Here is a 142,473-nt window from a genome sequence, read left to right as displayed (position 1 = left end):
TGAGTTAGATGTTAAGGAGTGGATGTAACGGAGTGGTGCTTGAGTCGGATGTTAAGGAGCGCGTGTGAATGATGTTCATGGCGGAATGGTAATTGTGGAATTTTAACCAGAGGGGTTAATGAGAGATTGTTAATATGGATACGTTAACAGGATAACATCGATGAGGTCACATTTATGAAGAAACGTTAGAGGTTTATAAAGCTTAGTTAATTAGACTGTGTTAATCATCGGTTAATAAGGTAGTGCCACTGTCATACATATGCTTCCACGGCTAATGTGATTTATAATTAGTTGTTTTTGGTTAGATCGTGTAGTTGTGATCTAAACATTTTTACGATAACCCTCCACCACCTGACAGTCAACAACATTTCTCGGTGATTCCTGCTGTAGACTGGAGGAGGAGGAATGCTGAAAGGTCGATCTTTTTTTGGACAAATGACTTTTCGGTGGAGATTACATCCGGCATTACCATCATCATCACTATCATCATAATCATCACCACCATCATCACCACCATCAATACCAATACCCGTCATTCGCCACTGACGGTGACGTCACCACGGCGCCTGTGCCAGGCCAATTGCACTTTGAGGCCATGTGAAGTGTCGAAGGCTCGCTGACAGGAGGTCACGGGACAGACCCTAATGCCATGGGTTCACTGATTGAGATGACTGGTAGATGCACCACATGTGCCCCCTACTGTGCCAACTTGCTGCACTTTTGTCGCCAGGCGCTCCACTCGTTGTTGTGAGCGTCGCTCCTCTGCCCTCCCTTGTTGCTGGAGCGCGACTGCCTCCAACTGCCCAGTAGCTGCGTCTTTCACGAGCCTCCACAGAGGCCAATCTTGACACCGCTGCTACCACCGTCATCATCACCACCATCATGACCATCCCGCGTCCTCAGAGCCACGAAGCTCGGCTTTCCTCGCATGACAGCTGCTCGGGTCGGGTCCTTAGAGTTGAACACGCAGCACGCTTTCGCGACCAATATTATTTATAATAAAGGTTTTTTGGGTTAGACCGCGTAAGTATAAATGTGTCGTAACCCTTTACCACCCAACACAGCCTATTAGTAAGTGATTTGTCACGGAAACAAAACGCCAATTAGTAACTACTTCAGCCCACCGGTGTGTTGGGTCCTTAAAGTCGGGGTGCGGGTGAGCCGGGGTTGAGCGTCAGTGTTGGCTTGGCACTTCCTACTCTGAGACACAGGGGCGACCAACAGTGCCGGATTATCCTAGTAGAAAATGTAGCATATGCTATGGGCCCCGCACTAAATGCTTTCAAGCTATCAGTTTCGGTACAGTGATTCTGCACTATTACTATAGTACTATACTGCCTTCAACTTTTATAAACGACTGGGTGTTTAAGGTTAGCGATTTGTCGTATTATCTGGCTGTATAGCAAATGAAAAAATACAATTACTTTACTATGCAAGTTAAACATTTGTGTTTTAAGATTTTTTTCTTTAGGGCCCCTTTATAACAACATTTGCTACAGGTCCCACACTCGCTTAATCCGGCACTGGCGACCAACCCCCAGGGAGGAATGGGCCGTTTGTCCACCGATCGACTCTAGTCGCTTAGATTACACCAATTGGCAATTTAATATCGTGGCGTTACGCCAACAATCGCTTCAATCAATCTGTATCACTCGTTGGTCATCGTGCAAATCCCCATAATGCTAATCTAACAACCCTTATTAACCAATTAACGCCTAACTAGAAGAACGATTGCTAAAAACTTCGCCTTCATTACGAACACGTGCAATACGCATCATTATAATTAAGTGAAGCCTATTTTCAGCAACATTACATAGATTCACCTTATACTGGTAGGAACGAAGTGGACCAGACCACCAATAGATTAATGTGTCCGTCCGTCCGTCCGTCCGCGTTTGTCCGTCCGTCCGTCCGCGTTTGTCCGTCCGTCCGTCCGTGTATCAACATCGCCCCCTACTGCAAACACTTGGCATGACCCTGTCCGACAAGATGGCCGCCCGCTCCCCCTGCGATATGTGAATTAAACAAGATGGCCGTCGCTTCCGGCGCATCACGGCAAAACTTTAAACTTCGCTTCAAAATTACTTTACTGAAACGCAGCACGTTTATTTAAAAAATTACGTTACTGAAACACTGCACGCTTTTTTAACACAGAGACAAGAAACATTTATTAACACAGAGACGAGATACATTTAATCGCCTTATTTGTGCACGAAAAGCACGGCACGAGGCCTAGTGCGGCAGGCTTCGTGAGGCCTAGTGCGGCAGGCTTATTAACACAGAGATGAAACGCAGCACGTTTATTTAAAAAAAATTACTTTACTGAAACGCAGCACGTTTTTTTAACACAGAGACAAGAAACATTTATTAACACAGAGACGAGATACATTTAATCGCCTTATTTGTGCACGAAAAGCACGGCACGAGGCCTAGTGCGGCAGGCTTCGTGAGGCCTAGTGCGGCAGGCTTATTAACACAGAGATGAAACGCAGCACGTTTATTTAAAAACAATTATTTTACTGAAACGCAGCACGTTTTTATAACACAGAGACAAGAAACATTTATTAACACAGAGACGAGATACATTTAATCGCCTTATTTGTGCACGAAAAGCACGGCACGAGGCCTAGTGCAGCAGGCTTCGCGAGGCCTAGTGCGGCAGGCTTATTAACACAGAGATGAAACGCAGCACGTTTATTTAAAAACAATTATTTTACTGAAACGCAGCACGTTTTTTTAACACAGAGACAAAAAACAATTATTAACACAGAGACGAGATACATTTAATCGCCTTATTTGTGCACGAAAAGCACGGCACGAGGCCTAGTGCGGCAGGCTTCGTGAGGCCTAGTGCGGCAGGCTTATTAACACAGAGATGAAACGCAGCACGTTTATTTAAAAACAATTATTTTACTAAAACGCAGCACGTTTTTATAACACAGAGACAAGAAACATTTATTAACACAGAGACGAGATACATTTAATCGCCTTATTTGTGCACGAAAAGCACGGCACGAGGCCTAGTGCGGCAGGCTTCGTGAGGCCTAGTGCAGCAGGCTTATTAACACAGAGATGAAACGCAGCACGTTTATTGTTGTTGTTGTGCATATTGGCAGTGGTACCTGACTCGGCTGAATCTGCAGCCCGGCAGCGGCAGAGCAGAGGCAGCGAGAGGCCTCGTCGCTACTGATATTCACTCGCTTATAGTTCTACCGTGTTCACTACATCTGTCGTGTTCACTACATCTGCTGTGTTCACTACATCTCTGCCGTGTTCACTATCATCTCTACATCTCTGTCGTGTTCACTATCATCTCTACATCTCTGTCGTGTTCACTACATCTCTGTCGTGTTCACTATCATCTCTACATCTCTGTCGTGTTCACTATATCTCTGTCGTGTTCACTATCATCTCTACATCTCTGTCGTGTTCACTATATCTCTGTCGTGTTCACTATCATCTCTACATCTCTGTCGTGTTCACTACATCTCTGCCGTGTTCACCACATCTCTGCCGTGTTCACCACATCTCTGTCGTGTTCACCACATCTCTGCCGTGTTCACCACATCTCTGCCGTGTTCACCACATTTCTGCCGTGTTCACTACATCTGCTGTGTTCACTACATCTCTGCCGTGTTCACTATCATCTCTACATCTCTGTCGTGTTCACTATATCTCTGTCGTGTTCACTATTATCTCTACATCTCTGTCGTGTTCACTACATCTCTGCCGTGTTCACCACATCTCTGCCGTGTTCACCACATCTCTGCCGTGTTCACCACATCTCTGCCGTGTTCACCACATCTCTGTCGTGTTCACTACATCGTATTCACACGCAAGTATTTCTACTTGTGCTGCAATCTTTGATTATTTAGCTGCTGGCTGCATGTTTGGTGGCGATGCTACCGTTATAGCAGCACCAACTGCAGTTGGTTCTGGGTCCATGGAAACGACGCTTTTCACTGCGAGTTTGTAAAGGGTTCCAGCAGCAAATGCGGTCTCTGTTTCAGCAAGCATCTTTTCAACGTGGGCGTCCAGACAACCATTGGGGTCTTCAAAGTCGTGGTTGTTTTCGGTATCCATGTCGTGCGCGCGAATACAAACTCGAAGTGCCAAACAAACACTGCTCAATGTAGTACTGTTATATGAATATGCCAAACGCCCGTTTATTCAACTCTATGTAGACGACATAAAATGCACCAAGGTGCCGTTTATTCCCTCTATTTTATTTCACCTTTATACTAGTAAATGCATTAGAGTTTCCCCATCTAATGTCAATTAATCTCAGATGTGATCGTTTGGAAATGAAAGACTACGAGTCTTTAAATCTCACAGCGTTTCTTGTCAAAACAAACACTTTTAATTAACGTTACACTAGAATACAGTAATTTTTTCTTTAACTCCTCTATACCCGGTCGATATCCCTGTACCGGTACTAAGTATTATGCCTACCAGCCCACCCCGCAGGGTCCTGTTTAAACTATAATCGAACCTGCCAATCGACTGTCATTGTTATTGGGACACGTTCATGACTATGCCGATGACGTCACGGCACCTACTTCAGGACCGGGCCCCAGCTGTTTCATGCGAGGAGAGCCGACCGTCGTCAACATGCGACGATAATGGTGATGACGATGACGACGATTATGACAATGACGACGATTATGACAATGACGACAACGATGATGATGATGACGACGACGAAGGTGATGACGACGACGATGATGATGGTGACGGTGATGATGACGACGACGATGACAATGACGACGATGACAATGACGACGACGATGATGACAATGACGGCGACGACGATGATGATGGTGACGACGAAGATGATGACGACTACGTCAATGATGATATAGTCTCCAGCTAAACGTATTCGTACAAGATTGTCAAAAGTCTGCTCGCTTTTGAACATCCCTCCTCCGGCTTGCTGAAAAACAAAGACGAAATAATTTGGCACATTTTCTCCACGTGACGGGTCGTTTTGATTGTGCACTGTTGTTCCATGATCTCTGTCAGTGTACGTGTTTGAATTGTCATTGAACCATTTCTCTTGAGGAAACAGTGGCGCAGTGCTCTTCATTACAAAAAGCACTCCTTACCTGGCTCTCGTTCGCCTACTCTTAGGTTTTTTCGGTAAAGTCACGTAGGTAAAAATAAATAATAAACTAATAGAAGTGTAGTGGTGGTGTTGACGTGCGCCGACTGTGACAGTGATGGATCACGGGGCGGCGCGGGGTGCGGGGTTGGGCACGCGTTGTGGGCGTGGTGTGGACGCGCGCGCCGGGAGTGACAGATGACGGGGCGGCGCGGCGTGGGTGGTGAGGCACGCTGAGATGTGGGAAAACAGGATCGTAGCCAGCGCCCAGTGATTGGTCGAATAGGATGGGTGCTCGCAGCGACGTCCGCAGGTGGGGTATAAAGGGGGACGCGCGAGAGCACTCGGGGAGAACTTACCCAGTTGAAGACCAGAAGACGGAGCTGAAGACCTAGTGCCCCGAGACCCCTAGTCCCGCCGTCCTTGTAGGGACCGGGGCCCTGTGTGGCTCGGAGGCGAGACTGTGGGACCCAGGGTCCGACGCCCACGTGGGTCGGGCTGGGGACCCACAGTCAAGACGGACACCCCGGGCAGGGAGTGTCCCGAGTAGCTCAGTGGGCGTTAGTCGCCAGGGTAGCTAAGTGGGTGTTGGTCACCCGAGTAGCTCAGGGGCGTTAGTCGCCGAGTAGCTAAGTGGGTGTTGGTCACCCGAGTAGCTCAGTGGGCGTTAGTCGCCAGGGTAGCTAAGTGGGTGTTGGTCACCCGAGTAGCTCAGGGGCGTTAGTCGCCGAGTAGCTAAGTGGGTGTTGGTCACCCGAGTAGCTCAGTGGGCGTTAGTCGCCAGGGTAGCTAAGTGGGTGTTTGTCACCCGAGATACTAAGTGGGTGTTTGTCACCCGAGATACTAAGTGGGTGGTTGTCACCCGAGATACAAAGTAGGTGTTAGTCACCTGTGAACGAGTTTGGTAAAATAAAGAGTGTGTTACCCGTGAAGTCGTCTCCCGCCGAGTTACTACATTACAACTGGCGTCAGAAGTAAACCTGTCTTCAAGAAGTATGGACACGAGGAAGACTACCCGTACCCACGAGCGAGGTCGGGACGACGACGGCGTACCGGGGACACCAACCTCGGGAGGAGAGGACGAGGAGTTGCCGCAAATGCAGCACTTCGCGGTGATGGCCGACGCTCCGCTCGCCTCCGACACCAGCCTCCAAGACGCACACTCCCGGTTGGCGGAGTTGCTACTCGCCGCCGCCGCTGTCTTGGCGGACATCTCCGTTCTGGCGAGCGGAAAAACGGCTGCGGGGTTGGTGGAGAAAGCGACGTTGGAGGGATCCCGCCAAAAGGCGCTTCGCGCCAAAAGTCTGGAAGTTGCCGCCGTTTTTGAGGGGCCGCCATCGATTGGCGGGAAACACGGACACCACGTGGCCGGAGACCTCCGCTCAGCGCAGCCCACGTCATCAGCGCGCGCCGGAGCTCTCCATTTTGCGCCTGACAACCGAGCCGACATTTTACACAACTACAGCGGAGCGCGGGAAAATCTCTCCGACGTCGACGACGATCGGGTCCTCCAGCAAAGATTGCCCGCGCTGTCGGCGTTCAAGGCGGATGGGGGCGACTGGGGAGCCTTCCAACGAAGGTTCCTCGCTCATCAGGAGATGTCGGGGTGGTCCGACACCACTGCCCTGCGTGCGTTGCCAGTGATGCTCGACGACGACGCGCTTGCAGCCTTCACATCTGCTGCAAGGTCGTCCCGCTCTACGCTCCAGGCCGCACTACACCTGATGGCGAAGGTGTTCGGACCGCCCTCCACGTGTCGCCACCAGTTCTACGATCGGCGGAAGGAGGCTGGAGAAACGACGCTCGCCTATCGCACGGCACTGCTCGCCTTGGCGGACGCAGCTTTTCCCCGCATGGATAAGGAGGGGAAGGACGCCATGGTGACGGAGCAGCTGCTGGCGTTGGCCCACGAGTTGGGGGTCCCCATCAATGTGGCGGACGAAATGGATATCTGCTCCCTGGCGATCGCCACGATAATTCACGCACGCGTACGAGGTCCTCAAACGCAAGCCGGGGGTCGTCTGCAAATGGGCGGGGAACGCGGCACTGGCCGCCACGATCGCCGAACCTCAGCCAGCTGCGGATCAGGAGCAGGCCTTCGCTGCATCGCGTCCGGGGGAGTGGAGAACGGGAGGTCGTTCGCCCACACGTTCATCCCGCAAGCTGGAGCAACCGAAACCTACGACGTCCCTCGTCGTCTGCTACAACTGCGGCCTTCGGGGTCACGTCGCAGCCGGGTGCCGGGCCCCGCGTCAGCGCGCCACAGGACCACGTCGGGACGACGACCAGGCCCACAAGTCATCCCAACAAAACCCGGCAAGTCGCGGCACCTCACACGTTCGGTCCACAAACACGGCACATTCGGGTCGCCGCTTGGCGGTGGGGGGTTCGCGGCTGGGTGCCGGGGGTTCACTTCGGCGAGGGGGGTCCGTACACGGCCCGCAAGCAGTCGAGTGGTCCGAATTGGCCCACAGGATAGTGGCTGCGTCGGCCGGGTCGTCCGTGGTGACGGGGTTTATTGACGGGGTTGAGGTCCGGGTGCTTGTGGACACGGGTGCGTCGGCCACTATCATCTCGGACCTTATTTATAACATTCTTCCCGTCCAAAGTAGACCCCTTCTGCCAGTAGACGTGCCATTTTATGCGGCGAATGGGGGATCCCTGGGGATCATCGGCCAGATTCGGGCGACTATTTGCATTGGTGACATCAAATTGGCGGGCCCTATTTTTGTATCATCATCGCTGGCCGTTCCCTGTTTGCTAGGTACGGACTTTTTGTCCAAAATGCCCATCAAAATTCTTATAGATCAGGCCTGCATTGAGCTTCCGTCAGGTCGGCGGGTTGCGTTCTTGACGAGCCCTACCAAAATACGCACGGTTTGTGCGACGGTGCAGGCGCTGGCAACTCACACTGTACGGGTGCCCCCGGGATCGCAAATGTTGGTACCCCTTCGGTTGAGGAAACCACTCGAGGTGGGTGCGGAGGCACAGGGGGTGCTGTTGGGGCCGTCTAACAGGGCCAGAAGGGGCCTCGACTTAGCGGTTGCTCAAACCATGGTGAGAGGGGACAGTGAGCCGTTCGTAATGGTCCTGAATACGGGGTCGCGGCCGGCCGTAATTGCGCAGGGAACGGTGCTGGCTCACGCCGCGCCGCTACCCGTTGAGGAACGGCTCGTGGCTCAAGCAGATTTCACTGTCGAGTCGCATCCTCCAAGTGATGAGGGGACTGAGTGGTTGGACTCGTTGTGTGCCGGTTCTGCTAACTTGTCCAAGGTGCAATTGGGAGCATTGAGGGGTTTGCTACTCGAGTTTGCTGACGTGTTCAGCAAACATAAGTACGATATCGGCTGCACTGACCTGTTGCGCCACCACATAGCTACAGGGGACGCGGCCCCTATTCGTCAGAATCCCTTCCGGCTCAGCCCAGCCGAGAAGGAGCATGTGCAATCGGCGGTTAATGATATGTTGGCGGCCGATATCATTTCGCCCTCTTCTAGTCCGTGGGGTGCTCCTATTGTCCTAGTAAAAAAACAGGACGGGTCCTTGCGGTTTTGTGTCGATTTCCGCCGCTTAAACAAAATCTCGATGGCGGATGCGTATCCGCTCCCCAGGATGGATGAGTCGCTGGATGCCTTGGCGGGAGCACAGTTTTTTTCCACACTCGATCTGCTTTCCGGATTTTGGCAATTGCCACTCGATAACGAGTCTAAACCTAAAACCGCTTTCCGGACACCTGGTGGCCTATTTGAATTCAACCGTTTGCCCATGGGCTTACATTCCGCTCCCGCCACGTTCCAGAGACTCATGGAATTGGTTTTGTCGGGCCTCCAATGGGATACCTGTTTGATTTATCTCGACGATATCATCGTCTTCAGTCGGACTTTTGAGGAGCACCTCCAGCGACTGAGAGCGGTGTTCCTCAGGATGCGTTCTGCTAAGCTTAAATTTAAACCGGCTAAATGCTTTCTGCTTCGGGAATCGGTCAGGTATTTGGGCCATATCGTGAGTCGTTCAGGGATCTCGACGGACCCTGCTAAGACGCACTGCGTCAGCTCATGGCCAACGCCAACCTCGGTCACGGAGGTTCGCAGTTTCATTGGTTTCGCCTCCTATTACCGTCGTTTTGTCAAGCAGTTTGCCACCATAGCCAGGCCCCTGCACGCTTTGACGGCTAAGGGTGTGCGGTTTCACTGGGGGGCGGAAGAGGAGGCTGCGTTCTGCTCCCTTCGTGACGCCTTGGTGCAGGCTCCCCCCTTGTGTTACCCCGATTTCACACAACCGTTTTTGCTTGACACAGATGCCAGCAACACGGGTATCGGGGGGGTGCTCTCACAGGTGGTCGGGGGGGTTGAACGGGTGGTCGCCTACGGTAGTAGAGTTCTTTCCCCCGCCGAACAACGCTATTGCGTAACTCGTCGTGAATTGTTAGCGATTGTGTTTTTTACACAGCAATTCAGGCCGTATCTTTACGGCCGTCATTTTACGGTCTGTACGGACCATGCGGCTCTACAATACGCTATGCGCGTGGCACAGCCATCGGGCCAATTGTCCCGATGGTTGGAGGTCCTTCAGGACTACCAATTCACGACGATTTACCGCAAGGGATTGCGACACTCAAATGCGGACGCCTTGTCGCGGTTGCCACCGTGCACGGACTGCACATGTTTGTTGGGATCGGCGCGGTGCAAACCCCCGGTCGCCGGCACCCCGGGAGTTGCGCTCGCCGCCACTGACACCCCGGGAGTCGACGCCCCCACGGGGAGGGATTCGCTGTTGTCGTTGCCCCTCATTGAGTGGGGCCGTCTCCAAATGTCCGACAGCTCCCTACTTACGCTACGTCGAAAAGTTGGCGCTCCCGAGGTAGGGGATGCGCGGGTCGGTTCCTGGGTGTGCAGACAGGGCCTTTTGATGAAGTGGGACAACATGTCCCGGCGTCACGTGCTCGTTGTGCCTGTTGCTATGCGGGGTAGGGTCGTTCTGGCAGCTCATGAACGGCTCATGCATCTGGGTTTTCACAAAACGCTCGCCCTAATCCAGCGAGACTATTATTGGCCGGGGATGGGTATCGACGTGGCAAATATTCTTAAGGGATGCGTAGGGTGCGCCAAAAGAAAACCGCCACCATTGGCAGCTAATACACCGCTGCAATCCATTCAAGTTTCGCGCATAAACGAATTAGTTGCGTTGGACATCTTGGGGCCCTTTCCTGCTACACCAAGGGGAAATAGGTTCCTGCTGGTTGGCGTAGAATACTTCACCCGATGGCCCATGGCATGGCCACTCGCCAACCAGTCGGCTGCAGAGGTGGCGGACGCCTTCATCCAGGGTTATGTTTTGGACAAGGGCGCCCCCGAACGCTTGTTGACGGATCAAGGAAATAATTTTTCGAGCGTTTTGTTGCGCGAGGTGTGCGACCTGTTGGGTACAAAGAAAGTGCGTACATCCCCCTACCACCCGCAGACTGACGGGATGGTTGAGCGTCTGAACAGGACGATTACGTCTATGTTGTGCCAACAGGTCTGCGACGATCAGGTTGATTGGGACTTACAGGTGCCGGGGGTACTCGCGGCCTATCGAATGGCCCCTCATGCGGCGACGGGGTTTTCCCCATTTTTTCTTATGTATGGGCGGGAGGCCGATCCGGCCATGGACGTCCAACTGGGGATTTCCCAGCCACGTGCAAAATCAAAATTGGCAGACCACATCAAATTTAATATCGCCAAATTGACTGAAGCGCGGGAGGCGGTGAGGTTGAATTCGCGGTCTCGGCAAATTGCGAACGAGAGATTGCATGGGCGGAGGGTGCATACGCATGATTGGAAACCAGGCGATAAGGCCTGGCTGCATTGTCCACATGCACCGTTGGCTACGTCCCCCAAGTTGTTGAGACCTTGGAGGGGACCGGTGGAAATTGTGCGGGTTGCACGACCCCAGAGTATACAGATTAAATGGGAAAAACGCCGTTGGTACGTGCACCCCTCCCGACTGAAGCCCTATGCGGCACCGTGTGACCCCGTTCTGTGCCGTAACGACCGGACGTGTGATGTGACCGTCGACTCGGGGAGGGAGGTGTCGCAGGCTGATCCTCACGTGTCTCCACCTGACCCACCCCCAGGTGCCTCGGGCTTGACGGCTGCTGACCGTCGGGAGCCTGAACCCCGCGGCACGCACGAGTCCTCGATGCCTGGCCGATGTCTTCCTGAACCGCCGGCACCACCGGACGTTCAACCGCGTCTGGTGCCGTACGACGGACCGGCAAGGCGGACTCGGGCTAGGGCACAACAATTTTCATGAAGACGTTTTTTTCTCAACACCGAGCTCGCCCGGTGTTCCCCTCTGCCGCGGTAATGTCCCGTTGTAGGGACGCTCGGAAAGAATGGGACGCTGCACGAGTCGAGAGAAAAAAAAAAAGAAAAAAAAAATTTTCCATTTATTTTTCTTTCTGCAAACACATTGCTATTGTCACTCGCCGGATTGTATATATTGTTCTATTGTCGCGGTGGCATTGGTTGATGGTAGTGTTCGCGTCGTGTTGTGTTGTTACGTTAGTTGTTGTGTTATGTTACGGGGCACACAGGGGGGTTTGTATATTTTTATAGCAGCCGGGTCGGCTGCGAGCTATGTGGTAGGGGGTGATGTAGTGGTGGTGTTGACGTGCGCCGACTGTGACAGTGATGGATCACGGGGCGGCGCGGGGTGCGGGGTTGGGCACGCGTTGTGGGCGTGGTGTGGACGCGCGCGCCGGGAGTGACAGATGACGGGGCGGCGCGGCGTGGGTGGTGAGGCACGCTGAGATGTGGGAAAACAGGATCGTAGCCAGCGCCCAGTGATTGGTCGAATAGGATGGGTGCTCGCAGCGACGTCCGCAGGTGGGGTATAAAGGGGGACGCGCGAGAGCACTCGGGGAGAACTTACCCAGTTGAAGACCAGAAGACGGAGCTGAAGACCTAGTGCCCCGAGACCCCTAGTCCCGCCGTCCTTGTAGGGACCGGGGCCCTGTGTGGCTCGGAGGCGAGACTGTGGGACCCAGGGTCCGACGCCCACGTGGGTCGGGCTGGGGACCCACAGTCAAGACGGACACCCCGGAAAGGGAGTGTCCCGAGTAGCTCAGTGGGCGTTAGTCGCCAGGGTAGCTAAGTGGGTGTTGGTCACCCGAGTAGCTCAGGGGCGTTAGTCGCCGAGTAGCTAAGTGGGTGTTGGTCACCCGAGTAGCTCAGTGGGCGTTAGTCGCCAGGGTAGCTAAGTGGGTGTTGGTCACCCGAGTAGCTCAGGGGCGTTAGTCGCCGAGTAGCTAAGTGGGTGTTGGTCACCCGAGTAGCTCAGTGGGCGTTAGTCGCCAGGGTAGCTAAGTGGGTGTTTGTCACCCGAGATACTAAGTGGGTGTTTGTCACCCGAGATACTAAGTGGGTGGTTGTCACCCGAGATACAAAGTAGGTGTTAGTCACCTGTGAACGAGTTTGGTAAAATAAAGAGTGTGTTACCCGTGAAGTCGTCTCCCGCCGAGTTACTACATTACAGAAGCAACACAAGTCTCCGTCATCAGGTGTATCTTGATACAGTAAATTTAGCTGTGACGGTCCCACCTGATGACGGAGACTTGTGTTGCCTCCAAAACGTCGTGATTTATTATTTTATTTCTATTATTATTTCAATTATTTTATTATTTATTTTCCCCTACGTGACTTTACCGAAAAAACCTAAGAGTATGAATCCTTGCAGTCACGAAAGCTTCAAATCTCTCGTTCGCCTCTTTTTCGTTAAAAAAAAACATTCGATGCGTTTTTGCTCGGTGACAGCTCACTGATTCTCTACTGCTTCCATAGGCCGGAACTCCCTACCCCAGCAATTCGTGCCCTGGTCCTGGTCAGGTCTTGGTCAAGTCCAGGGTCAAACCCCACATATTTAATAGAGGTTTGGGTTTTTTTTGGGTTAGATTGCATAAATATAAATGTGTCGTTAAACCCACCACCACCCGACACAACCAATTAGTAAGGTTTGTCATGTCAAAAAAACGAGTCACTAGTTCAGCACGCCGGTGTGTTGGAGAGTAAACCCACACCATTTACAATTCTAGTACGATGTTTCGCCGGTAATTACAGCAAGCCTCTGGTTCGCGCAGAACAACCATAGACTCACGCAGAGACCCATACACTCGCAGAGAGACCCATAGACTCGCACAGAGGCCTGTTACGGACTACCTCTCTAAAGAGTCAGTCCGCCCGCTGTTTCTGTAAAATATCTCGAGGTGTGGTCGTCGTTCGTGAACATGTAACATCTACATTGGAGTATATCAAACCCTGTCCTGTCTTCAATAAGCTTTAACACAGTAGCAACGACCAGCAACATCACCATCGATAGGAATGAAAACGTGTTTTGAATTGAGCAATGTTTTGATTATTATAAAGCCTTGGGGAAAATAGACGATGGGAGGAGGGAATTCCAAAGTGGAGCAGTGCGAAGGAATAAGCAGAAAGATAATTGTTGTGACCTGCGTTGTGATGAGTGGGTGAGTGAGTGGATGGATAGCTGAGTGTGTGCGATTGTGACCTACAGTGTGGTGTTGAACACCATAATTACCCTAGAGGCACATACTCTGATGTGTTTGCAGTCTTGCCCCGGCAGAACAGTACGAGACGATGACAATGTTATAATAGGCAGAAGACGATCATCAGACCTCCGAACTGACATCACCTTTACACCCTCTATTTAAGACCGAAACAAGAGGAATTCTTAACAATTCTGGCTATCGCCTGATGAAGCTGGTTGTAATCACCAGCGAAACGTCGTACTCGAATTGTAAATGTTGTGGGTTTACTTTGCAGTAACGAATTGGCACGTTTTGTTTACGTGACAAAACATCATGATTGGCTGTGTCGGGTGGTGGCGGGTTTAACAACACATGTATATTTTACGCGATCTAACCCAAAAAAACGTTATGGATAATATTGGTCGCGAACGTCTACTACTACTTGGTGCTACACTGTCCACTGCTGATTGCAAATGTGCTGAAGCTTCCTCCAAGAGCCGCACCTTACAATTACAATGAGTCCCTTTATCCCACAATTTTAAAAAAACCCCATCTATAATGAGTAACTATGTAAAAAAAAAATGTTGCAATCAACGGTGTCATAACGATACTAAAACAGCTGTAGGAAATAACCGTCGCTGTAACAACCACCCAATGCAGGCTCAGCTTAACAAGTGCGATCAAATCGTCGACAAACACCGAGCGAGTCACCGAGCGAGCGCAAACGGTGCCCCCTCGTCCGTTGCTGCCACCCGGCCGCGTGGCTCGGCGGTGGAGCTCGCTATCTCGCAATGGGGCGCGGTTTGCCCGATGGATCGACTCGCCCGTGCCGCAGGAATGCGCAGTTTCCACCAACGGCTCAGGGCTGTGAATGGGCGATGTGTGAGCACCGATGCCTGGTGCGAGCTCGTTTGAGCAGCAGCAGCGGCGGGAGGCGGTGACCTGGACGTTGACTCCGTGGCGATGGAGACCGTGTGTGTTCGCCAAGTCTCAACTCGACGCTACAAAGCCGGTGAAATATGAGGCGATAAACCGCCGGCTCTCGCAGGGAGCCATTGATTTTAATTAACTTTAAATTAAGGGGCCGTCCATAAATGACGTCACGCGACTTTGGACGATTTTTGAACCCCCCCCCCCCTCGTCACACGGCGTCACAAAAAGTCAGACCCCCCCTCAAATATGACGTCACAAAGGTCTGCGCCCCCCCCCAAATAAAACATGCCTCAAATCGCTTTAAACTATTGTTATTGTAGTGCGTATTTAATGTGGCGCTAAACTCTGATGTTGTAGGAGAAAACGTTTATTAAAAAAAGTATATTTAATGAAGTAGAACGTGTTGTCTATATTTATTTAAAGTTGCGCATTTTGATACGACGTCACATTTCTCAACCCCCCCCCCCCGCCTTGTCACACATCGTCACAAATGTCTGACCCCCCCCCAGGTGCGTGACATCATTTATGGACGGCCCCTAAACTTAAAATGTAAGCCTCTAAACTTGAAAAACAATTCTTATTTGATGGTTGTGGAAGAACGCGCGGTGGCACGCGGCGCATCCGTCAGGGCAGGTGTGAATGAGGTGATGCTCGTGAGGGAGGGAGCGAAGGGGAGGAGAAAGAGAGAGGATAAGGAGGAGATAAACGGGGAGGAGAGGGTGCAATTCGGTCAGTAACAGGGGTAGCGAATTACCACCACTATTATCGTTCCGCTTGTCTACCCGGGAAGGCGTCGGCGAGTCTTAAGACTCGGGAGGAAAGCAGATAACCCGGAGGAAACCCATTGCAGAACAAAGGAAGCGCGCACACACTCCGCACAGAAAGGCGCCCAAGTCGGGAATCGAAGCCAGGGCTTCTTGCTGTACGGCACGAGTGTATCCTCTTGAGCCACCGTGCCACCCAAAGGGAGGAGCAGGAGGACGGCTGTGGATAATGGAGGTGTAGGACGGAGGGACAGTCGGTAGGAACAGCAGGGGAACGGCAGAGGAACAGCAGGGGAAGGGCAGAGGAACAGCAGGGGAACAGAGGAAGGCGCATGAGGTTGAGTAGAAGGGAATAACTGGGCAGGGTGGAAGAGTGTGAGCGAGAGGGAAGCAAGGGGAACATAAGCAGAGAATGGGAGAGAGAGCAGAATGGTGTCACGTGCACTCGCTCCCTGCTCTGTTGGCCCGTGCCTCACGTGACAACTCAGATGACCCCAGTTTCGGTGCTAACACAGTTCGGAGCAGGGGCGACTCTGGGCACAGAATGGCGGACTCTGAGCGATGCTGTCTCGGAACCCCGAGTTTGCATTCGGGGTGCTGCCCCTGATGCTGCTGCAGTCGCAGCAACGTGACACCTGCTTCACAAACCCAGTAATTAAGCCTCCGCATTTCGCCTTAATCTCCCCGGAATATGTTATTCCACCTTGTGGCATCAAAGCCCGGCTTAATTACGGGGCCGGTTTATCTACTCGTGCCCAAAAATCAGCTTCCGCTGTGGCGGCGCCAGAATTCATCCTTCCACTTTTATCTCTCCGACCACAATTACGCTCCACCGCCCGGTTTAATTGGCCGCGCGCGCTGAGAGGGAACGGGGGGGGGGGCCCTTTCCCCACGAACCTCACAGCACTGGCACCCCCCCCCCCCTCTCTCTCTACCGCACCTCATGCACCTATTGGCAGCGCCAGCAGAAGCTGCCAATAGGACGCGTGCCCAAGCTCAGAGCCCTTCCCCTGACCTGGACCTTGAGGCGACGAGCGAGACGTGGGTACCCTTTTGGAAACTGCGGGCGTGATGAGGAGAGGGACAGAGGGAGACGAGAAGTGGGGGGGGGTCGTGCAGTCGCGGCATCGCCCTTGGAGTCGTCTTCCCCACTGACCCTGTCACCTTGTTCGTCGCTGCGCGCGGTAATCCGGCCGTGGCTCGAGTGTGCGCGCGTGCGTGCGTGGCGTGCCAATGGAGACTGGAGTGACGGTGATCTCGAGTGAATTCTCTCGTGCCGCTCACGAGGCCTCCGAATCACGGCCTTTAGCCCTGTCCAGGCGGCCTCCGTGTCACGCAGCAGTCTTCAACTTCTACACCACGGCCTCCATCCCACACGCCGGTTCATGTCAGACGACCCCGAGGGTTCTATTATCTTGCGGGTTTGAGACCCGAGCTCGTGCGCGTAACGCTGCTCTTTGCGAGCGTGCTCACCGAGGAGCGTACGAGCAGAGGCACTTTTGGATTACGGGACAACTCCTGCGTTCAATCTTAATTTTAGAACTTTCGTGACTGCAGGAATTATTATTTGGTTCTTTCGGTTAAGTCACGTCTAAAGATAAAATAATAAATTAAATTAAATAATAGAATACGACGTTTCGATTGCAACACAAGCAATCATCATCAGGTATAATGAAACAGCGACATAAAATCTAACCAGAAAACTATAGACAGACATATTAGCAGACAGATATCACCAAGATACATAGCGAGAGCAACACAGGTAACAGAGAGGGGTGATCGTCTCTGTGTGGTGGCCTTAAATAGACAGAGGGGGGGGCGGAGGCAGAGAGAGGGAGGGGGGTTAGAGAAAAAATTAGCATATCAATGAGTGGTCAACAGACGTGGTGCTGCAAGTACGATGACACGGCAAGCAAGCCTGAAAATCAGGAGAAGGACACACTAAAATTAAATAACCTAGTAAAATATCGAAATGTAATGTAATACAACACAGAGGGTCGGTCAACACACAATTAACGCATAGCCTGGTTGATTACGTATTTCAAAGATTGCTAAGTTAGAATTTAAGTGTGAACATTCTAAAGAGGACACAGGCAGAGAAAACAGGTTGCCAGAGAGAGAGAAAAAAGATAAGCTTAAAACTTCCCCGTAGAAGTGGTTCAAACTTAATTTTAGAACTTTCGTGACTGCAGGAATTATTATTTGGTTCTTTCGGTTAAGTCACGTCTAAAGATAAAATAATAAATTAAATTAAATAATCGAATACGACGTTTCGATTGCAACACAAGCAATCATCATCAGGTATAATGAAATAGCGACATAAAATCTAACCAGAAAACTATAGACAGACATATTAGCAGACAGATATCACCAAGATACATAGCGAGAGCAACACAGGTAACAGAGAGGGGTGATCGTCTCTGTGTGGTGGCCTTAAATAGACAGAGGGGGGGGCGGAGGCAGAGAGAGGGAGGGGGGTTAGAGAAAAAATTAGCATATCAATGAGTGGTCAACAGACGTGGTGCTGCAAGTACGATGACACGGCAAGCAAGCCTGAAAATCAGGAGAAGGAGACACTAAAATTAAATAACCTAGTAAAATATCGAAATGTAATGTAATACAACACAGAGGGTCGGTCAACACACAATTAACGCATAGCCTGGTTGATTACGTATTTCAAAGATTGCTAAGTTAGAATTTAAGTGTGAACATTCTAAAGAGGACACAGGCAGAGAAAACAGGTCGCCAGAGAGAGAGAAAAAAGATAAGCTTAAAACTTCCCCGTAGAAGTGGTTCAATCTTAATTTTAGAACTTTCGTGACTGCAGGAATTATTATTTGGTTCTTTCGGTTAAGTCACGTCTAAAGATAAAATAATAAATTAAATTAAATAATAGAATACGACGTTTCGATTGCAACACAAGCAATCATCATCAGGTATAATGAAATAGCGACATAAAATCTAACCAGAAAACTATAGACAGACATATTAGCAGACAGATATCACCAAGATACATAGCGAGAGCAACACAGGTAACAGAGAGGGGTGATCGTCTCTGTGTGGTGGCCTTAAATAGACAGAGGGGGGGGGGCGGAGGCAGAGAGAGGGAGGGGGGTTAGAGAAAAAATTAGCATATCAATGAGTGGTCAACAGACGTGGTGCTGCAAGTACGATGACACGGCAAGCAAGCCTGAAAATCAGGAGAAGGACACACTAAAATTAAATAACCTAGTAAAATATCGAAATGTAATGTAATACAACACAGAGGGTCGGTCAACACACAATTAACGCATAGCCTGGTTGATTACGTATTTCAAAGATTGCTAAGTTAGAATTTAAGTGTGAACATTCTAAAGAGGACACAGACAGAGAACTGTAGTGGTGATACGCGCTGGTGGTAGGGATCGTGGGGTAGCGCGTGGTGATTGGCTGTGTGTTGGTGACGCGCGCTGACGGTGAGGGATCGTAGGTCAGCGCGGGGTCATGGGTTATGTGATGGTGATTGGCTGTGTGTTGGTGACGCGCGCTGACAGTGATGGATCGTGTGGCAGCGCGTGGTGATTGGTTATGTGCGCTGACACAAGAAGGGATCGTGTGGCAGCGCGTGATGATTGGTCGGCTAGGGTGGGTGCTCACATCGCGGTCCGCATAGGCCCCGTCTCCTTGGAGCGGAGGGCTATATAAGGCGGTGCACGCGGGCGCTCGGGGAAAAATTGGTGACCAGTGAAGACGGAAGACGGAGGAGGAAGAGATAGGGCCCTGAGACACCTAGTCCCGCTGTCCTTGTAAGGACCGGGGCCCTGTGTGGCTCAGAGGCGGGACCTTGGGACCCGGGGGCCGGACGTCCGTGTGAGGACCGGGCCGCGGGACCCAGTGGTCGTGATCCGTACCCAAGCTGGGGTGGGTCTAGAGCAGGGGTCTGCAACCTTTAAGACATAAAGAGCCACTTGGACCCGTTTCCGAAGGAAAAAATAAACTGGGAGCCGCAAAACCATTGCAACTATTAAAACAAATATAACACTGCATATATTGTTTCTTACCTTATTGCTATATACAGGATCGTGCAGTCAGCTGTTAATCTGAATAAAAAAAGGACTTTTTCACTTAACAATGTAAAATATATTTTTGCAAATTAATAGCTAAATTACCTGGTTAATGGGATTTTTGCTCCTGAACCTCAGTGCACAGTGTCTGCACATCAGGGCTGTAAGACGTCACCTTCATTTTCACACAGGCTTGCAAGCTGTCATCTGTGAGGCGTGATCGATGTTTGTTTTTAATATAGTTCATGTTGGAGAAGACCTGCTCACATACATATGTGGAGCCGAAGATCGACAGGACTCCAAATGCATACTTTTTCATGTTTATATAAGTGTTGGGGATGGCATTCCATGTTTCGAATACAAGTTTGTCCTGTTTGGGAAGGTTTTCAATATCACTCCATTTATGATTCTGAGCCAGAATGGCCTTCTGACGGGCAACATCCTCAAGAGTAGCGGTCAAGCATTTGAACTTGGACACCCATATATCTTTGTCGGCTATATCGGCCAGTTCCATCTCAAGATCAGGTTGACTTACACCTGCAAATGCAGTCATATTCAATAGGGATGGATCGATCGCCAGGGGAGTGACAGGGAAGGATAATGTCGTTTTTTCCTCTCTGAACTCACAGAATCGTTTCCCAAACGAACTTTGCATTGTGGTGATTGCAGACTTGAAATATTCCAAATTTATCGTATCATGACTTTGTTTGAACTCTCTCAAAGAGGGAAAGTGAGACAGTGTACCTCTCTGTAAATCTTTGACAAACACTGTCAACTTGCGCTCGAATGCCAAAACCTCCTCCAGCATGTGCAGGGCTGTGCCTCCTTTCCCCTGAAGGGTTGTATTTAGCGTGTTTAGATGTGCTGTCATGTCTACCATAAAATGTAATTTTTCCAGCCACTCTGGCTGTTCCAGCTCAGCAAAGGTGAGCTCTTTGCTGCCCAGGAAGGTTTTTACTTCTTCCAAACATGTGACAAAGCAACGGCAACGTTATTGCCTGTCACCGGGCGGGCAGTGTGGAGCGGAGCGGCGACCTGTCAGCAGCGGCAACGCCAGAGCAGGTGTCACAGTGCGCCTCCTCCCCTCGCTAGCATCCGCCCCGGAGCCGCGGTCAAGGTTCAAAAGAGCCGCATGCGGCTCCGGAGCCGCAGGTTGCCGACCCCTGGTCTAGAGGTTCCCCCGGATGCTACGGGGCTGGAATGCCCGTGTGTGTGTAGCCGGGTGGAACGGGTAGCGTGAGCTGTAGTAACCACCCGTGTCAGGTGGAACGTGTAGCGTGAGCTGTAGATACCACACGTGTTATTGTGACAACCCAAGTGTGAATAAAGTGTGCTACCCGTCAAGTGGTCTCCCGCCGTAGTTTACTATACTACACATCTATAACGCGGGTTTTTTTTCTAAATTAAAACGACTCTGAAAACACTGTGACATGTAAATATAAATGCCGTAAAATAGTCGATTAAATTGCTTCGATATCTCGGCGAAATGGTTGTGCAATTGGCAGTGAAAATCTGAATTACTGTATTGTGAATACAACCATAGTTCACGTGAACATAACCCTAAGCACTACCTAGAGAGTGAGCTGGTGGTAAATTCACTATGGGCTTACATGGTGGCACATTTACTCTATAATTATCTGGTGGGAGATTTACTCTCGGCTTACCTGGTGCTAAATACACTATCGGAATAAATGGAGTTACATTTACTCCAGGCTTACCTGGTGCTAAATACACTATCGGAATAAATGGTGTTACATTTACTCCAGGCTTACCTGGTGCTAAATACACTATCGGAATAAATGGTGTTACATTTACTCCAGGCTTACCTGGTGCTAAATACACTATCGGAATAAATGGTGTTACATTTACTCCAGGCTTACCTGGTGCTAAATACACTATCGGAATAAATGGTGTTACATTTACTCCAGGCTTACCTGGTGGCACATGGACTTTCGGCTTACCTGGTAGTACATTCACTCTAGGCTTACATTGTGGCATATTCACTGGAGGAATTCCTGGTGGTACTTTGACTATAGGCTTGCTTAGGGGTACTTTCACTCAAGGATTATCTGGTGGAACATTGACTATATGCTTACCAGGTGGCACATTCAACCTTGACTTACCTGGTGGTATATTCGCTGTCAGCATACCTGGTGGTACATTCACTAGAGGGTTATCTGGTGTTACATTTACATCAGGCTTACATGGTGGTACATTCTCTCTAGGCTTACCTGGTGGTCCATTCACTATTGGTTTACCTGGTGTTACATTCACTTGGCATAGCCTTGAATGATGGTGTGTCTGGGGAGTGACCCAGGCAGTGGAATGATGCCCCGAGGTGTCCCTGGCCCAGTCCCATTACCTCCCCCAAGATAATTTAGGGGTTCGGATCAGCGGCCGTGATTGGCTCAGCGGCAGAAATAGCCGCGGGGATAACCCCCCGCTCCTCCACCCTGCCCAGCACCCCCACGGGACTCAGATTTAAATAGCACTCGGATTCCTCGCTGCTGCCACATCAGCACCTAAACGCTGTCAATCACTCACTTCCTCGCTCACGATGATGGTCAATGTCTAGAGCGCGGCCCAGCCTTCACTGATGACGGAGGCTACTTCCAGCGTGTCCGAGCCTCCTTCGTGAAGGCGCCGATTTATTTGCATGGAGTGCTCAGTGGCGGAGTCAGAAACCGCGACTGTTAATACCGGATGATGTGCGTGGGTGAGGCGGGTGGGTGAGGCGGGTGGGTGATGCGGATGGATGGGGTGGGTGGGTGGGGCGTGTGGGTGAGGCGAGTGGATGGGGTGGGTGGGTGAGGCGGGTGGGTGATGTGAGTGGGTGATGTGGGTGGATGAGGTGGGTGGGTGAGGCGTGTCGGTGAGGCGTGTGGGTGAGGCGAGTGGATGGGGTGGGTGGATGGGGTGGGTGGGTGAGGTGCGTGGGTGAGGTGGGTGGGTGAAGTGTGTGGGTGAAGTGTGTGGGTGGGGTGGGTGGGTGGGTGAGGTGCGTGGGTGAGGTGGGTGGGTGAGGCGTGTGGATGGGGTGGGTGGGTGGATGGGTGAGGTGGGTGGATGGGATGGGTGAGGCGGGTGGATGGGGTGGGTGAGGCGGGTGGATGGGGTGGGTGGGTGAGGCGGGTGGGTGATGTGAGTGGGTGATGTGGGTGGATGAGGTGGGTGGGTGAGGTGGGTGGGTGAAGTGTGTGGGTGAAGTGTGTGGGTGGGTGGGGTGGGTGGGTGGGTGGGTGAGGTGCGTGGGTGAGGTGGGTGGGTGAGGCGTGTGGATGGGGTGGGTGGGTGGATGGGTGAGGCGGGTGGATGGGGTGGGTGAGGCGGGTGGATGGGGTGGGTGGGTGAGGTGCGTGGGTGAGGTGGGTGGATGGGGTGGGTGGGTGGGGCGGGTGGATGGGGTGGGTTTGTGAGGTGGGTGGGTGAGACGGGTGGATGGGGTGGGTGGGTGAGGTGGGTGAGGTGGGTGGATGGGGTGAGTGGGTGAGTGGGTGGGTGGATGGGGTGGGTGGGTGAGGCGGGTGGATGGGGTGGGTGACGCGGGTGGGTGAGGCGGTTTGATGGGGTGGGTGGGTGAGGCGTGTGGGTGAGGTGGGTGGGTGAGGTGCGTGGGTGAGGTGCATGGGTGAGGTGCCTGGGTGATGCGGGTGGATGGGGTGGATGGGTGAGGCGGGTGGGTAAGGCAGGTGGAAAATATGGGAATGACGGGGTGGACAGCTTTCAAAGGTTGGGTTGGGGCGGTTGGTCGCTGTTCTTCCCTCGCTCTTCGCCGCCCTCAGATTCGCTGCAGCGATGATTGAGGCGTCCATTAAGTGCCACTCGCTCCGCTCCCTCGGCGTTGCGCGGGGCTGGCGAACGCGGTGTGAGCAATGATGATGACGATCGGGCGGATCCGAGATTCGGGGTCGTGAGGAGACGACGGCGCCATTTGTTAATCAGGAGGCGCTGCGAGGCGCAACTCCCTTCACCGCTGGGCACCACGCTCCCTGCGCCCTGCGAACGAAGGGAGACGAGGGGGTGGCGCCGTTCGCTGTAAACATCTGACAGCTCACCAACAGCATTGCTTCGGGGCATCTTGACTCGCTTGGTGAGCCACTGAATGTCGAAACCAGTCCAGAGTTTTGCTTGCGTTGAATCAAAGCTTCTGACGACGACAACATTTCCAGATGGCCGTGAGGCCGATGGCACGGTGCAAAAAATATATGTATCTGCTTTTAATTTCTTTATATTTTTGTCCGGAGCGACAGGTCTGGAAAGGAGGCGAAATGCCCGCTCAGGGGTGCGCACAAGAACTCGAAGCGCCAGAAATGCTGCCCGAATGCCGCTGCCCTTTCTCGGGGGAGATGGCGCGCCGTGACCGCGCGTCTCCTGACGCCAATCGCGCTCGCAATTATTCGCGGTACGAGCGGTGGCGGCAGAGCCAGGGGGTGGCGATGGTGGCGGTGTCGCTGCTGTGGTCCACGCGCGGGGCCGAGTCGGCAGAACGGAGTTGATTAACTCGCGGGGCCACGCGTCTGGGTGACGGATCTCAATTCGCTAGTCAGTTGAGCCGCTCTGGTGACACCAGCAGGGGGGGAGATCCTCCTGCCCAGAAGCGACACCGCATCCACCACGCAGCCCCACCCGCCCCCCACCCCGCAGAGACCCCGCGGGTTTTGTTCGAACCGAGGACGTCTCGCGCTCACTGGGCGATCTGCAGTGGAAATTGGCCAATTCGAACAGCCTCGTACCGACCAGAGGTGGCCATTGCCTATAAACATCTGACACCAGCATTGATTCAAGCGAACCTGGCCTCTGCAGATTGGACTCTCAATTGTTGAAACCGGTCCAGAGTTTCCTTGCGGTTAACAAACACTGCTGAAATCATGCACTCGCAAAAAAGGCAGCGCGGCTGATGGGGTGTGCGAAAAGTTTGGTGTCGATGTAGAGAGATAAATATGGCGTGAAGGCGAAATGTCGGCTAATTTAATTCAATCGACTGCAGGGTGTGAGTGTCTGTGTGTGTGTACTGTGTGCAGGGTGTGAGTGTCTGTGTGTGTGTGGTGTGTACTGGGTGCATGGTGTGAGTGTCTGTGTGGTGTGTGCTGTATGCAGGGTGTGAGTGTCTGTGTGTGTGTGGTGTGTGCTGGGTGCAGGGTGTGAGTGTCTGTGTGTGTGTGTGGTGTGTACTGGGTGTAGGGTGTGAGTGTCTGTGTGTGTGTGGTGTGTGCAGGGTGTGAGTGTCTGTGTGTGTGTGGTGTACACTTAGTGCAGGGTGTGAGTGTCTGTGTGTGTGGTGTGTACTGAGTGCAGGGTGTGAGTGTCTGTGTGTGTGTGGTGTGTGCTGTGTGCAGGGAGTGAGTGTCTGTGTGTGTGGCGTGTACTGGGTGCATGGTGTGAGTGTCTGTGTGTGTGGTGTGTGCTGTGTGCAGGGTGTGAGTGTCTGTGTGTGTGTGGTGTGTACTGGGTGTAGGGGGTGAGTGTGTGTGTGGTGTGTACTGAGTGAAGGGTATGAGTGTCTGTGTGTGTGTGGTGTGTACTGAGTGCAAGGTGTGAGTGTCTGTGTGTGTGTGTGGTGTACACTGAGTGCAGGGTGTCAGTGTCTGTGTGTGTGTGTGTGGTGTGCACTGGGTTCAGGGTGTGAGTGTCTGTGTGTGTGTGGTGTGTGCTGGGTGCAGGGTGTGAGTGTCTGTGTGTGTGTGGTGTGTACTGGGTGTAGGGTGTGAGTGTCTGTGTGTGTGTGGTGTGTGCAGGGTGTGAGTGTCTGTGTGTGTGTGGTGTACACTGAGTGCAGGGTGTGAGTGTCTGTGTGTGTGTGGTGTGTACTGAGTGCAGGGTGTGAGTGTCTGTGTGTGTGTGGTATGTGCTGTGTGCAGGGAGTGAGTGTCTGTGTGTGTGGCGTGTACTGGGTGCATGGTGTGAGTGTCTGTGTGTGTGGTGTGTGCTGTGTGCAGGGTGTGAGTGTCTGTGTGTGTGTGGTGTGTACTGGGTGTAGGGGGTGAGTGTGTGTGTGGTGTGTACTGAGTGAAGGGTATGAGTGTGTGTGTGTGTGGTGTGTGCTGTGTGCAGGGTGTGAGTGTCTGTGTGTGTGTGGTGTGTACTGAGTGCAGGGTGTGAGTGTCTGTGTGTGTGTGTGGTGTACACTGAGTGCAGGTTGTCAGTGTCTGTGTGTGTGCTGTGTGCACTGGGTTCAGGGTGTGAGTGTCTGTGTGTGTGTGGTGTGTGCTGAGTGCAGGGTGTGAGTGTCTGTGTGTGTGGTGTGTACTGAGTGCAGGGTGTGAGTGTCTGTGTGTGTGTGGTGTACACTGAGTGCAGGGTGTGAGTGTCTGTGTGTGTGCAGTGTGTACTAGGTGCAGGGTGTGAGTGTCTGTGTGTGTGTGCTGTTTGCAGGGTGTGAGTGTCTGTGTGTGTGTGGTGTGTACTGAGTGCAGGGTGTAAGTGTCTGTGTGTGTGTGTGGTGTACACTGAGTGCAGGGTGTGAGTGTCTGTGTGTGGTGTGTGCTGAGTGCAGGGTGTGAGTGTGTGTGTGGTGTGTGCTGAGTGCAGGGTGTGAGTGTCTGTGTGCGTGTGGTGTGTACTGAATGCAGGGTGTGAGTGTCTGTGTGTGTGTGGTGTGTACTGAGTGCAGGGTGTGAGTGTCTGTGTGTGTGTGGTGTATGCTGGGTGCAGGGTGTGAGTGTCTGTGTGTGTGTGTGGTGTGTACTGGGTGTAGGGTGTGAGTGTCTGTGTGTGTGTGGTGTGTGCAGGGTGTGAGTGTCTGTGTGTGTGTGGTGTACACTGAGTGCAGGGTGTGAGTGTCTGTGTGTGTGTGGTGTGTACTGAGTGCAGGGTGTGAGTGTCTGTGTGTGTGTGTGGTGTGTACTGAGTGCAGGGTGTGAGTGTCTGTGTGGGTGTGGTGTGTGCTGTGTGCAGGGTGTGAGTGTCTGTGTGTGTGTGGTGTGTGCTGGGTGTAGGGGGTGAGTGTGTGTGTGGTGTGTACTGAGTGCAGGGTGTGAGTGTCTGTGTGTGTGTGGTGTACACTGAGTGCAGGGTGTGAGTGTCTGTGTGTGTGCAGTGTGTACTAGGTGCAGGGTGTGAGTGTCTGTGTGTGTGTGTGCTGTGTGCAGGGTGTGAGTGTCTGTGTGTGTGTGTGGTGTGTACTGAGTGCAGGGTGTAAGTGTCTGTGTGTGTGTGGTGTACACTGAGTGCAGGGTGTGAGTGTCTGTGTGTGGTGTGTGCTGAGTGCAGGGTGTGAGTGTCTGTGTGTGTGTGGTGTGTACTGGGTGTAGGGGGTGAGTGTGTGTGTGGTGTGTACTGAGTGAAGGGTATGAGTGTCTGTGTGTGTGTGGTGTGTACTGAGTGCAAGGTGTGAGTGTCTGTGTGTGTGTGTGTGGTGTACACTGAGTGCAGGGTGTCAGTGTCTGTGTGTGTGTGTGTGGTGTGCACTGGGTTCAGGGTGTGAGTGTCTGTGTGTGTGTGGTGTGTGCTGGGTGCAGGGTGTGAGTGTCTGTGTGTGTGTGGTGTGTACTGGGTGTAGGGTGTGAGTGTCTGTGTGTGTGTGGTGTGTGCAGGGTGTGAGTGTCTGTGTGTGTGTGGTGTACACTGAGTGCAGGGTGTGAGTGTCTGTGTGTGTGTGGTGTGTACTGAGTGCAGGGTGTGAGTGTCTGTGTGTGTGTGGTATGTGCTGTGTGCAGGGAGTGAGTGTCTGTGTGTGTGGCGTGTACTGGGTGCATGGTGTGAGTGTCTGTGTGTGTGGTGTGTGCTGTGTGCAGGGTGTGAGTGTCTGTGTGTGTGTGGTGTGTACTGGGTGTAGGGGGTGAGTGTGTGTGTGGTGTGTACTGAGTGAAGGGTATGAGTGTGTGTGTGTGTGGTGTGTGCTGTGTGCAGGGTGTGAGTGTCTGTGTGTGTGTGGTGTGTACTGAGTGCAGGGTGTGAGTGTCTGTGTGTGTGTGTGGTGTACACTGAGTGCAGGTTGTCAGTGTCTGTGTGTGTGCTGTGTGCACTGGGTTCAGGGTGTGAGTGTCTGTGTGTGTGTGGTGTGTGCTGAGTGCAGGGTGTGAGTGTCTGTGTGTGTGGTGTGTACTGAGTGCAGGGTGTGAGTGTCTGTGTGTGTGTGGTGTACACTGAGTGCAGGGTGTGAGTGTCTGTGTGTGTGCAGTGTGTACTAGGTGCAGGGTGTGAGTGTCTGTGCGTGTGTGTGCTGTTTGCAGGGTGTGAGTGTCTGTGTGTGTGTGGTGTGTACTGAGTGCAGGGTGTAAGTGTCTGTGTGTGTGTGTGGTGTACACTGAGTGCAGGGTGTGAGTGTGTGTGTGGTGTGTGCTGAGTGCAGGGTGTGAGTGTCTGTGTGCGTGTGGTGTGTACTGAATGCAGGGTGTGAGTGTCTGTGTGTGTGTGGTGTGTACTGAGTGCAGGGTGTGAGTGTCTGTGTGTGTGTGGTGTATGCTGGGTGCAGGGTGTGAGTGTCTGTGTGTGTGTGTGGTGTGTACTGGGTGTAGGGTGTGAGTGTCTGTGTGTGTGTGGTGTGTGCAGGGTGTGAGTGTCTGTGTGTGTGTGGTGTACACTGAGTGCAGGGTGTGAGTGTCTGTGTGTGTGTGGTGTGTACTGAGTGCAGGGTGTGAGTGTCTGTGTGTGTGTGGTGTGTACTGAGTGCAGGGTGTGAGTGTCTGTGTGGGTGTGGTGTGTGCTGTGTGCAGGGTGTGAGTGTCTGTGTGTGTGTGGTGTGTGCTGGGTGTAGGGGGTGAGTGTGTGTGTGGTGTGTACTGAGTGCAGGGTGTGAGTGTCTGTGTGTGTGTGGTGTACACTGAGTGCAGGGTGTGAGTGTCTGTGTGTGTGCAGTGTGTACTAGGTGCAGGGTGTGAGTGTCTGTGTGTGTGTGTGCTGTGTGCAGGGTGTGAGTGTCTGTGTGTGTGTGTGGTGTGTACTGAGTGCAGGGTGTAAGTGTCTGTGTGTGTGTGGTGTACACTGAGTGCAGGGTGTGAGTGTCTGTGTGTGGTGTGTGCTGAGTGCAGGGTGTGAGTGTGTGTGTGGTGTGTGCTGAGTGCAGGGTGTGAGTGTCTGTGTGTGTGGTGTGTACTGAGTGCAGGGTGTGAGTGTCTGTGTGTGTGTGGTGTGTGCTGAGTGCAGGGTGTGAGTGTCTGTGTGTGTGTGGTGTACACTGGGTGCCGGGTGTGAGTGTCTGTGTGTGTGTGTGTGGTGTGTACTGAGTGCAGGGTGTGAGTGTCTGTGTGTGTGTGGTGTACACTGAGTGCAGGGTGTGAGTGTCTGTGTGTGTGCAGTGTGTACTAGGTGCAGGGTGTGAGTGTCTGTGTGTGTGTGTGCTGTTTGCAGGGTGTGAGTATCTGTGTGTGTGTGTGGTGTGTACTGAGTGCAGGGTGTAAGTGTCTGTGTGTGTGTGGTGTACACTGAGTGCAGGGTGTGAGTGTCTGTGTGTGGTGTGTGCTGAGTGCAGGGTGTGAGTGTGTGTGTGGTGTGTTCTGAGTGCAGAGTGTGAGTGTCTGTGTGCGTGTGGTGTGTACTGAGTGCAGGGTGTGAGTGTCTGTGTGTGTGTGGTGTGTACTGAGTGCAGGGTGTGAGTGTCTGTGTGTGTGTGGTGTATGCTGGGTGCAGGATGTGAGTGTCTGTGTGTGTGTGTGGTGTGTACTGGGTGTAGGGTGTGAGTGTCTGTGTGTGTGTGGTGTGTGCAGGGTGTGAGTGTCTGTGTGTGTGTGGTGTACACTGAGTGCAGGGTGTGAGTGTCTGTGTGTGTGTGTGGTGTGTACTGAGTGCAGGGTGTGAGTGTCTGTGTGGGTGTGGTGTGTGCTGTGTGCAGGGAGTGAGTGTCTGTGTGTGTGGCGTGTACTGGGTGCATGGCGTGAGTGTCTGTGTGTGTGGTGTGTGCTGTGTGCAGGGTGTGAGTGTCTGTGTGTGTGGTGTGTACTGGGTGTAGGGGGTGAGTGTGTGTGTGGTGTGTACTGAGTGAAGGGTATGAGTGTCTGTGTGTGTGTGGTGTGTGCTGTGTGCAGGGTGTGAGTGTCTGTGTGTGTGGTGTGTACTGAGTGCAGGGTGTGAGTGTCTGTGTGTGTGTGTGGTGTACACTGAGTGCAGGGTGTCAGTGTCTGTGTGTGTGTGGTGTGCACTGGGTTCAGGGTGTGAGTGTCTGTGTGTGTGTGGTGTGTGCTGAGTGCAGGGTGTGAGTGTCTGTGTGTGTGTGGTGTACACTGGGTGCAGGGTGTGAGTGTCTGTGTGTGTGTGTGTGTGGTGTGTACTGAGTGCAGGGTGTGAGTGTCTGTGTGTGTGCGGTGTACACTGAGTGCAGGGTGTGAGTGTCTGTGTGTGTGCAGTGTGTACTAGGTGCAGGGTGTGAGTGTCTGTCTGTGTGTGTGTGTGCTGTGTGCAGGGTGTGAGTGTCTGTGTGTGTGTGTGGTGTGTACTGAGTGCAGGGTGTAAGTGTCTGTGTGTGTGTGGTGTACACTGAGTGCAGGGTGTGAGTGTCTGTGTGTGGTGTGTGCTGAGTGCAGGGTGTGAGTGTGTGTGTGGTGTGTGCTGAGTGCAGGGTGCGAGTGTCTGTGTGTGTGTGGTGTGTACTGCGTGCAGGGTGTGAGTGTCTGTGTGTGTGTGGTGTGTACTGAGTGCAAGGTGAGAGTGTCTGTGTGTGTGTGGTGTGTACTGGGTGCAGGGTGTGAGTGTCTGTGTGTGTGTGTGGTGTGTGCTGTGTGCAGAGTGTGAGTGTCTGTGTGTGAGTGGTGTACACTGCGTGCAGGGTGTGAGTGTCTGTGTGTGTGTGGTGTGTACTAAGTGCAGGGTGTGAGTGTCTGTGTGTGTGTACTGTGTGCAGGGTGTGAGTGTCTGTGTGTGTGTGGTGTGTACTGGGTGCATGGTGTGAGTGTCTGTGTGTGTGTGGTGTGTGCTGTGTGCAGGGTGTGAGTGTCTGTGTGTGTGTGGTGTGTGCTGGGTGCAGGGTGTGAGTGTCTGTGTGTGTGTGTGGTGTGTACTGGGTGTAGGGTGTGAGTGTCTGTGTGTGTGTGGCGTGTGCAGGGTGTGAGTGTCTGTGTGTGTGTGGTGTACACTGAGTGCAGGGTGTGAGTGTCTGTGTGTGTGTGGTGTGTGCTGTGTGCAGGGAGTAAGTGTCTGTGTGTGTGGCGTGTACTGGGTGCATGGTGTGAGTGTCTGTGTGTGTGGTGTGTGCTGTGTGCAGGGTGTGAGTGTCTGTGTGTGTGTGGTGTGTACTGGGTGTAGGGGGTGAGTGTGTGTGTGGTGTGTACTGAGTGAAGGGTATGAGTGTCTGTGTGTGTGTGGTGTGTACTGAGTGCAAGGTGTGAGTGTCTGTGTGTGTGTGTGTGGTGTACACTGAGTGCAGGGTGTCAGTGTCTGTGTGTGTGTGGTGTGCACTGGGTTCAGGGTGTGAGTATCTGTGTGGTGTGTGCTGGGTGCAGGGTGTGAGTGTCTGTGTGTGTGGTGTGTACTGGGTGTAGGATGTGAGTGTCTGTGTGTGTGTGGTGTGTGCAGGGTGTGAGTGTCTGTGTGTGTGTGTGTGGTGTACACTGAGTGCAGGGTGTGAGTGTCTGTGTGTGTGTGGTGTGTACTGAGTGCAGGGTGTGAGTGTCTGTGTGTGTGTGGTGTGTGCTGTGTGCAGGGAGTGAGTGTCTGTGGCGTGTACTGGGTGCATGGTGTGAGTGTCTGTGTGTGTGGTGTGTGCTGTGTGCAGGGTGTGTCTGTGTGTGTGTGGTGTGTACTGGGTGTAGGGGGTGAGTGTGTGTGTGGTGCGTACTGAGTGAAGGGTATGAGTGTTTGTGTGTGTGTGGTGTGTGCTGTGTGCAGGGTGTGAGTGTCTGTGTGTGTGTGGTGTGTACTGAGTGCAGGGTGTGAGTGTCTGTGTGTGTGTGTGGTGTACACTGAGTGCAGGGTGTCAGTGTATGTGTGTGTGTGGTGTGCACTGGGTTCAGGTTGTGAGTGTCTGTGTGTGTGTGGTGTGTGCTGAGTGCAGGGTGTGAGTGTCTGTGTGGAGTACACTGGGTGCAGGGTGTGAGTGTCTGTGTGTGTGTGTGGTGTGTACTGAGTGCAGGGTGTGAGTGTCTGTGTGTGTGTGGTGTACACTGAGTGCAGGGTGTGAGTGTCTGTGTGTGTGCAGTGTGTACTAGGTGCAGGGTGTGAGTGTCTGTGTGTGTGTGCTGTTTGCAGGGTGTGAGTGTCTGTGTGTGTGTGTGTGGTGTGTACTGAGTGCAGGGTGTAAGTGTCTGTGTGTGTGTGGTGTACACTGAGTGCAGGGTGTGAGTGTCTGTGTGTGGTGTGTGCTGAGTGCAGGGTGTGAGTGTGTGTGTGGTGTGTGCTGAGTGCAGGGTGTGAGTGTCTGTGTGTGTGTGGTGTGTACTGAGTGCAGGGTGTGAGTGTCTGTGTGTGTGGTGTGTACTGAGTGCAGGGTGTGAGTGTCTGTGTGTGTGTGGTGTGTACTGAGTGCAGGGTGTGAGTGTCTGTGTGTGTGTGGTGTATGCTGGGTGCAGGGTGTGAGTGTCTGTGTGTGTGTGTGGTTTGTACTGGGTGTAGGGTGTGAGTGTCTGTGTGTGAGTGGTGTACACTGCGTGCAGGGTGTGAGTGTCTGTGTGTGTGTGGTGTGTACTAAGTGCAGGGTGTGAGTGTCTGTGTGTGTGTACTGTGTGCAGGGTGTGAGTGTCTGTGTGTGTGTGGTGTGTACTGGGTGCATGGTGTGAGTGTCTGTGTGTGTGTGGTGTGTGCTGTGTGCAGGGTGTGAGTGTCTGTGTGTGTGTGGTGTGTACTGGGTGTAGGGGGTGAGTGTGTGTGTGGTGTGTACTGAGTGAAGGGTATGAGTGTTTGTGTGTGTGTGGTGTGTGCTGTGTGCAGGGTGTGAGTGTCTGTGTGTGTGTGGTGTGTACTGAGTGCAGGGTGTGAGTGTCTGTGTGTGTGTGTGGTGTACACTGAGTGCAGGGTGTCAGTGTATGTGTGTGTGTGGTGTGCACTGGGTTCAGGTTGTGAGTGTCTGTGTGTGTGTGGTGTGTGCTGAGTGCAGGGTGTGAGTGTCTGTGTGTGTGTGGTGTACACTGGGTGCAGGGTGTGAGTGTCTGTGTGTGTGTGTGTGTGGTGTGTACTGAGTGCAGGGTGTGAGTGTCTGTGTGTGTGTGGTGTACACTGAGTGCAGGGTGTGAGTGTCTGTGTGTGTGCAGTGTGTACTAGGTGCAGGGTGTGAGTGTCTGTGTGTGTGTGCTGTTTGCAGAGTGTGAGTGTCTGTGTGTGTGTGTGGTGTGTAGTGAGTGCAGGGTGTAAGTGTCTGTGTGTGTGTGGTGTACACTGAGTGCAGGGTGTGAGTGTCTGTGTGTGGTGTGTGCTGAGTGCAGGGTGTGAGTGTGTGTGTGGTGTGTGCTGAGTGCAGGGTGTGAGTGTCTGTGTGTGTGTGGTGTACACTGAGTGCAGGGTGTGAGTGTCTGTGTGTGTGTGGTGTGTACTGAGTGCAGGGTGTGAGTGTCTGTGTGTGTGTGGTGTGTGCTGTGTGCAGGGAGTAAGTGTCTGTGTGTGTGGCGTGTACTGGGTGCATGGTGTGAGTGTCTGTGTGTGTGGTGTGTGCTGTGTGCAGGGTGTGAGTGTCTGTGTGTGTGTGTGGTGTGTACTGGGTGTAGGGGGTGAGTGTGTGTGTGGTGTGTACTGAGTGAAGGGTATGAGTGTCTGTGTGCGTGTGGTGTGTACTGAGTGCAGGGTGTGAGTGTCTGTGTGTGTGTGGTGTGTGCTGTGTGCAGGGAGTAAGTGTCTGTGTGTGTGGCGTGTACTGGGTGCATGGTGTGAGTGTCTGTGTGTGTGGTGTGTGCTGTGTGCAGGGTGTCAGTGTCTGTGTGTGTGTGGTGTGCACTGGGTTCAGGGTGTGAGTATCTGTGTGTGTGTGGTGTGTGCTGGGTGCAGGGTGTGAGTGACTGTGTGTGTGGTGTGTACTGGGTGTAGGGTGTGAGTGTCTGTGTGTGTGTGTTGTGTGCAGGATGTGAGTGTCTGTGTGTGTGTGTGTGTGGTGTACACTGAGTGCAGGGTGTGAGTGTCTGTGTGTGTGTGGTGTGTACTGAGTGCAGGGTGTGAGTGTCTGTGTGTGTGGTGTGTGCTGTGTGCAGGGAGTGAGTGTCTGTGGCGTGCACTGGGTGCATGGTGTGAGTGTCTGTGTGTGTGGTGTGTGCTGTGTGCAGGGTGTGAGTGTCTGTGTGTGTGTGGTGTGTACTGGGTGTAGGGGGTGAGTGTGTGTGTGGTGTGTACTGAGTGAAAGGTATGAGTGTTTGTGTGTGTGTGGTGTGTGCTGTGTGCAGGGTGTGAGTGTCTGTGTGTGTGTGGTGTGTACTGAGTGCAGGGTGTGAGTGTCTGTGTGTGTGTGTGGTGTACACTGAGTGCAGGGTGTCAGTGTATGTGTGTGTGTGGTGTGCACTGGGTTCAGGTTGTGAGTGTCTGTGTGTGTGTGGTGTGTGCTGAGTGCAGGATGTGAGTGTCTGTGTGTGTGTGGTGTACACTGGGTGCAGGGTGTGAGTGTCTGTGTGTGTGTGTGTGGTGTGTACTGAGTGCAGGGTGTGAGTGTCTGTGTGTGTGGTGTACACTGAGTGCAGGGTGTGAGTGTCTGTGTGTGTGCAGTGTGTACTAGGTGCAGGGTGTGAGTGTCTGTGTGTGTGTGCTGGTTGCAGGGTGTGAGTGTCTGTGTGTGTGGTGTGTACTGAGTGCAGGGTGTAAGTGTCTGTGTGTGTGTGGTGTACACTGAGTGCAGGGTGTGAGTGTCTGTGTGTGGTGTGTGCTGAGTGCAGGGTGTGAGTGTGTGTGTGGTGTGTGCTGAGTGCAGGGTGTGAGTGTCTGTGTGTGTGTGGTGTGTACTGAGTGCAGGGTGTGAGTGTCTGTGTGTGTGTGGTGTGTACTGAGTGCAGGGTGTGAGTGTCTGTGTGTGTGTGGTGTATGCTGGGTGCAGGGTGTGAGTGTCTGTGTGTGTGTGGTTTGTACTGGGTGTAGGGTGTGAGTGTCTGTGTGTGTGTGGTGTGTGCAGGGTGTGAGTGTCTGTGTGTGTGTGGTGTACACTGAGTGCAGGGTGTGAGTGTCTGTGTGTGTGTGTGTGGTGTGTACTGAGTGCAAGGTGTGAGTGTCTGTGTGGGTGTGGTGTGTGCTGTGTGCAGGGAGTGAGTGTCTGTGTGTGTGGCGTGTACTGGGTGCATGGCGTGAGTGTCTGTGTGTGTGATGTGTGCTGTGTGCAGGGTGTGAGTGTCTGTGTGTGTGTGGTGTGTACTGGGTGTAGGGGGTGAGTGTGTGTGTGGTGTGTACTGAGTGAAGGGTATGAGTGTCTGTGTGTGTGTGGTGTGTGCTGTGTGCAGGGTGTGAGTGTCTGTGTGTGTGTGGTGTGCACTGGGTTCAGGGTGTGAGTGTCTGTGTGTGTGTGGTGTGTGCTGAGTGCAGGGTGTGAGTGTCTGTGTGTGTGTGGTGTACACTGGGTGCAGGGTGTGAGTGTCTGTGTGTGTGTGGTGTGTACTGAGTGCAGGGTGTGAGTGTCTGTGTGTGTGTGGTGTACACTGAGTGCAGGGTGTGAGTGTCTGTGTGTGTGTGGTGTATGCTGGGTGCAGGGTGTGAGTGTCTGTGTGTGTGTGTGTGTGGTGTGTACTGGGTGTAGGGGGTGAGTGTGTGTGTGGTGTGTACTGAGTGAAGGGTATGAGTGTTTGTGTGTGTGTGGTGTGTGCTGTGTGCAGGGTGTGAGTGTCTGTGTGTGTGTGGTGTGTACTGAGTGCAGGGTGTGAGTGTCTGTGTGTGTGTGTGGTGTACACTGAGTGCAGGGTGTCAGTGTATGTGTGTGTGTGGTGTGCACTGGGTTCAGGTTGTGAGTGTCTGTGTGTGTGTGGTGTGTGCTGAGTGCAGGATGTGAGTGTCTGTGTGTGTGTGTGGTGTACACTGGGTGCAGGGTGTGAGTGTCTGTGTGTGTGTGTGGTGTGTACTGAGTGCAGGGTGTGAGTGTCTGTGTGTGTGGTGTACACTGAGTGCAGGGTGTGAGTGTCTGTGTGTGTGCAGTGTGTACTAGGTGCAGGGTGTGAGTGTCTGTGTGTGTGTGCTGGTTGCAGGGTGTGAGTGTCTGTGTGTGTGGTGTGTACTGAGTGCAGGGTGTAAGTGTCTGTGTGTGTGTGGTGTACACTGAGTGCAGGGTGTGAGTGTCTGTGTGTGGTGTGTGCTGAGTGCAGGGTGTGAGTGTGTGTGTGGTGTGTGCTGAGTGCAGGGTGTGAGTGTCTGTGTGTGTGTGGTGTGTACTGAGTGCAGGGTGTGAGTGTCTGTGTGTGTGTGGTGTGTACTGAGTGCAGGGTGTGAGTGTCTGTGTGTGTGTGGTGTATGCTGGGTGCAGGGTGTGAGTGTCTGTGTGTGTGTGGTTTGTACTGGGTGTAGGGTGTGAGTGTCTGTGTGTGTGTGGTGTGTGCAGGGTGTGAGTGTCTGTGTGTGTGTGGTGTACACTGAGTGCAGGGTGTGAGTGTCTGTGTGTGTGTGTGTGGTGTGTACTGAGTGCAAGGTGTGAGTGTCTGTGTGGGTGTGGTGTGTGCTGTGTGCAGGGAGTGAGTGTCTGTGTGTGTGGCGTGTACTGGGTGCATGGCGTGAGTGTCTGTGTGTGTGATGTGTGCTGTGTGCAGGGTGTGAGTGTCTGTGTGTGTGTGGTGTGTACTGGGTGTAGGGGGTGAGTGTGTGTGTGGTGTGTACTGAGTGAAGGGTATGAGTGTCTGTGTGTGTGTGGTGTGTGCTGTGTGCAGGGTGTGAGTGTCTGTGTGTGTGTGGTGTGCACTGGGTTCAGGGTGTGAGTGTCTGTGTGTGTGTGGTGTGTGCTGAGTGCAGGGTGTGAGTGTCTGTGTGTGTGTGGTGTACACTGGGTGCAGGGTGTGAGTGTCTGTGTGTGTGTGGTGTGTACTGAGTGCAGGGTGTGAGTGTCTGTGTGTGTGTGGTGTACACTGAGTGCAGGGTGTGAGTGTCTGTGTGTGTGTGGTGTATGCTGGGTGCAGGGTGTGAGTGTCTGTGTGTGTGTGTGTGCGGCAAAACAACCTCCTACCTCCTCGCGGTGCCGGACGGGCAACACTGTCGTGGGCAGTGCTGTGGGGGGAGGGCCAATGCCCATTGGCCTCTCCCCTCATGGCGTCTGTGACCACCACAGTGGCTAAACGGGGGCTCTGGACGGGTGCGAGGGGCTGGTAACCCCTCCACCTTCAATTAACCACCACTAAACTACGATTTAAACATAAACCTGTAATTAATAAGCTTGTGCCGGAGGCCCCGGGGGGTCAGGCTTTTATGACGTCTCCTGGCCAAACCCCATTTGGCGGAGCCAGGAGATTGAATTTTAACCCTCGGGGCTCCTCCAGTAACAACGAAAAACCATTGCGGATGGCCACGTGGAATGTTCGAACGCTCACTGCGGAGGAGAGGCTGCCACTCCTCTGTCGGGAGCTGGACCGGTACCGCCTGGATCTCTGTGGCATTCAGGAGGTCCGGTGGACCGGTTCTGGCTCCTGCCACCATGAGGGGTGGACAGTCCTCTACTCGGGGCAGGAGACTGCCAAACAACAGGGTGTGGCTCTTCTTCTGAACAAAAGAATGAAGGGGGCGTGGGAGCGTGGCGGTGAGGTGTGGGAAGCTGTAAGCCCCAGGATACTTTGGGCTCGCCTTCCCATCAACCAGAGGCGAGGAGTGGTGGTCGTGGTTACTTACGCCCCCACCGAAGACGAACATCCGTGGAGGGATGCAGGCAAAGCCGATGAGTCAGACGCTTTCTATGACCTACTGTCACAGGTGCTGGCTAAAGTGGCCACTCGGGACAGAGTCATCTTGTTGGGTGACTTCAATGCCCGAGTTGGTCATGATGCTGGCACCTGGTCTGGAGTGATTGGAAGGCATGGGCCAGATCAGCTCAATAACAACGGTAGGAGGCTGCTAGATTTCTGTGCAGCCCATGGGCTTGTAATTACCAACACGCTCTTCCGGCATCGGCGCATCCACACAACATCATGGATGCATGCCGGGTCCAAGCAAGAACATCTGCTGGACTACGTAGTGACGGACCAGCGGATGCGAGCCCATGTCCTTGACACCAGGACCTACCGTGGAGCTGATCTGCCCTCTGACCATCGACTAGTCATCTGTAAGATGCGCCTGCCATTCTTCCACTCCGGTGGTGGGTGTACACCCAGGATCCCATTCCAACCAAAAGTGGCCTGGTCTAAGTTAGCTGATGAAAGTTGCAAGCGAGAATTTCATCATCGCTTGCAGCTGGGGTTGGCATCGTCCCCCACTCCACCTGATGTCGAGGGTAAATGGGCGAGGTTTAAGACTGTGACTCATGCAGCTGCAATGGCTGCTTTGGGTACGCGGTCCAGACCTCCCCGGGAACCCTGGCTGACGGAGGAGGTGTTCAGGTTAATTGAGAAAAAGCGACAGGCCCACTCTCATCGCCTACAGCATCCCACGTCAGAGAATGAGGAGGTTTACCGCAGCCTTCGCTCGGAGGTTCGGAGAGCCGTAAGGCGCTGTAAGGATGGGTGGTGGTCGCGGGTTGCTGAGGAGATGGAGTCTGCCTCAGTGGCCCGCGATCACAAATCACTATTTAACTCCATCAAAAAAGTAACCTGCAGCGCCACACCTATTACCATCATTAGAGGAAAAAACGGTGATCCAATCTCCGACCCCCAGGAACAGGTTTGCAGATTTGCTGAGCATTTCTGTGAGGTCCTGGGGGAGGGAAAATCTCTCAGCCAGGAAAACATCATGGCACAAAGTGGGGATAACCCTGCTGAGGCTGCGGTGCCTCAAATATTGGAAGAGGTCACCCCCTGTGAGTGGCTGGCTGAGGTACCGGCTGTTGAGGAAGTACTGAGGGCGATCCGGAGTCTGAGACCAGGGAAGGCACCGGGCAGAGATGATCTCCCAGGCGAAATGCTGAGGGAGGGTGGCGTTTGTGCACAGACTGCCCTATATGACATCATAACAACAGTCTGGACCACTGGACGGGTTCCGCAGGACTGGAAGGATGCCCTGGTGGTCCCCCTCTTTAAGAAGGGGGACCGCACAGACTGTAACAACTACAGGGGCATCTCACTCCTCAGTGTGCCGGGTAAGGTCCTGGCAAGGATTATTCAACATCGCCTTGCTAGGCATGCTGAGGAGAGGCTTGCGGAGCCCCAATGTGGTTTCAGGAAAGGGCGGTCCTGCACAGATGCCATATTTTCTGTCCGTCTGCTACAGCAGAGGTGTAGGGAATTCCAAAAAGACCTACATCTCTGCTTTATTGACCTGGTCAAGGCCTATGATACCATCAGTAGGACTGGGCTCTGGGTTGTTCTTCGTGCTTTCGGAGTCCCTGACCCTCTGCTCACGATCATTAAGGACCTTCATGATGGTGAGCGGGCCCGGGTAAAACTACGTGGCCGGGAGTCGGAGCCTTTCCCTGTACACCTTGGGGTGCGACAGGGATGTCCTCTGGCTCCCACATTATTTAACATCTATTTCGACTGCGTAGTTCGTGAAGCCTTCAATAGCTGTACCGGGGGAATTACCATTTGGTACAGATATAATGGGAGGCTGATCGACGCCCGGGTGCGATCAAGGGATGGCTCCCTATTGGTCAACCACGTTATGTATGCCGATGATTTGGTAATAGCTGCTCATTCAGAAGAGGAGTTGGAGACGCTGCTGCTGAGGCTGGAGTGTGCCACTAAGAGGTGGGGCCTTACCATCAGCCCCACCAAAACTAAGCACCTGCCTGGGTATTTTGTACCATCGGGCACTCCGCCCCCACAACTCCCAATCGGTGATGGGGCAGTTGTGGAGAGAGTAGAGAGTTTCCCATACCTGGGCAGTGTGCTCATGACCAGCTCCAGTTTATCAGCAGAGGTCTCACTCCGAATCAGTCGAGCGGCAATATCTTTTCATCGGTTGCGTAACGCTGTGTGGAAGCTACCTGGTCTGTCGCTCCGCACGAAGCTTCAGGTCTTCTCGGCCACGGTCATTCCCTCCCTTCTCTACGCTTGCGAAACGTGGACCCCCCTAGTGGAGCATCTTCGCCGGTTGGAAACATTTAGGCTGGCCTGCCTACGATCCATCCTGGGTTTGACCAGGCTGGATTGTGTGAGGAGCTCACAAGTCCTTGAAAGATCTGGGCAAAGTCCCATCAGTGAGCTCCTCCGGCAGGCAAGGCTGCGTTGGCTGGGTCATGTAGCCCGCATGCCCAGCCACCGCATGCCTAAACAGCTTTTGTTCGGCCGGATCGAGGGGGTTAAACGGGCGCGGCACGGGCTAGAGAAGAGATGGAGTGATGTGGTACAGGAGGACGTGGAGCTGAGTGGACTTGCCGATGACTGGTACCAGCGGTGTCAAGATCGGCCTCAGTGGAGGAGGCTCGTGAAGGACGCTACTGGGCAGTTGGAGGCAGTCGCCCTCCAACAACAACGGAGGGCGGAGGAGCGACGCTCACAACAACGAGCGGAGCGCCGGGTGGCTAAAGCACAGCAAGTTGGCACAGTAGGGGGCACAGGTGGTGCATCAGCCAGTCATCTCGGTCATCTCGGTCAGTCGACCCGTGGCACCTGGGTCTGCCCCGTGACCTCCTGCCAGCGGGCGTTCGACACTTCACGTGGCCTCAAGGTGCACATGGCCTGGCACAAGCGTCGTGGTGACGTCACCGCCACTTAGTGGCGAATGGCGGTTGTTGTTGTGTGTGTGGTGTGTACTGGGTGTAGGGTGTGAGTGTCTGTGTGTGTGTGGTGTGTGCAGGGTGTGAGTGTCTGTGTGTGTGTGGGGTACACTGAGTGCAGGGTGTGAGTGTCTGTGTGTGTGTGTGGTGTGTACTGAGTGCAGGGTGTGAGTGTCTGTGTGGGTGTGGTGTGTGCTGTGTGCAGAGAGTGAGTGTCTGTGTGTGTGGCGTGTACTGGGTGCATGGCGTGAGTGTCTGTGTGTGTGGTGTGTGCTGTGTGCAGGGTGTGAGTGTCTGTGTGTGTGTGGTGTGTACTGGGTGTAGGGGGTGAGTGTGTGTGTGGTGTGTACTGAGTGAAGGGTATGAGTGTCTGTGTGTGTGTGGTGTGTGCTGTGTGCAGGGTGTGAGTGTCTGTGTGTGGTGTGCACTGGGTTCAGGGTGTGAGTATCTGTGTGTGTGTGGTGTGTGCTGGGTGCAGGGTGTGAGTGTCTGTGTGTGTGGTGTGTACTGGGTGTAGGGTGTGAGTGTCTGTGTGTGTGTGGTGTGTGCAGGATGTGAGTGTCTGTGTGTGTGTGTGGTGTACACTGAGTGCAGGGTGTGAGTGTCTGTGTGTGTGTGGTGTGTACTGAGTGCAGGGTGTGAGTGTCTGTGTGTGTGTGGTGTGTGCTGTGTGCAGGGAGTGAGTGTCTGTGGCGTGTACTGGGTGCATGGTGTGAGTGTCTGTGTGTGTGGTGTGTGCTGTGTGCAGGGTGTGAGTGTCTGTGTGTGTGTGGTGTGTACTGGGTGTAGGGGGTGAGTGTGTGTGTGGTGTGTGCTGAGTGCAGGGTGTGAGTGTCTGTGTGTGTGTGGTGTACACTGGGTGCAGGGTGTGAGTGTCTGTGTGTGTGTGGTGTGTACTGAGTGCAGGGTGTGAGTGTCTGTGTGTGTGTGGTGTACACTGAGTGCAGGGTGTGAGTGTCTGTGTGTGTGCAGTGTGTACTAGGTGCAGGGTGTGAGTGTCTGTGTGTGTGTGTGCTGTGTGCAGGGTGTGAGTGTCTGTGTGTGTGTGTGGTGTGTACTGAGTGCAGGGTGTAAGTGTCTGTGTGTGTGTGGTGTACACTGAGTGCAGGGTGTGAGTGTCTGTGTGTGGTGTGTGCTGAGTGCAGGGTGTGAGTGTGTGTGTGGTGTGTGCTGAGTGCAGGGTGTGAGTGTCTGTGTGTGTGTGGTGTGTACTGAGTGCAGGGTGTGAGTGTCTGTGTGTGTGTGGTGTGTACTGAGTGCAGGGTGTGAGTGTCTGTGTGTGTGTGGTGTATGCTGGGTGCAGGGTGTGAGTGTCTGTGTGTGTGTGGTTTGTACTGGGTGTAGGGTGTGAGTGTCTGTGTGTGTGTGGTGTGTGCAGGGTGTGAGTGTCTGTGTGTGTGTGGTGTACACTGAGTGCAGGGTGTGAGTGTCTGTGTGTGTGTGTGTGGTGTGTACTGAGTGCAAGGTGTGAGTGTCTGTGTGGGTGTGGTGTGTGCTGTGTGCAGGGAGTGAGTGTCTGTGTGTGTGGCGTGTACTGGGTGCATGGCGTGAGTGTCTGTGTGTGTGATGTGTGCTGTGTGCAGGGTGTGAGTGTCTGTGTGTGTGTGGTGTGTACTGGGTGTAGGGGGTGAGTGTGTGTGTGGTGTGTACTGAGTGAAGGGTATGAGTGTCTGTGTGTGTGTGGTGTGTGCTGTGTGCAGGGTGTGAGTGTCTGTGTGTGTGTGGTGTGCACTGGGTTCAGGGTGTGAGTGTCTGTGTGTGTGTGGTGTGTGCTGAGTGCAGGGTGTGAGTGTCTGTGTGTGTGTGGTGTACACTGGGTGCAGGGTGTGAGTGTCTGTGTGTGTGTGGTGTGTACTGAGTGCAGGGTGTGAGTGTCTGTGTGTGTGTGGTGTACACTGAGTGCAGGGTGTGAGTGTCTGTGTGTGTGTGGTGTATGCTGGGTGCAGGGTGTGAGTGTCTGTGTGTGTGTGTGTGTGGTGTGTACTGGGTGCAGGGGGTGAGTGTGTGTGTGGTGTGTACTGAGTGAAGGGTATGAGTGTTTGTGTGTGTGTGGTGTGTGCTGTGTGCAGGGTGTGAGTGTCTGTGTGTGTGTGGTGTGTACTGAGTGCAGGGTGTGAGTGTCTGTGTGTGTGTGTGGTGTACACTGAGTGCAGGGTGTCAGTGTATGTGTGTGTGTGTGGTGTGCACTGGGTTCAGGTTGTGAGTGTCTGTGTGTGTGTGGTGTGTGCTGAGTGCAGGATGTGAGTGTCTGTGTGTGTGTGGTGTACACTGGGTGCAGGGTGTGAGTGTCTGTGTGTGTGTGTGGTGTGTACTGAGTGCAGGGTGTGAGTGTCTGTGTGTGTGGTGTACACTGAGTGCAGGGTGTGAGTGTCTGTGTGTGTGCAGTGTGTACTAGGTGCAGGGTGTGAGTGTCTGTGTGTGTGTGCTGGTTGCAGGGTGTGAGTGTCTGTGTGTGTGGTGTGTACTGAGTGCAGGGTGTAAGTGTCTGTGTGTGTGTGGTGTACACTGAGTGCAGGGTGTGAGTGTCTGTGTGTGGTGTGTGCTGAGTGCAGGGTGTGAGTGTGTGTGTGGTGTGTGCTGAGTGCAGGGTGTGAGTGTCTGTGTGTGTGTGGTGTGTACTGAGTGCAGGGTGTGAGTGTCTGTGTGTGTGTGGTGTGTACTGAGTGCAGGGTGTGAGTGTCTGTGTGTGTGTGGTGTATGCTGGGTGCAGGGTGTGAGTGTCTGTGTGTGTGTGGTTTGTACTGGGTGTAGGGTGTGAGTGTCTGTGTGTGTGTGGTGTGTGCAGGGTGTGAGTGTCTGTGTGTGTGTGGTGTACACTGAGTGCAGGGTGTGAGTGTCTGTGTGTGTGTGTGGTGTGTACTGAGTGCAAGGTGTGAGTGTCTGTGTGGGTGTGGTGTGTGCTGTGTGCAGGGAGTGAGTGTCTGTGTGTGTGGCGTGTACTGGGTGCATGGCGTGAGTGTCTGTGTGTGTGATGTGTGCTGTGTGCAGGGTGTGAGTGTCTGTGTGTGTGTGGTGTGTACTGGGTGTAGGGGGTGAGTGTGTGTGTGGTGTGTACTGAGTGAAGGGTATGAGTGTCTGTGTGTGTGTGGTGTGTGCTGTGTGCAGGGTGTGAGTGTCTGTGTGTGTGTGGTGTGCACTGGGTTCAGGGTGTGAGTGTCTGTGTGTGTGTGGTGTGTGCTGAGTGCAGGGTGTGAGTGTCTGTGTGTGTGTGGTGTACACTGGGTGCAGGGTGTGAGTGTCTGTGTGTGTGTGGTGTGTACTGAGTGCAGGGTGTGAGTGTCTGTGTGTGTGTGGTGTACACTGAGTGCAGGGTGTGAGTGTCTGTGTGTGTGTGGTGTATGCTGGGTGCAGGGTGTGAGTGTCTGTGTGTGTGTGTGTGTGGTGTGTACTGGGTGTAGGGTGTGAGTGTCTGTGTGTGTGTGGTGTGTGCAGGGTGTGAGTGTCTGTGTGTGTGTGGTGTACACTGAGTGCAGGGTGTGAGTGTCTGTGTGTGTGTGTGGTGTGTACTGAGTGCAGGGTGTGAGTGTCTGTGTGGGTGTGGTGTGTGCTGTGTGCAGAGAGTGAGTGTCTGTGTGTGTGGCGTGTACTGGGTGCATGGCGTGAGTGTCTGTGTGTGTGGTGTGTGCTGTGTGCAGGGTGTGAGTGTCTGTGTGTGTGTGGTGTGTACTGGGTGTAGGGGGTGAGTGTGTGTGGTGTGTACTGAGTGAAGGGTATGAGTGTCTGTGTGTGTGTGGTGTGTGCTGTGTGCAGGGTGTGAGTGTCTGTGTGTGGTGTGCACTGGGTTCAGGGTGTGAGTATCTGTGTGTGTGTGGTGTGTGCTGGGTGCAGGGTGTGAGTGTCTGTGTGTGTGGTGTGTACTGGGTGTAGGGTGTGAGTGTCTGTGTGTGTGTGGTGTGTGCAGGATGTGAGTGTCTGTGTGTGTGTGTGGTGTACACTGAGTGCAGGGTGTGAGTGTCTGTGTGTGTGTGGTGTGTACTGAGTGCAGGGTGTGAGTGTCTGTGTGTGTGTGGTGTGTGCTGTGTGCAAGGAGTGAGTGTCTGTGGCGTGTACTGGGTGCATGGTGTGAGTGTCTGTGTGTGTGGTGTGTGCTGTGTGCAGGGTGTGAGTGTCTGTGTGTGTGTGGTGTGTACTGGGTGTAGGGGGTGAGTGTGTGTGTGGTGTGTACTGAGTGCAGGGTGTGAGTGTCTGTGTGTGTGTGTGGTGTACACTGAGTGCAGGGTGTCAGTGTATGTGTGTGTGTGGTGTGCACTGGGTTCAGGTTGTGAGTGTCTGTGTGTGTGTGGTGTGTGCTGAGTGCAGGGTGTGAGTGTCTGTGTGTGTGTGGTGTACACTGGGTGCAGGGTGTGAGTGTCTGTGTGTGTGTGTGTGGTGTGTACTGAGTGCAGGGTGTGAGTGTCTGTGTGTGTGTGGTGTACACTGAGTGCAGGGTGTGAGTGTCTGTGTGTGTGCAGTGTGTACTAGGTGCAGGGTGTGAGTGTCTGTGTGTGTGTGTGCTGTTTGCAGGGTGTGAGTGTCTGTGTGTGTGTGTGGTGTGTACTGAGTGCAGGGTGTAAGTGTCTGTGTGTGTGTGGTGTACACTGAGTGCAGGGTGTGAGTGTCTGTGTGTGGTGTGTGCTGAGTGCAGGGTGTGAGTGTGTGTGTGGTGTGTGCTGAGTGCAGGGTGTGAGTGTCTGTGTGTGTGTGGTGTGTACTGAGTGCAGGGTGTGAGTGTCTGTGTGTGTGTGGTGTGTACTGAGTGCAGGGTGTGAGTGTCTGTGTGTGTGTGGTGTATGCTGGGTGCAGGGTGTGAGTGTCTGTGTGTGTGTGTGGTTTGTAATGGGTGTAGGGTGTGAGTGTCTGTGTGTGTGTGGTGTGTGCAGGGTGTGAGTGTCTGTGTGTGTGTGGTGTACACTGAGTGCAGGGTGTGAGTGTCTGTGTGTGTGTGGTGTGTACTGAGTGCAGGGTGTGAGTGTCTGTGTGGGTGTGGTGTGTGCTGTGTGCAGGGAGTGAGTGTCTGTGTGTGTGGCGTGTACTGGGTGCATGGCGTGAGTGTCTGTGTGTGTGATGTGTGCTGTGTGCAGGGTGTGAGTGTCTGTGTGTGTGTGGTGTGTACTGGGTGTAGGGGGTGAGTGTGTGTGTGGTGTGTACTGAGTGAAGGGTATGAGTGTCTGTGTGTGTGTGGTGTGTGCTGTGTGCAGGGTGTGAGTGTCTGTGTGTGTGTGGTGTGCACTGGGTTCAGGGTGTGAGTGTCTGTGTGTGTGTGGTGTGTGCTGAGTGCAGGGTGTGAGTGTCTGTGTGTGTGTGGTGTCCACTGGGTGCAGGGTGTGAGTGTCTGTGTGTTTGTGGTGTGTACTGAGTGCAGGGTGTGAGTGTCTGTGTGTGTGTGGTGTACACTGAGTGCAGGGTGTGAGTGTCTGTGTGTGTGTGGTGTATGCTGGGTGCAGGGTGTGAGTGTCTGTGTGTGTGTGTGGTGTGTACTGGGTGTAGGGTGTGAGTGTCTGTGTGTGTGTGGTGTGTGCAAGGTGTGAGTGTCTGTGTGTGTGTGGTGTACACTGAGTGCAGGGTGTGAGTGTCTGTGTGTGTGTGTGGTGTGTACTGAGTGCAGGGTGTGAGTGTCTGTGTGGGTGTGGTGTGTGCTGTGTGCAGGGAGTGAGTGTCTGTGTGTGTGGCGTGTACTGGGTGCATGGCGTGAGTGTCTGTGTGTCTGGTGTGTGCTGTGTGCAGGGTGTGAGTGTCTGTGTGTGTGTGGTGTGTACTGGGTGTAGGGGGTGAGTGTGTGTGTGGTGTGTACTGAGTGAAGGGTATGAGTGTCTGTGTGTGTGTGGTGTGTGCTGAGTGCAGGGTGTGAGTGTCTGTGTGGTGTACACTGGGTGCAGGGTGTGAGTGTCTGTGTGTGTGTGGTGTGTACTGAGTGCAGGGTGTGAGTGTCTGTGTGTGTGTGGTGTACACTGAGTGCAGGGTGTGAGTGTCTGTGTGTGTGCAGTGTGTACTAGGTGCAGGGTGTGAGTGTCTGTGTGTGTGTGTGCTGTGTGCAGGGTGTGAGTGTCTGTGTGTGTGTGAGGTGTGTACTGAGTGCAGGGTGTAAGTGTCTGTGTGTGTGTGGTGTACACTGAGTGCAGGGTGTGAGTGTCTGTGTGTGGTGTGTGCTGAGTGCAGGGTGTGAGTGTGTGTGTGGTGTGTGCTGAGTGCAGGGTGTGAGTGTCTGTGTGTGTGTGGTGTGTGCTGAGTGCAGGGTGTGAGTGTCTGTGTGTGTGTGGTGTACACTGGGTGCAGGGTGTGAGTGTCTGTGTGTGTGTGGTGTGTACTGAGTGCAGGGTGTGAGTGTCTGTGTGTGTGTGGTGTACACTGAGTGCAGGGTGTGAGTGTCTGTGTGTGTGCAGTGTGTACTAGGTGCAGGGTGTGAGTGTCTGTGTGTGTGTGTGCTGTGTGCAGGGTGTGAGTGTCTGTGTGTGTGTGTGGTGTGTACTGAGTGCAGGGTGTAAGTGTCTGTGTGTGTGTGGTGTACACTGAGTGCAGGGTGTGAGTGTCTGTGTGTGGTGTGTGCTGAGTGCAGGGTGTGAGTGTGTGTGTGGTGTGTGCTGAGTGCAGGGTGTGAGTGTCTGTGTGTGTGTGGTGTGTACTGAGTGCAGGGTGTGAGTGTCTGTGTGTGTGTGGTGTGTACTGAGTGCAGGGTGTGAGTGTCTGTGTGTGTGTGGTGTATGCTGGGTGCAGGGTGTGAGTGTCTGTGTGTGTGTGTGGTTTGTACTGGGTGTAGGGTGTGAGTGTCTGTGTGTGTGTGGTGTGTGCAGGGTGTGAGTGTCTGTGTGTGTGTGGTGTACACTGAGTGCAGGGTGTGAGTGTCTGTGTGTGTGTGGTGTGTACTGAGTGCAGGGTGTGAGTGTCTGTGTGGGTGTGGTGTGTGCTGTGTGCAGGGAGTGAGTGTCTGTGTGTGTGGCGTGTACTGGGTGCATGGCGTGAGTGTCTGTGTGTGTGATGTGTGCTGTGTGCAGGGTGTGAGTGTCTGTGTGTGTGTGGTGTGTACTGGGTGTAGGGGGTGAGTGTGTGGTGTGTACTGAGTGAAGGGTATGAGTGTCTGTGTGTGTGTGGTGTGTGCTGTGTGCAGGGTGTGAGTGTCTGTGTGTGTGTGGTGTGCACTGGGTTCAGGGTGTGAGTGTCTGTGTGTGTGTGGTGTGTGCTGAGTGCAGGGTGTGAGTGTCTGTGTGTGTGTGGTGTCCACTGGGTGCAGGGTGTGAGTGTCTGTGTGTGTGTGGTGTGTACTGAGTGCAGGGTGTGAGTGTCTGTGTGTGTGTGGTGTACACTGAGTGCAGGGTGTGAGTGTCTGTGTGTGTGTGGTGTATGCTGGGTGCAGGGTGTGAGTGTCTGTGTGTGTGTGTGGTGTGTACTGGGTGTAGGGTGTGAGTGTCTGTGTGTGTGTGGTGTGTGCAGGGTGTGAGTGTCTGTGTGTGTGTGGTGTACACTGAGTGCAGGGTGTGAGTGTCTGTGTGTGTGTGTGGTGTGTACTGAGTGCAGGGTGTGAGTGTCTGTGTGGGTGTGGTGTGTGCTGTGTGCAGGGAGTGAGTGTCTGTGTGTGTGGCGTGTACTGGGTGCATGTGTAATGTAGTAACTCGGCGGGAGACGACTTCACGGGTAACACACTCTTTATTTTATCAAACTTGGTTACAGGTGACTAACACCTACTTTGTATCTCGGGTGACAAACACCCACTTAGCTACTTGGCGACTAACGCCCACTGAGCTACTCGGATGACCAACATCCACTTAGTACTCGGGTGACAAACACCCACTTAGCTACTTGGCGACTAACGCCCACTGAGCTACTCGGATGACCAACATCCACTTAGCTACTCGGCGACTAACGCCACTGGGCTACTCGGATGACCAACATCCACTTAGTACTCGGGTGACAACCACCCACTTAGCTACTTGGCGACTAACGCCCACTGAGCTACTCGGATGACCAACATCCACTTAGCTACTCGGCGACTAACGCCACTGAGCTACTCGGATGACCAACATCCACTTAGCTACTCGGCGACTAACGCCACTGAGCTACTCGGATGACCAACATCCACTTAGCTACTCGGCGACTAAGTCTTCAGCTCCGTCTTCGGGTCTTCAACTGGGTAACTCTCCCCGAGTGCTCTCGCGCGTCCCCCTTTATACCCCACCTGCGGACGTCGCTGCGAGCACCCACTTATTCGACCAATCGCCGGGCGCTGGCTACGATCCTCTTTTCCCACATCTCATCGTGCCTCACCACTCACTCCGCGCCGCCCCGTCATCTGTCACTCCCGGCGCGCGCGTCCACACCACGCCCACAACGCGTGCCCAACCCCGCACCCCGCGCCGCCCCGTGATCCATCACTGTCACAGTCGGCGCACGTCAATACCACCACTACATCACCCCCTACCACATAGCTCGCAGCCGCCCCGGCTGCTATAAAAATATACAAACCCCCCCTGTGTGCCCCGTAACACAACACAACAACAAGAACAACAACTAAGCTAACAACACAACACGACGCGAACACTACCATCCGCAACCCTCAACCAATGCCACCGCGACAATAGAACAATATATACAAACCGGCGAGTGACAATAGCAATGTGTATGCAAAAAAAAATAAATGGAAAATTTTTTTTTTCTTTCGACTCGTGCAGTGTCCCCTTTTCTTCCGAGCGTCCCTACAACGGGACATTACCCCGGCAGAGGGGAACACCGGGCGAGCTCGGTGTAGCGCAAAAAAAACCGTCTTCATGAAAATTGTTGAGACCTAGCCCGAGTCCGCCTTGCCGGTCCGTCGTACGGCACCAGACGCGGTTGAACGTCCGGTGGTGCCGGCGGTTCAGGAAGACATTGGCCAGGCATCGAGGACTCGTGCGTGCCCCGGGGTTCAGGCTCTCGACGGTCAGCAGCCGTCAAGCCCGAGGCACCTGGGGGTGGGTCAGGTGGAGACACGTGAGGATCAGCCTGCGACACCTCCCTCCCCGAGTCGACGGTCACATCACACGCCCGGTCGTCACGGCACAGAACGGGGTCACACGGTGCCGCATAGGGCTTCAGTCGGGAGGGGTGCACATACCAACGGCGTTTCCCCCATTTAATCTGTATACTCTGGGGTCGTGCAACCCGCACAATTTCCACCGGTCCCCTCCAAGGTCTCAACAACTTGGGGGACGTAGCCAACGGTGCATGTGGACAATGCAGCCAGGCCTTATCGCCTGGTTTCCAATCATGCGTATGCACCCTCCGCTCATGCAATTTCTCGTTTGCAATTTGCCGCGACCGCGAATTCAACCTTGCCGCCTCCCGCGCTTCAGTCAATTTGGCGATATTAAATTTGATGTGGTCTGCCAATTTAGATTTTGCACGTGGCTGGGAAATCCCCAGTTGGACGTCCATGGCCGGATCGGCCTCCCGCCCATACATAAGAAAAAATGGGGAAAACCCCGTCGCCGCATGAGGGGCCATTCGATAGGCCGCGAGTACCCCCGGCACCTGTAAGTCCCAATCAACCTGATCGTCGCAGACCTGTTGGCACAACATAGACGTAATCGTCCTGTTCAGACGCTCAACCATCCCGTCAGTCTGCGGGTGGTAGGGGGAAGTACGCACTTTCTTTGTACCCAACAGGTCGCACACCTCGCGCAACAAAACGCTCGAAAAATTCTTCCCTTGATCCGTCAGCAAGCGTTCGGGGGCGCCCTTGTCCAACACATAACCCTGGACAAAGGCGTCCGCCACCGCCGCAGCCGACTGGTTGGCGAGCGGCCATGCCATAGGCCATCGGGTGAAGTATTCCACGCCAACCAGCAGGAACCTATTTCCCCTTGGTGTAACCGGAAAGGGCCCCAAGATGTCCAACGCTACCAATTCGTTTATACGCGAAACCTGAATGGATTGCAGCGGTGGATTAGCTGCCAATGGTGGCGGTTTCCTTTTTGCGCACCCTACGCATCCCTGAAGAATATTCGCCACGTCGTTACCCATCCCCGGCCAATAATAGTCTCGCTGGATTAGGGCGAGCGTTTTGTGAAAACCCAGATGCATGAGCCGTTCATGAGCTGCCAGAACAACCCTACCCCGCATAGCAACAGACACAACGAGCACGTGACGCCGGGACATGTTGTCCCACCTCATCAAAAGGCCCTGTCTGCACACCCAGGAACCGACCCGCGCCTCCCCTTCTTCGGGAGCGCCAACTTTCCGACGCAGCGTAAGTAGGGAGCTGTCGGACATCTGGAGGCGGCCCCACTCAATGAGGGGCAACGACAACAGCGAATCCCTCCCCGTGGGGGCGTCCTCTCCCGGGGTGTCAGTGGCGGCGAGCGCAACTCCCGGGGTGCCGGCGACCGGGGGTTTGCACCGCGCTGATCCCAACAAACATGTGCAGTCCGTGCACGGCGGCAACCGCGACAAGGCGTCCGCGTTTGAGTGCCGCAACCCCTTGCGGTAAATCGTCATGAATTGGTAGTCTTGAAGGACCTCCAACCATCGGGACAATTGGCCCGATGGCTGTGCCACGCGCATAGCGTATTGTAGAGCCGCATGGTCCGTCCGGACCGTAAAATGACGGCCGTAAAGATACGGCCTGAATTGCTGTGTAAAAAACACAATGGCTAACAATTCACGACGAGTTACGCAATAGCGTTGTTCTGCGGGGGAAAGAACCCTACTACCGTAGGCGACCACCCGTTCAACCCCCCCGACCACCTGTGAGAGCACCCCCCCGATACCCGTATTGCTGGCGTCCGTGTCAAGCAAAAACGGTTGTGTGAAATCGGGGTAACACAAGGGGGGAGCCTGCACCAAAGCGTCACGGAGGGAGCAGAACGCAGCCTCCTCTTCCGCCCCCCAGTGAAAACCTCACACCCTTAGCCGTCAAAGCGTGCAGGGGCTTGGCTATGGTGGCAAATTGCTTGACAAAACGACGGTAATAGGAGGCAAAACCAATGAAACTACGAACCTCCGTGACCGAGGTTGGCGTTGGCCATGAGCTGACGCAATGCGTCTTAGCAGGGTCCGTCGAGATCCCTGAACGACTCACGATATGGCCCAAATACCTGACCGATTCCCGAAGCAGAAACATTTAGCCGGTTTAAATTTAAGCTTAGCGGAACGCATCCTGAGGAACACCGCTCTCAGTCGCTGGAGGTGCTCCTCGAAAGTCCGACTAAAGACGATAATATCGTCAAGATAAATCAAACAGGTATCCCATTGGAGGCCCGACAAAACCAATTCCATGAGTCTCTGGAACGTGGCGGGAGCGGAATGTAAGCCCATGGGCAAACGGTTGAATTCAAATAGGCCCCCAGGTGTCCGGAAAGCAGTTTTAGGTTTAGACTCGTTATCGAGTGGCAATTGCCAAAATCCAGAAAGCAGATCGAGTGTGGAAAAAAACTGTGCTCCCGCCAAGGCATCCAGCGACTCATCCATCCTGGGGAGCGGATACGCATCCGCCATCGAGATTTTGTTTAAGCGGCGGAAATCGACACAAAACCGCAAGGACCCGTCCTGTTTCTTTACTAGGACAATAGGAGCACCCCACGGACTAGAAGAGGGCGAAATGATATCTGCCGCCAACATATCATTAACCGCCGATTGCACATGTTCCTTCTCGGCCGGGCTGAGCCGGAAGGGATTCTGACGAATAGGGGCCGCGTCCCCTGTAGCTATGTGGTGGCGCAACAGGTCAGTGCAGCCGATATCGTACTTATGTTTGCTGAACACGTCAGCAAACTCGATGAGCAAACCCCTCAATGCTCCCAATTGCACCCCGGACAAGTTAGCAGAACCCGCACACAGCGAGTCCAACCACTCAGTCCCCTCATCACTTTGAGGATGCGACTTGACAGTGAAATCTGCTTGAGCCACGAGCCGTTCCTCAACGGGTAGCGGCGCGGCGTGAGCCAGCACCGTTCCCTGCGCAATTACGGCCGGCCGCGACCCCGTATTCAGGACCATTACGAACGGCTCACTGTCCCCTCTCACCATGGTTTGAGCAACCGCTAAGTCGAGGCCCTTACTGGCTCTGTTTGACGGCCCCAACAGCACCCCCTGTGCCTCCGCACCCACCTCGAGTGGCTTCCTGAACCGAAGGGGTACTAACATTTGCGATCCCGGGGGCACCCGTACAGTGTGAGTCGCCAGCGCCTGCACCGTCGCACAAACCGTGCGCACTTTGGTAGGGCTCGACAAGAAGGCAACCCGCCGACCTGACGGAAGCTCTATGCAGGCCTGATCTATAAGAATTTTGATGGGCATTTTTGACAAAAAGTCCGTACCTAGCAAACAGGGAACGGCCAGCGATGATGATACAAAAATAGGGCCCGCTAATTTAATGTCACCAATGCAAATAGTCGCCCGAATCTGGCCGATGATCCCCAGGGATCCCCCATTTGCCGCATAAAATGGCACGTCTACCGGCAGAAGGGGTCTACTTTGGACGGGAAGAATGTTATAAATAAGGTCCGAGATGATGGTGGCCGACGCACCCGTGTCAACAAGCACCCGGACCTCAACCCCGTCAATGAACCCCGTTACCACGGACGACCCGGCCGACGCAGCCACGATCCTGTGGGCCAATTCGGACCACTCGACTGCTTGCGGGCCGCGTAAGGACCCCCCTCGCCGAATTGAACCCCCGGCACCCAGCCGCGAACCCCCCACCGCGAAGCGGCGACCCGAATGTGCCGTGTTTGTGGACCGAACGTGTGAGGTGCCGCGACTTGCCGGGTTTTGTTGGGATGACTTGTGGCCCTGGTCGTCGTCCCGACGTGGTCCTGCGGCGCGCTGACGCGGGGCCCGGCACCCGGCTGCGACGTGACCCCGAAGGCCGCAGTTGTAGCAGACGACGGACGTCGTAGGTTTCGGTTGCTCCAGCTTGCGGGGCGAACGTGTGGGCGAACGACCTCCCGTTCTCCACTCCCCCGGACGCGATGCAGCGAAGGCCTGCTCCTGCACCGCAGCTGGCTGAGGTTCGGCGATCGTGGCGGCCAGTGCCGCGTTCCCCGGCCATTTGCAGACGACCCCCGGCTTGCGTTTGAGGACCTCGTACGCGTGAATGCTCGTGGCGATCGCCAGGGAGCAGATCTCCATCTCGTCTGCCACGTTGATGGGGACCCCCAACTCGTGGGCCAACACCAGCAGCTGCTCCGTCACCATGGCGTCCTTCCCCTCCTTATCCATGCGGGGAAAAGCTGCGTCCGCCAAGGCGAGTAGTGCCGTGCGGTAGGCTAGCGTCGTTTCCCCAGCCACCTTCCGCCGATCGTAGAACTGGTGGCGACACGTGGAGGGCGGCCCGAACACCTTCGCCATCAGGTGTAGTGCGGCCTGGAGCGTAGAGCGGGACGACCTTGCAGCAGATGTGAAGGCTGCAAGCGCGTCGTCGTCAAGCATCGCTGGCAACGCATGCAGGGCAGTGGTGTCGGACCACCCCGACATCTCCTGATGAGCGAGGAACCTTCGTTGGAAGGCTCCCCAGTCGCCCCCATCCGCCTTGAACGCCGACAGCGCGGGCAATCTTTGCTGGAGGACCCGATCGTCGTCGACGTCGGAGAGATTTTCCCGCGCTCCGCTGGAGTTGTGTAAAATGTCGGCTCGGTTGTCAGGCGCAAAATGGAGGGCTCCGGCGCGCGCTGATGACGTGGGCTGCGCTGCGCGGAGGTGTCCGGCCACGTGGCGTCCGTCTTTCCCGCCAATCGGTGGCGGCCCCCCAAAAACGGCGGCAACTTCCAGACTTTTGGCGCGAAGCGCCTTTTGGCGGGAATCCTCCAACGTCGCTTCCTCCACGACCCCCGCAGCCGTTTTTCCGCTCGCCGGAACGGAGATGTCGGCCAAGACAGCGGCGGCGGCGAGTAGCAACTCCGCCAACCGGGAGTGCGCGTCCTGGAGGCTGGTGTCGGAGGCAAGCGGAGCGTCGGCCATCACCGCGAAGTGCTGCATCGGCGGCAACTCCTCGTCCTCTACTCCCGAGGTCGGTGTCCCCGGTACGCCGTCGTCATCCCGACCTCGCTCGTGGGTACGGGTAGTCTTCCTTGTGTCCATACTTCTTGAAGACAGGTTTACTTCTGACGCCAGTTGTAATGTAGTAACTCGGCGGGAGACGACTTCACGGGTAACACACTCTTTATTTGATCAAACTTGGTTACAGGTGACTAACACCTACTTTGTATCTCGGGTGACAAACACCCACTTAGCTACTTGGCGACTAACGCCCACTGAGCTACTCGGATGACCAACATCCACTTAGTACTCGGGTGACAAACACCCACTTAGCTACTTGGCGACTAACGCCCACTGAGCTACTCGGATGACCAACATCCACTTAGCTACTCGGCGACTAACGCCACTGGGCTACTCGGATGACCAACATCCACTTAGTACTCGGGTGACAACCACCCACTTAGCTACTTGGCGACCAACGCCCACTGAGCTACTCGGATGACCAACATCCACTTAGCTACTCGGCGACTAACGCCACTGAGCTACTCGGATGACCAACATCCACTTAGCTACTCGGCGACTAAGTCTTCAGCTCCGTCTTCGGGTCTTCAACTGGGTAACTCTCCCCGAGTGCTCTCGCGCGTCCCCCTTTATACCCCACCTGCGGACGTCGCTGCGAGCACCCACTTATTCGACCAATCGCCGGGCGCTGGCTACGATCCTCTTTTCCCACATCTCATCGTGCCTCACCACTCACTCCGCGCCGCCCCGTCATCTGTCACTCCCGGCGCGCGCGTCCACACCACGCCCACAACGCGTGCCCAACCCCGCACCCCGCGCCGCCCCGTGATCCATCACTGTCACAGTCGGCGCACGTCAATACCACCACTACACATGGCGTGAGTGTCTGTGTGTGTGGTGTGTGCTGTGTGCAGGGTGTGAGTGTCTGTGTGTGTGTGGTGTGTACTGGGTGTAGGGGGTGAGTGTGTGTGTGGTGTGTACTGAGTGAAGGGTATGAGTGTCTGTGTGTGTGTGGTGTGTGCTGAGTGCAGGGTGTGAGTGTCTGTGTGTGTGTGGTGTACACTGGGTGCAGGGTGTGAGTGTCTGTGTGTGTGTGGTGTGTACTGAGTGCAGGGTGTGAGTGTCTGTGTGTGTGTGGTGTACACTGAGTGCAGGGTGTGAGTGTCTGTGTGTGTGCAGTGTGAACTAGGTGCAGGGTGTGAGTGTCTGTGTGTGTGTGTGCTGTGTGCAGGGTGTGAGTGTCTGTGTGTGTGTGAGGTGTGTACTGAGTGCAGGGTGTAAGTGTCTGTGTGTGTGTGGTGTACACTGAGTGCAGGGTGTGAGTGTCTGTGTGTGGTGTGTGCTGAGTGCAGGGTGTGAGTGTGTGTGTGGTGTATGCTGAGTGCAGGGTGTGAGTGTCTGTGTGTGTGGTGTGTGCTGAGTGCAGGGTGTGAGTGTCTGTGTGTGTGTGGTGTACACTGGGTGCAGGGTGTGAGTGTCTGTGTGTGTGTGGTGTGTACTGAGTGCAGGGTGTGAGTGTCTGTGTGTGTGTGGTGTACACTGAGTGCAGGGTGTGAGTGTCTGTGTGTGTGCAGTGTGTACTAGGTGCAGGGTGTGAGTGTCTGTGTGTGTGTGTGCTGTGTGCAGGGTGTGAGTGTCTGTGTGTGTGTGAGGTGTGTACTGAGTGCAGGGTGTAAGTGTCTGTGTGTGTGTGGTGTACACTGAGTGCAGGGTGTGAGTGTCTGTGTGTGGTGTGTGCTGAGTGCAGGGTGTGAGTGTGTGTGTGGTGTGTGCTGAGTGCAGGGTGTGAGTGTCTGTGTGTGTGTGGTGTGTGCTGAGTGCAGGGTGTGAGTGTCTGTGTGTGTGTGGTGTACACTGGGTGCAGGGTGTGAGTGTCTGTGTGTGTGTGGTGTGTACTGAGTGCAGGGTGTGAGTGTCTGTGTGTGTGTGGTGTACACTGAGTGCAGGGTGTGAGTGTCTGTGTGTGTGCAGTGTGTACTAGGTGCAGGGTGTGAGTGTCTGTGTGTGTGTGTGCTGTGTGCAGGGTGTGAGTGTCTGTGTGTGTGTGTGGTGTGTACTGAGTGCAGGGTGTAAGTGTCTGTGTGTGTGTGGTGTACACTGAGTGCAGGGTGTGAGTGTCTGTGTGTGGTGTGTGCTGAGTGCAGGGTGTGAGTGTGTGTGTGGTGTGTGCTGAGTGCAGGGTGTGAGTGTGTGTGTGTGGTGTGTACTGAGTGCAGGGTGTGAGTGTCTGTGTGTGTGTGGTGTGTGCTGGGTGCAGGGTGTGAGTGTCTGTGTGTGTGTGGTGTGTGCTGAGTGCAGGGGGTGAGTGTCTGTATGTGTGGGTGTACACTGAGTGCAGGGTGTGAGTGTCTGTGTGTGTGTGGTGTACACTGAGTGCAGGGTGTGAGTGTCTGTGTGTGTGCTGTGTGCAGGGTGCGAGTGTCTGTGTGTGGTGTGTGCTGAGGGCAGGGTGTGAGTGTCTGTGTGTGTGTGGTGTGTGGTGTGTACTAAGTGCAGGGTGTGAGTGTCTGTGTGTGTGCAGTGTGTACTAGGTGCAGGGTGTGAGTGTCTGTGTGTGTGTGTGTGCTGTGTGCAGGGTGTGAGTGTCTGTGTGTGTGTGGTGTGTACTGAATGCTGGGTGTAAGTGTCTGTGTGTGTGTGGTGTACACTGAGTGCAGGGTGTGCGTGTCTGTGTGTGGTGTGTGCTGAGTGCAGGGTGTGAGTGTGTGTGTGGTGTATGCTGAGTGCAGGGTGTGAGTGTCTGTGTGTGTGTGGTGTGTACTGAGTACAGGGTGTGAGTGTCTGTGTGTGTGTGGTGTGTGCTGGGTGCAGGGTGTGAGTGTCTCTGTGTGTGTGGTGTGTGCTGAGTGCAGGGGGTGAGTGTCTGTATGTGTGGGTGTACACTGAGTGCAGGGTGTGAGTGTCTGTGTGTGTGTGTGGTGTACACTGAGTGCAGGGTGTGAGTGTCTGTGTGTGGTGTGGGTGTACACAGAGTGCAGGATGTGAGTGTCTGTGTGTGTGTGGCGTACACTGAGTGCAGGGTGTGAGTGTCTGTGTGTGTGTGTGCTGTGTGCAGGGTGTGAGTGTCTGTGTGTGTGTGTGTGGTGTACACTGAGTGCAGGGTGTGAGTGTCTGTGTGTGTGTGGTGTGTACTGAGTGCAGGGTGTGAGTGTCTGTGTATGTGTGGTGTGTACTGAGTGCAGGGTGTGAGTGTCTGTGTGTGGTGTGTGCTGGGTGTAGGGTGTGAGTGTCTGTGTGTGTGTGGTGTGTGCTGGGTGCAGGGTGTGAGTGTGTGTGTGGTGTGTGCTGAGTGCAGGGTGTGAGTGTCTGTGTGTGTGTGGTGTGTACTGAGTGCAGGGTGCGAGTGTCTGTGTGTGTGTGTGGTGTGTGCAGGGTGCAGGGTGTCAGTGTCTGTATGTGTGGGTGTACACTGAGTGCAGGGTGTGAGTGTCTGTGTGTGTGTGTGTGGTGTGTACTAAGTGCAGGGTGTGAGTGTCTGTGTGTGTGTGCTGTGTGCAGGGTGTGAGTGTCTGTGTGTGGTGTGGGTGTACACTGAGTGCAGGATGTGAGTGTCTGTGTGTGTGTGGCGTACACTGAGTGCAGGGTGTGAGTGTCTGTGTGTGTGTGTGCTGTGTGCAGGGTGTGAGTGTCTGTGTGTGTGTGTGGTGTACACTGAGTGCAGGGTGTGAGTGTCTGTGTGTGTGTGGTGTGTACTGAGTGCAGGGTGTGAGTGTCTGTGTATGTGTGGTGTGTACTCAGTGCAGGGTGTGAGTGTCTGTGTGTGGTGTGTGCTGGGTGCAGGGTGTGAGTGTCTGTGTGTGTGTGGTGTGTGCTGAGTGCAGGGTGTGAGTGTATGTGTGTGTGTGTGGTGTGTACTGAGTGCAGGGTGTGAGTGTCTGTGTGTGTGTGGTGTGTACTGAGTGCAGGGTGTGAGTGTCTGTGTGTGTGTGTGGTGTGTGCTGGGTGCAGGGTGTGGGTGTCTGTATGTGTGGGTGTACACTGAGTGCAGGGTGTGAGTGTCTGTGTGTGTGTGGTGTACACTGAGTGCAGGGTGTGAGTGTCTGTGTGTGGTGTGTGCTGAGTGCAGGGTGTGAGTGTGTGTGTGGTGTGTGCTGAGTGCAGGGTGTGAGTGTCTGTGTGTGTGGGTGTACACTGAGTGCAGGGTGTGAGTGTCTGTGTGTGGTGTGTGCTGAGTGCAGGGTGTGAGTGTGTGTGTGGTGTGTGCTGAGTGCAGGGGGTGAGTGTCTGTATGTGTGGGTGTACACTGAGTGCAGGGTGTGAGTGTCTGTGTGTGTGTGGTGTACACTGAGTGCAGGGTGTGAGTGTCTGTGTGTGTGCAGTGTGTACTAGTAGCAGGGTGTGAGTGTCTGTGTGTGTGTGCTGTGTGCAGGGTGTGAGTGTCTGTGTGTGTGGTGTGTACTGAGTGCAGGGTGTGAGTGTCTGTGTGTGTGTGTGTGGTGTACACTGAGTGCAGGGTGTGAGTGTCTGTGTGTGGTGTGTGCTGAGTTCAGGGTGTGAGTGTGTGTGTGTGGTGTGTGCTGAGTGCAGGGTGTGAGTGTCTGTGTGTGTGTGGTGTGTACTGAGTGCAGGGTGTGAGTGTCTGTGTGTGTGTGGTGTGTACTGAGTGCAGGGTGTGAGTGTCTGTGTGTGTGTGGTGTGTGCTGGGTGCAGGGTGTGAGTGTCTGTGTGTGTGTGGTGTGTGCTGGGTGCAGGGTGTGAGTGTGTGTGTGGTGTGTGGTGTACACTGAGTGCAGGGTGTGAGTGTCTGTGTGTGTGTGGTGTACACTGAGTGCAGGGTGTGAGTGTCTCTGTGTGTGTGTGGTGTGTACTAAGTGCAGGGTGTGAGTGTCTGTGTGTGTGTGTGGTGTACACTGAGTGCAGGGTGTGAGTGTCTGTGTGCTGTGTGCAGGGTGTGAGTGTCTGTGTGTGGTGTGTGCTGAGTGCAGGGTGTGAGTGTCTGTGTGTGTGTGGGTGTACACTGAGTGCAGGGTGTGAGTGTCTGTGTGTGTGTGGCGTACACTGAGTGCAGGGTGTGAGTGTCTGTGTGTGTGTGTGCTGTGTGCAGGGTGTGAGTGTCTGTGTGTGGTGTACACTGAGTGCAGGGTGTGAGTGTCTGTGTGTGTGTGGTGTGTGCTGAGTGCAGGGTGTGAGTGTCTGTGTGTGTGTGGTGTGTACTGAGTGCAGGGTGTGAGTGTCTGTGTGTGTGTGGTGTGTACTGAGTGCAGGGTGTGAGTGTCTGTGTGTGTGTGGTGTGTGCTGGGTGCAGGGTGTGAGTGTCTGTGTGTGTGTGGTGTGTGCTGAGTGCAGGGGGTGAGTGTCTGTATGTGTGGGTGTACACTGAGTGCAGGGTGTGAGTGTCTGTGTGTGTGTGGTGTACACTGAGTGCAGGGTGTGAGTGTCTGTGTGTGTGTGTGGTGTGTACTAAGTGCAGGGTGTGAGTGTCTGTGTCTGTGTGTGTGGTGTACACTGAGTGCAGGGTGTGAGTATCTGTGTGTGTGTGGGGTGTGTGCTGGGTGCAGGGTGTGGGTGTCTGTATGTGTGGGTGTACACTGAGTGCAGGGTGTGAGTGTCTGTGTGTGTGTGGTGTACACTGAGTGCAGGGTGTGAGTGTCTGTGTGTGGTGTGTGCTGAGTGCAGGGTGTGAGTGTGTGTGTGGTGTGTGCTGAGTGCAGGGTGTGAGTGTCTGTGTGTGTGGGTGTACACTGAGTGCAGGGTGTGAGTGTCTGTGTGTGGTGTGTGCTGAGTGCAGGGTGTGAGTGTGTGTGTGGTGTGTGCTGAGTGCAGGGTGTGAGTGTATGTGTGTGGTGTGTGCTGAGTGCAGGGTGTGAGTGTCTGTGTGTGTGTGGTGTACACTGAGTGCAGGGTGTGAGTGTCTGTGTGTGTGCAGTGTGTACTAGTAGCAGGGTGTGAGTGTCTGTGTGTGTGTGCTGTGTGCAGGGTGTGAGTGTCTGTGTGTGTGTGTGGTGTGTACTGAGTGCAGGGTGTGAGTGTCTGTGTGTGTGTGGCGTACACTGAGTGCAGGGTGTGAGTGTCTGTGTGTGTGTGTGCTGTGTGCAGGGTGTGAGTGTCTGTGTGTGGTGTACACTGAGTGCAGGGTGTGAGTGTCTGTGTGTGTGTGGTGTGTGCTGAGTGCAGGGTGTGAGTGTCTGTGTGTGTGTGGTGTGTACTGAGTGCAGGGTGTGAGTGTCTGTGTGTGTGTGGTGTGTACTGAGTGCAGGGTGTGAGTGTCTGTGTGTGTGTGGTGTGTGCTGGGTGCAGGGTGTGAGTGTCTGTGTGTGTGTGGTGTGTGCTGAGTGCAGGGGGTGAGTGTCTGTATGTGTGGGTGTACACTGAGTGCAGGGTGTGAGTGTCTGTGTGTGTGTGGTGTACACTGAGTGCAGGGTGTGAGTGTCTGTGTGTGTGTGTTGTGTGTACTAAGTGCAGGGTGTGAGTGTCTGTGTCTGTGTGTGTGGTGTACACTGAGTGCAGGGTGTGAGTGTCTGTGTGTGTGTGCTGTGTGCAGGGTGTGAGTGGCTGTGTGTGGTGTGTGCTGAGTGCAGGGTGTGAGTATCTGTGTGTGTGTGGGGTGTGTGCTGGGTGCAGGGTGTGGGTGTCTGTATGTGTGGGTGTACACTGAGTGCAGGGTGTGAGTGTCTGTGTGTGTGTGGTGTGTGCTGGGTGCAGGGTGTGAGTGTCTGTGTGTGTGTGGTGTGTGCTGGGTGCAGGGTGTGAGTGTCTGTGTGTTTACTGAGTGCAGGGGGTGGGTGTCTGTGTGTGTGTGGTGTACACTGAGTGCAGGGTGCGAGTGTCTGTGTGTGTGGTGTACACTGAGTGCAGGGTGTGAGTCTCTGTGTGTGTGTGGTGTGTACTGACTGCAGGGTTATGAATGTCCGTGTGTGTGTGGTGTGTACACTGAGTGCAGGGTGTGAGTGTGTGTGTGGTGTGTGTGCTGAGTGCAGGGTGTGAGTGTCTGTGTGTGTGTGGCGTACACTGGTACAGTAGGGGGCACAGGTGGTGCATCAGCCAGTCATCTCGGTCATCTCGGTCAGTCGACCCGTGGCACCTGGGTCTGCCCCGTGACCTCCTGCCAGCGGGCGTTCGACACTTCACGTGGCCTCAAGGTGCACATGGCCTGGCACAAGCGTCGTGGTGACGTCACCGCCACTTAGTGGCGAATGGCGGTTGTTGTTGTTGGTGTGTGTGTTGAGTGCAGGGTGTGAGTGTCTGTGTGTGTGTGGCGTACACTGAGTGCAGCGTGTGAGTGTCTGTGTGAGTGTGCTGTGTGCAGGGTGTGAGTGTCTGTGTGTGTGTGGTGTACACTGAGTGCAGGGTGTGAGTGTCTGTGTGGTGTGTACTGAGTGCAGGGGGTGGGTGTCTGTGTGTGTGTGGTGTACACTGAGTGCAGGGTGCGAGTGTCTGTGTGTGTGGTGTGTACTGACTGCAGGGTGTGAATGTCTGTGTGTGTGTAGTGTGTACACTGAGTGCAGGGTGTGAGTGTGTGTGTGGTGTGTGTGCTGAGTGCAGGGTGTGAGTGTCTGTGTGTGTGTGGCGTACACTGAGTGCAGGGTGTGAGTCTCTTTGTGTGTGTGGTGTGTACTGACTGCAGGGTGTGAATGTCTGTGTGTGTGTGGTGTGTACACTGAGTGCAGGGTGTGAGTGTGTGTGTGGTGTGTGTGCTGAGTGCAGGGTGTGAGTGTATGTGTGTGTGGTGTACACTGAGTGCAGGGTGTGAGTTTCTTTGTGTGTGTGGTGAGTACTGACTGCAGGGTGTGAATGTCTGTGTGTGTGTGGTGTGTGTGCTGAGTGCAGGGTGTGAGTGTCTGTGTGTGTGTGGTGTAATAGTTCCAAGCGGTGTCTGAATTTCCCGTGGGCCTCCCCAAGTCGAATCAGCCTACGGCGAGGTTTGGGGCCACCATACGCACGCATGGAGGGGTTTAACCCAAATGCGTGTACGCTTGCGTTTGGGGGATTTGCGTACGCATCGGAAACGGAGGGGGGTGGGGTGAAGCCTCGATCACAATTAATCTGTCTACATTGGCCTTCAAATGCGTTAGATAGTCCGGCGGTGGACTATCTGTTTGCTTAAACACGTTAATATTATTCATCCTTGATCGTTTCTGCGTGGATTAAATATCGGCCATTCTATATGATTTCGGGGGGTGCGTCAAGCGTACGTACGCAGGTAGGGGGGGGGTGTAAAAGGTACGCGTGCGTACAGGGAGAGGGAGGGGTCAAGTTTTGACAGATTTTTGCGTACTCACTAAATGGATGGCCCCTTTGTGGACATTAACACGGGGGGGGGGAGCGATCGTGCGCGTTCATGGCCACGACAGTCACACACGTGCCGTGTCTGCACTCTCTCGAATGTCTCTGCTGTCTGCACGGCAGTGTCGTCACGTCGCGCCTCTGCCATTTGGCTGGATGTTGAAGCAGTGATGGCCTCATCATCCTCCTCCCCAACTCCGGGTTCGCAGACCTCAACATAATACTTTCTCCTGTATATCTACATCAACATTGGGGGGGACCAGATCTTCCAGGGGGTCTGGGGGTCCCAACCCAGAAAAATATCAAAATTTGAAAATAAAATATTTAAAAAAATCCCTAACACAAGGGATGGTTTTAGTTTTTTTACAATAATGTCTAGTAGTGTATTGTATTACATTGCTCTGTTTTTTACCATTTCTTGCTTCATTATATGTAATGTTTAAGATTAGGGATTAATAAAGTACAACCATAACAACAATCATATGAACAGAAATCTATGCATTGATTTATATGAAGACAAGTCCAGATTTTGTGGCCAATGTTTAGCAAATTGTTCTTTTTATTTACATAGCATAGCAATTATTTATACTTTTTCATATTTTTATAGCAATATATTGGGGGGGACATTTTGAGCATATTTTAATATTTGGGGGGGGGGATGTGTCTCTCCCCCAATATAATTACGGCCTTGCAACATGATGCCTGTCTGTATCCTCCATGTCTCATCTACATCTGCATGATCCCTGTCTGTATCTGGGGTGTCTGTATGACAGCCGTCTGCCTCCTGTTTACAAGCTCCCCTGAGTGTGCCCGATCGCCCCGACGACCATGCTTATTGTCCCCGTGAATTCTCGCATCACTACGCTACAGGTCACAACAACGCACTCGCCCACTTACTCGCCTACCCACTCACCACACTTTGCTCAATTCAAGAAACATGTTTCCCTCTGATCCATTACAGCTGCGATAGTGTTATGTGTTGCTGGCCTCCGCTTGACGTTGCGTTGAGGCATGTGGGCCTGGACTCAGCAACTGTTTACAAAGGGGGTAGAGGGGTCTCGGTGGCTCCCCGTGCCACCCCGTGCCCCCCCCCCCACCCCTTGCGAGGGGAAGGCAGCAGGCGTCGTATTTGGACGTGGCAGTGCTGAGGAGGCGAATGCCTGTGTCTGCGGTCGGGATTAATTGGCCCGGCCTCGCCAATCTGCGTGTCCCACGCGGCCCGCACTGGGAGAGTAATTTGTGAATCCGGCGGCTGAGCCACGCGCCGCCGTGCCGCCCTCCCCCTCCCCCTATCGCCCATTACACAGATAAATCGCGGAGAAGAGAATTCATTTAGCGCAGAAATGAGAGCCGCGCCAGGCAGCCCCGGGTAATTGGCTGCCTCTTCCCACACAGCCAGTCTCAATTGTCCCGCACCTTCCCAATTCTGTGGGTGACCTTCCGACGCACGCCTGCCTCCTCCAGAAATTGACTCGTTTCTGTTTGTAAATGAGGTGTCCAAACCCGAGTCAATCTCCCGCTCCATTAGGCGGGTCCTGTCGGGGGAGACCCGAACCGCGAAGCGAATCTGACGGCGGCCGGGAGAGAGAGAAAACGAGGTTCGGGGAGCAGAGGAGGGAGGGGGCGTGGGTGGACGGCTCCCGCCCAACTCCCCACTGCAAACCTGTCCACCCGTATTTTCCACCCGCCTCTTCCACCCATACCGTCCACCAGAGGTGGGACAAAGTCATTGTTATGCAAGTCCAAGTCGAGTCGCAAGTCATCAAATTCATGACTCGAGTCTGACTCGAGTCCAAGTCACATGACTCGAGTCCACATCTCATAGGTGGGACAAAGTCATTGTTATGCAAGTCCAAGTCGAGTCGCAAGTCATCAAATTCATGACTCGAGTCTGACTCGAGTCCAAGTCACATGACTCGAGTCCACACCTCTGCCGTCCACCACCCGCCTCCTCCATCCATCTCATCCACCCACCGTGCCCGGCTGTGTTGCACCAACACGCGGGTTTTCTCTCGCGTTGTGCTCCCTGTCGTGTGACGGGTGTGACTGCGTGGTGGATGTGACTGCGTGGTGTGATGGGTCTGACTGCGTGGGGTGATGGGTGTGAGTAGTGATGGTGATAATAATATAAAATGTTCACAGTGGCGTTATGTATTCAACTGCATCTGGAGGCGGAGAGATCACGATGTTTTCTGCAAATTAATGATGAGAGTTATACGCGTGGGAGGAAACTGGAGCATCCAGAGAACCCCCGCGTGTTTGCGAGGGGGCAACACTCCATCCCATTAATAAGACACCCATTATATTATTCCGCACTTTGCTATATCGCCTTCTCCTCGCGATCCACGCTCCTCAACTCCCGACGGGAGGGAGTTTCGCACACAACGCTGGCTTACAAGCCACGGATCTAGCCACCGCCGTATGTCTATTGTTGAGTGATTATGGTTGCGGGATGGTGGTGGTGGCACACGCCTGTAATCTTGCACTGTGGAGGCAGCGAGGGGTTGTTGGATCGAAGAAATAAAAGTCCTGCGAGACTCCGTTCCCGTGGGCATCGAGGAACCACATACCCTGGCTCGCCAGCAGAATGCAGTACAGCAAAGTGTTGCCTTAATATCAGCTGTTCCTTCTGTATGATGGGATAGAGTGTTGCCCCCTCGCATGCGTGGGTTTTCTCCGGGTACTCCGGTTTCTCCACCGCATTATAAACACTTACTAATTGATTGAGAAACTCTTCATATATAGAGAACTGTGGAGCAATTGTTAGCACTTGCTTACCAACTGGCAGCCTTCCAGCTTGGTCTGTGGTTGCTCATCGATTGTGAGATGCAATTTGCATACACGACGGCGCAAACATCTAAAACGTATCAATTGGATTATTTTTTTAGATAGTATAGTGATGGTAGGGTTAAGTGATGGTAGTAACGATGATGATGGCAGTGGTGTGATATTAGGGTTAAATGATGGCAGTGATGGCGCTGGTACTGGATGGTCGTGATGGTCGTGTTAAGTGATGGTAATGATGGCAGGGTTAAGTGATGGTAGTGTTGGTGATTGTAGTGATGGTAGGATTAATTTATGGTCGTTATAGTCGAGTTACGTGATGGTAGTGATGGTAGGATTAAGTGATGGTCGGGTTACGTGATGGCAGTGGTGGTAGTAATGGTGATGGTATTAATGGTAGGGTTAAATGATGGTCGTGTTAGTAATGGTAGTGATGGTAGGGTTAAGTGATGGTAGTGATGGTGATGGTATGATTAAGTGATGGTAGTGATGGTAGGGTTAAGTGATGGTAGTAATGGTGATGGTAAGGTTAAGTGATGGTGATGGTAGGGTTAAGTGATGGTAGTGATAGTAGTGATGGTAGGGTTAAGTGATGGTAGTGATAGTAGTGATGGTAGTGATGGTTAAGTGATGGTAGTGGTGGTAGTGATGGTAGGGTTAAGTGATGGTAGTGGTGGTAGGGTTAGGTTATGGTAGTGATGGTGATGGTAATGGTGGTAGTGATGGTGATGGTTAAGTGATGGTAGTGATGGTGGTAGGGAGTTTTGTAGAGGCCACGTGACGCGCCCGCTTCTCGGGGTCACGTGGGCGGGGTTTTTACGAGGTCAATGGTTTCCGTAGCAACCAGACGCGTGTCGCCGCGTCTCCCCGCGTGTCCGTGTGTCCCCGTGTCTCCCCGTGTCCCCTTGTGTCCCCGTGTCCGCGTCCCTCCGTGTCTCTCCGTTCTCCGTCTCCCTGTGTCTCCCCGTGTCCCCGTGTCCCCGTGTGTCCCCGTGTGTCCCCCCGTGTGTCCCCGCGTCTCGGAGTGCGGCTATGTAATTGCCGCGTGGCACGGATTGAGCGAGGAGCTCGCCAAGACAATGTGGCACCCGGGCGAGGGGGGCCCTGGCGAGGGGGGCCCTGGCGGCGCGGAGCGGGGAGCAGTGGGGGGCTGCGAGCCGCCAGGAGGCTGGGACGTGGGAGCGCGTCGCCTGCTCACGCTGCACGCCTACAAACTCCTGCAGCTCATCCGCTCCCAGGACGAGGCACAGGTGGGGGGGGGGCAGCGTGATTGTGATGGTGCTGTGATTGGTGATGGTGCTGTGTGAATGGTGATGCTGTGGTGGTGGTGGTGCTGTGAGTGGTGATGGTGCTGTGTGAGTGGTGATCCTGTGGTGGTGGTGGTGGTGGTGTGAGTGGTGATGGTGCTGTGTGAGTGGTGATCCTGTGGTGGTGGTGGTGTGAGTGGTGATGGTGCTGTGTGAGTGGTGATCCTGTGGTGGTGGTGGTGCTGTGAGTGGTGATGGTGCTGTGTGAGTGGTGATCCTGTGGTGGTGGTGCTGTGAGTGGTGATGGTGCTGTGTGAGTAGTGATGCTGTGGTGGTGGTGGTGTGAGTGGTGATGGTGCTGTGTGAGTGGTGATGCTGTGGTGATACTGTGAGTGGTGGTGCTGTGATGGTGCTGTAAGTGGTGATACTGTGAGTAGCGATGCTGTGATGGTGTTGTGAGTGGTGATGGTGCTGTGTGGTTGGTGATGCTGTGGTGGTGGTGTGAATGGTGATGGTGCTGTGAGTGGTGATACTGTGAGTGGTGGTGCTGTGATGGTGCTGTAAGTGGTGATGCTGTGAGTAGCGATGCTGTGATGGTGTTGTGAGTGGTGATGGTGCTGTGTGGTCGGTGATGCTGTGGTGTTGGTGTGAGTGGTGATGGTGCTGTGTGAGTGATGATGCTGTGGTGGTGGTGTGAGTGGTGATGGTGCTGTGAGTGGTGATGCTGTGATGGTGTTGTGAGTGGTGATGGTACTGAGTGGTGATACTGTGATGGTGGTGGTGCTGTGTGAGTGGTGATGGTGCTGTATGAGTGGTGATGCTGTGATGGTGCTGTGAGTGGTGATGCTGTGATGGTGCTGTGTGAGTGGTGATGGTGCTGTGAGTGGTGATGCTGTGATGCTGTGAAACACAAATTGACAAAAATGTTTGCCCGTATTGAAACGGCTGTACGCCGTAGGGACCTTAAAACTCTATTTCCCTGTACAAGAATACGGGTAAACCGTATGGTTTGACACGGTATGCAGGCCGATTTAACCTTTGTCCTTCGCAAGGTTCGGAAGCTGTGCCGCCTGGGCTCACCGGACCTGGTGAACGCTGCGGAGCCTGAGACGGGCCAGTGTGGCCTGCACGTGGCGGCCGCCATGAACCTCCACGCCATGTGCACCGTGCTGCTAGCCTTGGGCGCACGACCAGACGTGCAAGACCACCAGGGCTGGAGCCCCGTGATGGTGGCCGCGGCACTGGGCCACGAGTCCGTGGTGGAAGTGCTGGCCGCCGCCAAGGCCAGCATGGCCCTGCTGGACCGCGACGGCAGAGGTATGGCCAAGCGCATCCTTGCCTCGTCACAGCTCTGAACGCTTGCTCTGTGACCGGACTCGTGTTGTTTTAGTCTTTTTTTTTTAATCGCCCACAGGCCCAGAGAACATGAAGCGGCCGGCAAAGTGAACGTAACATAATTAATGTGAATACACGAACCTCTAATGATCACCTCCTGCTCCCTTGTGGACTCATTTCATAATGATGGCTGATGATGATGCTGGTTGTAACCACACTTCCATAGGTAAAGTCACGTAGAAGGGAAGTAATAAAATAATAAAAATGAAACATAATAAAATAATTCTCACGACGTTTCGGCCACAACGCAAGCAGCCGTCCTCAGGTGCCGTCCTCAGGTGACAGACCTGGTGTTCACCTGAAGACGGCTGCTTGCGTTGTGGCCGAAACGTCGTGAGAATTATTTTATTATGTTTTATTTTTATTATTTTATTACTTCCCTTCTACGTGACTTTACCGAAAGAACCAAGAAGATGAATCCCTGCAGTCACGAAAGCTTTAAATTGAAATTTACACTTCCATATCCATTGGAGTGAGATTGCTCTCAGACACACCGGTGCACTGAAGCAATAATCGACACATTTGTTTATGTGACTATTGGCTGTGTTGGGTGGAAGAAGGTTTACGACACACATTTTACTTACGCGATCTGACACTCAAATCAATTAAGAATCAGTGAGTTGAGATTGGGAGAGGTAGGTGGAGAACGAGGCCATGGAAGGTCTAGACAACAGTGAAGTGATGTTGGAGTTCACCCAGGACTGCAATGGGAGCCAAGAGAGGGGTTTGAATATTGGAGTGAAGCTTACTCATTCACAGGTTTGGTTGATAAATCTGGCAGCTGTAATTTGGATTATTTTAAGGTGAGGGATGTCAAGAGGCCGTAGTGTATTGAGTTACAGTATTCCAGTTGGGGTGTGATGAAGGCTTGGATGAGGGTCTCAGCAGACATCGATGGTGTAAGGAAGTGGTGGATCTGGGAGATGTGCAGATGGAGAGAGAAGCCCCTGCAGTGTTCAGAGATGTGAGAGGTGAACAAGAGCTGGGGTTCATTGACAACTCCGTCATAACTGGCACTATTTTCCAACATGATGTCAGGAGTATCGACTGAGAGCATGAGCTTTCAGTCAAGACGTTGCGAATAGGGCCCAATGCATGTAAACTATATTTTTTCTTTCAAGTTCACTCTAACACTGTACACTGTAACTATAGCTGGTAACAAGCTGTACATTCGGAAGATAGACCTACCCATTATTAACAGTATTCAGTGTTTCCGCTATCATTCTCCTTGCCTGGCGGCACGCCAGGCCTACTGAATATTCAAAATAAATTGCTCGTGTTTAGTTTTGAAGTGCTATTTTACAATTGCATAGTCAATTAAATGATACACAATGCAAGAAGCAGAGATTTAAATGTTATTAAGCCCCCTGCCCCCCCCCAAATATAGACGTCAAACTCTGCCCATAACTGAGAGTAAACTTTTGGATAGTTTGAAGATTTCTAGTATTCATTTGAAGGAATTTTGAATCCAAAGACGAAATGTCAAAAGTCGAGAGTGCGGTGCAGCCATGGCAATGCACAACACAGCTCATGCAGCAATCACAGAGTCATTCGAGTCAGCACTGTTCTCCACGTCACACACCAAGGTTACTAAGCTCTCCCACTTGGGGTGGGAGAAGCATGGGGGTGGGGTGAAGGTGCAGTCAGGCGCATTTCACCTCCGTTGGCTTGCCCAGACTCGTAACACTCGCAACAGCGTGGGGGTTGCATCATACCCCCCCGCCCCCGTCACTCACTTGGTCATGGGTAGTTGACAGCGTGGCCACCTAATTTAGAGCAGTAAGCAGTAATTAATGTGGTAAACGGTAGCAGAAAATGGGCGCTCCAAATGTGGCCCCTGGCTCTGTACAATTAATGTCAGTTGCCTTCGGTTTATAAATTAGAAAGGCGTGTAAAATGTGAAGACTTGGAGGTGGCTAATGACATGTCACTGCTTTGTGATGAAAGAGGTGCCACGGTGGCGAGATGTTAACTACCTCGCTTGGTATACAGGATATCATGGGTTCGATCCCAACTCTAACGCCTGTATATTTTGAGTTTGCATGTTCTCCCCGTGGTCGAGTGGATTTTTCTCCTGGTCCTCTGGTTTTTCCCTCCACATGTAGAAACATGCGTTTAGAGTATTTGGCTAATATAAATTTCAACACGATAAACCACTTAGTTTAGCTATCATTTGTGGCCACGTCGCTTGTGAAAACGAGCGATGTAGATCAGTGGGCTCACCTGGTAACATAAAAATGGTTTAGTTTATCTTTGAGGTCTGAGATCCGGATCTGAATCTGAGTTCTAACCACCCATGATTAAACTGGGTTGTCAGCCGTAGTGACTTGATGGTTTTAGCCCAGTTACCAACATGCACACACACTAACTGGCCAGCCCGCTCAGCGGTAGAGCAAGCAGCTCACATTTGAAATGTTGTGAGTAAAAGTCCTTATTGGGGGTTGATTTAGTCCATCATCTCTCCAGGGTTGATAAAAATGAGTACCACTTTTTTGAGAAAGTCAAATGTCTTATGGAACACTCATCCCCACCATAGGAATGCAGAATTTCCACTGCTGGCTCATGGCTGTAAACAAGAGATAAGCACCATCTCAATGCGACTTTGACTTGACCATTGACTGCATAAAAAATAGTTATGTTAAATTAGTTTCTCACATCATTGAGATTTGTTGACAGTAATGCACACTCTTTTAAGGGCATATTGATGGCGTTCCCCTTGTTGCTATGGGAGTGACTCAGAAGTAATTATGTAACATTATCTTCTGCAAGACTTGTGAATGGACAGTTATTCCTCTTTGTCATGATGCCAAAAGCTCAATTTGTGAATCCTGCAATTGGGAAGGAAAACAAGGTAAGTATTTTAGCCTTGTATATTTAGTGCCACGGAGGCGAGATGTTAACTACCTCGCCTGGTATGCAGGAAGTTGTGGGTTCGATCCCGATCCCGACCCTGACACCTGTATATTTGGAGTTGGTGTTAGACGCCGTTTGAGAGGAGGCTCACAAGAAAGCTGTCTCTGGTGTGGACCAATTCGTTTCAAGGACAATGCATATATTATCAGTGTATGTTTTTTGTTTGCATTCTAACCACAAGCATTGTGGTTAATGCAGACATGATTCCTTGTAAAATGTTTCAGTTTGGTGTTTTGACATCTTAACACCTGTTTTGTTGCCAGAAAAAAGGGGAAAAACCGAGTATCATATCAGTTTTAGAATAGTTCATTTTAAAAACATTGCTAATCCATTCCTGCTATACAGTACCGCTGACCCAGCTGGCCGGTCATTGGTAACTAGGCTGACACGATTAACTCACTACGCCTCATAACCCAGTTATTATTCACGGGTGGCTGAAACTCGTTGATGATCACATGGTCCGTGTGCGATTAGAGTGAGACGACAAACCCCGGCCACCCTCTCAATATATGAGCATGGCTCTGTGCGGCGTCTTGCAGGCGTTTTCTTCCACTGCCTGCAGCCGTCTCAACGGCACGAGCGCTGCATGCGGCTGGTGCTGCGCGGCGACGCCGATGTGAACTTAGTGTCGCGGGCCGGCACACATGCGCTCTTCCTGGCCGCTCAGCTCGCGGCGATCAGCCCCAACATGAGCCTGCAGCTGCTGCAGCACGGAGCCGACGCCAACGCATCCGACAGCGTGAGTAGCTGTGTCACATGACAGCAAGAGTGAGTACGTACGCACATGTGTGAATGTTGAACTTCTTTCGCACCGTATGTAGCCAACCGTGCTAATCGGAGGTGCGGGAGGAAGGACAACAAACTAAACACGAAAAGCAGTTCTGAAGAAATTAGTTTGTCAATCTAAGGGATTTAAAAGTGTATAGCTCCCAGCGGCTACCTAATATCAGAAGGAAGAGCATTCCAGACGGCCGCAGAAGCGCATCTGAAAGTGCACAGTGCAGCGCCACGTGACAGCAAGCGTGAGTCACTGTCATGTGACAGCATAGTCGAGTGGTTTGCCAGAGAACAATGGAGTTACTGTTTCATGTTACAGCATTAACCACTATATTGTTTGTCATGCGGCAGCAAGCGTTAGTCTATGCGTTATGTGACTACACTCCAGTCACTGGCAATTGATGGAATGTGTTTCTTTCATGCCACAGCATGGGTTGAGTGTCATACAACAACATTATTGAGTTCCTATGTAATGCCACAGGATAAATCACCGTATTACGCGAAAACAAGATGTGCTGTGTGATCGTGGCAGCTTCTCCCTGTGCATGTCAGCGCGCTGGTGCCACGTGGAAACTGTAGCTGTTGGAGTGCCACGGTGGCGAGATGTTAACTACCTTGCCTGGCATACAAGATAGTCGTGGGTTCGATCCCGACCCTGATGGCTGTATATTTAGAGTTTACATGTTCGCTCCGTGGGCGCATGGATTTTTCTCCAGGTCGTCCGTTTTTTATTTCTCCAGGTCTGTTGCTTTTGCAGAAATGCCGCTGAGCATACACGTCAGCAAAATATGTTGTGCTCTGTTCTAATCGGGCTTGCATTGCTTCCGTGCTATGATAGGGTGGTTATCAACGGTTTATGTTGAAGGTCAGTGAGACTTTTTTTATCTGTAAACAGTTGCTGAGTGCAGGCTAATGGGACCAAAACGTCAAACGGCCAGCAACAAACGGCATCATCAAGTTGTAACAGATGGGGGTTGACATGTTTCTTGAATTGAGCAAGGTTATATTATTACCGAGTGTGCAAATGGAGTAAATCGGTGCTAGATCATCAATCAACCCGACTGCTGTTCCTGTTCTTCGAATTCTGTCATGTGCAGTCAGGGAGACACTGGGTGCTCCAGACTAGATAAGACAACATTTGATGGCTGCCAGGAGTGAAGATGTGAATTTCTGAGAGACACTAGCGGCAGTGCTGGACACTGTATTCTATGGGTTGGCTTCAGCGATGACAGTCGCCGTGTGTGCTTAATGGACTCACACTGTGGTTCTGAGTCCATAGGTATTGAGATATCTATTTGTATTCGTATTATGTTTATTTATGCAGTGAATCTCATTCCAATTGTGTAATGTGTGGGTAATTATTCAATGTCGGCTTTTGGCCAATAGCAGTAACACCTCCGATTAGCACGGTAGGCTACGTGTGGTGCGAAGAAAGTTAAACATTGTATGGCTTTTTTTAGTTATGGGAGGAAACCAGAGAACCCGGTGAAAATCCATTCAGGACAGAGAACATACAAACTCCACGCAGAAGAGCGCTCAAATCGGGAGCCGAACCCAGGCCCTTGTTGCTGCATGAGGCGTTACCACTGCACCACCACCACCCTAGCGCCCTTGAAGAGACGCACTGTGCGTGCACCAGGCGACTGGCAGGAGCGCCCTCATGGAGGCCGCCGCGGTAGGGGCCGTCGAGGTGGTGCGGGTGATCCTCCGGCGCGGCGGCGACATGAACGCTCGCGACAAGCAAGGCAGCCACGCCGCGCACCGCGCCGCCCTCAACGGCCACTTCCAGGTATGACCGTCGGGCACAGGGGCCTGGCGCGCGTGGAGCCTCGCTTGCCAACAACACGGCCAGAAAGAGGCCGCGTTGCGTGCGCTTACCGGTGCACACATGCCCACGTTACCCTGCATCACGAGGCAACGCGTGAAGCAGCAGCAGTCGCCCTCAGTAAAGTCGGTGTCAGGGTGTGAACGCCGGAGTTTGTGCGCTGGGTGCATATGTACACTGTGGATCTGTGTGTGTCTGCGTGGTGCCTGTAAACTGAGTGCATGCATACCCTGTGTGTGTGTGCATGGTGCCTGTGCACTGGGTGTAATTGTATGCTAGGTGCATGTGTGCCCTGTGTTTGCATGTGTTGCATGTGCACCCTGCCTGTGTGTGTGTGTGTTGTATGTGTTCCCTGTGTTTTTGTCTGAAAAGGTGTTGCATATGTATCCTGTGTGTGTATGTGTTGCATGTGTAGAGGTGTAATTGTGTATGGGAGCGGATGGCAAACAAACACAAGGGGCGTGGTTAGGGCCGGACACATAGGAGGTGGCCACACCGACGTCCGCACCTGCATCCCCCACGGGCCCCTCCCGGGGGGGCCGCGGACTATAAGAGGGGGTGAGCCGGAGGGCTCGAGGTCGAGGTATCAGCTTTAACCAGCGAAGACGGAAGACCAGCTAGCATAGGCCCCGGAGCTCCCCTGGCTCGCTGTCCTTATCAGGGCCGACCAGGGCAAGCCGGTGGCGTGGCCCCGAGAGCCCAGACTGACGAGCAGGTCTGGGAACTCAGGGGGGTCGGATCCCAGCTTGACCAGGGCTGGGACAGGTAGCCTCCCCTAGCTCCCTAGTGGAGGACTTGGGCTTAGGTTAGCGGGGCTTAGATGTTGTGTCTCCCTGTTAGCCGAGTAAGGGGACGTTACCCCTTAGGTCCTGTGTATACTCGCTAACTGTATACAAGTTGTGTTAATAAATAAGTGTGCCTCCGATCCCGTCGTCAAGCCTCCTGAGTAATTACTACATCTGGTGTCAGAAGTAAAACGTCCAAAGATGGACACACGAGGGACGACACGTACCAGGGAGTCGGAGAGGGAGGACACCGCGGCCGAATCACCACCAGAGATGGCCGAGGTCGGATCGGAGCAGCCGGGGCCGAGTACACCCGCGCCGCTACGACAGGAGGGGGGGGATGCGTCGGCCGAGGGACTTCGGCTGGCTCACTCCCGCCTGGCGGAGCTGCTCTACGCCGCGGCCGCCGTGTTGGAGGAGATCACGCGGCTGGGAGCTGGAGGGGCTGCGCGGGAAGACGGCAGCAGCCGACGCACGCCGGCATTTCCCGCCACCCCGACGCGGCTCGCGGTTAAATTTCCCGCCATCACTACAGTGCGAGCAGAGGGCGGGGCCGGCCTGCGTCAGGTGACTGCTGAGGGCCAAGCACGAGCCGTGACATCATCAACGCCGGCCAGCGCGTCAACAACGGAGCGACCGGCGATGCCATGCTCACAGCCCGCCCACACTGTAACGTCGGCTGGGAACGAGGGAGCGAGATCCGCAGCCACGGACGTCGCCTTACAACAGCGACTGCCGCCTCTCAAGGAGTTCGTGGGAGCGGCTGGAGATTGGGGTGGCTTCAAAAGGCGGTTCATCGCTCATCAAGAGATGGCGAACTGGACGGACGCCGAGGCACTATGCGCGCTGCCGGCGATGCTGGACGACGACGCCCTGGCTACCCTCACCTCGGCGCCTAAGGAAAAGCGCGCCACGCTGCACCTGGCGCTGCAGCTGCTGTCAGCCGTCTATGGGCCGCCTTCGGACTGCAGGCAGCTGTTCCACGATCGGCATCGGGGCGCCAACGAATCGCCCCTGGCCTTCCGAACGGCTCTCCTGGCCCTGGCAAAGGCAGCTTTCCCGCGGATGGACGAGGAGGGAGTGGACGCCATGGTGGCTGAAAAGCTGCTGCTACTCGCCGATGAGCTGGACATCGCCGTCTTGGCTCAAGACGACGGAGAGATGTCGTCCCTGCTGGTCGCGCGCCACATCCACGGGGGCTTGCGGTCCCTGCGTCGCAAGGCTGCCAAGGGGGTGGCCGGCCATGCCATGGCGGCCACCGCCCTCCCATCAGAGGAGGTCTGCGGGGTGGAGCGGCGGGGGGAATGGAGATCGGCGGCACCGCAGGCTCGGAATGGACCGAGCCGCCAGGAGCAGCCCAGGCCATCTGGGGCGCTCACACGCTGCTACAACTGTGGCCTGCAAGGCCACGTTGCGTCAGGATGCCGGGCTCCCCGTCAGCGCGGAGCGACACCTCGTCAGGACGCCACGCCGTCTCCACCCAAGCTCCAGCAGAGAAATCCGGCGAGTCGTGGCACCTCACACGTTTGGCCCATGCACACATCCGACACACACTCACGCGCTCAACTGAACAGGGTTCGAAAATCGCCGCCCATCGCGCGCGATTGTTCTGAAATGCGGCGAGCGCTCCAACCGGGTCAGTGGTCGGAGCTCGCCCATCGTGTCGTTGCTGCGTCGGCGGGATCATCGGTTGTGGTCGGTCATATTGATGGGGTAGAGGTGCGGATTTTAATTGACACAGGGGCATCGGCGACCATTATATCTGATTTGATTTATAACATCCTTCCCGTTCAAAGTCGTCCCTTGCTCCCTGTTGACGTGCCATGCTATGCTGCTAACGGGGGCTCGCTGGGCATTATTGGGCAAATCCGCGCCAAAATTTGCATTGGAGACATTAAATTATCCGGGCCTGTTTTGGTTTCCTCCTCACTCGCGGTTCCGTGCCTGTTGGGGACGGATTTCTTGGCCAAAATGCCCATCCGTATCTTGATTGACCAGGGGTGCATCGAGCTCCCATCGGGCCGACGTGTTACATTTTTGTCTTCCCCCACCACGGAGCGTCGGGCGTTTGCCACCGTGCAGGCGCTCGTGACAAAAACTGTGCGCGTACCCCCGGGGGCTCAGATGCTCGTCCCTCTTAGGTTGCGTCGGCCGTTTGCTAAAGGGGTTGCGGATCGGGGGGTCTTGTTGGGACCATCTCGGGCCGGGGTCAATGGACCCGATTTGCTAGCGGCTCAGACCATGGTGAAAGGGGATGGGGACCCCTTCATTGCAGTCCTTAATGTAGGATCGCGAACGGCCGTGGTTCCTCAAGGGACCGTGCTTGCACACGCAACGCCGGCGCCCTATGAGGAACCACTCGTGGGTCAGGTAACCACCGATCCTCCGTCGCGACCGCATTCGGACTGTGATGACGGATGGCTGGATGCACTTTGCGCGGGATCTGTGGATCTGTCCGACACGCAGCGTGCGCAGCTGCGAGTTCTCCTGAAAGAATTTGCCGACGTTTTTAGTAAACACAAATTTGATATTGGTTGTACTAAATTGCTGCGACACCATATTGACACGGGTGACAGCGCGCCAATCCGCCAGAATCCCTTTCGGCTCAGTCCCGCCGAAAAGGATCATGTCAAATCGGCTGTTGATGACATGCTAGCCGCCGATATCATTTCCCCTTCCAACAGCCCGTGGGGCGCACCGATCGTTTTGGTGAAAAAACACGACGGCTCACTGCGGTTTTGTGTCGACTTTCGGCGATTGAACAAAATTTCTGTGGCAGATGCGTACCCGCTTCCTCGAATGGATGAGTCGCTCGATGCCTTGGCGGGGGCGCGATTCTTTTCCACCCTCGATTTACTATCTGGATTCTGGCAGCTTCCTCTGGATGACGAATCAAAACCTAAAACTGCTTTTCGGACACCGCAAGGTCTCTTCCAATTTAACCGCTTGCCGATGGGCTTACATTCTGCGCCGGCAACTTTTCAGCGGTTAATGGAACTGGTCTTGGCAGGCTTGCAATGGGATTCGTGTTTAATTTACTTGGACGATGTCATCGTCTTTAGCAAATCCTTCGAGGAACACCTCCAGAGGCTGCGTGCTGTTTTTCTCAAAATGCGGGCTGCCAATTTAAAATTTAAACCGCAGAAGTGCCATTTGCTCCGCGAATCGGTGCGGTATTTGGGTCACATTGTTGGGCGCTCGGGGATATCCACTGATCCCGCCAAAACGGAATGCGTCAGCTCCTGGCCGACTCCCACCTCGGTGGGAGAGGTCAGGAGTTTCATTGGGTTCGCGTCGTACTATCGACGGTTTGTGGCTGACTTCGCTACGATCGCGAAACCATTGCATGCCTTGACGTCCAAGGGAGTCAGGTTTCATTGGGGGCTGGAGGAGGAGGCTGCTTTTCACGCCCTCCGGAATGCCCTGGTGGGGGCTCCGCCGTTGAATTACCCCGACTTCTCACAACCCTTCTTGCTCGATACAGATGCAAGTAACACGGGCATCGGGGGCGTGCTGTCCCAACTCATTGGGGGCGTAGAGCATGTGGTGGCTTACGGTAGTCGGGTACTGTCTCCAGCGGAACAACGGTACTGCGTTACCCGTCGGGAATTATTGGCAATTGTTTATTTCATTCAGCAGTACCGCCCATATCTGTACGGTCGGCGTTTCACCGTCCGTACAGATCATGCGGCCCTACAGTACGCTCTGCGGGTTCAACAACCATCGGGCCAGTTGTCTCGATGGTTGGAGATTCTCCAGGACTACGACTTTGTCACCACATATCGTAAGGGCGTCCGCCACACGAACGCTGACGCCCTGTCACGGTTGCCACCCACTTCGGAGTGCGCTTGCCTCCTGGGTTCGGGGCGTTGTAGGCCCCCGAACGTCACCACCGATTCGGTCCTCGTGGCCGCCGCCGATGCGCCTTTGGCTTCGGGTCCTATCGAGCAAGAAGGGAGGGATTCGTTGCTGGGGTTGTCGGTCGCGGAATGGGGACGCCTCCAAATGGAGGACACCTCCCTCCTCGCTCTGCGCCGTCGCGCAGGGGGGGTTGGGCAGGGGGTGGCGAACATTGACTCGTGGGGGTTGTTCCAGGGTCTTTTAATGCACTGGGACGGAAAAACCCGCCGCCAGCAGCTCGTGGTGCCTGCAGCATTGAGGGGTAAGGTGGTATGGGCTGTTCATGAGCGGCTTCTGCACTTGGGGGTTCACAAGACCTTTGCCACGCTCCAGCTGGATTTCTTCTGGCCGGGCATGGCAAAGGACGTGGGGGATCTCCTGGGGTCGTGCACACAATGCGCGCAGCGAAAGCCACCAGCTAGGGGGTCCAACCCTCCGCTGCAGTCCATAAAGGTTTCCCGGGTTAACGAGCTCGTTGCGCTAGACATACTCGGCCCATTTCCCGCTACACCCAGGGGGAATAGGTATTTATTGACAGGGGTCGAATACTTCACGAGATGGCCTATGGCCTGGCCCCTGGCCAACCAGTCGGCAGCAGCCATCGCGGAGGCCTTTGTCCAGGGCTATGTCCTCGACAAAGGTGCTCCGGAACGGCTGCTTACTGACCAGGGTAAGAATTTTTCGGGAAAACTCCTCCGCGAGGTGTGCGACCTCTTGGGTACGGAGAAAATTCGGACCTCCCCGTATCACCCTCAAACTGACGGGATGGTGGAACGGCTACATCGGACCATCACGTCTATGCTGTCCCAACAGGTGTCCGAATCCCAGACAGATTGGGACCTTCGCATAGCCGGTGTGTTGCAGGCCTACAGGATGGCTCCCCATGCGGCCACCGGATTTTCCCCTTTCTTTTTAATGTATGGCCGCGAGGCTAACCCCCCTGTGACGACCCAGCTGAAGCTCTCGGCGCCTCAGGCGAAGTCTACCTTGTCCGAACACGTTAAATTTAACATCAGCAAATTGTCTGAGGCGCGGGAAGCGGCCGTGCAAAATTCTGAACTCCGCCAGAAGGCGAACGAGAGGCTTCGGCTGGGGCGGGTACATGTGTTCAAATGGAAACCAGGGGACAGGGCATGGTTGCACTGTCCCCAGGTGCCACTGGCAACCTCGTCAAAGTTGGTACGGCCGTGGCGGGGGCCAGTGGAGGTCGTACAGGTCTTACGGCCGCAATGTGTTCGCGTCAAATGGGGGAGGCGTCGGTGGTACGTGCACCCCTCAAGGTTGAAACCGTTCATTGCGCCGGCCCGTGGTTCACACACACACACGCATGGCCAAACGTGTGAGGGGTCCGCCGACTCCCCGACGTCGCTGCTCTCGCCTAACATGACATCAACTGTTCCATCTCCAGGTGCAACAGGAGTGACGGGTCCACGCCCGCCAACCCCTCCCGGAGGGGTCGGGGGTCACTCGGCAGCGACGCCAGACTCTCTTGCACCCGGACCGTCACCAACCACCACTGAGCGTGCCGGGTCGAGCCCTTGTGACGGGCCCGCCGCGAGAACGCGTGCCAAAACGCGCAGACTATTGTGAGGTCGGCCGTTGGGGGGCCCTTGCGGACAGTGGGGGAGGGACATCCGGAGCGCATGTATATATGTTGGGTTTGCGGAATGGGGTATTTATTCGGGAGGGTGCGCCGGGTTATTTTTTTCTCTTTCTTCTTCTACCTGTTCCTGTTGTTGTTGTTGTTATGACTGTTATCGTTCTTGTTAAATTTACGCGAGGCACACACGGTTTTGGGGAGGCATGCACCTTTATTCTGGTTTTGTTGCAGCCGGGGACGGCTGCGAGCTGTACAGGGGGGGGTGATGTAGAGGTGTAATTGTGTATGGGAGCGGATGGCAAACAAACACAAGGGGCGTGGTTAGGGCCGGACACATAGGAGGTGGCCACACCGACGTCCGCACCTGCATCCCCCACGGGCCCCTCCCGGGGGGGCCGCGGACTATAAGAGGGGGTGAGCCGGAGGGCTCGAGGTCGAGGTATCAGCTTTAACCAGCGAAGACGGAAGACCAGCTAGCATAGGCCCCGGAGCTCCCCTGGCTCGCTGTCCTTATCAGGGCCGACCAGGGCAAGCCGGTGGCGTGGCCCCGAGAGCCCAGACTGACGAGCAGGTCTGGGAACTCAGGGGGGTCGGATCCCAGCTTGACCAGGGCTGGGACAGGTAGCCTCCCCTAGCTCCCTAGTGGAGGACTTGGGCTTAGGTTAGCGGGGCTTAGATGTTGTGTCTCCCTGTTAGCCGAGTAAGGGGACGTTACCCCTTAGGTCCTGTGTATACTCGCTAACTGTATACAAGTTGTGTTAATAAATAAGTGTGCCTCCGATCCCGTCGTCAAGCCTCCTGAGTAATTACTACACATGTGTACCCTATGTGTGTGCCTGAAAAGGTGTTGCATGTGTATCCTGTGTGTGTATATGTTGCATGTGTACCCTGTGTGTGTGCATGTGTTGTATGTGTAGTGGGGAGCGGTAGTGTAGCGGTTAGTGCGCTGCGCTACGAACCTGGTGACCCAGGTTCAAATTCCCGCTCACGGCCAACACCGGTGACGATTATCTGAACCAGTCCTGGGCCTCCCCTACGTCGACTCAGCCTCAAATGAGTACCTGGTGCGATGTGTAAACATCGCCACTGGGAAGACAAAGGCGGCCGGGCACAGTGTTGGCCACCCACCAACCTCGTGTGCCATGCCGGCCTTTATAGGTGCGTGTTAACAGCACTTGCCCCTAGAGTATGTTAAGGCTATAGGGGGATCTTTGTTTTTGTATGTGTACACTGTGTGTGCATGTGTAATGAGTTCAAGGAGAGTAGAGACGGCTTGTAGAGGCAACATGTTTATTCCAATAACAACAGTAATGATCCCTAACACAAAGGGGTAGCGGCCCCTCCACCCGATATTTGTAGAGGTATAGCCTCGGGCTAGCATGCCCTATCACTGGGGCTACGTACTCTCAGCCCTCCAGCTAAGGGGTCCTAGGGGAGGCTAGTTGACCCGACCCAGCCATGGTCTTCGAGTCCCGACCACTGGCCCACTCGGTCCCGGCCCTTAGAAGGACATCGGGGTTCCCAGGGTCCTAGCCTAAGCAGGTCTTCAGTCTTCAGCTTGACGATGACTGCCGGACCCATCCAGAAGTCCGGCTTTTATACCCGTTTCAGGGTCTCCCCGCCCCTAGCCACGCCTCCCTTCTGGAACTTTCTAGGGGGCTCGAGAATATCCCCCCAGCCCCTCTCTTTGGGGTCTGGGGAGCCCTGTTGGCCCAACGGGCCAACTCATCTCACCCATTCGTTATACCACCCCCCATTGACACATGCCTGCTACTACAGGTAAAGATGCATGGGAAATGTACAGAGCCCAACCACGCTACTACACGTGTGAACTGTGTGTGTGCATGTGTTGCATGTGCACACTGTTTGTATGAGAAAGTGTTGCATGTGTACCCTGTGTGCATGTGTACACAGTGTATGTGTGCATGTGTAACGGTGTTATTTGGCAAAGATGCGCCGTTCCCATGCAGTTGCCGGCAGTAATGGCTACACGCCGATAGGGAACAATCGAGGGGCTGAGCCCCAGTATGAGAGACTATGGGCCATAGGACCCAGTGGTTACCCTATGGATCGTTATGTTACAGGGACAGACCCCAGGAGAAGAACTGGGGGATGACATCACTCCCAGATCCTTCTCGAAGGTTCGGAAGGAAGGCGTGGCTAGGGCGAGGCGAGCCAAGGGCCGAGGATAAAAGCCGGACCCTGAACGGTCCGAGTTAGTCGCCGTCCAGCTGAAGACAAAAAGCTCCTGAAGATTGAAGAGCCCAAGGGCAGAGCCGTACCCAAGCCATACCCCTGGCAAGGGACGGCTCAGTTTATATACCAGTGAAGATCCAAGCTCTACTCAAGGAGAACTTATAGTTAGCCAGTGAGAGGCGTATTAGTCTGGAGTGCACACTCTCCATAGTGTATCGGGTGTGAGGGGCTGTACCCCTCTGTGTTCACTGTTAATTGTTCAAATAAACCTGTGTTGCCTCAGATAAGTTTCCTCTCTGTCATTGAACCCACTACGCATGTGTTGCATGTGTAGTGGGTTCGAATTAGGTGCACACACACGCAGCTTGGAGGCAACACTATTTATTAACGGTAAGTAATATAACACTGTACATGAGGTGGTGACCACCTTCCTCAACTCACTAACACTCTGGAACACGACACAGACTGGACCAGGCAGGCAATGGCCTGCCTGGCCCAGGACGACGACTCGGGACTTGACGACCGATGATGTCTTCACTTTGGAGTACAGTACTACAGCCTCGCTCTGCGTTCACACCACGCTTATATCTGCTTTTGCGTGGCTGGCTCTGCCCCGGCGTGGCTGGCTCTCTCCAGGCCACGCCTCCCTTCCCAGGACACGCCTCACTTCCCCCACCTCTGGGAAGGTCTGGATCCCTTCACCATGTGACCCCCCAGGCACCCCCTTGGGGCCCCCAGCCTTCGTACGGGCCGACACAGTAGTGACCGTTCTATGTCACTACATCACCCCCCCCTGTATAAACACACAGCCGTCCCCGGCTGTAACACAACTGTGAAACATCGAAAAGGTGTGCCTCCGAACCAGCAACATCAATAAATGACCGGCGACCGATAAGAAATACAATCACGTAATATATACAGAATCGACGAGGGTAAAAGGGAACCGCATAGAAAACGGGGAATTAACAACAAATATACATGAAAACTGGCTAACCCACTTACGCTCCAGCACAGCCTCCCCGTGAGAACCACTCATGCACCGACATGTGAGTGTGGCCATTGGAACGACGGCGTAGGCAATGAGCAAGGAGTCTGAGAGGCATGTAGAGCAGCCAGTCTTCAACGAGTCCATGTAGCCGGGCCTGGGGAACCAGAAGCGGCCCAAAGGGCACGGCCCCTCCCCCCAGGAGTCAGAACAGGTGGAGCAGGAGTAGCTGACGCATGCTCCACTCCCCCCCCAGTCCATAGCCGGTCGGCATAACCGGCGACTCCAAGGTGCCAGGTAGATACTGCCTCCTGTGACGAGAACCAAACCCTCCTGAGGCATCACTCAACGAACACTCGCCTCCGCTCTTCGGACATGACAGTCACCCGTTAGCACCCCCCCCGCCTTTCCGACGTGGCGTCACAACCAGTAGCACGCGTCGGCCATATCGGGGGGGGGAATTTCCATGTTACCACCCCACGGCCTTTCCGACGCGGCGTCACAACCAGTAGCACGCGTCGGCCATATCGGGGGGGAAATTTCCATGTTACCACCCCACCGCCTTTCCGACGCGGCGTCACAACCAGTAGCACGCGTCGGCCATATCGGGGGGATTTTAACCCAGTCTCTCTCCAAGACTCGCATCGCAGCATATAGCTGTACCGACCGAGCTGAGACGACCCAGTCTCTCTCCAAGACTCGCATCGCAGCATATAGCTGTACCGACCGAGCTGAGACGACCCAGTCTCTCTCCAAGACTCGCATCGCAGCATATAGCTGTACCGACCGAGCTGAGACGACCCATCGTTCACTCACTGCACAACATGCACCCTAACAACTGAGGGATACAGTCCCAACGTAACAGGACAACTCCACCTGAACCTTACGAATCTCCAGCCCACTGTTTCAACGCACCTCGGAGTGTCTCACTCTCCGGGCCGTCAGGTCAAGCCATCAGACACAGCATGATGGGACCACACTCTGAGCCATGTGAGCGCACAGCCCACTAGGCTAGACAAACCACGGAGTGTCTCGATCTCCGGGCTGTCAGGTCAAGCCGTCAGACACAGCATGACGGGACCACACTCTCTGAGCCACGTGAGCGCACAGCCCACTAGGCTAGACAAGCCACGGAGTGTCTCGATCTCCGGGCTGTCAGGTCAAGCCGTCAAGACACAGCATGACGGGACCACAATGTTCGTGTTAGACACGCAACTCTCACTGGGCCATCCTGGTCAGGATCTGCGCCCCAAGATAAGTGACAGCCAGCACCACAATTCCAAATCCCTGGCAGCATGTCACCATCGCAATTTAACACCATCACAACACATACAATTTGAATTATGATCCCCCACAGAACTGATCCAATGCCGAACAGGTACGCACAATTTGTGACGATCCCGAATATTCAATGGTCACAACAATACACCTCACATCCCGTATCCGTACACATCATCTCCGAGACTCGCATTGCAGCATGCAGCTGTACCAACCGAGTGGAGAGAGCAACGCAATTTGACGGCAATTAACAGAAACGCACCCCCGATCTATGTAGAACACAAGGGGCATTCCCGCACAAAAGACATCATCTGTGCAACAACGGACAGGAACCAACCAGTGAGTTTGAAACAAACCGAACCTGTCATTTCAAAATCCCCTTCAACATTAACCATGGGACTCAGGGCATTCGAATTTTGAGAGCAAAAAAACTATACACAAACCCCAAGAATCGCCGAATTGATTAATACAGTATATGCAGTATACGAAGTTCGTACAGTCAATCATTTTGCGCAATGCTCCATCCAGTCCCCACATGGCAACACACACAATCAATACTCCAGACAATCCGTACATAGTAAATAATCACAAGCAAGTACCCAACAGTCCATACACTGTTAACAATTCCAAGCAAAGCTCCATACGGTCTGTACCTTGGCAACAATGACGATCAAAGTTTCTTACAGTTACACGTGACAATCACGAGCGAAACTCCATACAGTATACACAATAACAATGGCGATTTCGCAACAAAACGATGTAACAACACGAGGCATTAACACGGCAACCTACAGGATATCAACAGAGCTCGGGACACCCAACAACGAATTAATCATTAACTACACCCAGAAGATACCGATCTCGACGCCGTAATTAACAACAACACTTGTTACAAGCAGACACCCGCATGGAAGCCGCGTCAATTTATCACGCACACAACCGGACGAACACGCTCCGCAAACCAGCGAGTAAAAAAAACACCCGCGATCGCAACCCGGCACACGCAAGATGGGCGAAGTTATTATTATTTTTCTTGGGGACGGGTCCTTGTCATGTCACGACTCGCCTGGCGACTGTGAATAGCGGAGGGCGGCAAGGTGGAGCACTGGGACGGCCCGAAGAATCTTTCATGGTGAACACGGCCTGCTCTTGCGAACCCATCCACCTCTCGCGCTCGAGCAGAAGACTGGAACTCCCCCTCTGCAGGCGTTGATGTCGGCGAGAGCGGCATTTCGGCAGCAGGAGCGGCGTTTTGGCGGGAACCGCGACCCGACCAGCCGCCGAGTTGGCGGGAGCGGTGTTTTGGCGGGAACCGCGACCCGACCAGCCCTCGAGTTGGCGGGAGCTGCGTTTTGGCGGGAACCACACCCCGACCAGGCGCCGAGTTGGCGGGAGCGGCGTTTTGGCGGGAACCGCGCCCCGACCAGCCGCCGAAATGGCGGGCCCACCGCGTGGCCCGCATGCCCGGGCCTCCCCCGCCAGCCCCCGCAGCGACGATGGTGTCCTCTCCCCGCGGCTCCGTCGCTCCGTTCCCGACGGCGGCGAAGCAGCAGTGCGATGCCAGTCCCGCCGCTCCGCGTGCAGCGCCATCTCTCTCTCTCTCTGTCACCGGGGCTGCCATCCCCGGGGGCTGTCCGAAGGATGGTCGTCACACTGTCCCTGTTGTACGAAGGCGTCCAGGTGAGTTTTATATTTGTTTTTCGTGTGCCCATTTTACTTCCCTAGGATAACACCTAGCAATATTTATTTTCCACCTTCTGACGCCAAATGTAGTGGGTTCGAATTAGGTGCACACACACGCAGCTTGGAGGCAACACTATTTATTAACGGTAAGTAATATAACACTGTACATGAGGTGGTGACCACCTTCCTCAACTCACTAACACTCTGGAACACGACACAGACTGGACCAGGCAGGCAACGGCCTGCCTGGCCCAGGACGGCGACTCGGGACTTGACGACCGATGATGTCTTCACTTTGGAGTACAGTACTACAGCCTCACTCTGCGTTCACACCACGCTTATATCTGCTTTTGCGTGGCTGGCTCCGCCCCGGCGTGGCTGGCTCTCTTCAGGCCTCGCCTCCCTTCCCAGGACACGCCTCACTTCCCCCACCTCTGGGAAGGTCCGGATCCCTTCACCACGTGACCCCCCAGGCACCCCCTTGGGGCCCCCAGCCTTCGTACGGGCCGACACAGTAGTGACCGTTCTATGTCACTACACATGTGTACACAGTGTACGCATGCAATGCATGCATACACAGTGTGTATCTGCATGTGTTGCATGTGTACCCTCTGTGTGTTGCATGTGTACTCTCTCTGTGTGTATGTGTTGCATGTGTACACAGTGTGTGCATGTGTTGCATATGTAAACTGTGTTTAACACGTAGGCTTTCACAACCAATATCATCTACAATATAGCTGTTTTTGGGTTAAATCGTGTAAATATAAATGTGTCGTTAAACCCACCACCACCCGACACAGTCAATTGGTAAGGTTTGTCACGTAAACAGATCATGAAATTCGTTACTATTGTAGTGAGTCCAACTGAGTCGCAGATGTTGTTCTTTAGAGGCAACACTTTTATTGTAACATCAATGCGCTAACACAAAGGGGTAACTGCCCCTTCACCAGATACAGCCTAGAGTGGTGACCACCCAGCTAACTACACTATATGTAGGAGTTACAGCTACGAAGGATCAGACCCTCACTCGGGTCTCCGACCACGTGTTGATGCCTCGTAGAGCTTCCATCTTGTAGACGTGGAGCTTCCAGCTTGTAGAACGAAGCACCCCGGTCCCTCCCAGGGACCCATCTTATATCCCCCTGGGTCGGGGTCGCTCCGCCCTTGGCTCCGCCCGCCTTCTCGAGCGTTCTAACTCCCTCTCCATTCCTCTCGAGAGCTCTCCCCGGACACGGGATCACCCCCCCCCCCCCCCCCACATGGGGCCCTCTCTGTGGACACTCCGGATCACGTGTCTATGGGGTCAACCAGAGTGCCATGGCCCGGGGCAACCAAGCCCCTGGGCTGACACTCTCCCACTCCCCATTGTGGGAGCCCGCGCTACACCCAGCGCTCACCAAGCCCCGCTAGGGCTGGTACTACACCCAACTACGGGGTGTACGCGATGACGGTGCATCACACGCCGTGCTGTGCTAGAGCCGGCCTCACACAGCAACCCACCCGGTGCTGTCCGCGATGTAGGAACATCGCACACCACGGCCCTCTCAGGCCGGCACCATACAGTGACATCCCTGATGTCACTACACTATAACAGCACACCGGTGTGTTGGAGAGCAAATCCACAACATTTACAATCTTGAGTACAACGTTTCGCTAGTAATTACAACCAGTATCATCAGGGGCCAGCCAGATTTGTGGATAAATCCTCCTGTTTCTTTCCTTAAATAGAGGGACGAATGTGATGACGTCACTTGTGAGCCCTTCTTGTGCAAAGTGGGGGGGGGGATTCATGAATGGATGTAAACTGTGTGTGTGCATGATAATCGGTTTTTCCCCTTTTTCTGGCAACAAAACAGGTGTTAAGATGTTAAAACACCAAACTGAAACCTTTTACAAGGAATCATGTCTGCATTAACCACAATGCTTGTGGTCAGAATGCAAACAAAAAACATACTCTGATAATATATACATTGTCCTTGAAACTGATTGGTGCACACCAGATACAGCTTTTTTTTAGCCTCGTCTCAAACCGCGTCCTTTATTGGCGTCGTCTGGTCTAACACCGTTTGAGACCAGGCTCAAAAGAAAGCTGTCTCTGGCGTGGACCAATCAGTTTCAAAGACAATGCATATATTATCAGAGTACGTTTTTTGCATTCTGACCACAAGTATTGTGGTTAATGCAGATATGATTCCTTGTAAAAGGTTTCAGTTTGGTGTTTTAGCATTTTAACACCTGTTTTGTTGCCAGAAAAAAGAGGAAAACCCTATTATCATATTTTGGTACTGGCAAAGGAGGTCCCATGATGTGTGTGTGTGCATGTTTTGCATGTGTACACTGTGCGTGTGAGAAGGTGTTGCATGTGTACCCCGTATGTGTGAAGGTGGTGCAGGTGCTCGCGGCAATGGGAGCAGACTTGGGCTTGGTTGCTCTCGATGGCAGCACGGCACTGCACCTCGCCGCACTGAAAGGCCACACAGTCTGCTGCCGCTTCCTGGCCCAGCGAGGCGAGGACCGCGTTCTGTGCTCCATCTATTTACGAGAGGCTTCTGCGACACGCGTGCAGCACTTAGAAAGTGCCGAGGTCGCCAGGTGCTTTAGGAGTACTGAGCAAGCCGACAATCTGGCCGACTGCACAAACAAGGAAAATCTGTTTAATTGTGTTTTTTCACTTAATTTTGGCTAGATGTATCTCTCCCCTCTACTTTGTGCACGTTTCAGTTTTTGGTCCATTTTCTTCCACTGGCGTTCACGTTTAAGATCCACATCACAGGAGGAAGTACGCATTCAGTAAAAAAAAAGTACTTCCAAGCGCACATCCAGAAGTGTTTCACAAACCATTACGTACGCACGATTTTACTTCCTTGTTTAATGTTCCTCTTGACTTAAAGCTTTCGTGACTGCAGGAATTCATATTCGTTGGGTCTTTCAGTAAAGCACGTAGACAGAAAAAATAATACAAATAATAATAATATCACGACGTTTTGATCGCAACATAAGCAATCGTCATCAGGTGAAAAAGAGAGGGAAAGCTGCTGAGGCATGCTGTTTAGGTCATAACTGGCTGTGATGTTCCCTTCCTACCTACCTATGTTAGCAGTTATTTTCGACTCTCTGAGTTACATTCACTAACACAGCCACCGTTAGCTGTGTTAGTAAATGGCGGCTTGCCATCCTTTTCCACCTCCATGTGGCGATGGCTCTTTCCTAGCTCTCTCCATGCTTACATTTACAAGCATCTCTAAACCTTTGTAAACAGCTCTTTGATTGGTGTAGACCTACTACCGGTTACGGAGACCTCTCCTACATTAACATTAGCTGCCCTGCCCATCTCTAAACCTTTATAAACAGCCTGCCTCAGCAGCTTTCCCCCTCTTTTTTCAGCTGATGACGATTGCTTGTGTTGCGATCGAAACGTGATATTGTTATTACTTTTATTATTTTTTCTATCTACGTGGCTTTACCGAAAGACCCAAAGAATATAACGTTCCTCTTTTACTCATGGGTCCACGATCACTCATGACTACTGCCACTGTGAAGGACTGAGGCACGAGTGTGACGCCTATGCAATGAACATTTCTCTGTAGCAGCACACACGGTGAAGTGTATCCCTGATGTGGACACAAAGGCCGCTTGAAGGAACCTCAGAAGTAGTTCTGTAATATCTTCTACGCGCGCGGTTGAGGCACCGCTGTGCAAGAGATCCAAAAGCATTCTTAGTCTCATGACGTGACACCGATAACGCACGGTTGATACAATTGGGGAAAACAATACACGTACAGTTGTACTTCAATGGCATCTCAAGATGCTTACAAATACTGGACACCTGTGAAAAAGAGCTTCATGGCTCAACGGATGTCTCCAGGATAAGTAGAGATTCTGCTTCTGATCTGATTCAATCGTACAAATTAACAGAAAATGTTCAGTAAAGTAAACAAAGGATAAAGAACAGGGGCATGACTGAGTGGTAGCGAGTTGACAGATTCAGCTTATTTTATTTATCACACGGATGATCCCGTTTACCAGGGAGGTCCCTGGTTCGTGAGCACAGCAACAACAACAAAACAAAGACAACAAACATCCACATTGTACCAGGTCCTTAAGGACTTTTGCGTAGGTTTGCAGCTTCAATTCGTTAGTCCGTTAACGTCGTTGGGTGTATGGACCACAAATATTACATCTCGTCCGCTTCATGGTGGATCTTAAATAAGTCATTCGATTAACAGCCATTGTATGCTGGCGTCATGGTCAACACTTGCCAAATTTAAGAAAATTACTCGCAAACCAATTAATCTGGAAACAATGCAATTGTCGCCCCCTACTGCAGACACCTGACAAGACCCTTCTGACACTGTCTTGAGACTCAATGAGGCTTTGCTGGGTAAACAAATAATGAATAAACACAATTGGGTAATGGTGACACCACCCACAACTATCACAACTATTGCAACCACAAGTGGTGGTTATGACAGAGATGTCTGTCCCAACACCAAAACATCTGCCAATTGTTACGCCAAAGTCTGGAAACTTCCTGTAATGTTTGGGTGTATGCACATGGACTAGGGTATAAGTTTACAGACTCATTGTTTTGTTTAACACTTGTTCATTATGTGCCTTCTGAGCTCCAATTTGATGCTAGTGCAGATGCTTGGGTTACCACCTTTCCCACAGACCAAATCCGGATGTATTTCTGAGTCATCCGAGGTCAGGGGTCAGCAGCCTGCTGCGCTGGAGCTGCATGCGGCTCTTTAGCGACTACTTCATGGCATTATTTATTAAGGACCACCGTTTCGTATTCACATGCATTGCGTCTCTTGAAATATTGAGGGGTTTTTACCCAAATTCGAAAAAAATGCCCCTTATTGTTAGTTTACATTGCCGACCCCTGGCCTAGGTATATCAAACCGTTGCAGTTTACTGTGCTGAAGTTCAACACAACGCCTGCGGATCTTGGTACAAATCAATTTCTGCCAACCCGAGCACACAGATGGCAATTCCCGGACTCTCCGGGTCACTCGTCTGGGTCGAAACCCGGACAGGTGACAACCTTAAGCCTATGTGCACTTTGCGTTGCACGTAGGCTGGTGACCAAGTGCGCGTGTGCCACCATCTACATTCAGGTTGTAACCCAAAGCTGAAGAATGCAGAACGCCAGACGGGTCGCATGTTGGCCAAGGAGTCTGGCCACAAGGTGACAGTGAAGGCCCTCCGCAAGGAGGAACGCCTGTTCGCACGCTCCCAACGGCCGCCTGCGGACGGCAAAAAGGGAGTGTGTTCTCAACCCTGGGCAGTTCGCCTCTACGACTGGACACAGGCAGGGAGTTCGCATGGGCCACTGCAGGGATCATGCAACCTTATTCATTCCTCTTTGGTTCTTTCGGTAAAGTCACTTATAAAGAGAAAATAATAAATTAAATACTAGCATACGACGTTTCGATTGCAACACAAGCAATCATCATCAGGTATAAATGAAATAGAAACACAAATCTAGTATACTTAGAAATGTAATGTAATACAACAGAGAGTCGGATAACATAACAGTCAAACACCCTACCTGCTTGATTACGTTCTTCCTGAGAATGCTAAATTTGAGAGAGAGATAAAACACAGAACCAGAGACATAGACAGACATATAAGCAGACAGATATCACAGAGATACATAGAGAGAGACACATACATAGGCACACAGAGAAACCACGCCTCTGTGTCGAGGCCTTAAATAGAGAGAGGGGGCGGGGGTGGAGAGAGAGGGAGGGGTTAGAGAAATTAGCATGTCAATGAGTGGCACGGTGAGTGGCACGGTGCAAAAGCTTGAAAAAATTAGGAGACAGGGAGAGAGACACACTCAATTTAATAATCTAGCAAAATTCTTATTCATGCCCTTTGCAGCTGTGTAGCTGTGCAAATTCAGCTCTTCTTCTGACCATTCTGCCCCTTATGTGTTTCACAGATGTCCTTGTCTGTTTACATACGAGTGCAATTATCATCTTAAACCTAAGTCATTGTTTCTGTAAGTTAATTTTATGACGAATAATTTTGAATAGTCATTTGTCTGCGCCAACTTTCATTCCAGGGAATTAATGTTATTTAACATTTAAACACGTCTGCGCATTACTTTCAATTTCTTCTGTAACATTGTTGTTCTTACTCTGATTTCGAATTGCTTCCTTACTGCAAATTAAACTCTCCTGGTCTCTTTGAGTCATCACCTGGTCAAAGAAAAGGAACACGAACTTCAAACTCAATGTCACGTTATGCCGCTTTTGTCATTGTTTGTTTCAAGACATTTCTGTCCTCCATCTGGATGCAGGAGTACAAGGAGGACCTGCGGGCAGAGCTGGGAGCGGTGTGCGGGCCGGACGGCTCCCTGGCCTGGGAACAGCTGCTGGATGCACTGCATCGGCAACGGGCACCGCCCTTGGGGCCACCAGAGACGCAGCTCCTCCTTCAGGCTCACGACCTCAACAAAAAGGGAACGGTGGTGTTGGAAGAGTTCTTAAAGGGGAACAAATACCTGGCCAAGTCTTACCTGATGAGTGCCTTCGAGCCCAAAGGGAAGAAAGGGAAGAAGGGTCGCCGCAAGGGGAAGGCCAAGAAATTCACGGTGAAGCGTCATACATAAACGTCACCGCACCTTTTTTTTACAGCAGCTTTGTTTGAACACAGTGTAATGTTTACATGCATGCCAACTGTCCTTGGCAGGTGCCCCTGCCCATCTGTGTGGTTCCAGAGGGGGTAACCCCAAGACGGGCAGACGGGGGGCCTCCTTTGCATGCCATTGAGCAGCTGAGTCTCACCACGGACTGTGGACGCTTTGACCGGGACCACCGCCCTGCCCACCCCATCGAGGACGACTCAGCCTGGTCTCTCCCCCCGCACGGTTTTCTCACAACGGAGCTATCGCTTGCTAGTCAAGGCTTACAAACACAGGCAACTCAGGCTGAGGGTTTTATGGAGTGCAACAAAGTGCCTTGGTAAACACTGCCCGGCGTAAAGTTACGGAACGAGGCAGACGAACGGTAACTTTGAACCACGCTACAACGTGAATGACGACACGGAGAGGTGAGCACGGGGCCCCACAGTCCTTGCGTATTTACTAGGACTTAGGCACAGCGAGAAATATGAAATGCAAATTCATCAGGCAGAAGGTTTTTGCAATTCACGTTGTTTACTCGGATTGTTATACTTTGCTTTTTTTGTATTTTGAATGAACCGCATGAAAAATTGGTGAATTGCTTCCAGTTTGCCACATATAAATGGCTAGAGCAATACACGTAACGTGCTCACTGAGAAATGAAGGGAGCTGCCACATTGTTGGTGTGGGTAACACGCTGGACTTGCCATCCAGAGGTCACCGATTCGATTCCATCCCCCGGTGTGGCAGATGAAACAAATGTGTACAAACTTTTTTTTTATTTAACCAGGTAAGCCCCACTGAGTTATACAGCTCTTTTTCAGAAGCGACCTGGCCACATATGGTAGCTCAAGGAAGTGGCTTATAACTTGGAAATTAATAGCTGCCAAATACTCTAAACGCTTGTTTACAGATGTGGAGGTAAAAATCGGAGGGCCTGGGGAAAAATTCATATGACCAGCGGGGAGAACATGCAAACTCCAAATAGCCAGGTGTCCGGGTCGGGATCGAACCCATGGCTTCCTATATACCAGGCAAGGGAGATAACATCTTGGCCACCTCAGCGTACGTTTCTTAAATCTTGCTGCCACTCTCCATACTGCTGCATGAACGGGTTCACTACATTTAGTTGATCGGCAGGTCGCGTGTGGTGATGTAAAGTGTGGATGCGCCTACTTGTTTCAACACGCCTGCTTAGTGTGGAAGAGTAGACCAAATGCCATCTAAAACCCTCTCCATTGAATGCCCTGACACCAGGAGTGCACAATCAAGCAATTACACGGCTGCACCTTTCTCTTTGATTTATTGGTGGGCCTAATTCACTTATGCTAATCGGTGCCTTCATTACCAACATTCCACTGGAATCGATTACCACTATCCCCGACTTTAAGAAATCGGTGATTGATTCTGAAAACTGCTGGCGGCGTCCCAGTGGGATGGGCGTCGTGAGCATGCCCCCAGCAAGCGCGCCGTGCCCCTGTCCACCGCAGGTACATTGCAGCGCCGGAGCGCACCTTCGTTGGCGTGACGGCGGCGGTGCGCGGCGGTGACTGCGAGTCCCTGCTGCGTGCCTTCTCCCAGGACGTCCCCGTCGATGTGCGAGACCCCTTCTATAAGACGCCGCTCATGGCCGCCGCTGCGCATGGGAACGTGGAGCTCGCCGCGCACTTGTTACAGCTCGGGTTTGGCCAACACTCATGCCTGCTTGCACTCACAGTGTGTGTGCGTGTGAATGCGTGGCTCAGCGGTTGGCAGTTGGTAGGTTGCAAGTTCAAATCCTGGCTGTGGCTGACTCAACCCATAATCTCTTCCTCTGGGTTAATAAAATAAGAACTACTTTGTGAGGAAGTGAACGGCGATTGTTCTATGAAAATCCCTGCCCTCGTCATGGGAATGTGGAATTTTTACCACTGGCTCAGGGTTGTAAAAGGGAGATGAACGCCGCTTCAATGCTCATTTAAGCAGGAAATCACTTTGACGTTTGTCTTGTGTTGAGCCATACGCCCAAACGGCCTGTCCTGAGGCATACCCTGCCCCTCTGTCGTGAACCATAACCAGCTGTGTGCACTGACCAATTCTTTGTGCAGCAAAAGCTCCGTTATCCGGCACTTTACCATTCGGAATGCTCTATGAACCGGCATCTGTCATAGACGCCAATACAAATCTTCCTTTACGTATCCAGAAAAATTCCGACACCCATCCGGCATCTTTGCCGAGCACTTATCATTGATCTCTTGTTTACGGAAGCTTCAGGACGCTGCCGAGTGTTGGCACGAGTGGCAGTCTGTACTGTACATACGGTATTGTGCTACTGTATATTGAGCTCTAAACGTCCTCACTACTCTATAATCAACTTAGAAGGCCCTACAACTGACCGGTGAGTACCTCTGTAAGAGAGTATTTAATTTCTTATAGCATAGTTAAAATGTGTGCTTAGTTTCTTTCTTGAAAAGTTTTATGTAAATTTGGTGAATCATACGCGTATTTGCTTAACCAGCACTCTCCATTCCCTATGGATGCCGGTCAACAGAGCATTTTCTGTAATATGAATAACAATTTACAGGTCTTTGTCCATCCACTGTGGGATGAAGGCCTACCCACGTCAAGTTCGTCCTGTGTATATTATTATTTACCCAGGAAAGCCACAGCCTTACACTGTGTGAACGAAGCCATGGACCCCGCCCGTGAGTGTACTCGGGCATACACTGTGCGTGTGAACTGAGCCACTCTCCCTGCGGTGACATGGCCCAGCGGTAGCGCATTTGCCGCTCATTACAGAAGTTTGTGGTTCGAACCCAGAAGGCCGCCCTGTTTAGTACTGCGGGTGTAATAACCGTAACGGATATATGTGCTGTCAGCTTCATTGTGGACATTATCCAAAGTTGCCAAATTCGAAAAAACTACCCACAATTTACTCAATTGGGATTACACTTGGCAAAAACGTCGCCCCCAACTGCGAAACTAACTGCAGGCTGCGTGAAGCAGAGTTCTTTCGCGATTATAGCCTTGCACCATAATACCACACGTACTGAATCGCACGTGCCGCTCGCTTCAGGGCCGACGTGCAGGCCCGTGACGCGTACCGATGGACGGCGCTGCACCACGCGTGCCACACGGGGCAAGCGGACATCGCCGCGCTCCTCCTGGACGCCGGCGCCGAGGCCAACGCCATGACGCTCAGTGGCTCCACCGCACTCATGCGAGCCGCTGAGAGCGGCCGCCTGGACTGCGTGACGCTGCTGTTGGAGCGGGGTGCCCGCCTGGCTCAGAGGAACAAGCAAGGTGGTGCCAACCGCAACACTGCCTTAGCAAAAGACGGGTTTGTCAATTGTTGCCATTGATATTCATGGGTGTATTAACAGGACCACAGAGGTTGTGCAATTATTGTGAGCACTGGTTCTGGCTTCCTTCCCACCTCTTCGTAGTTTCCCGCCCAGTCCTCCGTGTCCAAAAAACTGTGCACCTTCCAAATTCTCCAGCTATATCTATGGGACCTATTTTTGGCCAGTATCAAATTAGTGAAGAAATTCTGAGGCATTTGAGACGCAAATTGCCCGCGAAACAATTAAATTGTAAAAAAATCAAATAAAACGTGCTACTGTTCTGCCAGATAATACGGCGCTGGAAGTGGCGCAGGCGTTCGGGGAGCCTCGCATTACCGCCGTGCTGCAGGCGCGGTTTGACGCCCTGCCCAGAGTCAAGGAGAGCCGCGGCGGAAATCGCAAGAAGGGCGACCTGCGGGCGGCATCAGCGAGGGCGAGCTCGCGGCCACACACCTCCCCCACCGAGACCTCGAGCCAGCCTGCCAGAGACCAGCGCCCCGCTGATAAGGTCGGCAGTCTGCAGAGTTTTAAGGGTCACGTTGACTCGGTAACTCGGAGCCCTTGCATCATATGTCGTGTCACACATTCTAAGGGGAACCCACGGTGGCAACTGTTCCTCTCGGGCAGAAGGCGGCTCAGCACCTGGCCTGCAAGCGGAAAATTAGTCTGCCACTCGGAGGTGCGATGTTGCTTTGTGGAATCCAAATAGAGTAATTTTCAGCTCATTTTTTTACTTTGGCAAAAATTGTCCCATGACACTGGCACATCACGGCCTACTCTTGAGAATGATGCGAGTGGATTTTTTAACGTCCACTGTGAAGCACAGAGCGTGTAGAACGTTGCAGTTAATAACACCCGCAGCATTAACGAGGGCGGCCTGCCGGATTCGAAACTCGAAACTTTGCAACAAGCGGTGACATGCGCTATCGCTGGGCCACGTCACCGCCCCCTGCAACCCAAAATGAAAGCCACCCCGCCCCCCCCTCTCGGGCGTCCCCATTTGCTACTGATAGGTGGGCACGGTGGAAGAAACCGAGGGAGTCGCGAGGGCGCAGCGAGCACAGCGCAGCAGCATGCTGCACGAGGCGACGCGCTTCGCCAGGAGAGCCAACCAGATCAACGTCACCTTCACTCCCAGGACGGTGAGCTCGCACCGTCGCCACCGCTGCCGCCACCACCAAAGCAGCAACGACCGTCGCATTCCATTCGTCATCAAACCAACTGGTCATTATTCACTTGAGCGTTGGACCCCAGTCGCACGCTAACAAGGGTGTGTCTTGATTAAAAAGAAAAATAGGTTTTACCCTTTCTGGCAATGAAACAGGTTTTGTTCTTGTTGCCTGGTTCTCTGACATTGGCATTCTAATCTCCTCATTGGCACAGCCCCTGGTTGCTGGAGTCGTCTCACATTGACATGCTAATCTCTTACATTTACGTACAAACTCCATCTCTAGCTCCGCCCACTTACAGTGAGGGAAAAAAGTATTTGATCCCCTGCTGATTTTGTACGTTTGCCCACTGACGAAGAAATTATCAGTCTATAATTTTAATGGTAGGTTTATTTTGAACAGTGAGAGACAGAATAACAACAAAAAAATCCGGAAAACGCATGTCAAAAATGTTATAAATTGATTTGCATTTTAATGAGGGAAATAAGTATTTGACCCCTCTGCAAAACATGACTTAGTACTTGGTGGCAAAACCCTTGTTGGCAATCACAGATGTCAGACGTTTCTTGTAGTTGGCCACCAGGTTTGCACACATCTCAGGAGGGATTTTGTCCCACTCCTCTTTGCAGATCTTCTCCAAGTCATTAAGGTTTCGAGGCTGACGTTTGGCAACTCGAACCTTCAGCTCCCTCCACAGATTTTCTATGGGATTAAGGTCTGGAGACTGGCTAGGCCACTCCAGGACCTTAATGTGCTTCTTCTTGAGCCACTCCTTTGTTGCCTTGGCCGTGTGTTTTGGGTCATTGTCATGCTGAAATACCCATCCACGACCCATTTTCAATGCCCTGGCTAAGGGAAGGAGGTTCTCACCCAAGATTTGACGGTACATGGCCCCGTCCATCGTCCCTTTGATGCGGTGAAGTTGTCCTGTCCCCTTAGCAGAAAAACACCCCCAAAACATAATGTTTCCACCTCCATGTTTGACGATGGGGATGGTGTTCTTGGGGTCATAGGCAGCATTCCTCCTCCTCCAAACACGGCGTTCAGTTGATGCCAAAGAGCTCCATTTTGGTCTCATCTGACCACAACACTTTCACCCAGTTGTCCTCTGAATCATTCAGATGTTCATTGGCAAACTTCAGACGGGCATGTATATGTGCTTTCTTGAGCAGGGGGACCTTGCGGGCGCTGCAGGATTTCAGTCCTTCACGGCGTAGTGTGTTACCAACTGTTTTCTTGGTGACTATGGTCCCAGCTGCCTTGAGATGATTGACAAGATCCTCCCGTGTAGTTCTGGGCTGATTCCTCACCGTTCTCATGATCATTGCAACTCCACGAGGTGAGATCTTGCATGGAGCCCCAGGCCGAGGGAGATTGACAGTTCTTTTGTGTTTCTTCCATTTGCGAATAATCGCACCAACTGTTGTCACCTTCTCACCAAGCTTCTTGGCGATGGTCTTGTAGCCCATTCCAGCCTTGTGTAGGTCTACAATCTTGTCCCTGACATCCTTGGAGAGCTCTTTGGTCTTGACCATGGTGGAGTGTTTGGAATATGATTGATTGATTGCTTCTGTGAACAGGTGTATTTTATACAGGTGTAGGGGTGTTACGGAGGGGCTGTATACATAGGATCACACGGGAAACAAACACAGTGGGCGGGGCTTCGTGAGTGCACGGGGAGGTGCTCTCAACGACGTCTGCACAGGGCAGCCTGGGGGGGGTGGCCCCACCCCTCAGCGAGGGGTTTTGGTATAAAAGGGGATGAGCCGGAGAGCTCGGGGTAGAATGTTAAAGCTAAACCAGTGAAGACCGAAGATCGTCTAGCTAGAGCCCTGGACTCCCCTGGGTCGCCGCCCTTGTCAGGGCCGCGCAGGACCGAGCCAGCGGCGTGGTCCCGAGAACCAGAGCTAGTGCTCTGGGACTCCGGGTACCGTAGCCCGACTTACCAGTGTCGGGCCAGACAGCCTCCCCTAGCCCGTTAGTGGAGGACTAGGAGGTAGGTCAGAGATAGCTAGCAGTGTATTCCCAGCTAGCGGGTGAGGGGGCCGATACCCCCTCCAGTGTTGTATGTCCGCGGTTGTGACAACTGTTGCGGAATAAATACGTGTGCCTCAACCCCGGCGTCCAAGAGTCCTCAACGATATTACACAGGTGTAGTGGTGATACGCGCTGGGGTGAGGATCGTGTGGCAGCGCGTATTGATTGGCTGTGTGTGTTGGTGACGCGCGCTGACGGTGAAGGATCATAGGTCAGCGCAGGGTCATGGGTTGTGAGGCGGTGATTGGCTGGGTATCGGTGACGCGCGCTGACAGCGAAGGGATCGTGTGGAAGCGCGTGGGGATTGGTCAACTAAGGGGGTGCTCACGTCACGGTCCGCATACGCTCCGTCTCCCGGGAGGGGAGGCTATATAAGGCGGTGCGCGCAGGCGCACGGGGAGTTGGTGACCAGTGAAGACAGAAGACGGAGGAGGAAGAGATAGGGCCCTGAGACACCTAGTCCCGCCGTCCTTGTCAGGACCGGGGCCCTGTGTGGCTCAAGAGGCGGGATCTTGGGACCCGGGGCCGGACGTCCGTGTGAGGGCCGGGCCGCGGGACCCAGAGGTCGAGACCCACGCCCAAGCTGGGGTGGGTCTGTAGTGCCACGGACGCTACGGGGCTGGAGTGCCCGTGAGCGTGTACCGTGAGCTGTAGTAACCACGCGTGTCAAGTGGGACGTGTAGCGTGAGCTGTAGTAACCACGCGTGTCAAGTGAGCGTGTACCGTGAGCTGTAGTAACCACCAGTGTCAGGTGGAGTGTGTAGTGTGAGAAATAGTGACCACACGTGTTATTGTGGAAGACAAGTGAAAATAAAGTGTGCTACCCGTCAAGTGGTTTCCCGCCGTCATTCAGATACTTCACAGGTAACAAGCTGAGATTAGGAGCACTCCCTTTAAGAGTGCGCTCCTAATCTCAGCTCGTTACCTGTATAAAAGACACCTGGGAGCCAGAAATCTTTCTGATTGAGAGGGGGTCAAATACTTATTTCCCTCATTAAAATGCAAATCAATTTAAAACATTTTTGACATGCGTTTTTCTGGATTTTGTTGTTGTTATTCTGTCTCTCACTGTTCAAATACACCTACCATTAAAATTATAGACTGATCATTTCTTTGTCAGTGGGCAAACGTACAAAATCAGCAGGGGATCAAATACTTTTTTCCTTCACTGTACCCTTGGGTTGAGCCCACCTAAAGTCTCTATACGCTCGTGTTGCAGCAGCTCTTTCTCCTGCGTCAGCAGTTCTCCTGCTGTTTTTGTCTCACCTGATGATGGTTGCTTGTGTTGGGATCGAAACGTCGTGATCTATTAATTTTATATCTATGTGACTTTACCGAAAATACCAAAGAGTAATGAAACAGGTGTTCAGATGTTGAAATACCAAATAGTTTTGCCACAGGTATGTGTAGTTAATACAGACTTCATGCCTTGCAAAAGGTATCTATTAATATATATTTTCATCATTTTGATACTGGCAAAAAGGTTGCATAGATGTATCTTGATCATGTGGAGAAATATCTATCAATTCCAGCCATTGTCAATCCAATGCTTGGTGAAGGCCTTCTCATGCTGTGCTGGTTATTGGACTTGTGTTACCATACATCACCACACTGGTTATTGCCTTTGCCGAAATCGAACTCAGATCACCAGATTCATAGGGTGGCATATTGATAGCACGTCAACCTTACAGCAATACGAACCTGCCTAGGTTTGATTCCTGATTCTGGCACCTTCTGTGTGGAGTTAGTGTTTTCTCTCCCCATTCTGCATCGGTTTCCTCAAGATACTTCAGGTTCCGTCCATAGCTAAAAGCGCACACGGTAATTGGTATTGGGCAAACATGCTAATGTGGCAGGCCCCTCTTGAAACAGAGTCCTCAGACTCAGTTGAGATTTTCTTGGATAAATACGTAATTATTATAGCTCAGTATGCAAACCACTGAACTTTAGGAATGCCGTGTGTGTATTTCTATGCACGCGGAGTGGTAGTGCGGTGTTTAGTGCACTGCGCTACTAACGCAGCTACCCAAGTTCGATTCCTGCTTACAGTCAACATAAGTAACATTTATCGAAAACCGGTCTTGGGTCTTTCCAAGTTTAATGAGTACCTGGTATGGTGTGTAAACATAATCACTTGGAGGACAAAGACGACGAACCACACTATGCGTCGTGCCGGCCTTGATAGACGATCGCTAACGGTGTTCTGTGTAGGCTATATGTTGGATCGCTGCCTCTGTACGTGTGCGTGTGTTACTGTGGAACTCCAGGACTGGCGCTCCCAAGCCAGCACTCCAGTGCTACTGCATCAGAAAGAGTCCCTGAGGCAGCGCTTCTCAGAAGACATCGATTTCCCAGGATTTCAAATGCCCTTTCAGAAGGGGGTCACACAGCGCGCTGCGCTGTTCGGGGCACTTGACTCAAGGGACTAGTCCTCGTCTCAAAGGACTAAACTTGCCCCTGCTTGGTGAGATGGCCGTTGCAAAGGGCACGGTAATGCACTCGACTCTTGCAGGATTATCAAAAACCATAAGCCTTGGTGGGGTTTAACCCGCGTTTGACCTGGATAATCCGGAACTTGGCATCTGTGTCCAGGTGGCAAAAATGTATTTGTTACGAGATATCGTGGTTTTCTTTGCCTTGAACTTTACAGAAAACTGCACAATTTTGACAGACCTAAGCTGACTGAGATATATGGCTGGATTTAGTCTATAAAAAGGTGCCAAATCATAACTTTGTGTTATTTTAAGCAATGACCTCATAGATCAAACCTGTAAGTATAGTTGTCAGTGCCACCGCTGCACATGTGCCCTGTGCATTGTGTAACCTCAGCCATTTGCTGCCCCGTGTTGAGAACTGATGATCTATGGTGCCCCCGTGTGTATCTCATGCTGCACGTGACCTTATTTGTGCGGCACACAACACTGATGTCTGCGTGTGCCTCAATGTAGCTGACACAGCCCGTTGTTTAGGGATATTTCTGCTCTGTCTTTCCAAAATAATTTAAAATTGCTTCGAGCATTTGCAGTCGTGAATCTGTTTCATCCTCCAATGTTGTACCAATAAAAACATTTCAATGCGCACAGATGTAGCCTGTGCCCAGGATTCGGATAGATGCTCCCCACAGGTGCAGCTGAGGAAGTTATGACCTCCCTGGCTCGGAGTCGAGGTGCTGCATACTGGGTTATGCATCTATCAGGGGGTGCTGAGCTCTAGAAAGAGCACTAGGTGGCGCTGTCTAGCAGAGGATGTTATCTCCAGACAAAGCATCATCAGGGAGCTGTCCAGCAGGAGGTGCTGATCTCCCAGCTGGAACACCAGGGGGAGCTGTCCAGCGTGGCGGTCTGAATTTCTCCAAGCCGGATCCCTCGGCTTTAACTTCACGCTGGGTTGAGCCTGTCACTGAGTACTTAAAAATATAGATATATAACATTGTTTCGTACGTAGAAAATACTTCGTTAACCATAGAATCATTACCCATAGAATGGTGTGTGAATCTTATCTCGGGTTATTCTACATCTGCCTCCGAGCTGCGTGTAAAAATACGACCCTCGTACGTACACAGCAGACTATGCAAAATGTGTGGCTAATAATTCGTTTATATTGATACAAACGTTCCTACATAACACTGCAGTGTGCATATCCTATCAACTTCTTCATCCTCTGATATGTGAAGGTGTCAGTGCTGCCGCCATTATCAATTGTAGCGCAAGGGTGCAGCTCGGAGTTAATGTAATAGTGGGTTCTGCACACATACCAAAGCTTACTACTACACACGTGGATATTCACTGTTCAGATCAAGTCGGAGTGATTTCCTGCTCAAATGAACAATGAGTGCTCATTTCCCGTTTACAGCCTTGAGCCCCTGGTGGGAATTCCACATTACTACGACGGGGCGAGTCTGTGTCCAGGACAACCACTGTTGACTTTCCTCATATCATCATTGTCCCTTGCAGGCGCAACAGAGCGGTCAAAATAACAGTAGTGGTGGGACGTGTAGCGGCAACCGTGCTCTGGCTTTCGCATATCAAGATCAATGTGTAACCATGGCCAAAGCCGTTGATGCCACCATACCTCACCAAAGTATACAACCGTTGGTCTTAGGTCTTCCCCTTGGTCGGCGGACTCGTGGAGACCACTCCAATGCTTGTCGTGGCAATTGGCCCTCCCCTACGCTGCACACACGTTCCACTCAGTGGAACCGTTTTTTTTTTCTCCGAATCGTATCAAAACGAGTGTAGCGGTGAGATGTTGTTGGGTTGAAGCGTGAGGTGACTGCAGAGTCGTGTAGGCTACGGGCAGCATTGCCTGGAATTGTAACATGGACTGAGAGGGGCGCCGTGACGCGAGCAATCCACAGGGACACGGAGCCTCCTCGACTCCTTCATTATTCATGCTCCGGACACGCAGACGCAGTTTGAGATTAAAGCGAGGCCTCAGCCAACATAACCCACGTTCAGCAGCTCTAGCCACTGCGATATATGTGCGCCGTGATGCCGAGTTTCCATTAAATATTCATCACTGAGCTGAAATATTTGTCCTGATTCCATACCCCATCAGTATCTTACACCACAAAATGCAAGCGGTGAGAAGCTCTGAGTTGACATGAAATGGCTCTTAACGTATCGGGTGTTGGCCCCTTAACACATAGGCATTTACTGTCAATTTGTGGCTGGATCATGCATGCTGGTGAGTGCTAGGGACAAAACCTATCCGAGTTTACCACGTAATCCATGCAAACCCGTGGATTGAAACATGGCATTTGGAAGATCTGTTGACTGATGGCATTTTTTATTCCGAAAACCTCACCTCTAAGACCGCGGTAACGGGGCCACGTGTGGTCGTGTGCACGCGTGTGAGCGTGTCCGTGTAATAAATAGCCAGTGCGTTGAGTTGCTCTGTGACGCCTCGCATCGATGCATTCGCGTGGAAATAGTGAAAGGAGCCTCGCATCAATGATTTCAGACACTGGAGGAGATGGGGGGGGGCTCCTCCCCCAGTCAGAAACGCGCGGAAGGTCGGGGTCGCCTCGAGTCATCCACTCAGCACGGCTGACCCCACTATCATAGCCACATGATTACAGACCTTCGAGATTGAATCAAGTCGATGTTGTGTCAATAACTCCCAATATTAAAAGCGTTGCTGCGTTGAGATCAATCATCACTGCCGTGACGAACACGCCCACGTACACACGAGGATCTCCCTAGAGCCTGACTGTTGGGACAAGTGTTGTCAGCGAGTACTTATAAAGACCGGCACGGAACACGAGGGAATGGTGTGGCTAACATTATTCCTGACCGCCTTTGTCTTCCCAGTGGTGATGTTTACACCGCACCAGGTAATACTTTAAGGCTGAGTCTACCTAGGAGAGGCCCATACCAGTTCAGATATTCGTCATTGATGTTGGCCGTGAGCGGTGAACCGAATTCGAATCGCAGAGTGCGTGGCGCATTGCGCTAAGCACTACACTTCCGCTCAACCACAAAATCAACGGCCCCCCATGTATTCCTTGACAGGCTCGTGGGGCAATTACTGTTGAAGATCAACTATCAATACCGGCACTGCACACGTGGAGGTGGGTGGCCATAACCATGCCCGATCGCCTTTGTCTTCCCACTGCTAATGTTAACACACCCCACTAGGCTCTCTTAATCACCCACACGCACATACACGCACACCCAAAAGACCCCGGCTCCACACACGCGGCGTGATTAGCGGTCGTGCAGTGCAGGTCGATGCAGCGGGCTGTGCGAGCGAGTCGAGGGGCGACCTCGTGTGGGACCTGCCGCATTCATCGCGAGGCGCGCTGCACATCATGGGCAACCAGATAGCGGTGATTCGAGCGAGCCGACTGTGGGCACTGGGAATAAAAACCGCACGGTGGATGGGGGGATGTCTGCGCGTGTCCACGCAGCCACGCAACGCGCATCCTCGGGGTTTCGCCGCCCCCAACGCCGCGAACGGTGATGGTTGATGCAGCGGAAATCCGGGGCCTCCTCGCCACATTGAGAACCCGAGCACGTGCGAGCGAGCGCAGTTGCTAGGTAACTACGCGGGGTATGTCTGAAGAACCGCTCATGACGCAGGCGGAGGCGGCAGTGAGGGGGTTTCTCAACCAACACCCCCCCCCAACCTCCCACTCCTATACAGCAACTGGGCCTTCATCTGCCCATGCTCCCACCACAGCCGCGCCTTCGGCTCCCCCGCACGATGGTCGGGCCTTCTGCTGCCCGCATCCTCACGGCTGTGGGGCATAAAGTTCCCTACCCCCCCCCCCCATGGCAGCCCGGCCTTCAACCTCGCCCCTCCTTACCCCCCATCCTCCACCTTCCCACGGCAGCTGGGGGATGAGGGGGCCACCCTGTGGATTAGGCGTTATCGAGCGAGGAATTCCTCTCGGCACACACCTCGTCGTGATATATTGGGTACCAGGGGAAACCTGGCGACCTTAGTTCGATTCCCATGACCCAACACCACTGTATCTATATTCTTTGGTTCTTTCGGTTAAATTCACGTAGATAGAAGATAGAAGAAGAATAAAATAAAGTGAATAAAATACAACTGTATCTACATCTCAATAAACTCACGCATTCATTGGTCGCACTCGCTCGGTGAGCGGGACCAGAGGAGACATTGGATGCGGGATGCCGCTGGACTTCAACGGGGCGCTCAGAGTGGCATGACCACCGGGTCGTGAGGCCATGCATCGAGGCCACGGGGCCGTGAGGCCACACGTAGTGAGCAGCCTTGTCACCCAAAGTGTACGAGACCGCTGGTGAGATATTCATGGTCTCATTCATCCGTTACCCTGGGCCACTGATTGCTATTAACATTCGTTTCTCCGCCGGCACATGCCTTCTGAAACGGGTTACAAAGGGAATCTACATTGTTGAATTGTGCAGGACTCAATCGCAAACGCGAGCTCACAACTGTACAGTCATTGTAGCAACGAAGTGGCAGCCAAAAACTGCAACGCGTCCAGAGGGCGAGCCCCTAGGAGACGGAGCAATGATATCAGCTCGTGAACGCGTGATTACACGGATTGTTGTATCGCAGGATCGTGAGAGGTGGCGGCGTCTCAGGGATGCATTCATCCAGCAGTGAATTGACCGTGGTTGATGCTTATAAGTAAACACTTCCAATCAGTTGCTGAACTCGCCATTTGTTGACTTGAAACAGCATCCGGTGATGGTGCCACGCTGCTAATGAGGCAAAGGGACAGAGCGACACACCACCTCAACTCTCTTTCCCAATATTGACTCGAGAACCCTCCTGGGTGCTGCGAGGTGACGAGCCGGATTCGGTGGCAATCACCCGACGTGGTCATTGTGCTTAATGGATGCTGTCCCTGTGATCCTGGCTCAGCCATTGTTCGGATGGTGTTTGTGTGGCAGCTCCTGCCTCATTGTGAACGCGCGAGGCGGCGACCGTGGGTGACACGGAGCGCGCGCGCGGCTCGCTCGCGACGCCTCTTCCATCGCGGCGCTCATCGGCGGGCGACTGTCACTCCCCGGCCTGCGCGGTGGACTTCGCCGTCCGTCCGCGAGAGGCAGAGAAGCGGCGCGGGCCACGGGGAGGATGCGCAATGAGCAAAGGGAGGGGGTGGGCGAGAAGAGGCAGCGTCTGCGAGCCGAGCGCAACGCTCATCCCGCCCGCGCTGCGCTCGCCTCGCTGATGCAGCGCGGCAGCCAATGGAGCCCTCGGTGCGTCGTGACGCACGGCGCGACGGCTGTGCCCCCCTCCCCGTATTTATGTGCCGCTCTTTCTCCCCAGCACCCACCGCAGCTCCATCCAGGACGGGCTTCTACGCGGCTCCTCCATCGGCACTCAGGCAGCGTCCGGCCCGCAGGCTGCGTCGTCCTACAGGTACCCGCTCCTCGCCGTGCACGCACGAGGCCGCCAGTCGCGATGTGCCTACTCGGGCCTGGCTTTTGCGGCAACGAACAGCGCGTTCCAAAAAATAATAATCTGCGAGGACGCGGGCGATTGTGGTTGCAGCATTCACGGAGACAAAGAGTCCCCGTGATTTGTGCAGAATATTTTTTGCCAACAGACATCTCGAGGCGACGCCGCGCGTGTCTCCTCCGTATTTGTCGCGCTTTGTTGTGACGGCTCGGCCTCGTGCGAGGGATAAGGGTGACGGTGCAGGGGGGGTGCTGCCCTGGGAAGTGGGGGGGGGCACAAGAGTGCCCCCTTTTTCTGGACGGATATAATGGGAGGGGAGGTAGGGCCCCCCTTTCCCATAGCCGTGCGTCATGGCAGGGGCGGACGAGAGGAGGAGGGGCGGTGCAGCTGCGCGGCGGGGACTGCAGCAGAGATCAATAACGGCGCGGGGGGCGCTGCTGCTGCGTGCACCGCCTGCAAAGCGACGCACGCCGCCTTTGTGTGGCCACGCCGCGTGCTGCCGTGAGTGGGCGACACAGCACGACACAGCACGCGCGCCCTGTGCCACACTCGCGTGGTGTGACTGGCGAAATCACAATCACGCGGGCGACTGTGAAATCACAATCACGCGAATGACTGAAATCACAATCACGCGGGTGACTGTGAAATGGAAATCGCGCGGACGACTAAAATCACAATCACGCGGGCGACTGTTCCATCACAATCAGTCGTGTGGGTAAAATCCCGCGGAATAAATCTGCCTGTTGAGTGCTGCTGCCTCTGCTGCTGTTGCGTGTTTTCCGTGACCACGCGACTCTGTCGCTGAAATTGCGTTGCCGCAGTTGGGCGGGATGCGGCCACCTGGGATGAGAGACCCGGGGATGGAGACCCGGGTGGGATGAGTAATCAGGGCTTAAAGGAGCGGCGGTGCGGGAGATCTCGCCATTGCGTCTCCTCTCGGCCTCTGTGCCGCGATCTGGAAATGCACAAAATCCGCGATGGAAACAAAATGGGAATAATGGGGAGGGGGGGGCATGCGCACACCGAAGCCGCACAGCGAGATGCGCGTCAGCCATTTTGCGATGTGTGATGCTAGCAGAAGAACAACTCCCTCTACTGGGGGTCACAAGGCCCCCCTTTGCTCACACACGGGCCGTTATGTTAAAGGCCCCCTTAGAGCGCAACGTGCAATTGCCGTCCAATTTGACTGCACGGGGCCACGAGAGAGAGAGACGCTTGCTCTGATGTCTTTGAGAGATTGAGTTTTCCATGATGCAGGCACGTGCGCGTGGACAGGCAGCAGGAGGAGGAGTCGAAACGAGGAGGAATTCGACGGCTCGCAGGCTGATTCACGCCTGTGCCGTGTTTATTTGATATATTGATCCTAAAAGCCCCGATTTAAGAAAATAGCATTAGGAGAGCAGACGGGGCGATTGGATTAACTGGGGCGCTTTAGAATACGGAAGCAGATTTGGTGGCGTGACGAGGCAGTTCTCTCTCTGGCACAACCAACCCCGCGATTTGCCGTGACGATGCCTCAATCCACGCGAGTCTCGAGCCAGCGGCGCATGGGGCCCGGGGAGGTACCGCGTCGCAGACATCGAGATGATGGGACAGGGACCGCGGAGCGAGGAAGCGGGCGGGAGCGGATACGGGGGGGGGGGTACATTCTCGGGCACACGGAGACACGTAAAGGCAGAAAGAGTCGTGGCGAGATCGACGCTGAGGTGCAGAGAGACGACAAAGACAAAGATCAGACTCAAAAGGGCAGTTGGGGCAAGTGCTGTTAGCGAGCACCTATTCAAGGCAGTGTTAGTTTGGTGACGGAGGAGAGGCGGTCTGCAGGAGCGTGTCTTGTCGACCGAGTGTAAGCAAATTGTCTTGTAGTGTGGAGAGCGGTGGTGCAGCGGTTAGCGCGCTGCGCAACGAACCCGGCGACCCCAGTACGAGTCCCGCTCACGGCAACCAACACCAGTGACGATTATCTTAACCGCTCCCGGACCTCCCCTAGGTCGACTAAGCCTCAAATGAGTACCCGGTGCGGTGTGTAAATGTTACCACTAGGGAGGCAAAGGCGGTCGGGGTGGAGTTGGCCACCCACCTCCACGTGTGCCGTGCAGGCCTTCATAGGTGCTCACCGACAGCACTTGTCCCCACAGTTTGTTAAGGCTATAGGAGGGAGCTTTGTCTTTGTGTAAACAGACGAGAGGAACATGGAATACATCGAGGAAGAGGAGGGCAGATAGGAGGAACACAAGAGGGGGAGTGAGGCAGGAGGAGACAGGAGAGGAGGGGGATATGATGAGGAGGGGGTGGAAGGAGAAGAGGAGGGGGGAGACGAGAGGAGTTGGATACAGACAGGAGGAGGTGGATGCCTTCAGGAAGAGGTGGAGAGGCGGGGGTGGGAGTCAGGTTGCAATGTGGACTGAGCTCGTTGCTGGAGGCACAGGCGAGGACTGCGTGCGCACGTGATGGGGATGTCAGAGCTGCTGCCCGCGCCAGTGCAGAGCGTGGGCTGATGGGAGCGCAGCTCCACACAAAATCGCCTCGCCCGGCTCTGGTTTATGATTCATCAAGTCGCCACCTCCGCCTATGAAGCCGCTCTCGAACCAGCAATTGGCGGACGCTCAGGGGGAGGCTGGAGGCGACAGTCTCCACCCCCATCCCTCTCTCACTCCTCCTGCTCATGGTTGAGGGCCAGCGACAAGACGTGGTGGGTTCTCCAAGCACGATGTATTTACAGCTTCTGCCCTGAGGTATTTTGGAGGCTCGGATGTTGTACGAGCGATGAGCTTGATGGTTTCAGCCCCGTCACCAATGACTGCACCTGAAGCCCATCGCTTGGCTTCATTTGGTCACATTCTAAGCTCTGAGAATCAAAATGTGACTATGTCAGTGTGTAGCCGTGTCAGTGTGTAGCTGTATCAGCGTTTAGCTGTGTTAGCGTGTAGCTGTGTGTAGCTGTGTCAGTGTGTAGCTGTGTCAGTGTGTAGCCGTGTCAGTGTGTGGCTGTGTCAGTGTGTGGCTGTGTCAGCGTGTAGCTGTGTCAGCGTGTAGCTGTGTCAGTGTGTAGCCGTGTCAGTGTGTAGCCATGTCAGTGTGTAGCCGTGTCAGTGTGTCAGTGTGTAGCTGTGTCAGTGTGTAGCCGTGTCAGTGTGTAGCTGTGTCAATGTGTGAGTGTGTAGCTGTGTCAGTGTGTAGCTGTGTCAGCGTGTAGCTGTGTGTAGCTGTGTCAGGGTGTAGCTGTGTAAGTGTGTAGCCGTGTCAGTGTGTAGCTGTGTCAGCGCATAGCTGTGTCAGTGTGTAGACGGGTCAGTGTGTAGCTGTGTCAGTGTGTAGCTGTGTCAGTGTGTAGCTGTGTGTAGCTGTGTCAGTGTGTAGCTGTGTCAGCGTGTAGCCGTGTTAGCGTGTAGCCGTGTCAGTGTGTAGCCGTGTCAGTGTGTAGCCGTGTCAGTGTGTAGCCGTATCAGTGTGTAGCTGTGTCAGTGTGTAGCCGTGTCAGTGTGTAGCTGTGTCAGCGTGTAGCCGTGTCTGTGTGTAGCTGTGTGTAGCTGTGTCAGTGTGTAGCCGTGTCAGTGTGTAGCTGTGTCAGTGTGTAGCCGTGTCAGTGTGTAGCCGTGTCAGTGTGTAGCCATGTCAGTGTGTAGCCGTGTCAGTGTGTAGCTGTGTCAGCGTGTATCTGTGTCAATGTGTCAGTGTGTAGCTGTGTCAGTGTGTAGCCGTGTCAGTGTATAGCTGTGTCAGTGTGTAGCTGTGTCAGTGTGTAGCTGTGTCAATGTGTCAGTGTGTAGCTGTGTCAGTGTGTAGCTGTGTCAGCGTGTGGCTGTGTCAGCGTGTAGTCGTGTCAGTGTGTAGCTGTGTAGCTGTGTCAGTGTGTAGCCGTGTCAGCGTGTAGCCATGTCAGTGGGTAGCCGTGTCAGCGTGTAGCTGTGTCAGTGTGTAGCTGTGTCAAGGTGTCGCTGTGTCAGTATGTAGCCGTGTCAGGGTGTAGCTGTGTCAGGGTGTAGCTGTGTCAGTGTGTAGCTGTGTCAGTGTGTAGCTGTGTCAGGGTTTAGCCGTGTCAGGGTGTAGCTGTGTCAGTGTGTAGCTGTTTCAGGGTGTAGCCGTATCCGCGTGTAGGTGTGTCAGCATGTAGCTGTGTCAGCGTGTAGCTGTCTCAGCGTGTAGCTGTGTCAGTGTGTAGCTGTGTCATTGTGTAGCTGTGTCAGGGTGTAACCGTGTCAGCGTGTAGCCGTGTGTAGCTGTGTCAGTGTGTAGCTGTGTCAGCGTGTAGCTGTGTCAGTGTGTAGCTGTGTCAGTGTGTAGCTGTGTAAGTGTGTAGCTGTGTCAGCGTGTAGCTGTGTCAGCGTGTAGCTGTGTCAGCGTGTAGCTATGTCAGCTTATAGCCGTGTGTAGCTGTGTCAGTGTGTAGCTGTGTCAGCGTGTAGCTGTGTAGCTGTGTCAGTGTTTAGCTGTGTAAGTGTGTAGCTGTGTCAGTGTGTAGCTGTGTCAATGTGTCAGTGTGTAGCTGTATCAGTGTGTAGCTGTGTCTGTTTGTAGCCGTGTCAGTGTGTAGCCGTGTCAGTGTGTAGCTGTGTCAGTGTGTAGCCGTGTCAGCGTGTAGCCGTGTCAGCGTGTAGCTGTGTCAGTGTGTAGCTGTGTCAGTGTGTAGCTGTGTCAGTGTGTAGCCGTGTCAGCGTGTAGCCGTGTCAGCGTGTAGCTGTGTCAGTGTGTAGCTGTGTCAGCGTGTAGCCGTGTCAGCGTGTAGCCGTGTCAGCGTGTAGCCGTGTCAGTGTGTAGCTGTGTCAGTGTGTAGCTGTGTGAGCTTGTAGCTGTGTCAGCGTGTAGCCGTGTCAGTGTGTAGCTGTGTCAGTGTGTAGCTGTGTGAGCGAAGTAGCTGTGTCAGTGTGTAGCCGTGTCAGTGTGTAGCTGTGTCAGTGTGTAGCTGTGTGAGCGAAGTAGCTGTGTCAGTGTGTAGCCGTGTCAGCGTGTAGCTATGTCAGTGTGTAGCCGTGTGTAGCTGTGTAGCCGTGTGTAGCTGTGTCAGCGTGTAGCTGTGTAGCTGTGTCAGTGTGTAGCTGTGTCAGCGTGTAGCTGTGTCAGTGTGTAGCTGTGTCACCGTGTAACTGTGTCAGTGTGTAGCTTTGTCAGCGTGTAACTGTGTCAGTGTTTAGCTGTGTCAGTGTGTAGCTGTCTCAGTGTGTGGTTGTGTCAGTGTGTGGCTGTGTCAGCGTGTAGCTGTGTCAGTGTGTAGCCGTGTCAGTGTGTAGCCATGTCAGTGTGTAGCTGTGTCAGCGTGTAGCTGTGTCAGTGTGTAGCTGTGTCAGTGTGTAGCCGTGTCAGCGTGTAGCTGTGTCAGTGTGTAGCTGTGTCAGTGTGTAGCTGTGTCAATGTGTCAGTGTGTAGCTATGTCAGTGTGTAGCTGTGTCAGGGTGTAGCTGTGTCAGCGTGTAGCTGTGTCAGTGTGTAGCCGTGTCAGCGTGTAGCTGTGTCAGTGTGTAGCGGAATGACCTCGCGCACTTGCGCCGTGATTGGATCGACTCCGTCGAGTAGCTCCCATTTCACGTGGAATCAAATGGCAGCTCGGCGACTAAAGAGGCATCTTCGCCACTTGTGGTGGACCCGCCGCCTGGCACCTGCACGGTTCTCGTTTGCGGAGTCCACAGGGCTCTGGTCCCGAACCTCGGCTGTGGTCCTCTTCACGCCGCATGGACTCCCCCTCCCCTCCCCCCGCTAGCCACCGCTGGGCCCGATTCTCTTCTTTTTTTCACGATCAGAGGAAACAAGAAGATGCTCGGTGTACTCGGCACTTTGCTTCGTTCATCATTTCGTTTTTTTTTAATGCTTTGCTTCATGTAACCCCCCCCCCCCCCCCGATTATCTTCAACAGCGCCACCTCCGCACTCTCATCACAAAACCTGCCCCGTGCAGACGCCGGGCTCGTGGTTGATTTGGATTTGATTAATTGCCGCCACGTCTCCCCCCCAAACCCCTCCCCTCTCCACGGCAGGATAATCCTCAGTGTCCAAACTGCACCACGTAGCCTCGATCTCTCTCTCCCATTCACCCCCTCCCCCCGCCCCTTCCTTCATCCCCAAAATCCATTATCCCTGCCGATGAAATATCAGCGGCACGCCACTCGGAATTCACTCGTCGTCTCACGCACGCATTGCACTGCTTCAGCTGTTCACGCACTCCAGGCAGCACGGAGTGTCCAAGCCAAGTCGTGCTCAGTATCGGGTGATATTGTGATCAGGCTTGGTGATCTGGCTCTGTGATCTGGCTTGGTGTCACCGCTGACTTTGTGTCTCTGCTGACTTTGTGTCTCTGCTGACTTTGTGTCTCTGCTGACTTTGTGTCTCTGCTGACTTTGACTTTGTGTCACCGCTGACTTTGTGTCTCTGCTGACTTTGTATCTCCGCTGACTTTGTGTCTCTGCTGACTTTGTGTCACCGCTGACGTTGTGTCTCCGCTGACTTTGTGTCTCCACTGACTTTGTGTCACTGTTGACTTTGTGTCTCTGTTGACTTTGTGTCTCCGCTGACTTTGTGTCACTGCTGACTTTGTGTCACCACTGACTTTGTGTCTCCGCTGACTTTGTGTCACCGCTGACTTTGTGTCACTGCTGACTTTGTGTCTCCGCTGACTTTGTGTCACCGCTGACTTTGTGTCTCTGCTGACTTTGTGTCACCGCTGACTTTGTGTCTCTGCTGACTTTGTGTCACCGCTGACTTTGTGTCACCGCTGACTTTGTGTCTCTGCTGACTTTGACTTTGTGTCACCGCTGACTTTGTGTCACTGCTGACTTTGTGTCACCACTGACTTTGTGTCACTGCTGACTTTGTGTCACCACTGACTTTGTGTCTCTGCTGACTTTGTGTCACTGCTGACTTTGTGTCACCACTGACTTTGTGTCTCTGCTGACTTTGTGTCACCGCTGACTTTGTGTCACCGCTGACTTTGTGTCTCTGCTGACTTTGTGTCACCGCTGACTTTGTGTCTCTGCTGACTTTGTGTCACCGCTGACTTTGTGTCACCGCTGACTTTGTGTCTCTGCTGACTTTGTGTCGCTGCTGACTTTGTGTCACCACTGACTTTGTGTCACTGCTGACTTTGTGTCTCTGCTGACTTTGTGTCACCGCTGACTTTGTGTCACCACTGACTTTGTGTCTCCGCTGACTTTGTGTCTCCGCTGACTTTGTGTCACCGCTGACTTTGTGTCACTGCTGACTTTGTGTCACCGCTGACTTTGTGTCTCTGCTGACTTTGTGTCACTGCTGACTTTGTCAACGCTGACTTTGTGTCTCTGCTGACTTTGTGTAATCGCTGACTTTGTGTCACCGCTGACTTTGTGTCACTGCTGACTTTGTGTCACCGCTGACTTTGTGTCTCTGCTGACTTTGTGTCTCCGCTGACTTTGTGTCTCTGCTGACTTTGTGTCTCCGCTGACTTTGTGTCACCGCTGACTTTGTGTCACTGCTGACTTTGTGTCACCGCTGACTTTGTGTCTCTGCTGACTTTGTGTCACCGCTGACTTTGTGTCACCACTGACTTTGTGTCACTGCTGACTTTGTTTCACCGCTGACTTTGTGTCACCACTGACTTTGTGTCTCCGCTGACTTTGTGTCACCGCTGACTTTGTGTCTCCGCTGACTTTGTGTCACCGCTGACTTTGTGTCTCCGCTGACTTTGTGTCTCTGCTGACTTTGTGTCTCCGCTGACTTTGTGTCTCTGCTGACTTTGTGTCTCCGCTGACTTTGTGTCTCTGCTGACTTTGTGTCACCGCTAACTTTGTGTCACTGCTGACTTTGTGTCACCGCTGACTTTGTGTCTCTGCTGACTTTGTGTCACCGCTGACTTTGTGTCACTGCTGACTTTGTGTCTCCGCTGACTTTGTGTCACCGCTGACTTTGTGTCTCTGCTGACTTTGTGTCTCTGCTGACTTTGTGTCACCGCTGACTTTGTGTCTCTGCTGACTTTGTGTCACTGCTGACTTTGTGTCACCGCTGACTTTGTGTCACCGCTGACTTTGTGTCTCTGCTGACTTTGTGAAACTCCTGACTTTGTGTCACCGCTGACTTTGTGTCACCGCTGACTTTGTGTCTCTGCTGACTTTGTGTCTCTGCTGACTTTGTGTCACCGCTGACTTTGTGTCACCGCTGACTTTGTGTCACTCCTGACTTTGTGTCTCTGCTGACTTTGTGTCACCGCTGACTTTGTGTCACCGCTGACTTTGTGTCACCGCTGACTTTGTGTCTCCGCTGACTTTGTGTCTCTGCTGACTTTGTGTCTCCGCTGACTTTGTGTCACCGCTGACTTTGTGTCACTGCTGACTTTGTGTCACCGCTGACTTTGTGTCTCTGCTAACTTTGTGTCACTGCTGACTTTGTGTCACCGCTGACTTTGTGTCACCACTGACTTTGTGTCTCTGCTGACTTTGTGTCACTGCTGACTTTGTGTCACCGCTGACTTTGTGTCTCCGCTGACTTTGTGTCACTGCTGACTTTGTGTCACTGCTGACTTTGTCTCTGCTGACTTTGTGTCACCACTGACTTTGTGTCACTGCTGACTTTGTGTCACCACTGACTTTGTGTCACTGCTGACTTTGTGTCTCTGCTGACTTTGTGTCACTGCTGACTTTGTGTCACCACTGACTTTGTGTCTCCGCTGACTTTGTGTCTCCGCTGACTTTGTGTCACCGCTGACTTTGTGTCTCTGCTGACTTTGTGTCATTGCTGACTTTGTGTCACCACTGACTTTGTCTCCGCTGACTTTGTGTCACTGCTGACTTTGTGTCACTGCTGACTTTGTGTCTCTGTTGAATTTGTGTTTCTGCTGACTTTGTGTCACCGCTGACTTTGTGTCTCTGCTGACTTTGTGTCACTGCTGACTTTGTGTCACTGCTGACTTTGTGTCTCACATTGTGGCAGCAGCAGGCGTCGTCACTGCATCATCTGTGGGTAGCGTGCCGGCTAGGGCGGTGTGCGTGGTGGTGAGACGGCCGTAGTTTTATTTCACTGAGCACAGGACCGAAACGAATAGCGGCCAGCAACAAACAGCACGGTTAATGTTGTGATCGGAGAGCATTGGCACGTGTCTTGAATTGGGCAAGAATGTGTATTCGAAGAGCTTGGGGGGGAAGAGACGATGGGAGGGTGAGTGGGTGAGTGAGTGTGTGAGTGAGTGAGTGGGTGAGTGCATGAGTGAGTGAGTGTGTGAGTGGGTGAGTAGGTGGGTAAGTGGGTGAGTGAGTGGGTGAGTGAGTGGGTGAGTGAGTGTATGAGTGGGTGAGTGGGTGGGTGAGTGAGTGGGTGAGTGGGTGAGTGAGTGGGTGAGTGAGTGTATGAGTGAGTGGGTGAGTGAGTGAGTGGGTGGGTGAGTGGGTGAGTGAGTGTGTGAGTGAGTGGGTGAGTGTATGAGTGAGTGAGTGGGTGAGTGAGTGGGTGAGTGGGTGGGTGAGTGGATGAGTGAGTGGGTGAGTGAGTGTGTGAGTGGGTGAGTGTATGAGTGAGTGAGTGGGTGAGTGAGTGGGTGAGTGGGTGGATGAGTGGGTGAGTGCTACTGCCAGTACCAGGTAACCACACCGCACTACGAACCCGGTGACTCGAGTTCGATTCCCGCTCAAGTCCAACACCAATGGTAATTATCTGAACCGGTCCAGGGCCTCCCCTACGCCGACTCAGCCTCAAATCAATACTTGATGGGGTGTGTAAATCTCTCCACTGGGGCGACAGAGACGGCCGAGCGTGGTGCTGGCCACCCACCCCCGTGGGCCGTGCCAGCCTTCATAGGTGCTCGCTCACAGCACTTGCTCGCCACGGGTCTGTTCAGGCGACACGGGGGATATTTGTCTTTGTGATCCGTGGTATGGATGAGACCAAACAGTGGGTGGTAGACCGAGCCCTCCTCAACGTCGCTGGAGGAATCGACGAGCCAAGTGCGTGGGAAGAGCAACAAAGGGAATGATGAGGAGGCGCCCGGCAACCGTTGAGCGAATGACAGAATCGCTGTTCCGTACCAGGTCATCAATTAGGCATGCCACTTGACGCTGCATTATGTCGAGTGCGGCGAGCCTCTCCGCCGTGCCCAATGCTGCTTCGCTGCCAGCCTCTCTGACGCTGCAGGCATCCGCGTGTCCTCCTCCCGTGCCCCCGCTGTCCGCAGACCACAGGGCTCCCCAAGGCCACGCCGCGCTACCCCCCCCCCCCGCGCTCTTCGTTCGAGGCCGCCTAGTTGGCAAGCGTCACGATGGCCGAGGAGGACATGCGCACCGAGCTGGAGGGCATGCAGCAGCAGGCCGAACAGCTGACCGACGAGGTGACCTCATCGCTGGCCGCTCGCGCGACCACACGCACGCACGGACACCGCGCGCACGTGCGTGGTTAAAGAGCAAGCGGCACAGTGCAGGGACGAGGCGTCGTGGCCGACCCACGACGGTCTGACCAAATATACGCCCCGTAGAAGGCCCTCCCGCCGTCTGACAGCCAAACAACTGGTCGCGTGGCCCACGAGCGTTTCACGACGCGCAAATGCATGCATTTTGCTTCAGCTCACCGGTGAGGTGGAAGATCAATTCGTCACAAGCGAGTGTAGGTAACCCGAGGTGATTTGACTCGTGAGTAACACGGCCTGTGGACACCGGCTCGTGACGTCGACCCAACCGTCCCAGAGCTCAGCCACTCCACGCCGTGCTGGCGGAGCACAGTCCCCGTGTCTGAACGTCTCTATGTGTCTGTGTGTGTGTACATCTGTGTTGTGTCTGCACGTCTGTGTGTGTGTGTACATCTGTGTTGTGTCTGCACGTCTGTGTGTGTGTGTACATCTGTGTTGTCTCTGAACGTCTCTGTGTCTGTGTGTGTGTACATCTGTGTTGTGTCTGCACGTCTGTCTGTCTGTGTGTGTACATCTGTGTTGTGTCTGCACGTCTCTGTGTGTCTGTGTGTGTGTACATCTGTGTTGTGTCTGAACGTCTCTGTGTGTCTGTGTGTGTGTGTACATCTGTGTTGTGACTGAACGTCTCTGTGTGTCTGTGTGTGTGTGTACATCTGTGTTGTGACTGAACGTCTCTGTGTGTCTGTGTGTGTGTGTACATCTGTGTTGTGTCTGAACGTCTCTGTGTGTCTGTGTGTGTGTACATCTGTGTTGTGTCTGCACGTCTCTGTGTGTCTGTGTGTGTGTACATCTGTGTTGTGTTTGAACGTCTCTGTGTGTCTGTGTGTGTGTACATCTGTGTTGTGTTTGAACGTCTCTGTGTGTCTGTGTGTGTGTACATCTGTGTTGTGTCTACACGTCTCTGTGTGTCTGTGTGTTTGTGTACATCTGTGTTGTGACTGAACGTCTCTGTGTGTCTGTGTGTGTGTGTACATCTGTGTTGTGTCTGAACGTCTCTGTGTGTCTGTGTGTGTGTGTACATCTGTGTTGTGTCTGAACGTCTCTATGTGTCTGTGTGTGTGTGTACATTTGTGTTGTGTCTGCACGTCTCTGTGTGTCTGTGTGTACATCTGTGTTGTGACTGAACGTCTCTGTGTGTGTGTGTGTACATCTGTGTTGTGACTGAACGTCTCTGTGTGTGTGTGTGTGTACATCTGTGTTGTGTCTGAACGTCTCTGTGTGTCTGTGTGTGTGTGTACATCTGTGTTGTGACTGAACGTCTCTGTGTGTCTGTGTGTGTACATCTGTCTTGTGTCTGTACTCAGTCTGTGTGTCTACACAAAAATACAAAGACAAAGATCCCCCGTATTTCCTGAACAGACTGTTGGGGAAAGTGCTGTTAGTGAGCACCTGCCTGCACACACACCCACGACATTATTGTCTGCAACTACCTAATCCTATGCCATACACCCAACCCCATTCACACTTTCGCAGTGTGTGGCTAAGCTTGGTCAGCTTGCCCAGTTATGCAACAAATACTCCGGTTTGCCCAACGTCCAGTGAATGCAGTGCTGAGTGAAGATGAGTGGTGGAGAATGGACGAGGTTCGGTTGAACGATCGCATGACGTTTGGTTCTTGCGTCTTCTCCCCACAGTCTCTGGAAAGCACCAGGCGCATGCTGCAACTGGTGGAAGAGGTGAGATTCACGGAATGCACACGCAGTTGTTTTTGCTCGGCTTCCTATTCGCTTCACTGTAGTGCTTGTATTTTAGTTTTAAAACATTCGTGACTGCAGGGATTCATATTATTGGTTCTTTCGGTAAAATCACGTAGAAGAAAGAACCAAGAAAATGTAGTGCTTGTTTTTTAGATTATTGCATTTCTCACGTTGGTGACCCAGGCGGTCACTCTTGCAAAATGACTCATCCTGGTCTCTTCGAGTTCTCGCCATCCAGTTACACAGAATCGACCTGTAACTTGAGCCATTCGCAAATCATCAGCCCCAATATCTCCTACACTGGATGCGTTGCGAGTGCCAAATGCCGCGTGATTAATTCTAAACACCGAGAGAGTATTTTTAGCAAAGTTGTCTGCAAGCGCCCGGCGCGCGGCTTAATCTTTCCCGAGCGCCGCAGAAAAAACAATCATCGCAGCCCTGCTACACCCCCCCCCCCCCCCGGGACACTTCCGCGGCGCAGCTGTTTTCATCGCAAAGGAGATGAGAAGTCATCATCATCATGAGTGTCGCCATCGTAGTCGTCACCAGCCACTGGCTAACGCGGTGAAGTATGGCCACACGTCTCCTCCGCGCAACGGGTTAGCACCGCGTGAACCCCGGTCGCGAGTGGCACGCAACTCTGACGCTGTCGCGAGACGTGAAGATGCCACCCAGGGGGTGTTGGGGGCAACGGAGCGATCTCTCAAATTTCCAGTGGTGGGGCGCGTGGGGGGAGGATCAACGAGAGAAAGGCTTGCACTGACCCCCACTGACCAGGGTAGTGAAGTATGGTCAAACAATCTCGATGACCGAAAGCGAGTGAGGAGGAGGAGGCCTTCGTCCGATGAGAGATTTACAAATATCTGAAAATGTAATGCTGGGCATAGCAGCAGGTAACATTGCCTGCATGTGTTACATGCACCTTGAGATTACCGTACTACGATAATGAGCCAAGAATGTATGTCTGTGTGTAACACGTGTGACGTCACTCCACATGCCGCACCCCCCCCCCCGTGATTAATATTCATGAGTGGGTGGATTTTTACACTCACGCAGAAGGTCGAGCGGAAGGATTTTTTTTTCCGCAAATTCGCTTTAACTTTCACGTTTCTTTATTGAAAGTTAATCTAATAAATTATTCTACGCAGCAACAAAGTAGATTTGGTGTCTTTATTTATTTCTTCAGCACTTGAGACAAAAGGTAAGTCTAATTTATGCTTCTACAGTATGGTAAAATAGACATTTCACGGTGATTTTCCAGATATCGTATCGATTTCCAATTAATTTCAACCCCAGCGACCGAAAGCAGAAGAGAATAAAGTATCAGAGCAGTGAATTTGAGCAAATTGAAGGTCGGGTCTATACAGTGCTACAGTGAACTGCAGTGAAGTGTTTGATGACAGACTTTTGTGCAAGATTCACTGCCATTAAATTTACACAAGATACAATTATACTCTGCACAGTTTTTTCGTAAATATTACTGCTTCCGACCCAGGACGGGCAAAAGGCTCGTCATAGTAAAAATAATGATAGTCATTAAGTTTACTATGGGAGCCTCACCGAGTCTCAAGCCTGTTTCAGGAGGGTCCTGCCACATTAGGACGTTTGGAAAATTCCAAAAACGAGTGTTTGGCTTCATGTGAGAATAAACCGAAAACCCCGGAGAAAACCCACGCTGAATGTGAGGGGGTGACACTCACAGCTCTGCACAAACAGATTCAAGAATCCATTACGAAACTTGTCTCCTGACCACCTGGCAGCCAACCCCAACCCTGCAACACCTGTAGCTCCTAAGCCGTGTTAGCCAGGCTCAATCCCGGTGGCGAGATGTTAACTACCTCGCCTGGTATACAGGCGGTCGGAGGTTCAATCCCGACCCTGACGCCTGTACGCATGTTCTCCCCGTGGTCCCGAGGGTTTTTCTCCACGCCCTCCTTAGAAACATGCGTTTAGAGTCTTTGGCTGCTATACATTTCCACGTGATAAGGCCACTTCGTTGAGCTATCATTTGTGGCCAAGTCGCTTCTGAAAAAGAGCTACGTAGCTCAGTGGGCCTGACCTGGTAAAATAAAAATAGTTTAGTCGTAGAATGGTCGTTAGATTTCTCGGTCACCTTGCATCGATCAAAAGTTCAGTATCCTGTAACAATACCGGTACCAGAACCCGCTACAAATCAATTCCTGCAGCCACCCCAACACAAATGGCAATTTCCCAGACCAACTGGGTCAAACACGAACAGGTGGTGACCCTATTTGTATCCATTGGCATATTCGGGTTCAGCGGCTCATGATTTATCGTTGCTGTCTCTGCCCCCCACCCCTCCCGTCGCTTCGTGCCCTTTTTGCCTCTTCTGCCTTCGATGCAACTCCCTGTGCATAGAGCAAAGATGCTGGGATACGCACGCTGGTCATGCTGGACGAGCAAGGAGGTGAGGCCCTGTTGGAACGCCACAGCATCAACACAGCCCCAGTTGACCACGAACCTCAAACACCCCACCATGCCAAAACCCCTTGGGTCAGGCTTACACGAATAACAGAGAAACAGAACGCCCCATGGACTATAATGGGAAACAGAATTCCCAAATAGTCTATTGGGCATTGCTTTTTTTTCCAACGCAGTCAATTGGCATTGTTTCCGTTTGCAGCCGATGGGCATTCATTTCCCGTTGTACGTTTCAGTGCGTCTCCGAATCCTTCAAGATAAATATTAGTTTTCCCCAAGTGCGGTTTTCCCAGGCTGGGCTGCGTGCCGAACATTTATTCTTTCAATTCAACTCCTGAACACGCCGGCAAGTAGTGGGTGGCGATGAACAGCCCGACCCGGAAACTCGCAAGTGGATTACGAGCGGATGCGAGAGAACTCGCGTGTGAAATGCAAACGCTGTTCCTGAAAGAGGAGAGATTATTGCCAAGACCAGACGCTTAAATACCAATTCCCTGCAGAGCAACTGGAGCGCATTGAGGAGGGCCTCGACCAAATCAACAAGGACATGAAGGAGGCCGAGAAGAACCTATCTGACCTGGGCAAGTGCTGCGGTCTGTGCAGCTGCCCTTGCGAAAAGTACGCACGCACACACAAGCACGCACACACGTACACGCACACACGTACACGCACACACAAGCACGCACACACAAGCACGCACACACGTACACGCACACACAAGCACGCGCACACAAGCACGCACACACAAGCATGCACACACAAGCACGCACACACAAGCACGCACACACAAGCACGCACACACGTACACGCACACACAAGCACGCGCACACAAGCACGCGCACACAAGCACGCGCACACAAGCACGCGCACACAAGCACGCACACACAAGCACGCACACACAAGCCCGCACACACAAGCACGCACACACACGCACACACAAGCACGCACACACAAGCACGCACACACGTACACGCACACACGTACACGCACACACAAGCACGCACACACGTAAACGCACACACAAGCACGCACACACGTACACGCACACACGTACACGCACACACAAGCACGCACACACGTAAACGCACACACAAGCACGCACACACGTACACGCACACACGTACACGCACACACAAGCACGCACACACGTACACGCACACACAAGCACGCACACACAAGCACGCACACACAAGCACGCACACACAAGCACGCACACACATACACGCACACACAAGCACGCACACACGTACACGCACACACAAGCACGCACACACAAGCACGCACACACAAGCACGCACACACGCACACACGTACATGCACACACAAGCATGCACACACAAGCACGCACACACGTACACGCACACACAAGCACGCGCACACAAGCACGCACACACAAGCACGCACACGCAAGCACGCACACACAAGCACGCACACACGTACACGCACACACGTACACGCACACACAAGCACGCACACACAAGCACACACAAGCACGCGCACACAAGCACGCACACACAAGCACGCACACACGTACACGCACACACGTACACGCACACACAAGCACGCACACACAAGCACGCACACACGTACACGCGCACACAAGCACGCACACACAAGCACACACAAGCACGCACACACAAGCACGGACACACGTACACGCACACACAAGCACGCACACACAAGCATGCACACACGTACACGCACACACAAGCACGCACACACAAGCACGCACACACGTACACACACAAGCACGCACACACGTACACGCACACACAAGCACGCACACACGTACACGCACACACAAGCACGCACACACGTACACGCACACACAAGCACGCACACACAAGCACGCACACACAAGCACGCACACACGTACACGCACACACAAGCACACACACACAAGCACGCACACACAAGCACGCACACACAAGCACGCACACACGTACACGCACACACAAGCACGCACACACAAGCACGCACACACAAGCACGCACACACAAGCACGCACACACAAGCACGCACACACGTACACGCACACACAAGCACGCACACACAAGCACGCACACACAAGCACGCACACACGTACACGCACACACAAGCACGCACACACAAGCACGCACACACGTACACGCACACACAAGCACGCACACACAAGCACGCACACACGTACACGCACACACAAGCACGCACACACAAGCACGCACACACGTACACGCACACACAAGCACGCACACACAAGCACGCACACACGTACACGCACACACAAGCACACACACACGTACACGCACACACAAGCACGCACACACGTACACGCACACACAAGCACGCACACACAAGCACGCACACACAAGCACGCACACACAAGCACGCACACACGTACACGCACACATGTACACGCACACACAAGCACGCACACACAAGCACGCACACACAAGCACGCACACACGCACACACGTACATGCACACACAAGCACACACACACGTACACGCACACACAAGCACGCACACACGTACACGCACACACAAGCACGCACACACAAGCACGCACACACAAGCACGCACACACAAGCACGCACACACGTACACGTACACGCACACACGTACACGCACACACGTACATGCACACACAAGCACGCACACACGTACACGCACACACAAGCACGCACACACGTACACGCGCACACAAGCACGCACACACAAGTACGCACACACGTACACGCACACACAAGCACGCACACACAAGCACGCACACACAAGCACGCACACACAAGCACGCACACACGCACACACGTACATGCACACACAAGCACGCACACACAAGCACGCACACACGTACACGCACACACAAGCACGCGCACACAAGCACGCACACACAAGCACGTACACGCAAGCACGCACACACAAGCACGCACACACGCACACACAAGCACGCACACACAAGCACGCACACACAAGCACGCACACACGCACACACGTACATGCACACACAAGCACGCACACACAAGCACGCACACACGTACACGCACACACAAGCACGCGCACACAAGCACGCACACACAAGCACGCACACGCAAGCACGCACACACAAGCACGCACACACGTACACGCACACACGTACACGCACACACAAGCACGCACACACAAGCACACACAAGCACGCGCACACAAGCACGCACACACAAGCACGCACACACGTACACACACACACGTACACGCACACACAAGCACGCACACACAAGCACGCACACACGTACACGCACACACAAGCACGCACACACAAGCACACACAAGCACGCACACACAAGCACGCACACATGTACACGCACACACAAGCACGCACACACAAGCATGCACACACGTACACGCACACACAAGCACGCACACACGTACACGCACACACAAGCACGCACACACGTACACGCACACACAAGCGCGCACACACGTACACGCACACACAAGCACGCACACACAAGCACGCACACACAAGCACGCACACACGTACACGCACACACAAGCACGCACACACAAGCACGCACACACAAGCACGCACACACAAGCACGCACACACAAGCACGCACACACGTACACGCACACACGTACACGCACACACAAGCACGCACACACAAGCACGCACACACAAGCACGCACACACAAGCACGCACACACAAGCACGCACACACAAGCACGCACACACAAGCACGCACACACGTACACGCACACACAAGCACGCACACACGTACACGCACACACAAGCACGCACACACAAGCACGCACACACGTACACGCACACACAAGCACACACACACAAGCACGCACACACAAGCACGCACACACAAGCACGCACACACGTACACGCACACACGTACACGCACACACGTACACGCACACACAAGCACGCACACACAAGCACGCACACACAAGCACGCACACACAAGCACGCACACACAAGCACGCACACACATACACGCACACACAAGCACGCACACACGTACACGCACGCACACACAAGCACGCACACACAAGCACGCACACACGCACACACGTACATGCACACACGTACATGCACACACAAGCACGCACACACAAGCACGCACACACGTACACGCACACACAAGCACGCACACACAAGCACGCACACACAAGCACGCACACACGTACACGCACACACAAGCACGCACACACAAGCACGCACACACAAGCACGCACACACAAGCACGCACACACAAGCACGCACACACAAGCACGCACACACGTACACGCACACACGTACACGCACACACAAGCACGCACACACGTAAACGCACACACAAGCACGCACACACGTACACGCACACACGTACACGCACACACAAGCACGCACACACGTACACGCACACACAAGCACGCACACACGTACACGCGCACACAAGCACGCACACACAAGCATGCACACACGTACACGCACACACAAGCACGCACACACAAGCACGCACACACAAGCACGCACACACAAGCACGCACACACAAGCACGCACACACAAGCACGCACACACAAGCACGCACACACAAGCATGCACACACAAGCACGCACACACAAGCACGCACACACAAGCACGCACACACGCACACACGTACATGCACACACAAGCACGCACACACAAGCACGCACACACGTACACGCACACACAAGCACGCGCACACAAGCACGCACACACAAGCACGCACACGCAAGCACGCACACACAAGCACGCACACACGTACACGCACACACGTACACGCACACACAAGCACGCACACACGTACACGCACACACAAGCACGCACACACAAGCACGCACACACGTACACGCACACACACGTACACGCACACACAAGCACACGCACACACAAGCACGCACACACAAGCACGCACACACAAGCACGCACACACGTACACGCACACACGTACACGCACACACGTACACGCACACACGTACACGCACACACGTACACGCACACACAAGCACGCACACACAAGCACACACAAGCACGCGCACACAAGCACGCACACACAAGCACGCACACACGTACACGCACACACGTACACGCACACACAAGCACGCACACACAAGCACGCACACACGTACACGCACACACAAGCACGCACACACAAGCACACACAAGCACGCACACACAAGCACGCACACATGTACACGCACACACAAGCACGCACACACAAGCATGCACACACGTACACGCACACACAAGCACGCACACACGTACACGCACACACAAGCACGCACACACGTACACGCACACACAAGCGCGCACACACGTACACGCACACACAAGCACGCACACACAAGCACGCACACACAAGCACGCACACACGTACACGCACACACAAGCACGCACACACAAGCACGCACACACAAGCACGCACACACAAGCACGCACACACAAGCACGCACACACGTACACGCACACACGTACACGCACACACAAGCACGCACACACAAGCACGCACACACAAGCACGCACACACAAGCACGCACACACAAGCACGCACACACAAGCACGCACACACAAGCACGCACACACGTACACGCACACACAAGCACGCACACACGTACACGCACACACAAGCACGCACACACAAGCACGCACACACGTACACGCACACACAAGCACACACACACAAGCACGCACACACAAGCACGCACACACAAGCACGCACACACGTACACGCACACACGTACACGCACACACGTACACGCACACACAAGCACGCACACACAAGCACGCACACACAAGCACGCACACACAAGCACGCACACACAAGCACGCACACACATACACGCACACACAAGCACGCACACACGTACACGCACGCACACACAAGCACGCACACACAAGCACGCACACACGCACACACGTACATGCACACACGTACATGCACACACAAGCACGCACACACAAGCACGCACACACGTACACGCACACACAAGCACGCACACACAAGCACGCACACACAAGCACGCACACACGTACACGCACACACAAGCACGCACACACAAGCACGCACACACAAGCACGCACACACAAGCACGCACACACAAGCACGCACACACAAGCACGCACACACGTACACGCACACACGTACACGCACACACAAGCACGCACACACGTAAACGCACACACAAGCACGCACACACGTACACGCACACACGTACACGCACACACAAGCACGCACACACGTACACGCACACACAAGCACGCACACACGTACACGCGCACACAAGCACGCACACACAAGCATGCACACACGTACACGCACACACAAGCACGCACACACAAGCACGCACACACAAGCACGCACACACAAGCACGCACACACAAGCACGCACACACAAGCACGCACACACAAGCACGCACACACAAGCATGCACACACAAGCACGCACACACAAGCACGCACACACAAGCACGCACACACGCACACACGTACATGCACACACAAGCACGCACACACAAGCACGCACACACGTACACGCACACACAAGCACGCGCACACAAGCACGCACACACAAGCACGCACACGCAAGCACGCACACACAAGCACGCACACACGTACACGCACACACGTACACGCACACACAAGCACGCACACACGTACACGCACACACACGTACACGCACACACAAGCACACGCACACACAAGCACGCACACACAAGCACGCACACACAAGCACGCACACACGTACACGCACACACGTACACGCACACACGTACACGCACACACGTACACGCACACACGTACACGCACACACGTACACGCACACACGTACACGCACACACGTACACGCACACACGTACACGCACACACGTACACGCACACACGTACACGCACACACGTACACGCACACACGTACACGCACACACGTACACGCACACACAAGCACGCACACACAAGCACGCACACACAGGCACGCACACATGTACACGCGCAAAATAAACCACACTAGGGCTCCCTGCACCCCCCCCCCCGACCTGGGCAGTCTGCTTGCCAACTCGTTCTGCCGTACGCCTCACGTGTGCATAGTCACTCACCCCAGCTGCTAGGTGCCTCCATTATTCCCGTTTGTGCCTCCCAAATGTCCCCACGTGTCCCTCTGCGCAGCAATCATTCATCCCCTCCTCTCCCCCGCATCCTGGCCTTGCCCCCTGGGAGCTCACGGCCCCTCGCTGTGCTGCGGCTGTTCCCCTGCAATCCCCTCCAGGCTAAAGAATTTCGAGTCTGGCGACGCCTACAAGAAGGTGTGGGGCAAGAAAGAGGATGGCGTTGTGTCCAGCCAGCCAGCACGCGTCTGCGACGAGCGGGAGCAGATGGCCATGAGCGGCGGCTACATCCGGAAGTACGTGGCGACGTTCTAAACCGCTCCGTCAGTTGTCCCAGACCAGAATACAAACATTTATACTGCAGAAGGAATCCGATGAGCTATGAAGCTTTTCTTTTCATGTCCAGTAGGTGCACGAGGTCAGAACGTTACAACAACCAAGCGATACAAAAACACGATATGAGTGCAAAGTATAGGAGAGATAAACACACAAGAGCGCTGCGGGTCTTGCAGTTGGCACTTTGCGCCCTGCTTAAGGCAACACTGGCACAGGGCTCGCGTAGTCTTGCACCGAACAGGGACCCAGATCTGCAAATGAACACCTGGCAGTTCGCCAGCATTGGTTGCTGATGAGACGCTGAATGCCAAAGCCGGTCCAGTTTCCTTTTGTTGAACCAATGCTGCTGGAAGGCCGTGTGGCTGATGCGATGCGTAGTTTTGTTTTAATGATGATAGACGTACAGCAGCGTGTACAATCTGCTGATTTATTTTCGTACAGTCGAAATGGGTCACCCAGGGCAATGATTGAACCCAACAAGCGATGTGTTAACCACAACGTACGCCGCCGGCTGCATCACCATGGACGCTGTGGATCCCGTGAAGTCACTGGGAGATGAGGAGGCCATTGTGTGCCGACGTCACGATTAAAATTTACCAACTTTGAAACGTTATTTGTAAATGTTCTTAATTCGGTGTATAATTAGGTGCCACAGTGGCGATGTGTTAACTACCTCGCCTGGTATACAGGAGGTCGTGGGTTCGATCATGACCCTGACGCCTGTACACTTGGAGTTTGCGTGTCCTCCCGTCGCGTGGATTTTTTTTCTTCCACATTTAGAAACATGGCTGCAGTACATTTCCACACGATAAGCCACTTGGCTGAGTGATCATTTTGGCCAGGTCGCTTCTAGCTCAGTGGGCCTTATCTAGTGAAATAAAAAAAAAATTTGCTTGAAAGTTTATCAACATCGCCATCCAATTGCAAACCTGAGCAGGATACGCCTTGAAATAGGGTCTTGAGGCTCAGGCGTTTCTGCGTAATTAAGCACGGCGATGATAGCGACTCGTGTTGCGACGTCAACTACCCGTGACACGGCCGCCCGCAACTGGTGTGCAGGGTGACCAACGACGCACGCGAGACCGAGATGGACGATAACCTGGAGCAGGTGAGCGGCATCATCGGCAACCTACGCCACATGGCGCTCGACATGGGCAACGAGATCGACACGCAGAACCGCCAGCTGGAGCGCATCACCAACATGGTACGAGCCGCACCACCCCCACCGCACCACCATTGCCACACCATGCCGCACCACATCTTACCATGTAGCACCACACCATGCCACGCCGCACCACACATTACAATGTACACCACACCACACCTCACCACGCCGCACCACACATTACCATGTCGCGCCAGACCATACCTCACCATGCCTCACCACGCCGCACCACGCCTCACCACACCATACCACACCTTACCATGTCGCACCACACCATACCTCACCACGCCACACCACACATTACCATGTCGCATCACACCATACCTCACCATGCCTCACCATGCAACACCACACCACACCTCACCACGCCGCACCACACATTACCATGTCGCACCACACCATAACTCACCATGCCTCACCACGCTGCACCACGCCTCACCACACCATACCACACCACACCTTACCATGTCGCACCACACCATACCTCACCACGCCGCACCACACATTACCATGTCGCACCACACCATACCTCACCATGCCTCACCACGCAACACCATACCACACCTCACCACACATTACCATGTCGCACCACACCATACCTCACCATGCCTCACCACGCCGCACCACGCCTCACCACGCCATGACCCCCCACCCCCCCTCACCAAGAGTCGTGTATCTTCAGACCAGAGCCGGTCACCCAGTTCATGGGCAGCACCAGTCTTCAAGCCCGGGGGCCCCGTCTCATGGGTGGGAGGGTGGGGTGCTTCTGGGGGACTACGATGCAGGGCGGGGGGGGAAGTGCGAGGCTGAAGGTGTTGCGCTAACAATAGTTTGCAGTCTCTACCGTGAGCGTCCCCGCTTGCCTTTAATCCCCGTGTCCACGCGGAGTTGCGAGTTGTGGGGGGGGGGGGGCAAGTGGGCGCTGCAGGACACGTGGTCTCTCTCACTTGCCCATGTTGTACTGCCGCAGCGGGGGCGCTGTAAACGGTTCCCACGCTGCGCTTGATCGCCGGTTCGGTTCGCTTCCATCTTCCGGAGCGGCAGTTGAAATAAATAGTGAAAGTTTCTCAACTGCCCCCCCGCCCCACACACCGCTGCCTCCCCACTCTCCACCCCGCGGTATAAATGGGTTCACCACAGTTGATTGACAGGTCGAACACGGTGGGGTAATGTGTGTCCCCCCACTATGACTGGCCAATGTGAAAGAGTAGACCAAACACCCTATCGAGTTCGCCACGCGTGGGGGGAGGGCACCTCTTGTACCCTAGCACCGCATAAAGAGTCACACTCCCTGCACGCACGAGGGGGTGACAACAGCTCTTGCCAGTCGCATTTCTCAGCAAAGCGTGACCCGGGGTGCAGAGGAACTGAAGCCGAGCCAGAGATGCCGAGTTGTCTTCAGAGTCCCAACGGAGGGCGGTTCTCGCGCCCGCTCGTCGCACCCAACAAGGGACACGGACTTCCGCACAGCCCCACCCATCGTGCTCACCACCAGCATGCCCCCCAACAGTCTGTGAAGGCTATACGGGGGATCTTTGTCTTGGTGGTGGGGGGGAGCGGAAGTGCAACGGTTAGCACGCTGCACTACGAACACGAGTTCGATTCCTGCTCACGGCCAATACCGGTGACGATAACCTGAGTCGGTCCTGGGCCTCCGCGAGGTCGACTCAGCCTCAAATGAGTACCTGGTGCGGTGTGTAAACATCGCCAATGGGGAGACAAAGGCGGCAGGGCGTGCTCCTGGCTACCGCACCCCCTCGTGTGCTGTGCCGGCCTTCATCGGTGCTTGCTAACAGCACTTGCCCCAACAGTCTGTCAAGGCTATACAGGGGGGGGGGGGATCTTTGTTCTTGTATCATTACGTCTTTTGCTTTGTCAGTCTTCGGCAAGCCTGCAGGTGAATTGTGACAATATCCGTCCCCACCACCCCCACCCCTCCGCAGGCCGATTCCAACGAGGCCCGCATCAAGGAGGCCAACACACGCGCCACCAAGATCTTGGGCAGTGGCTAGAGGATGGGGGGGCCCGGGCCGTGCCCCCCCCCCCCCCCGCAACATCCCCTTCCCACCGTCGGTGACCCCACCCAACCCCCAAACCTCCTTTTCTTATGCCGCACATCGTGTAAGGTGTCTTACCATAGCTTTAGACGAGCATGCCGTCCCGTGTGGAGGAGCACACAGCACACCAGTTCACCGCGAGCAGCAAACACGGCAGAGGCGACTGGCGGATTGCCACGCTGGCAGTCAAGATGCAACGCCGCTCGTAATGCAGAGAGGTTACTGACAAATTCGAAGAATAAGAAAAGAATGCTTTAAGTTAGTTAATTTTACATGTTGTAAATAATGACTGGGACCAGCAAGATGTAACGTCTTGAAATGTAGCAACTTTTTAAAAGGGCGCAAAAAACGAGCTCGTTTATTTATTTATTTACAGCACCACCCTCGGGCTCGGCCGCAGCCCGCCCTGCACTCGCCTGTCGCAAGTCGCGCACAGACAAAAGCATCTCTTCGTTGATTCACTCACTCCTTTGTTGATACCTGCAGTATATATACAGTACACACCGTCAGTATATACCAGTGCGTTTGTTACACACACGTCCGTGTCAGTACTAACCGTTTCATTTTGGAGGCGTCGTATTGTTTAGCCGTTGCTCGTCGTCGTCCCCTACCCCCCCGGGTGGATTTAAGAAGCTGGCCGGGCCCTGGCTTCGCGCTCCTCTCTCTGTCACCGTCCCCCCTCAGCCCAGGGTCCAGAGACCCAGGGCCCGACCGCCAGGGAGCACAATCAGGCCGGGTGGCCACAGGGGCCTCTTCCGCCCCCTCTCCAACCCCGCCAGCCCCTGGTCTCTGGCGGCCACGCCGGCCGGGCCTGGGCCACCGCTTGCACGGGCTGCTGGTTCGTGTGATTTACGGCGATTCTTGTGAAAGCACAGAGTAGCTGCCGCCGGGCTGCCGCTAGAACCCCAACTGCTGAACCCCTGTAGACCCCGCTGGGCACGCATCGTAGTCCCCGCTGGGCACGCATCGTAGTGCCGTTGCACCACTCCCCCACCCGCTCCCCTCTACCTGGCCAGCACCCCGGGCCATGAAAGCTCTTCTGCGCTGTCCTCCCCCACCGCCACCTACTTATGTTTCACCCAGAATGCATGCCAAGTAGCTGTTACCTGTAATCTCAATTCTGAATGTGAATCCCTAAATGTACGAAACATATCTCTATGCATGACGAAAATGTAAAGTAAAAACGTACAGACGAGGCACTAAATCTAGGCATTTTTGTGAGTTTTTGAATGTAACACGTGTCGGACCGCTCGCTGTCTGGAATAAACGCGGCGGTGAAAGAGACTCTCCCCATGCGTGGTGGCTACGCTCGTTAGTGCCGGCCTTGATGGGGGGGGGGGGGGTTCCTGTTCTGTCCGTGATGTGCCCGGGTTTTGTCGGTGCTTCGTCTGGGAATTGGCATTTCGTAATCGGGTGCCAGGATTGGACTTGCATTGGGCGGAACTCTACGTCACAAGTGGCAGCTTGCTGATGCAGTCTCAGCCGTGGCTTAAACCTCTCCCCCCTCTCGCGTCACATTCATTGCAGTACAAAGTGAGACTATGTCACCAGCCAATGAGACAACATATTGATGCAACCGATTTTACTATAAAGGTAGCAACCCTACATTGTAAGCACAGTAGCCGTGACAATGACAACTCCGAGCGTCTCCAGCAAACAGGACGGGGCTGTGCCAACCAAAAAGCCCCAGCGCGTGGGCTTCTTGCTCCTCGGCCACCTATAGGCACCTTGCATTTTAACTGCTCGTGTGGTTTAAGTGCCAGGAACGGACCGATCGATGCAGCACATACATGCACGCATACAGATACACAGCTACCACATTTGATGCGAGAGCGAAACCTTTCAGACTTGCGCGCCGACATTTTTGTGGCAACTTTAACAACCCAGCATCAGACTTTTGGCAAAGTCAGAAAAACCCATTCCAGGTCCTCAAGCTGGGTGCCCGGAAGTGAAATCTGAGGTGTGGACACGGTCCACTATTTACCAAGGCTCACGGGGGACTCTACAGCCCCCCCCCCCCCCATTCACACTTGAGCCCCCTAGTCACTGCTACATGTACACTGAGGCAGAAAAAATATTACATTCGGTCTTTATTTAAAATTGTAACTGGAGAAATCTATTTCCTGTGGTCTACAGGTCCGATCAACAGAACAGCAGCAGGTGATAACCTGACATTCGTGTGCTGCAGAGCAAATTTCCAATGTGCCTCCAGTTAAGATTTCTCTCACCAATTTAATTCAATCCAGTAGCTATATACACGTAATTCTGAATTGATTTTTCTGCACTTGCAATCTCAACAGGCATGTTTATATCGATCAAAGCGCTTCTTCATTACACATGACGCACGGCACAGACTATGCAATCCAGCTCACTGTCACGCGGCTGACCTCTCGCCGACTGCGCTGCGATGAAGGGATTGAGCCAGGCTCTACAACACCGATCGTGTGCTCGGCGAGCACATGGCAGCAGGGCAAAATAAACGAGGGGGCAAACGTGCAAATCTGGTGCCCCATGCAGGATCAGGAGTGCCCATAAAAATGTTATCCCGGTTTTTGGCCGCCAATGTTGCACACCTCACAACGACACATGGGCTTGCAAGACATGAAGTTAAATGAGAGTGGGATCTGTAATGTTCTGGTTATCTCGACTGGGCTTGGGGGCAGCTTGCTCGGGCATTGTGCTGCCACCTTCCCCTGGTCGCGCAGATCCCTGCGTTCTGCTGACCGTGCCGCCTGAGATGTCGCCATCAGGATGCTGCTACTGCTGCCCACTCTAGTTGAATTTCTTCTTGGCAGCTGTGAATCTCTCCATGTACTGCGGAATACAACCATGACAAGATATTAAAATCAAGGAGTTTAACAATGAGGGACAGTCACAAAAACATCATTGAATATGACGTTGAATTTTGCCCTGGACAACGAGATTATTTCAAGCGGGCATTGAGGCAGCGCTTACCATCTGCTTACAGCCCTGAGACTGAGCCAGTGGTAGAAATTCCACATTTACATTGGCATGGGTGAGTCTGGCCACAGGACCACTATTAACTCCCCACAAATGTGTATGCATTCTATCAGCAACTGAGGGGAGATGGGCCGAGTCAACCCCCAAACCAGGATTTGACCTCGCAAGCTTCCGATTGCCACGTATCTTGTGAATTAAAATACTTTTCTCAAGCACAATCAAGTGAATAAAAGTACATGCATATGTAGCTCCTCCTAAGGCTCTTGTGGTCGGGGCACCATATGCATACCCGACATCAGGAATGCTTTTACCTCTCAGAAGGCAATGATGTGAAAGTCTAGAAGTCAAGTTGTGACCCAACCACTACTACTGCATGGCCCGACAGCGCTATGGGGGCCTGACAGAACTGTGTTCAAGCTGTGCGTAATACAAACCCGAACCCAGTTGGGTACCTGCTCATATCCATCCAGCTCTCTAAATTTCTTCATCTCAAAGAGGTTTCCATCGAGGGTGAGCAGAGAGACAATGGAGGAGGTGAGGAGGGCGGGTGGCACGGCTGGAAGCTCCAGGCAGTTTTCCTCCAGGCGAAGCACTTTCAGCCGCTGGCAGGTCGCCACATCAGCCGAGATGCGAGAGATCTGAAACACAGGGATCAAGCCTTGTTGAGAACCTTGTCGAGCACATTGCGTGTGATTTGCATGCTGGTGGGCAGCCAATTTATCTCAACAGATTGCTGTTTTGGCAGGGCCAATGGAAACATTGCATAGACAATCTTGATTTGAAGCTTTCGTTATTGCAGGAATCCATTTTCTTTGGTTCTTTCGATAAAGTCACGTAGGTATAAAATAAATCACGACGTTTCGATCGCAACACAAGTGGTCATCCTCAGGCGGAAAAAATATAATCCGCCTGAGGATGACCGCTTGTGTTGCGATCGAAACGTCGTGATTTATTTTATACCTACGGGACTGACTTTACCGAAAGAACCAAAGAGTATTGCATAGACAGTGGATTGCTCACACAAGCTTCAGTGGCCCTCAAGTCACTCACTGCTCACTCATCATAACTCAGATTCTGACATCCCAAAAAACGTATTGGGATAAACGAAGTTATTTGGACAAAATTAAACATTTTACAGCCTTGTAATGTGGGGTGCACCCCAATGGGTTTACACAATATAAAATAATCCAGGCGACTGATGAGACACTGAATTTTGAAATGGCCTAAAGGTTTGCTTGTGCCGAACCAATACTGCTAAAATTATGCACTCCAAGCAGGTGTGGCTAATGAGATGTATATTTTTTAAAATTGATTTCACATTTTACGTGGAATTGATATGAAGCATAGCCTGCATAGTTACCATTACCAGTACGCTTAGCATATGTTATCAAATCGTAAACCCTGTAAAAGCCATAAATGATGAGCACTTGAGCTCCACCTGGTTCTGGTTGAGGTTGACCTCGACAGCCTGCAGCTGCCCAATGCCATCAGGCACAGCCTGGATCTTGTTTCTGGACAGGTCGACAAGGTCCAGATGACGCAGTGAGCACAGCTGTAGGGGGAAGGCCGTCAGCTGGTTGCCGGACAGGCAGAGGGTCTTGAGGGCGCACAGCTGGTCCAGGCTGGAGGGAAGGCTCCTCAGCAGGTTGTTGTTCACGTGGATCGACTCGAGCTTCTTCACCTTGCACAGCTCCTCGGGAAGGCTGGCTGAAACGAGGGCAGAATCTCACCACGATGGCTGTGTTGTGAAACGTTTCACGTGGCCTCCCTAAGGGGGCTCGGCGAGGCCCAATAACGGTGAGCGCAAATAAAAACGGCGCCCATAATACAGGTTTGTTTTAAAGGTTAGATCGCGTAAATGTGTGTCGTTAAACCCGCCACCACCCGACACAGCCAATTAGTAAGGTTTGTCACGTAAAGAGCACATGCAGATTCGTTATTAGTACAGAACACCGGTGTGTTGGAGAGCAAAGCCATAACATTTAAAATCTGAGTACAAATCTGACGAGACATTTATATATTTACGCGATCTCACCCCCCCAAAAAAAACCTGCATTATGGATGCTATTGTTCACGAACGGCCTACGTGTTAAAAAACCATCGTCATTTCAATGAAACGAATTGTCGTCGGAGGAGAGGCTGCAGGGTGCCGTGACCTACTCAGGCGATTGTTGCTCAGCGTGAGGCTCCTCAGCACCTGGAACTCCCCAACAAATGTCGACAACGCCGGGATCTTGTTGTGGGACAGGTCCACAGTCCGCAGGTTCTTCGCCAACTTTTGCAGATCTTCTGGAAACTGACAAGGACGCAGCAGCAGCAACAACATCAACATCTTAACATCAACAATTCGCCGGAGTTCCACGGGGGGAGCGCACGGGGTTCTATCAGCGGCATCCGCAGCGACTGCTGCCCGCATGGCGTGGCAGGAGGCCCCAGAGCAAGCACCCTGGTTCGACTCCCGACTGTGGAGTTTCTATGTTCTCCAACCTGTTTGTGTACTCTTGTGTTGTTGTTTTACCGGGTTCTCCGGTACCCTCCCATAGCTCACACACACACACAGGGTGTTCATTACTGTTGGCCAACAGGATCTTCCTGCTGTCCTGCATGGAGGTCTTGGGACTCGGTGCAGCTCACCTGCGTAAACGAGCGATTGTGATCATCCCTGCAGTTGCCATGATGATGATGATTACTACTAACGTACAATAGGCTATCGGTGGTGGCGCGCGGCATTGACGACGGGAAGGTCGTCTGGTGAGGGTGAGAGGAGGCGAGTGGTGAGGGTCACCTCGCTCAGGCCCTTGCCCGTGAGCTGGAAGGCCCCCGTCTTCTCCGCGGTCTCCAAGTGGGCCTTCAGGGCGCTGTTCCCCATGCCGAGGCCCTCGGCCGCACCGGCCTCCCGCGACGAAGGCCACGGGGCTCTCCGCTAGGCCGCGAGGCGCTGGGCCGCCAGGGCCACCTCCAGCCCACGGCGACCTCAAAGCCGTCGGCGCGACATTCAGGGTCGTCTTGGAGAGGCAACAGCAGCAGCAAGAGTAGCAACAACAACAGTAACAACAACAGCAGCAGCGGCGGCAGGAGGATGAGGAGGAGGGAACGGGGAGCCGCGGCCTGGAGCCTGCGAAGCCTCGCGGACTCGGGGCGACAACAGCGCCCCCACTCGGTGATAGCCTCCACTGTCAAATCACCACAGCCCCTAGCCACTACAGCCTCCACTGTCAAATCACCACAGCCCCTAGCCACTACAGCCTCCACTGTCAAATCACCACAGCCCCTAGCCACTACAGCATCCACTGTCAAATCACCACAGCCCCTAGCCACTACAGCCTCCACTGTCAAATCACCACAGCCCCTAGCCACTACAGCCTCCACTGTCAAATCACCACAGCGCCTAGCCACTACAGCCTCCACTGTCAAATCACCACAGCCCCTAGCCACTACAGCATCCACTGTCAAATCACCACAGCCCCTAGCCACTACAGCCTCCACTGTCAAATCACCACAGCCCCTAGCCACTACAGCCTCCACTGTCAAATCACCACAGCCCCTAGTCACTACAGCATCCACTGTCAAATCACCACAGCCCCTAGCCACTACAGCCTCCACTGTCAAATTACCACAGCCCCTAGCCACTACAGCCTCCACTGTCAAATCACCACAGCCCCTAGCCACTTACAGCCTCCACTGTCAAATCACCACAGCCCCTAGCCACTACAGCCTCCACTGTCAAATCACCACAGCCCCTAGCCACTACAGCCTCCACTGTCAAATCACCACAGCCCCTAGCCACTACAGCCTCCACTGTCAAATCACCACAGCCCCTAGCCACTTACAGCCTCCACTGTCAAATCACCACAGCCCCTAGCCACTTACAGCCTCCACTGTCAAATCACCACAGCCGCTAGCCACTACAGCCTCCACTGTCAAATCACCACAGCCCCTAGTCACTACAGCCTCCACTGTCAAATCACCACAGCCCTAGCCACTACAGCCTCCACTGTCAAATCACCACAGCCCCTAGCCACTACAGCTTCCACTGTCAAATCACCACAGCCCCTAGCCACTACAGCCTCCACTGTCAAATCACCACAGCCTCTAGTCACTACAGCCTCGAGCCACTACAGCCTCTAGTCACTACAGCCCCCACTCGACTGCGGTCTGTACTGCAGCTAACTGTATGGGTGTAGCAGTGAATGGCGCGTCCTACGTACTAATCGAAGAGCCACCAGCCACGACCTCAACAATGTCCCTCACCGCCGACCCAAGTCCCCACCCCCCTCCACTCACCATCCTAGGACAATGGACCAGTGGCGGCTCCTGCAAAATCTCTCAGGGGGGGCAAATGTCTGGATGATTGATAAGGATAAGGTCCACCCATGCAATGGATAAATTAACAGCTTAAGCATGTAAAGGCAACTTCACTTCTTTAATATTAATGAAAAATAAAGTGACTCTTACAATACATCTTGTTTGTTTCTATACTCACTATTAAAACAAACCACTCAGGTTTATTTTATTAAAGTATCCACTAGGTGGCGACAAATTATATTGTTGGATGAAACGTGCTTACGTATGATGACGTAAGCACGTATGATGACGTAAGCACGTTAGGGCGAGCCCTCCCGGAACCCATAGAGAATGCATTGCAGCGCCCCCGTTCGAAAAAAAACATCTTTGAATGTAAGTCTATGGGACCACTCGGGGCGATTCTCAGCTGGAGGGAAATCGCCCAAAAAGAGGCGGTACTCCACAGAACGTAGCATGACTCTGATTGGACTATATCCAGCGGCACAGTGACGGCTAGCGTGACTCTGTGGTTGAATGACATTGGTGGTGCGTCGCCCAATCGCCCTAATGAAGAAACCGCCCCTGCAATGGACCCAGATCCAGAAGAACGCTGCTTCCTGAACACTGCTGACCAACGCAGACTTCGAGAATGAACGCCTCGTGCAAGACCCAAACCACATCGCACCTCCTTGCTGGCTTGATCATTCCTCCTCGAAGACACTGGTGGTGTAACCACCAACCGCTGCAGGACATCAACAGGCCTATGCGCACATCTCCGTCATGAATGAACGATTAAAGACGCAAGCCACAGTGGTGCGATTGTGGCCGTGCAATGCATAATATGGATCACGCAGTCAACCACTGCAGTCTGGGCTCCTTAAATGAAGGAATAGCAAAATAACACAAGTTGTACTCTCCTGAAGCCCTCTCGTCGTGACAGACCTTGACATAAACCATCATGCCTAGCTCCTGAACATGTCGCCATCATGTCTAGCCACTGAACATGTTAACATCATGCCTAGCTACTGAACATGTCGCCATCATGTCTAGCTACTGAACATGTTTCCATCATGTCTAGCTCCTGAACATGTTTTCATCATGTTTAGCTACTGAACATGTCGCCATCATGTCTAGCTACTGAACATGTTACCATCATGCCTAGCTACTGAACATGTTTCCATCATTTCTAGCCACTGAACATGTTGCCATCATGCCTAGCCACTGAACATGTTTCCATCATGTCTAGCTACTAAACATGTTAACATCATGTCTAGCTCCTGAACATGTTTCCATCATGTCTAGCTGCTGAACATGTTAACATAATGCCTAGCTACTGAACATGTCGCCATCATGCCAAGCTACTGAACATGTTTCCATCATGCCTAGCCACTGCACATGTTGCCATCATGCCTAGCTCCTGAACATGTTTCCATCATGTATAGCTACTGAACATGTTTCCATCATGTCTAGCTACTGAACATGTTTCCATCATGTCTAGCTACTGAACATGTTTCCATCATGTCTAGCTACTGAACATGTTTCCATCATGTCTAGCTACTGAACATGTTTCCATCATGTCTAGCCATTGAACATGTCGCCATCATGCCTAGATACTGAACATGTTTCCATCATGTCTAGCTACTGAACATGTTACCATCATGATAATTGTTTTTTTACCCTTCTATCTGGCAACAAAACTGACACATTTTTTACAAGGAGTCATGTTTATGTAGTGGTGGTATTGACGTGCGCCGACTGTGACAGTGATGGATCACGGGGCGGCGCGGGGTGCGGGGTTGGGCACGCGTTGTGGGCGTGGTGTGGACGCGCGCGCCGGGAGTGACAGATGACGGGGCGGCGCGGAGTGAGTGGTGAGGCACGATGAGATGTGGGAAAAGAGGATCGTAGCCAGCGCCCGGCGATTGGTCGAATAAGTGGGTGCTCGCAGCGACGTCCGCAGGTGGGGTATAAAGGGGGACGCGCGAGAGCACTCGGGGAGAGTTACCCAGTTGAAGACCCGAAGACGGAGCTGAAGACTTAGTCGCCGAGTAGCTAAGTGGATGTTGGTCATCCGAGTAGCTCAGTGGCGTTAGTCGCCGAGTAGCTAAGTGGATGTTGGTCATCCGAGTAGCTCAGTGGCGTTAGTCGCCGAGTAGCTAAGTGGATGTTGGTCATCCGAGTAGCTCAGTGGGCGTTAGTCGCCAAGTAGCTAAGTGGGTGGTTGTCACCCGAGTACTAAGTGGATGTTGGTCATCCGAGTAGCCCAGTGGCGTTAGTCGCCGAGTAGCTAAGTGGATGTTGGTCATCCGAGTAGCTCAGTGGGCGTTAGTCGCCAAGTAGCTAAGTGGGTGTTTGTCACCCGAGTACTAAGTGGATGTTGGTCATCCGAGTAGCTCAGTGGGCGTTAGTCGCCAAGTAGCTAAGTGGGTGTTTGTCACCCGAGATACAAAGTAGGTGTTAGTCACCTGTAACCAAGTTTGATAAAATAAAGAGTGTGTTACCCGTGAAGTCGTCTCCCGCCGAGTTACTACATTACAACTGGCGTCAGAAGTAAACCTGTCTTCAAGAAGTATGGACACAAGGAAGACTACCCATACCCACGAGCGAGGTCGGGATGACGACGGCGTACCGGGGACACCGACCTCGGGAGTAGAGGACGAGGAGTTGCCGCCGATGCAGCACTTCGCGGTGATGGCCGACGCTCCGCTTGCCTCCGACACCAGCCTCCAGGACGCGCACTCCCGGTTGGCGGAGTTGCTACTCGCCGCCGCCGCTGTCTTGGCCGACATCTCCGTTCCGGCGAGCGGAAAAAACGGCTGCGGGGGTCGTGGAGGAAGCGACGTTGGAGGATTCCCGCCAAAAGGCGCTTCGCGCCAAAAGTCTGGAAGTTGCCGCCGTTTTTGGGGGGCCGCCACCGATTGGCGGGAAAGACGGACGCCACGTGGCCAGACACCTCCGCGCAGCGCAGCCCACGTCATCAGCGCGCGCCGGAGCCCTCCATTTTGCGCCTGACAACCGAGCCGACATTTTACACAACTCCAGCGGAGCGCGGGAAAATCTCTCCGACGTCGACGACGATCGGGTCCTCCAGCAAAGATTGCCCGCGCTGTCGGCGTTCAAGGCGGATGGGGGCGACTGGGGAGCCTTCCAACGAAGGTTCCTCGCTCATCAGGAGATGTCGGGGTGGTCCGACACCACTGCCCTGCGTGCGTTGCCAGCGATGCTTGACGACGACGCGCTTGCAGCCTTCACATCTGCTGCAAGGTCGTCCCGCTCTACGCTCCAGGCCGCACTACACCTGATGGCGAAGGTGTTCGGGCCGCCCTCCACGTGTCGCCACCAGTTCTACGATCGGCGGAAGGTAGCTGGGGAAACGACGCTAGCCTACCGCACGGCACTACTCGCCTTGGCGGACGCAGCTTTTCCCCGCATGGATAAGGAGGGGAAGGACGCCATGGTGACGGAGCAGCTGCTGGTGTTGGCCCACGAGTTGGGGGTCCCCATCAACGTGGCAGACGAGATGGAGATCTGCTCCC

At 53.4% G+C, this 142,473-nt stretch overlaps 3 protein-coding genes across 3 annotated transcripts; 2 read left to right on the top strand and 1 right to left on the bottom strand.

The window, feature by feature from the left end:
* Nucleotides 1-65,731: 65,731 nt before the first annotated feature.
* On the top strand, nucleotides 65,732-103,197 carry ANKEF1 (ankyrin repeat and EF-hand domain containing 1). The gene is made up of 13 exons (XM_078610332.1): nucleotides 65,732-66,171; nucleotides 67,221-67,485; nucleotides 71,016-71,215; nucleotides 72,893-73,042; nucleotides 87,889-88,012; nucleotides 90,626-90,819; nucleotides 91,816-92,109; nucleotides 92,208-92,368; nucleotides 93,630-93,821; nucleotides 95,195-95,421; nucleotides 95,750-95,970; nucleotides 96,476-96,604; nucleotides 100,936-103,197. The coding sequence occupies exons 1-13, from the start codon at nucleotides 65,749-65,751 to the stop codon at nucleotides 101,095-101,097; spliced, it is 2,742 nt and encodes a 913-aa protein (XP_078466458.1). The 5' UTR covers nucleotides 65,732-65,748; the 3' UTR covers nucleotides 101,098-103,197.
* A 3,044-nt stretch (nucleotides 103,198-106,241) lies between these two features.
* Nucleotides 106,242-132,976, top strand: LOC144729818 (synaptosomal-associated protein 25-like). The gene is made up of 8 exons (XM_078610331.1): nucleotides 106,242-106,531; nucleotides 116,693-116,845; nucleotides 118,555-118,596; nucleotides 120,997-121,045; nucleotides 121,560-121,677; nucleotides 128,296-128,430; nucleotides 129,530-129,674; nucleotides 131,579-132,976. The coding sequence occupies exons 2-8, from the start codon at nucleotides 116,777-116,779 to the stop codon at nucleotides 131,645-131,647; spliced, it is 627 nt and encodes a 208-aa protein (XP_078466457.1). The 5' UTR covers nucleotides 106,242-106,531; nucleotides 116,693-116,776; the 3' UTR covers nucleotides 131,648-132,976.
* Nucleotides 132,977-133,259: 283 nt separating this feature from the next.
* Nucleotides 133,260-137,822, bottom strand: LRRC57 (leucine rich repeat containing 57). The gene is made up of 5 exons (XM_078610330.1): nucleotides 137,439-137,822; nucleotides 136,814-136,949; nucleotides 136,092-136,360; nucleotides 135,106-135,291; nucleotides 133,260-134,506 (listed from the first exon to the last, which is right to left on the bottom strand). Exons 1-5 carry the CDS (start codon nucleotides 137,520-137,522, stop codon nucleotides 134,465-134,467), a joined length of 717 nt encoding a protein of 238 aa, XP_078466456.1. The 5' UTR covers nucleotides 137,523-137,822; the 3' UTR covers nucleotides 133,260-134,464.
* Nucleotides 137,823-142,473: the final 4,651 nt, after the last annotated feature.

Source organism: Lampetra planeri, chromosome 33, assembly GCF_965212315.1.
Source record: "Lampetra planeri chromosome 33, kcLamPlan1.2.h2, whole genome shotgun sequence".
Lineage (NCBI taxonomy): Eukaryota > Metazoa > Chordata > Hyperoartia > Petromyzontiformes > Petromyzontidae > Lampetra > Lampetra planeri.
Note: the sequence above shows the minus strand (reverse complement) of the source record. Positions and strands in the feature narration are given on the sequence as shown.

Excerpts from the sequence above, each read along its gene's own strand:
- ANKEF1 (XM_078610332.1), top strand. The coding sequence starts at position 65,749 with ATGGTTTCCGTAGCAACCAGACGCGTGTCGCCGCGTCTCCCCGCGTGT. Across the intron at positions 66,172-67,220 it reads GCTCCCAGGACGAGGCACAG|GTTCGGAAGCTGTGCCGCCT; the intron begins GTGGGGGGGGGG and ends GTCCTTCGCAAG. Across the intron at positions 96,605-100,935 it reads TCACCTTCACTCCCAGGACG|GACTGGCGCTCCCAAGCCAG; the intron begins GTGAGCTCGCAC and ends GTGGAACTCCAG.
- LOC144729818 (XM_078610331.1), top strand. The coding sequence starts at position 116,777 with ATGGCCGAGGAGGACATGCGCACCGAGCTGGAGGGCATGCAGCAGCAG. Across the intron at positions 116,846-118,554 it reads CCGAACAGCTGACCGACGAG|TCTCTGGAAAGCACCAGGCG; the intron begins GTGACCTCATCG and ends TTCTCCCCACAG. Across the intron at positions 129,675-131,578 it reads TGGAGCGCATCACCAACATG|GCCGATTCCAACGAGGCCCG; the intron begins GTACGAGCCGCA and ends ACCCCTCCGCAG.
- LRRC57 (XM_078610330.1), bottom strand. The coding sequence starts at position 137,522 with ATGGGGAACAGCGCCCTGAAGGCCCACTTGGAGACCGCGGAGAAGACG. Across the intron at positions 136,950-137,438 it reads CGGGCAAGGGCCTGAGCGAG|TTTCCAGAAGATCTGCAAAA; the intron begins GTGACCCTCACC and ends CGTCCTTGTCAG. Across the intron at positions 135,292-136,091 it reads TCAACCTCAACCAGAACCAG|ATCTCTCGCATCTCGGCTGA; the intron begins GTGGAGCTCAAG and ends CCTGTGTTTCAG.